At 41.3% G+C, this 142,840-nt stretch overlaps 3 protein-coding genes across 3 annotated transcripts; 1 reads left to right on the forward strand and 2 right to left on the reverse strand.

The window, feature by feature from the left end:
• Nucleotides 1–55,020: 55,020 nt before the first annotated feature.
• On the forward strand, nt 55,021–66,959 carry LOC149281297 (insulin-like growth factor-binding protein 5). The gene is made up of 4 exons (XM_089499510.1): nt 55,021–55,351; nt 65,892–66,103; nt 66,222–66,341; nt 66,828–66,959. Exons 1-4 carry the CDS (start codon nt 55,021–55,023, stop codon nt 66,957–66,959), a joined length of 795 nt encoding a protein of 264 aa, XP_089355636.1.
• An 11,770-nt stretch (nt 66,960–78,729) lies between these two features.
• On the reverse strand, nt 78,730–93,669 carry LOC149281298 (insulin-like growth factor-binding protein 2). Its single transcript, XM_089499485.1, has 4 exons — nt 93,327–93,669; nt 80,611–80,816; nt 79,355–79,495; nt 78,730–78,894 (listed from the first exon to the last, which is right to left on the reverse strand). The coding sequence occupies exons 1-4, from the start codon at nt 93,667–93,669 to the stop codon at nt 78,730–78,732; spliced, it is 855 nt and encodes a 284-aa protein (XP_089355611.1).
• A 26,875-nt stretch (nt 93,670–120,544) lies between these two features.
• Nucleotides 120,545–135,755, reverse strand: LOC149281299 (SNF2 related chromatin remodeling annealing helicase 1-like). The gene is made up of 16 exons (XM_089499486.1): nt 134,897–135,755; nt 133,192–133,242; nt 132,413–132,673; nt 131,710–131,760; nt 127,757–127,940; nt 127,182–127,332; nt 126,596–126,754; nt 125,821–125,886; nt 124,794–124,934; nt 124,499–124,717; nt 124,227–124,297; nt 123,777–123,879; nt 122,857–123,039; nt 121,216–121,316; nt 120,964–121,060; nt 120,545–120,757 (listed from the first exon to the last, which is right to left on the reverse strand). The coding sequence occupies exons 1-16, from the start codon at nt 135,753–135,755 to the stop codon at nt 120,545–120,547; spliced, it is 2,910 nt and encodes a 969-aa protein (XP_089355612.1).
• Nucleotides 135,756–142,840: the final 7,085 nt, after the last annotated feature.

The following is a 142,840-nucleotide window of genomic DNA, read 5'->3' on the forward strand; positions in this document are numbered from 1 at the left end:
CACGTTGCTGACCTCCCGACCTCGACACCCTATTAAAATCAATAAAACCTTAAAAGGGTCCAGGTAATCGGTTCCCTGACCGGATTGTGGCTGCGGCACCCGGTGGTGGAAACATCTGGTCCTGGGGAGCTCTCTGGCTGATATTTTTTTTATATAACTGTGAGAAAAGGGGGAAAACGGGTCGTTGTAAAGTAATTTTGTTCTGGTGTACTAAATCTAATTTCCCTTTAAAGGCTCCGTTGGAACACAAGAGCTCCTAAAAGGTGAGAGTTTCTTTTTTTAAACATTGGCCCGAATGAATACATTTCAACGGTCGGAATGTTTTGCCGTGTTATCTGTGCCGGGTCGTGTCTCGCTGCTCGTAGCCGGAGCGGCGGATGCTCCATTACTTAAACAGATGTGTACAGTGAGAACAGGTGCGATGCGGAGACGCGATCCACCGATTGGCATCTCTGAAGGCTTCTGCCGGTATGTGCGAACAAACTCTCTCTCTCTCTTTTTTCCCTCCCCTTCCCGCTTGCTGTTTAAAAGCCGATGCCAGGACGTTAGTAAACTCCTGGCGCCCTCTTTCTAGTGCCAGACAGTCTAAAAACAGTCTAAAATATGGATCATTAGTGTGTGGGGGGGGGGCTATTTTTTCCCCACATATTTTTGTTTAAGGGTTAGAAGAATATTCAAAAAGAGTTAAGAAGGAAAAGGTGCAGCTGATGTTGCTTCCTAAATCTCATCTGCTTTCATAAATTTTAAGGGTCGTCTTTTGGGATTAATGGGTAACAACTGTCACCATTCTGCCTTTTAGCCGAATTCATTTATATAAAACTACCGGCCGCCCCCACTTTTTGATGGGCAACCAGCCGATTAGTTTGGAGGTCCTGGAAAAGGCAACGTAAGTGGAAATGATTCACGTTGTATCTTTTCTTATTCCCTACTTAGGGTTATTTAGAGAGTTTTGCGAGACAGACCTTCATGTCTCTCAATTCAACTCAATTCTCATAATTATATCATGCCTCCCTTTTGGCCTTGATCTCAGGTTACATCGTGTTGCTTTGCCTTCATTGCCATGTGGGAAGATGGTTTAACTAAAAGGGAACATCGGGAAACATAGTATTTAGTGGCCAAAAACCATGACTTTGACAAGGCAACATGATGTAGGTCTGACTCTACCATGATGTAACTTGAGACCAAGTCCAAAGTAAAGAAATTATGTAATTGCGAACCACTAAGTTAAGGAAAGGGTCTTAGATGTCACACGATACGGTGGCTTTGACCCTGATATTCTCCATGCTAAAGGCAACAGTCATTTTCCCAGAACTTCCCTCTCTTTACAAGGACAATGATACAAATATAAAAGGCAACGGGTCGCTGACAGGGACTGTCTGCTTCTCGCTGGACTGAAGAAGTCTGGAAGGGTCACGGAGTATTGCAAACAGTCTTTGTCTGAGCAACAGAAGAGACTTCAGCGCCCAGACACGCAGCGCTGTATCAGTGAATATACGGTACAATACCTGATGACAATGATTTCACCTAATTATTCATGCATGGAAGAAACAAAGCACCAAAGGAGTGATCTGCACCTGGTTTGTGACGACGACCTTGCTGGACCAGACGCCCAAACCCTGGACCTAGTCTGCCTAAATCATTGCCACCTGAATTTCTGCAATATTATTATTATTATTATTATTGTTATTATTATCCTTGTATGCATATACATTATTATTATTATTATTATTATTATTATTATTATTATTATATGTTATGCATTTACATTATTATTATTATTATTATTATTATTATTATTATATATTTTATGCATATACATTATTATTATTATTATTATTATTATTATTATTATTATTATTATTATTATATGTTATGCATTTACATTATTATTATTATTATTATTATATATTTTATGCATATACATTATTATTATTATTATTATTATTATTATTATTGTTGTTTCATCTTTGCATGCATATACATTATAATAATAATAATAAGAAGAAGAATTTATTATTATTATTGTCTTTTTATGCATATACGTTATTAGCATCATCATTATTATTATGTTTTTAATAGTTTTGTGCATTATTATTATTATTAATATTATTAGAGGCACATATGAATGTGGCTCTATCTCAGTCTGCCGAGATTTGTCGGATTCACAGAAACAATAAGCAGACTAGGTCTTGGCCAAGAGGTTTTTGCAAAGTTAATTAACCTGTTACATTTCGTGTTCTAAAATAATTGCAGAGTCGCTGGAACATGCACTGGAAAGCGTTTTTTCATACATATTTTTTTTTTTGGCGATTCCATCAGTTTAAAAGACAGACGCCGCATTCCAAAGACGCGTAACGTAGACAGGATGGCAACCTGTGTTCCGCCTCCTGCTAGGATCCTTCCAGCCCGCAGAGTCGCGCAACAAAGAGGAAGAGAATGTTAAGTCAGACGTTTCCAGGGACTTGTTTCTCAGCGGGATTAGCGTACAGCCATTTGGTTTCCATTATTCCAATTAATTTTCTCCTTCGTAAGCTTCTTAACTGGGCTATAAAGGGATTTACATTGACTTAAAATTGGGCTACTCTACCCCTCACCCTAAACCCTCTTTGCTGTAAAAGTAAAAGTAAAAAAAAAAAAAATTACAGAACCGTAGATCAAATTTCTTTAGAATTTACCATGTGTTCTCCAAACCTTGAAGGTCGGCTTATAGCTGGGAGCGCCAGACCAGCACAGAAAGCAGCTGTCTCATTCGGGATCCAAACAGAAATTAGGGACCGAGTCTGACTCTGTAGAAAAGCCCCGGGGCACTGAGCAGTCTAGAACAGACTTATTATGACTGCATTATAATTGCCCTAACGTTCCTTAAAATGAACAATTTATATGATATTTAAGGAGCAAACAAAGCACGACTGTCACATCTGTGTAGACCTAATGTTCAGAACCTGTTTGTGACAACTATATCCATTTGATATCTCCTTTCCCGGCTCAACACCACACTGAGCTGATGCTTTGTGGCAATGCTAATGAAGTCCGTTCCTCCATAGACTTTCATTACTCAGAGAGTCCGCCTGGGTGGAAAAGACTGAGGCATTCTATTGTTCCCCACAGACAGTATGATTAGGAGTCGGGGTGTTTAGTAGATCGGGGCTCTGATAACAGAGCCAGAACTCAAACGCCTGACATGCAGCTGCCTGAAAACATTATATTATGGGGAAAAACCTACAAAAAAACATTTATTTTTAGTAATAAAATATTGGCGCTTCCCCTTTAAGGTCTAGACAGGTCACTGAATGAATCGCTTTTGTCGGCATGTGAAACATAAAAGCACTTTGTAAGAGGAACGTTCTCGCCGCCCCCGCACACACGTTTCGTGATGTTGCTGGTGTCACGTACACTTGTGAGCCACGCTGACTTTTTCACAATACTGTTTGTTGTTCCCAAGTCTGGGCTGCGCATGCATTCAGTGCCAGGTAACCTTATCTGATAAAATGCAGCCGTCGCTCAGGGCACCCCCCTGCATTTATTATTATTATTGATATTATTAATAATAATAATCTGATTAATTGTTTCTCTCCGTTAAATGGAAGGTTTTGTTTCCTTTTGGAAACCTTTACATTCTTTGGCTTTGTAACAAGCCAGCGTTGTGTAAGATCCCCCTCTCTTGACGCACTGCAACTGTTTGTTTAATGGCCTCACCTTCTAATTATAGCTTATATTATGGAGAATTCCGGAGGGCCAGTGATGTCACCAGCGAAAACTATTTGATTTGTCTTTTGTTTTGTTTTTTTTGCTCAAATGGCATTTCTACTGTAACAATAATCAAACGCAGTTTCCCACAAGTTAATGTTTAAAAATAAATATTAAAATATATATATTTTTTACATTGAATAATTAAGAGTGCCCTGCCCTATTTGTTTAGTTCTATTTTGAGTAGATAGATAAATAGATATTAATAATAACAATTTATTGTTTTATATAGCGCCATCATATTCAGTAGGGCTGTACAATGGGTAGAATATAGATGTGTTTGCCACAGCAGAAGCTCATTACACCCTATGTAGTGCCAACAGCGGTGTTAGTATGTTTATGTTTCATGACATTTGCGACTAGACGGGCCGAATGGGGCCGATCTGCTTTAATTTGCACGCACATTAGGGTAACCATTAGAGGGGACGGCCCCCTGATTGAGATTTGGGGAAGTAACGAGCAAATGTAGAGAAATTTTACTTGTAAGAATCTTCATTTTATATCAAGACAATTATACCTGATTTAGTAATAATGCCGAGGGGTGAATGTAAACTGTACACAAACCTTAAAATATTTCAACGCAACTTAATCTCGTAAAACAAGTCATCCAAGAATTCTCACTTCAGTAACTTTATTACATAAGAAGTGAATCCGATACTTAAAGTGGATTTGTCACTTTTCCCAAATCCTACATTTCATAGCTCAATGCATTGTTTACTCTTTACAGATCTCAATAAGAAAAATATACACTACGGTTCAAAGGTTTGGGGTCACTTTTCCTTGTTTTTGAAAGAAAAGCAGATTTTGTCCATTAAACTAACATGAAATGGATCCGAATTCCAGCGCGGACGGGGTTAATGCTGTAAATGACTATTGTAGCTGGAACTCGCGGATTTTTAATGGAATCTCATCATAGGCGTACAGAGGCCCTTTATCACTCCCATCACTCCTGTGTCCCAATGGCCCTTTATCACTCCCATCACTCCTGGGTTCCAATGGTCCTTTATCACTCCCATCACTCCTGTGTCCCAATGGCCCTTTATCACTCCCATCACTCCTGTGTCCCAATGGCCCTTTATCACTCCCATCACTCCTGGGTTCCAATGGCCCTTTATCACTCCCATCACTCCTGTGTTCCAATGGCACTTTGTGTTCACCAATAGAAATTTAAGTTTAAAAAGCTAATTGATTGTTAGAAACCCTTTTGCAATTATGTTACAGCTGGAATTTGGATTACTGAGAGTGTTTTTTTCCCTTCAGTTACCTTGTTACGCTTCCTGGTTACGCTTCCTGGTTGCGCTTCCTGGTTACGCTTCCTGGTTGCGCTTCCTGGTTACGCTTCCTGGTTACGCTTCCTGGTTACGCTTCCTGGTTGCGCTTCCTGGTTACGCTTCCTGGTTACGCTTCCTGGTTGCGCTTCCTGGCTATCTATATCCAGTGCCGGGGTCATATGTAAGCCACCTTAACTTATTACTCTCAGGCTCTGCATAATTATTCCTCCCCCATTAAGTTGTTGATTGTTGATCGTCCAAAAAAAAGTAATAGATGGGTTACAGTTCTATTTAAGAGAGATATATCTATTTAACGCAAACAGAGTAGTAGATGCCAGGAACAAACTTCCAGCAAATGCACCAGGAGCCTTGTCCTTTATTACAATTTAGTTTTTTTTAAATAAGTTGCTTGTTTTTTATTCTCTCTCCTTTTGTGTATCATAAATCATAAAAGAAATCGTATGTTGTTTTTTTTTGCGTTGAACGCATTGACGAGGTAAGCGCTGTCAGGGAATTGTTTATTCATCTCGCCGGTGGGCAGACCGGGGGTCCCTGACGTGTTCAGCTGACCCCGGTGCTTGGCCCGGGACTCAGTAACGAAATCGCATAAGCCACAACTTGGACGTCAGCGTATCAAACTCACACGCGCGCTTTGTGTTTCACTTCGGCTTATAGATATTGGCAGGATCACCGGAGAATCGTGTGAAAATATATCTCACGGGAATCAAGTTCTGGAAACCGCTGAACGTCGAGATAAAAATCACAAGCCTTTTGCCAGAAGCACCGTGAGACATTGTTGCGTCATCATCTCGAAGGCTGGGGTCGCCTTTTGCGTTTTTTTTTTTCTTCTTGTGAAGTTAATCGCATCGGACAGATGGAAAGCTGAGACAGTCATGACTCAGTTAGACTGCACCGGTCACAGTAACCGCTAGGAAAGTGTCTATAATTTGCCACCGAGATTCCCCCCCGAGGGGGGTAGAGGAGAGCCGACCTGGTGTCATCCAACGTCATTCGCGGACAAGTGCTTGGGAAACGGTTACAATGTTTCAGGGTAAATCCTGCTTTTTTGATATCGGCTTTCAACAAACGACATCATTTCCCTTTGTGCCCAACGAGGAATGACAAATCCTTTGTGGGGTTTTTTTCCCCTGTAATTAATTTAATTGCATTAACTTTTGAGTTTTTTTTAACCATTTTTTGGTGGTCCTGTTTTAGCCACAGCTCCGTTAGAAAGGTGGCAGCGTAATCCGTAGGGGGCTGAACGATGATCAAGTGTGCCAAGCTTAATTTATATTTGATGAAGGCAATACTTTAAATACCCCTGGAATCCCAAAATGCAAGGACGATTAAGGCCCCCACCCCCCAGCATGTAATAAATAAAAAATACTCCACACTTCCTCGCTGCCCTTGGCACGATCTGCGGTCAGTATCTTCCCTGCATTAAAAGGCGCGCCGTGCCTTTAAGGCACAGAGTATTGGGATATGACATCATATGCCGCACATAACGCCTTCTAATGAAGCCTATGGAAGATTCCCAAGAGGGCTATCTTGGACCTGACACCCTTTACTATTTAAAAAACAATGATTTGGGGAGTTCCCCAAAACATTTGCAGCCATTCTTCTCAGCTTCCTGATTGGCTGCTTATATTCGTTGAATACTTAAGAGACGAAGGCCGTTAATTACCAGATGTAATACCTCGATACTAACATAAGAAACGGGACGGAATCCACAAAATGTAACACTTTTATCCTCTGTTGATTCATTTGAAAGGTCATTAAAATTTGGAAAATAACTTTGCTTTCTCCGGTAGAAGACTGTTTTTATTTTTATTTTTTTCTTTAAAATTTCTGCTTTTCAGGGCATTTTCTACTGACCTCGTTTTCTGTAGCTCTCCAAATAATAATTGATGAGCTGCAACTAGAACCAGTTAATGGACAATAAGATGAACACATGTTAAGACATACTGGATGCAGAAGGAAAAGGGGGCTCTGCCCCTCAGAGCTGACAATCTATTAGACAATGAGACAGAATGGTGAAGGTGATTGAATGTAAGGAGGGTGATCTTGAGATGCCAGTGGCCTGGAGGACGGACGGTTTCTTCTCCGGTTGCTTTTCGGGTCATTACTGCGTTACAATACCTCTTCTTCTGTAATTTCATGGAATTTTGCTGACTTCAACGGAGGACAAATTATATAGAAGAAAAAAAATTAAAAAAAAATGAAAGAAGTCATTTACCAAGCGAGGTTCGGGCAGATACCGCCTGTCGAATCCTTTGACATCATTTTGACCATTGCAGAGCCCATCTACATGGAACGTAAAACATGGAAGCACTGAAAGAGTGCAGACCAGGTTTAGAAACCTAGAAAATATCCCGGCGTACGCAGAGAATTCTTCATCATTCGGAAAAAAGAGGCAAACGCCGAGAAACTGAAACACACCATCAGCTAACGTCGCAGATTATAGGAAAACGTTTCCACGGTCTGACCTCTGGCTGTCTGATTCGAGAAAGGAACAAAACGGCACGCAGGGATAGCCCTTGGCAGAACATGGATCAGCTGTCGTGTTAACGCGGACCTGTCATGTCATCTTCAGCTGCATTGTGTTACATTGTGTTACATTGTATGAAACAAAGAGAGTGCGGAACAGACACTAAAAGCGATTTCTTTTCAGACTCATTATTCTACCGGTGGCACAAATCTAACTATCCTCAGCCCAAAGAGAGCCACGGCTTAATGCCAAACCAGAGACCCTTCTGAATTAACCCTTTGATAGCCTTTCACAAGGGTTCTATTGTAAGCTCATTTGTTTCTGTAAATCAAGTTGTTAGGTGTTGCTCTACTTGTTACGTCCGGTTTACCCTTTGTACAGTGCTGTGGAATATGATAGCGCTATATAAAGCAAAAAATCATTTTAGTGGCTTGCTAATGGTGGCAGCCAAATGGTTCTAGTAACGGTCCTGATGAAGCCCATGACTTGTCAGGAGGTAGCGATATCTAGAATGAAGTCACCTGTTTTCAAGCAGAGATTCCAGCTGTGGTATAGAAGGAAGAAAAGAACCAATGGGGATGTTATTAAATCAGAGGGGAATATTAAGGAGTTGGCGCGAGAGTCTGCAAATCTGCCCATTAACCCCGAGAGACTGGGGTAAAGACCCTTAGAGTTCCTGGGTATTCTATTTTTTTTTCTAGCATGCTCCATGCAACCTTAACCCTTTCATTTACTTTTTATCACTGTGTGACCTTGTTAATGTCTTCTGGTAAACTGGCACAAGGCCGGTAACCAACCACCATGAAACTGTAAGTCTGAGCTCGGCCACGTCAAGATGTCAGAAAATTTCCTTAAAATGTACGAGAGTTCGTTATGCAAATGCTCTAAAAGTTTCATGTTTCTCCGACTCCGACGCTGACTTAATGCCAGCTCACAGATGGTGAGAAAGCGAGCTTTCCTCGGAGAAATCCCTGCAGAACACTGGCAGATCTTAAGACGTTTTTTCCACTCCTTTGAGCTCCGGAGGGTTGTCATCCGCAGAGCTTTGCAACAAGTTCCATTAAAAGATCACGAATTCAAAAGTTTAATACATACATATACTGTGGGTTCAATACATACAGAAGTCGACACATAAATATTTTTGGTGGAATAATGTAAACTTTGCTTATTTTTCTCTGTAAATAAATCTGCACACATCTTTATACATAAGAAAAATATATAGGTGTAAAATTCCAAGACGAAATGGAATCTTTAGTAGAAGACGATAGCTTTTATTGGACCAACGTATTATTATTGTTATGATTTGTCGTTTCATATAGCACCATCATATTCTGTATCGCTGTACAATGGGTAGACACAATATAACAAGTAGTATATAAAATAACAATTTGACTTACAGAAACAACAAGGTGAGGAGGGCCCGGCTCAAAGGAGCTTACAATCGAGACAGGAAAAGAGGTTTTTGTTACACTTTCACTAAATTTGAAGGGCGTTTTGGTGGCACCAAAATAAGTTCTGACCTGGCTTTCTTATCATAAATAAGCTAGACGTGATCAATTCCGAATCTGCTTTCCTGCAGCCACCTGGCGTTTAACGCTCTTTAGAACGATATTATAAATCATCTCCGTTAAATTGGTCTCTCAAGCTTTTATCGAACGGTTAGTTTTATGATTTCTTGAAATGTATCTTCTATACCCTTATCCTGTGTTACTTATTGTAACTATTTTATTAGTGTCGATGTGTTGTGGGACGTTGTCGTGAAACTATGTCCTTATCTTTGAAAATGTCCATTAGTTATTTTTACTTCTGATAAATCCTTGTGATAAAAGTCGTTTATTGCGCTCGATTTGCCTTCGTACATAGATAAGGGATATCGGTTCCATTCACACAACCACAACATCTTAAATCAAAATTCTAAACCGATTTAATTTCAGCATTAATGATTTATTAAGAATCTGCTACATTGTCTGTAAGGCTCTCCGAGAGAAGTCGTTAAGTGTCCTCATCCCCTGGAGCCGAAAAAACCTTAACAATATCAGGAGATATCAAGGTCTAGCCAGGAGTCGTCTTCAAATAAAATACAAATGCTGAATTAAAACAATTGAAAGGCTAAAAGTGACATCAAAGTGCTGGATTGTGCTAAATGTTACCTGGTATCATGTGAAGTCCAAAATAAAGTTATGGCAAAGCCTTGGTGAACGGGGGCCGTATTTAATTGACTTTTATGGGGCCTTTTGGGCATCTGCTGTTTATATCTTTTGGTAGATTTTGCCCTTGATTCCACAGTAGTGGTCTTACTGGTTTCCATCTGTCTTCATGATTTCTAGATCAATGTCTTAAGATCTGTGGTGCATGACGTGGTTTAAGCTCCTAGACACTATCCATGTCTCCATCTGATGGGTATTTATTAAGGAAGCCTTATTAGTAACTTTCAGCTCGTCGGGTCAGTCTGGCCATACAACCCAAGAAGACTTTTGACAAGCTGTGCCAGTCCTGTTCCACAAGCCTTCAGCAAAAGACAATTCCTAAAGAGTCCACTAAACAGCACAGAAGGATACGAGTCATGGGGCAAAAGCCACCTAAAGTTCTACTTACTCTTGAACCCGGTATGGTATTAACACCATTGGTAGGGTTCCATAAATCTTGATTTAGGAGAAGTCCATTGGGGGGCAGTAACCCTCTGATACTCTCCCCGGCAAACCCATTACTATATCCTGGCAGCCATCTGCCGTGCCCGGTCAGCTGATGGTTAATACCCAACTTTGTCCAAGAATTCGGTAAAGGAGCCAGCCACTAGGCGCCATGGGTGTGATTTCACAATGTCCCATCATAAACATGTGGTTGAGACTGCACAAAGAGGCAATGATAACACAGAAGTGTCCAGGATTTTTTTTTTCTGCAGAAAAACCACAAACAGATGTTAGAAGAAAACAGGTCAAGACATTATGGAAACCGTCATCTGCCAGGGGTTTATTGAAGGGTGTTTACAAGCAACTATTGCACATATATTCCTTTCTGAGCCACAGCTTTAAGAGGGTACATTTTTTGCAATGTGGGGTTAGGAACCTATAAACTTATTGGGGTGGGGGGGGTAGCAGGGTCCAGGCTAAAATAAGTTTATTTATTTTCTGTAATTTTTTTGTTGAATGGTAGGTAAAATCCAACCTTTCAAGTGGCTTGTACAACATAATTCTACAGAATTTAAATAAAAATATCCTGGTTACAAAATTGCAGACACCAGCGGCATCCAATCAAGTAATCCAACAGAGCGTTGATTTAGCGGTTAAGATTGTGAATATGAACAACGTTTCTGCAGCATGTCAGGTTCCGAGCCTCAGTGGCAGATTCTTGGATACGTAATCTTATCTCCGCGGCTTCCAACACATAAATATTACACTGCAAACTCCACAAGACAGAGACAAAGGCGAGTGTCAAATTTTAACACTAGTGGAAAAATAACCAGAATAGTGAATGTATCTCTACTTTTTTTTTTTATAGATACATAGATAGAGATGGAAGTCAAAAACCATTTGGCCCAAGTAATCGGAATCATATTCTACTTATTAATTCCTTAGTATGGCTTCATGCACATCCCAAGCTTTCCTGGATACATTTATTGTGTTTGCTATTACTACTTCCACTGGGAATCTATTCCAGATATTTACTACCCTGTCCGTAGAGCTTTTTGTTAAGGTTAATGGGGAACAACAGTATGTCAAGTTACCTGTTGTTTTTGGTGGTGGAGAGAATATAGGGACTGGAATGTTTTGAATTCAGTTATTGAAAAGGTGTTTTTTATGGGAGCTGCCCACCTCTTACCTTTACATGGCTTATGCCCTATAGGGAGTGGATTACGGAGGCCAGGGCCATAACTTCCATGGGCCAAGGGGTGTCCCAACCAATGTCGATGACTTTGCCATCCCCTTTAGAAACAGATGTGATGTCATTCAGGAGCATAGCCCCAACCTCCCCCAGGCACTGGAAAAAAAAAAAAAACATCTGTAAAGGGTATTAGGACAACAAAGGATGGGGTGGGAATCTAAAAAATGGTCAATATTTACAATGCTTGCTCTTGGTGGTATATAATTGGTAACCTCGAGAAGAAAGTTAGACAATATGACTTGCACCTTAAATCAGGACTTGGTAGGACCAGGCTGGACTCATCATGAGTCCTAACTTACCATACTTGGCTTGACTAAGCATTTCGGGAGAAGCTTGTGCCAGAGCCAGTAAGTATGAGTTTGTCCTCCCCCTAGTAGACAATCTCCATGATGGTCTTCTGTGTGGGTAGACACATTTTGCTTCCACGCATAGAGTATAAGTGGTATCCTACTTTGGTTTTCCAGGATTGCAAAACTCTGCCTGAAATGTTGACATAACCTTGTGACTTCAGGGATTTCCCATTCATTTTCTATATTAATAGTATGAAATATCCTTATCTTATCAAGCGATAGGTGTAACAGGTCAGGTATTGTTTGCACTGTACAATAATTCAAGTTCTAAACGGCATTTCTTTGCACGTTATTATAAAACTTAACTCCAGCACCCTTCCTGGGTTTGCACGTTCAGTGAATACATTGTTGAGTCGGACGATCACCTTAGTTGAGTCACCTAACTTTACAAGAACGTCCAGCGCGGCTCCTCTAGTGACTTCCAATAACTCTGTCTACTTTGAGCACAGAACCTTTCTGCATTAGACTTAAGAACTCCTATACATAGGCTTTGGAGAAGACTTTAACCAACTTTGGGCACCGGAAGAACAGAGTAGAAGAAACAGATAGACAAAGGGAAGGCTTAGAGCTCTTAAAGTGAGTTCCAGCAACGTATAATGAGAGAGGTCCTTGTTAGAACTCATGTCTATATCAGAATAGCTGCAATGTTCCACCACCAAAGAAACGATTATCAGCGGGGAGGAATCTGCCTATTATGTTTATCCACTGTTCTATATCTCGGGCTAAAAATTCTTCTTCTCCAGGGAGATTTTGTAAACATTTTTTACTCCAAAATCACTTGTATGACAGATCAGGTATCCCTGGTCCCCACCCCACCATACATAGACCTTTGGCTCATTTTAGGATATTTGAAGACAATGTATCAACTGTTTTATGTCGTTGTAACTAAGTATATGAGGCAAGGGTTCTGACAGAGCAGTTATGAACCAAAAAACCACGCGCCACTGAACATGCTTTAATATATCCATGTAGATTTTATCTTTATGGAATAACCTAAAAAAAAAAAAAACAGCACACTCGTCAAGGATATACGGCTGACATAAAGCCTTCATTTATGGAAGCTAATCAGATCGGCAAGTGGAAGAACCTAAAATTAGCTTTTCTTTTCCTGGAATAGGTGCTTAGCACATTTATCTGCCAAGTACCTTGTTTAATGACCCGTAGTACCAATATCCTGGAAAGGTTTGGATATGGGACACTGAAATGTGAAATGTACTAACGTGCTTTCCCCCAAAAAAATTCTATAAAGCAGGCAGTCATTCCTTAATTCCTTAAGTTGTATCAGCCTATCTAATAATGGAATATTATTTCACTCGCATGAGTTAAGGATAGAGAGCACACAAGATGGCTGATTTTTATTAAATTTTTAAATAAATAAATAAATCTGTGGATTTTCTTCCCAAAATACAAGCCTCGCTTTTTCCCAGATTCAGTAATTATAAAAATAACACATTGCTTGTAATGGGAGCTTTATCAAATCTTATTTTTTTCCTAAATTCTTCCAAACGCTTCAGTTTGGAACATTAACTGAATTATTTTTAGCAATTGAAGAAATCTTCTTTTAAGTATATGTTTTCACCCATCATGTGCTTAATTATTGCAAAAGGGAAAAAAAAATATTATTTTGAGACATGATCTACACCTGATATTTTTTAGTAATTTATTTTTTTGCACATTTTTTATAAAGCGCCATCATATTCCGCAGTGGTGTACAATGGGATATTATTGGAGAATGCACAAAATGCATTGGCTAATGAGATGCATTCTGGGATAATTAATGTGCCCTTAAGATCCAGGGTGTAGCAGCTACTTTGTGAAGAGGAATGGGATTAAGGCCCCTCTGTTTTCCTAAGAATCATTTAGTATCTGCCATAGCCTTGTCAGGGACAGACTGGAGGTGACTAGGTAGTCCTGGCACTTTAAGGCCAATGCCTGCTAAATGGTATACCTGTGGCCTGCTGGCTGGTGTTGCTGTATAAGGGACAAAGATCTACCAAACATCATCAATGAGGCAAGAATCTCCTGTGTTGGTGGGATTTTAATGGCTGCCTCCTTCTTTCAGGACACTTCTGTATTACCTAAGTGTCCCCAAAGATGGAGGAAGCCATTAAAATCCCACCAACACATGGGGCTCTTGCCTTACCATTGAGCTTTGATGGATCTCTGTCCATTATCCAGCATATCCACCCGATGGCCCCACATACCTCATTTAGCGGCTGTTGGCCTTAAAGTGCCAGGGCCACCTGAATACCCATGCCACCTCCTTTGAGACATTTCTATTCTCATTGGACTTACAAACCTGACCACTAATGCTGACTGCTAGACTTAGACATTTCCCCAGAATCTAGATCCTTCAATAGCTCCTCAATATGAATGGTTTCAATTCCATAGGACTTTTGTGGACTACAGTTTTACTCCTTAAGCTTTGGAAGCGGCCAAAAAAATATAAAAAATACATTGGGAAACAAAGGGCAGGGAGTGTTTTTATGTGAAGATCTGTTTTGAGTCTTCACCTAACAAATATTTTCATGGACGGAATTCCAACAAACTTTAAATAACTCAGTATTTCATAAATAGAATGGAGATATATTTCTGAGCTTAGAGATTTTTTTTTTATGACAAATGTGGGCATTTTCTTGGTCTCCTAACGGTTATTTGCTAACTAATCAGAAGAAGCTTGTATTTTATACAGTAGATGGTACCAGGCAGCGCTCACACTTTCTGGAGTTGCTTCTAGGAATTCATGAATCCAAGAAACCTAGAATTCTACCAAGAATGATACAGTTCCGCAAAAATTTCACAAAATAACTTGGCACTTAAAAAAACAAAAGTTTCGACAACCAGAGCCTTCTGAAGAAAGTTTAATGGAAGTTTCTGAAGATTCTATCAAGTTTTTTTTGTGTTTTTTTTTTCCAGAGCTATTGTTAAAACCTAATTATTTTTCAATTATGTTCCATTGTCATGTTTTATGTATTTATTTTGGTTTGAGTTAGTGACGTCTGCTGCGTTCTGTTAAGGTTCATTCCGAATTCAGATGTGGTACAGTTTGTAAGCCGCATCCATCTGACCACAAACTCGACAGCCAGATGCAGGCAGACACCATCCGCAAGTTCATACCACATTTCGAGACATATCGCACGCTCAATTAAAGTGGAAACTGTTTCCAATAATATTTAATTGGGTTTGCATTTTTGGGAAATTGACACAGAGAGAGAATTTATTTTCTAACGCAGCGTCTGAATGGGGAACTGACAACTATTTGGCTCTCAGCATAACTTCGACTACCTACAGCTTAAACTTTTTCTTGTCGTTTAGGAGATATTCCAATTAAGAGTTTCGTTTCGGGGAAGTTGAGCTCTACGGCAGCCTGTGGCAGAGCCAGCATGATCCAACGTCTCATTAGCATGTAAATCTTTTTTTTTACAGAACATCTTAAGACTACAAAGAAACAAAATGTTCTTCAAAAAAAGCTGCAGAAAAAAAAGCTTCCCATCTTTAGTAGAGTTTATTGAATTTTCCCAGGGATTGCAAAAAATCCATGCTATTCTGTACAAAAAAAACAAAACTATTTTCCGCATTTCAAGCTATTATTTGTTTTGTGTCTTAATATACTTAATATACATTTTGTGTATGTATATATATATATATATATATATATATATATATTAATTTGATTAAAACAATGAGTAATGCAATATACTGTATACTAATACCTTTTTATTGGACTAAAATTCCATGTTAAGGATGAGCTTTTGACATGAAAAAAGGAGGTTGATTCTCTTAAAAGATTGTCCTTAAAATGGAATGTTTGTCCAATAAAAAGGTATATTTTTTATGATATATATATTATATTTTTATGATATATATACACACACACATATATATATATATATATATATATATACAAGATGATAAGATTCAGGCAGAAATCCACTTAGTAAAGTTTATAAAATACAATACAAAAGTATCCTCAACGCATAGCCTGGAGTCGATATCATCATGGGGGGGTTGTATGTGCCCAACAGCTAAACACTTATGATGCAATCACTTATGATGCAATTAATGAACCATGGACCAGAAGTTACAAATATTTAGTTTTTTTGGAACTGTTCAATGCAGTGAAGTAAATTCATCCCTGAAACTGTAGATAAAGTGCTATAGAGAACCAAAGTTTTGGGGTTTCATAAATCTAGACCCTGTGATCCGAATCTTTGAGTAGAAGCTGTAGACCTACTGAAGTGGATTCCAAAAACCATTATAAACAAGAACAAATCCAATTTATATTTCCGACAATAAGAACAAACTGGGGAGGGTTCTATAAAATTCTACATTCTGTGGATCGTCACAATGGTTTCCAAAAATATCACCTGCTGTTTATACTCTGGAACATTGTGTCATCTGGAAACATTCCGCGTCATTCCATTGAAAGGTGTCACAGCACAACACCACTCATTTATTTACTTAAGTTAACTTTTTTTGTCTAAGGCTGAAGGCGCGACCCAGTTATATGAAGAATGGCGCGCCGGTTTGTGTGCTCTCGATCCCAGACAGTAAAAAAAAAACTCGACTGATTCCATAATTACGAGGGTTCTGAAGACGCGCATGGGAAATGTGGATTGTGTTGTGTTTGTATTGTACGGCGTTTCGGCTTTACGGCTCAGGCTGTCGGCTGCCCAATACATTTCTACAAGGTAGCGATAGCGGGAAAGAAAAAAACCAGTAACGATTCGGATAGACTCCAAGACGGAGAAGTGTTTGTATTTATTTAAAATATGATTTTCCTTGGAGAACCGACATCCACTTTAAATAAAGCAAAAACAGATGTGAATTGGCTCATCCCAATGATACTGCAGAAAATAGCACGTAGTCATAAATGTGTATTTTGTCCATCGCTATGACTCCATCCTGTTACCGTTTCAAGTCAAAAATTCATCTGTAACCAAAAGAAAAAGGGGTAAGTAAATATTATATAAAAAAAAAAGTCAAAGTTTTGGAAGGAGTGACCTCTCACTGTAATGCCCGCCACCGTATTAATGATCACCTGGTTGCGCTTTATGGGTGACGTTGCACGGACACACAAGTCCACCGCTCACAGAGGCACGTATGGTGGGCTAGATGCGTTGTTGGGCTCAGGCCTGGGGTGGAAGCTTTGTGTTTCGAGACAAGAAAAGCCGCCAGCTGTGTGGTCGCAAAAACAAGATCCAAGATTATGGGCGCTGAGACCAGTCAGAGGAACATGGGATGTGATTTAAAGGGAACCCCAACCATCATTTATCCTTTAATGCGTATGATAGATAACTTGTCCCTGTAAAGGTACATGCTGCCCCCTGTAGAAATGCATGGGGAGACTCTGCAGAATTCCCCCATATGCCCCTTTCCACGACCACTGGTTATTTGCCCTGCAGGAGCTCCAGCGCTGGCTCATGAGGGGGGTCTAATGAGACCCCAGTACGCATGCAAGAAAAGCGCTACCATTGATTTCAATTGGGCTTCTCTCCTCCCGCTGACCAGCTTCTTCAAGAGGCGCATCTGCGTTGCAAAACGTCAGACCACGGAAGAATAGTTCTACTGCGGCTCGGGAGCTCCAGCTTCTCCCGAAGATAATTTTTTTTTTTTTTTTTCCCGGGTTACCATAATGCATATAAAAGTGTTTGCATTCTTTGTTTAAAAATCCCACCTGTGACACCAGGACAAAGAGATGGCTTCCCCAGAATGTGCCAGTCTTGGTTGACTGGTGGTCAAATACCAGCTTCTCCAGTAGAGCTATTCGTGGCAAAATACGCTTCTAATGCCCCAGAGTTCTCCTCTTCGCATGTTGTTATTACGTCTAACTCCCTCGGTAAAGTGTTGCCTAATCTGTAGTGAAGTCATTACAATATCCACCGGCCAACTAACCGGCTCGGTAAACACATGCGCTCTCTGTACTTCTGATGAATAATCAGTGAGTGTTACCATGTTACCAGCGTGGAGCATCTGGCCGATCACCTTCTGTTTAGTGTCTCTAATATAAAAAAATCTCCGTAGAAAGTCCCAGATCGCTCTTCACAAAGCAAAGAATTTGGGATGTGTTGCAACAGCAATAAATAAGATTTTTTTTTTGGACATTCACGCAGAATTTTTTTCATAAATAATTTCGTTTTTGGTCGCTATGTAAAAATATTTTTTAATACACAATTAAGATACATAAATTACATTTAAAGGGGGAATGTATCAGGTTTAAAGAAATCTATATTATCATAGCTTTTTTTTATTATTTATGGGGTTTTTTTGTTAACTGTAAATATGGACCCCAGGACGGTGCGTGGAAATAGTTGCTAGGATACTAAGAGAGATTATATAATGAATTATTGCTATATGTGTAAATGATTCTATATACATGAAATATAAGAAAAGAAAGTGTGTATGAATTTAACCCAAGACTTTGAGATCAGTTTAATACTTTTACCAGAAAATGAGAAAAACTTTAACTCATCTCATTCTTGGGTACATTCAATTATTAGCTAAATATTATCCTTCTTCTGAAAAAATATGTATGTACCCCGCTGTGGTCCAACATCCACCAGAGACCACCCAAAGCACCTGGCTATAGGATTATGACAATCTACCTACAAGCGTCTGTGGCCTTGTGGTTACCCAAATTTGTATTAATTAAAAAGCCAATACACTGTAAACAAATATATATATATTTTCACAATGTCCTGAGAGTTGTGGGAAAGGAGCTTGTTCCTTAGAGGTTACAGGCTGCTTTCTTTCCGAGAATGGCGCTGCCTGCCAGTAGACATCTAGTCGCCAACCATCGCACATTGAGCCTCCTGTTTACCAACATAATCCTCGATCAGAACATTTATTCCTTAACTATGGATTAAATATAGATGTTATGGCAACTAAATGTAGACAGATGTTGGGGAATCTCAGATAAATAGAAAGATAGAAACCTAGAGCCTGCCGGCAGATCGGCCCCATTCGGCCCCCGTCTAGTCGCCCGTTTCTCCTGCTGTAAAGACTCAAACCTTAATCAGTCGTTGGTCTCGTCTTAGATTCAGGAGCCGTATGTCTATCCCATGCGTGTTTAATATCCTCGCTGTATTACCCTCTACCACCTCTGCTGGGAGGCTGTTCCATTTATCTACCACCCTCTCAGTAAAGTAAAACCTTCTTCCATTCCATCTATACCTCTGACAATCTAGTAATGTGTTAAACCCCTTTATGTATTTAATGTCTCTCTCCCATCCCCTCTCTTCTCTCCTCCATGCCCGACCTTTTAAGATCCATTAGTCTTTCCTGATAACTTTTATCCCGTTTTAGAATACTGAATCATACAGTCCTTATTTTCCGAACCTGTCCGCCCCGGTGCCTACACCAACCCATTCCGTGCAACCATAACATAACACTCGTAATACAAAGCAGCCAAAACATAACAATAGCAACGCTTTCTGCTTGCAGAGCATCTGGACAGCAGCTGTATCTGGCATGTCATGGATATACCCGGCCATATCTGCCATACAATATCCAGTTGTGCTCTGAGAAAGTTATTTTTATTTCTCTTCTGTTATGGTAACGCGTGGATGTGAGTGAATGTGTGAGATTGTAGGCGAAGGGGCATGAATGTGCGTGTAAAATGCATGTCACGTTACATTTTGCATGGACCCCAGTGCATTTTAAAGATGCATGAATTCGTCTTTTATAGAATAAGAATTCTTTCTCTTTCGTCTCCTCCCCATCTGCTAAATAGAGGCATGTAGTGTACTTACATATGCTGCCTGCGCATGCACAATAGAGCATGTCAGCACAGCGTGCTTGTTTGCCACTTTCCATTGAGCTGAGCACATCTCAGACCATATTATCATATATCACTTTTCGTTTTGTGTTATTACGCTATGTTTTGGAAACATTATGTTGGAATTCTAAATATAAAAAAATAAATACATTCTTAATCATAACAAAAAAAGTTACATATAGTAACATAATATATACTTAATGCAGAAAATCTTCACCTGCCGACGAGTCATGAACCTTCATCGGAACTACCTGGCCGCCATGAGCCGCTATGATAGAATGGGTGTGATTGGCTATTAAAGGGTTAATATGTAAAGAGTCAGTGATTTTAGAAGGAACCAAGGTTCAAAGGAACCGATAACTTGTAATATATAAGTAAGGAATAATTCAGAAACATAATGGCATTAGAGGATCTTCTTTACATCTTTATTTTTACAAAGAAACTGTTACATGGTATCTAGCGCTGTCTAAAAAAATGACCGCTTCTTCCGTAAGCAATAACGGAATAACGGACCCCCATGCAGAGAAACTTAAGAAAATATGGAGGAAATATCATTCCATGCTGCTAGGAAGAAAATATATGAAGAGAGATCAAAGCCGATGTATCCTATATACAGAAAAAAAAAGCAAATATTGGAAGGAAATATCTAGTGAGAAAACAAACCATCCGGATGTAATAGAAAATAAACACTGACGATTAGTTTAGAAAATATGGTGGAAGAAAAGGATAAATAGCTATGAAAAGGCAGAGCGATATTTAAATTATTAAAATATTCAGCAAATTAATTTCTTCTGTTTATTCCAGAATAGGAGAATATTGCAGAAACCCTCCGAGTCGTAGCTTATTATCACAGCATATTAAAAAAAAAAAATACTTGTCTAAGAATTAGACAAAGATCGACTGGATACAATTAGGATAATACAGCATCTGCGACACGGAGAAAACGCCCTGCAGTTGTTGAGAAGTTCAAGTTAGTAATAACCAGACATCTATTTTTTGATTTGGTCTCTTTGTCCAAATCGCAAGGACACCGGTGGGGAAAGAGAGAGAGCGGGATTGCAACCTCCGTAGTACAGACCTGTGAGTCGCACAAAACGAAAAGGGAGATGGGGGGGATACTAAATAATTTTCACCAGGGCCAGGGATAGCCAAAGGCAACATACGCAGACGTTGGTCTCCATAGCAAGGCTTGTGGGGGTCATTGGTGGCTATAAGTCATTTATTGTAACGTCCACTTACTGCCTGCCCTATATGAGGGGTTATCATCCGGTATAAACAGAGGGGTCCTGGCCCATGCGCGCACTTCTGGACATGGTCCTTGTGTCCAGCGTTCATCTATAATGTGCTCTAAGCAGAAGGCGTTCTATAGAAGTGGCGCACCAGACACACACACAACGTCTCTCTACTTTCTACCTGCATCCCATAACCCCTTCCTTTTCTCCTCTTCATCGTTTTATCTCTCCTCCACTGACATTCTTCTATCCTTCAGTTCTCTTCCAATGAGCCGCCCATGAACACTACTTCTGCGGCAGTAACAAAGACACAAAATCCCACGCAGTAAACGCTGGGGAGGCAGATTATCGGGGCAACAAATGTTGAACCAATGGGGGATGCCTTCCCCACCTTCCCTACTGGTCCAACCATTCTCTATCACGATAAGGCAGTAAACGCTAGGACGGAACACGACTGGACCAATAGCTTATCAGACAGATATTGGACAAATAGAGAAGGTGGGAGAGAGGAGAGGATTCCTCCCTCCCACATCCAACCAGTCTCCCTTACACTATTGCTCCAGTCCCTTCTCTTCCAAGCTTCTCTCGTGCGGGAAACTCACACTCTATCACACACTTCATACTAACCCCTGCACTATCGCACCCCTACACCATACACATACCACAAAAAAAACCAAAACACCTTCAATCCACACACATACTAATGAATTTCAAATAAAAAATTCCGAGCCCTCTTTTATTTTCCCTTGCTGTGTTGCTCCTCATTTTCAGACATTCGTACGAATGTTTACATTCTAAAAGCTTCTTGATACAATGATGCCCACGAGACAGTCAATGCATTTGGACAATGTCACATTGAGACACCTGGAAGGAATTGGTCTATATAGGAGCAGATAAATGAGTCTCAACAAGGAATATTTTCCCTGTTGTCTAATTTTTTTGGGGGGGAAAAAAACCCAATCGAGGCTTTTCATGCTGACCTACTAACTTCACCAAAAGTTCACTTTTCAGATGGAGAGTAACAGTCTATATCCCCCTTCTGCAAGCAGGAAATTGCAAACATGAAATCCTTGACATGATGGACAGGTTGGCAGCTCCATATAATCCAAAACATGTTCTTTTTTTTACGTGTGTTATTTCTTTAGGGAACATTCTGTCTTTTTGGATGTGAAGAAGTATCCACAGATTATCTCGAAAAATGGCTGCCAACATCTGAAAAAAACCCCAATAAAGGTCCAAAGGGGAAAACTCTTTAAGTATCCAAACTGTTCTACTCAAAGCACTTGGAACCATCAGGCTCTGCTGAAAAGGTAAATAAAGTCTTGTTTGTGGTGGATAGAGAACCCCGTCGCCCATCCCCATGACTAATGCTTTGTTTCTGTAACATGACAAATTCCAATTACAAAAAAAAAAGTAACAAAAAGGACAACACTTTGCTGTCTTACGTGATTAATCTGATCTTCCATCAGCCACGGAAAAAGCCTAGCTACGGATCTAATAATTTTCATAACACATTAAGCATGTTCCTTAGATGGAAAACAGCAGTGACTCTTATTTACTCCTAATAAGAACCATTGGAAAAACGAGCGTCGAGTTTTGGTAATCTGTTTGTAAAATGGAACTTTTTTTTACGGAGAGCAAACATTAACACCGGGTTCTGAAGACGGCTCTTATCTCTTGATGACGGTGCGGAGTCTAAAGGTTGACGGTGAGCCGGCCGATGAAAAGTCTAGACAACCATCATCTCCGCTGGACAAGCCTAAAAACTAATTCAATGGGGTTCCAGCTATTTCTTAAAACAGTGAGTTCTTTGCTTGGATCACTTTAGGCTCTCGAGATTTTAAGTCAATGAATACTGAGCTTTGGACAAGTCCAACAAACTCAGGGATGCTCAGTATTGGGGCAGCTATTTGGCCAAAGTCCTCTGAAGCTCCAGATAAAAAATGTTTCATTAAGACTAATTTTTTTTTTTTTTTACTTTTTATTCATGCTGTGAAAAATCATCTCCTTTTTTTTAGCACTTTTAGAACAATAAAATATGAGCTGGCCCTGAATAACAAGTAGATGAATCAGTGAGAGATTCCAGCTCAGCTCTTCTTGCAGGAGAAGCTCCCACATGAAAGCACAATCCTCCAGCATAAAAATACCTACAAACTCTATCTAGTGCCTGATTAAGATCCTTGGGGTCCCTAGGCACGCACACACGAACTGTGCCATACATAATGAGACCCCGCTGAGCACCCAACCACCAGCTACTTCTGCCTACACAGTGCAGCTACTGCTCTGCATGGTGATAGCGGAGTCTACATTAGCACGCTGGTGCCCCCTGGAGTTTAGACCCATAGGCATGCGCCTAGTGTCCATAATAGATCATTTGACAGTCACTTGAGATCTAGTAATTATGTTCCCTGGGCTCCAGTGGTACATCAATATGGAAATAGGGATAGACATGGATTCCAAAACATAACTACATGTTGGTCCATATATTTGCATTGAAGGAGAGACTCAGAAGACTTCACGAGCCGGTATCTTTCTGTACATACTGTATGTAACCGCAGGAAGCAGAAAAAGAGAAAAATGGCCTGGATTTTTACAATACCACCAGGAATAACACCCTTGGGGGACACGCACCTTCTGCTGAGTTAATACAGGGAACGGTATGACCTGGGGGGCGAAAAACGTATAGGACAGCGTGTCTCGACCTCTTAGCTACTCTTTGAGAATCTACCATCATTTCTTTGTTTTTTTTTCATATTTACTTTTATGCATAGCCCGAAGTGATGTCTTGTAACATTCTGTTCCGTAAAAATGACTATTTGTGTAAAGATCATGTGTTGTTTTACTGTTAACATTCTTGGAATTAACCCATTCATGTGACTGTTTCTTATCTGCCCAGCCAAAAAAAAAAAAAAAAAAGACAAAAACCTCACAAAGCAATTAACTGACACGGCTGAAATCTCTCTATTCTATGAATAGGTTTTTCTCTAATAAATATTTTTGCAATATATTTCCCTATTTCTGCCTCGGAATATGTAAAAGGCGAAGGCAGAATTTCTGCTTATTAAAGTCAGTTCTGGCTTTGCAGCCGGGAAGGCAAACTTTAGAAGAGGATTTCAAGGCCTTGGCTTATGCCAACATGTGCCACTCAAATCCTCTTAATTCTTATCCCTTATTAGAAAAGAATAAATTTAGTTCTATCTTTGCCTCCACGGGACCAGACTTGGTTATAATTAGATAATGCCATCTTTTCAGAGAGATTAGCTTCACAAGGGGCAGGGCCAGCCACACAAGGGGCGTGGCTAGTTATCCCAGATAGCTCTAAAATGATTAGGAGTAAGAAGGGGATTCCACCTAGCCACGCCCACTGCCCTCCCCTGAGGAGAGAGGAGAAAGACCTGGAGACCCCGGAGATGCAGACGTTTCACCGAAAGACTCCAGGTCTGCAAAGTTCCCAGATATGCAGCTAGGAAAACTTCACATAGTGGGTCACTTCACATTGGTTTTCTGTCTCTCATCTTCTTATCTCACTTGATTTTCCCCTCTTTCTCTCTTTCTTTCAAAAATGTGTCCCTCCCTGTATGAAGTGTTTCCTTAGGCCAATGGTGCGCAAAAATTCTTGAACTTATCTGATAAACATCAAAAAGTAGCACTTTCTGCCATGGAAATTCCACTGAAGAAAAAAAAAAACATGTCCCGTGGCTTGAGTTTTCATCATTCACGTTTACATCATGTGACCGCTGATGATGTCATAACACACGCAACATTCCAGGAATGGGTGAAAATGTGAGGCTTCTGCTGTAAATCTTACAGGAGGATTTTTTTTTATTTTTTTTTTATTTTTTATCCCTTTGCTCTTATTTCAGGACAGAGAGTTTTTTCATAAAGTATAAAGTCGTCTTTGTGTTGATTTAATGCTCATTTTTAATAAAGCTCTTGAAGTGAAATGTCATATTTCTAACTAAAATATATCTTTTTTTTTTCCCTGTAATTCACTGGAACCAAGGAGTCTGATTATTATATATTATTGCATTACTGAAATATTCCCTGTATATGTTTGACTGCACAAGAGCCCACAAAAAGGATACTAAAGATCTGGCAAGGCGTTATTTAGAATATCGACGTCCTTTAAGGATCTGCCAAGATGCTGACATTTGGTTATATTATATTCTTATTAAGGAAATTCAAGCAGACTTTTTCAGTTAATATGAATATAATTTAACACAGAGAGAGGTTTTCACCGCTGACCAAAAAAAAAAAAAAACCCCATGTGGCCAAACTGCATTAATGTATGTTCAGGGTTTTAGCATTTGCTGTAACATCTGCAAAATCAGCGTCTATGTCAGCGATGTCCTTAATGTAAAACCTGCCGGAATATCGGCCCCATTCGGCCCCTCTAGTCTGCCCGTTAAGACCCAAACCTTAATCAGCCGTTGGTCTCGTCTTAGATTCAGGAGCCGTATGCCCATCCCATTCATGGTTAAATCCCCTCACTGTATTACCCTCTACCACTTCTGCTGGGAGGCTGTTCCACGTATCTACAACATTCATCTCAGAAGTCATCATCTCATCCACATTCAAAAAGAGTAGGAAGTGCCACTTTCTAAGCAGAAGTACCAATACAAGTCAGTTCCTAGGCGTGTGGCCTCCTTGCCAGGACCTAGCTGGTTCCACCTCAATGCTCACCATGATGTCATTCTGACACATTGTTGCAACAGAAGCTACGGCAGCATCCAGGATTATGATATTTCCTGGTGTGGACTCACATCACCGACAGCCAAGAACTATCGTTAAAAGGCAAACACCTGGAGATCATGCAACAGAACTCCTTCCTTGACCAACGGGAAGATCATTGATGCCAGGATGTAGGAAGTATAAGTTGTTATTGAGTACGAATCTCAAACACACTTTGTATTAAACCAGAATTCCCGATGTACTTGAACAATAGTTGAGAAGCCAAACGTAACCGCTGATTCTTTTTATTCCGCTGTCTGTTCGTAGACCACCAAGAGGTTCTACAGAGCGAAGCAGACATCGGATTTAGCAGAATGTGTCCAGAACCCGATCGGTGCCAGATATTTAACTTATTTCACTGACATATGCATTCTTTACTTTCCTGACGCAAACAGAACGGCTCAGGGTTTGCCTTTTAAAACCTCAACAAAATAGACGCAATTTAAGTCAGGAAGTAAAATGATGAGACTTAAAATGTAACCGGTTCTGTTAAAAGTTACATAGTTTGCATTCTAGGTATTTTAAGGAATAAAAGTATTATTTAAAAAGTCCTCTTTTCTCCCTGTCTCCTTTTTATTGTGTGTGGAAAAAAATGACTGCGGCAAGATTTGAAAAGTAAATTTACTGAGTATCAATCATTTTTTTTTTAATAATGTGTATTACATTTCCATAAATTGCAGATTAAATTGTCAAGTAAGTGTAACATACCGTCACCTCCTTCTAGATTGTAAGCTCTTTGTGCAGGGCCCTTATCACCTTTTGTCTCTGTAAATCCAAATTGTAATGCAAGTGCTGCAGAGTATCACAGTGCTATATAAATCAATACATTCAGTATTTAACGTCACTGTGCTTGAAACCTTGGCAAATACTCCACAGTACCAGTCGTGAGTCTGTTCACCAAGATTTGAGTTGGCAGCACGGTCACAGAACAAGTCAACTTAACCTCCAACATTCATCACGTTGCTATGAAAAGTATAGTCTATTTACAGAATTTGAAGTTGAGTGCTGTTGAAGTACACTTCCAAATTTGCAAACCTATCTTGACTTCTCAAAACAAGTTGACCAAGAGCCACTTAGACATAATTTGACCGACAGACTCATCAACCGACTCAACAGTCCACTCAACTGGCAGACTAAGACCCGCTGATAAGCTTGAATGTTGACTCTTACGACCAACATATATGACAGACTTAATGATCCACCCAACAGATGTTGGATTAATCTCAACGGAAACTTATTGACATTGAGTGTGACTTGACTCCAACTTGACCAAAAAGTCTCAATTTCCAACTCAAGTTAGGTTGGGAAAACGCCAACCTTATTGGATTCTGGCGGACTCACCTAACAAACTCATTGACAAGGTTGAATGTTGACTCTCATGACCAACATACCCGACACACTTGATGACCCACCCAACAGTTATTGAGTGCAACTTGAAGCCTAGTGAGTCTAACTTGACCGAAAACTCACCAGCAATCGACTCAACAGCACAACAAGTTTAAGTTTGAGTTGAGTCCAATGTCTCTATAAGTCATCTGACTAGTGAATAGTCAATAGACCTGTCCAACATCTAAAGGATATAATTATCATTATTAGAATTCTTATATGTAACTCTATGAGCTTTCTAATACAAATTCCACATCCACAGCACTAAAGCAATACTCAATATTTTTCCATTATTGCACAAAAAAATGTATTTTAAGGGAAAATACTGGAATTGGAGTCCGCAACAAAAAGAGACAGAGATACTTTTACCTTTTCAGGAATCTATATGCAGACAATACTTCATTGTAGTTTTGAATATGTGTTATAACGAGAGTTTTAAACGCGTGAATGGAGACAGGTGCCAAAAAATCTCTTGTGTGGATTCTATAAAATGCAGCCCATTGTAGAGTTGTTATAAAAGATTAAGCCCTGTTTCCTGCAGCTGAACCTTCTGACCTCTCATCCAACTTTTTATAAGCCGGGGGTTTCCTTAAGAGTTTCCTTTTGCAGAACTTCTGTATTTCCGTTGAAGAATCAAGTTTTGGTCTCCAAGCGCCTGTGACTGGGAAGAGCTCCACGGCGGAAAACGCAGAGAACGAGTGTTCAGCTCACACACCTGGGTCTGAATAAAAGTCCCTTAATCTCTAGATACAATAACAGACGTAGAAACCTAGAATGTGTCTGCAGATCGGCCCCATCCGGCCCCCGTCTTTCCTGCTGTAAAGACTCAAACCTTAATCGGTCGTTGGTCTCGTCTTAGATTCAGGAGCCGTACGTCTATCCCATGCATGTTTACATGCCCTCACTGTATTAGCCTCTACCACTTCTGCAGGGAGGCCGTTCCACTCTACCACCCTCTCAGACAGAGGAAATTGCTCGTTGTCACACAATGGTGTCTCTCTGTATTTTCATCCAAGTCTTTTGGCTCTCAATCGGCTTCAGCCAACGTGTTATAAGATATTCCTTCCAGTATTAGAATCAGAATGGATTTCTGATCCGTTTCTTGTTATTTTAATGGAGAAAAAAAAAAAAAAAAAACTGGCAGTGAATAGAATTTATATATACTGTATATCTGGTGCTTCTAAAAGCCATCGAAAGAATGAAGGTTATTTCACCGTCTTCTAGAATCCAGATTCTAAAGAGAAACGTTCATTCTAAAAATAGATACAAACGCGCCTCTGGGTTACGGAATAATACTCCAAAAATGACTGTATTTACAGGGACTTCTGCGGCGCTGATGACGGGGGCATTTTTTTCAGATATTTTGCATCATGCTTAAAATATCTGTCTTTTTCATAGATTTCAATATTTCACACCTTTTACTCGTATCCTCTGCCTGACCCTTCCTGCGTTCTTGTTAAAGGTCACGGCCAATCTCAGGCATTTTCCATTACCTAATGGGGGTCTGTCTGTGTGTGATGAGAATGGCAGTACCTTGCAGAAGGAAAACATCAGATGGATTTTTTTTTATATATATACGCTTTTAAGAGACTCGACAAAAATTGAGTTTTTTTATTGGCTGGTGCCCTTTGTGTTCCCCTCTGATTAAATGATATCTGAGCATTCCGATTGGTGCTTTTCTCCCTGCTATATCACAGCTGGAACCCCTGCTTGAGCACAGGTGGCCTCATTCAGAATATCTTTTACCCCCTGGTAAGGTCCCGTTATTAGAAGAACCATTTAGCCGCCATCATTGATGAGTGACTGTGATAGAGTTAATATGTTAGGCTATTAAAGGGTTAATATTTAAAGAGTTTCAGGGTCAGATAATTTAGAAGGTTCACAGGTATTGGCTAATGGTTTAAGGCTACTAATAACATTATTGGCCAATGATAATAAAGGCAATTCTGAAGCAAACAGCTTAATTTGAAGGGGGCGGATTAACCCATTGTGTTCTGTACGAATAGACAAACGGATTGGCAATGAACAGGCTTTTGGTACTCAAAGTGTCGAATTTGGTCAAAGAATGAGGCCGTCAGCGTTGAGGCTTCATAGGAGTGGGAATGGTTTCGTTATCAACGCATCACCTAAATTGAGATCTCCATGACAGTTCACGGGAGGTGGGACCCCATAAAACGTCCGGCGTCCAAACAGCCTGAATGTTCCTCTGTCGCTTCAAGTCAACTAGAAGTAATGTCCTTTCTATGCACTTGTGAGCAAGTGATCCTTGGTGAGGGGGAAGAAGGAGGAAGAACAAAGGTCGACTTGGAGATGTTTCAAAGAAACTGCTGATGTGTCTCCTCCGTTACATTATATCGCTTAATCTCCGGCTGTTTCTTATTTAAAATGCCTGATTTTGTAGCTCTGTCCTATTGAAAGATGGGTGTTTACAGGGGTTGCTGAAGACAGTCTTAACATCCCTCAACCCTTTATTGTTGCAAAGATACAGATATTTATATATAACTCTGGGCTTTTTCTTGGGCCACGAAACAGCGTGGAGACAACTTTTTCAGATCAAAGTCCCGATATCATACTTTCAATATAAACTTTTAAAATAAGTGACGGAGTAAAGTTTTATAGTCAGGAGCAGGGCCGTATTGGCCGTTTTGACACACGGGGCCAACAGTGTGCGATGTAACCGGAATGGATATAACCGGCCAACCATATCCAGCCATCGGCCACGCTTTCATCATTAGGTGGCCACCAACCTCAAAGTCCCAGGCCATCAAAGGACTTGGGTAACACAATGTAGCCAGTGATGCTACCGGCCATATATACTGCATTAAGTGATAATGTATAGGTGGCCGAGGTCCTCGTTTGACCAAAGTGTCACTTTTTATTACTGCTCAGTATTCCAAGGTTGAAGAAGTGGTTGCGCCGTCGGCCATATTGGTTTTTTGAACGTATGGCCAATGGCTTGTGATTAATAGACATCGGGACATATTCTGGGGCAACGTTGTAAATGTGAAGAAGGCACCATGGAAAACAAGGTACCAATCTGTCTGTTATCAGCTCATTTTTGGATACACCAGAAAACAATGCATAAAACCGATGTATTAATTCACGGAGAAAGACCTTTAGAAAATAAATAAATCAGATTTTTCCAGAATCACGTCCATTACTAAAATACCAAAACACAGAAGTCCTTCGGGAAAATCAGAGAAAGTAATGTAGGTTCCACCCTTAATAGGTTTATAAGAAACAGATTTTGCCTTTTCAGGACATTGAGTACTGTCAAAAAATATCAAGAAGACTATTTTCAGATATGAAACATTGTGCGTCTTAACTCTTTGGGTGCTAGAGGAGTAGCAATGCTTTCAAATGCAGGGTTAATGGACAATGTTTGGAATAGACAGAGCCTCCGAGTTCTGGACTGGTTTTTTTTAACATTTGTAACAATTAGAGAAATTATTAAAATATTTTTTTTAAAAAAGAATTGTATGGATCTGACAGTATCTCTCCAGACTCGCACAAATCAACAAGGACTCTGCTATTTATATATCATTTATAAATAATAATTACAGAAAATGATTTAATTCCGCATTGTGCTGATTAACTGAATATGGGGTGAAAGATGTTAATATTGTACTTTTTTCATTAGTATTTTCATTATGTTTCTTGTATTATTAAGCCATTGGCTGAGAATCTCACTCATCTATCTGTACCGTTATTTGTGTGAAGTTAACCCTAATTTCTATCTATTCCATTCAATAGCGAGTGTGCCTTTCCTACCAAAAAATATCAGTTTTTAGCTCAAATGCACATTTTTTCGACACTGCACAATGGATCACGATCAACAATCACAAATCCTCATGGATAGATTTCATTAAAAACAGAATCCCAGCTCTATTTTCATGTTAAATGCATATTTAAGTCAATTTTCAGTATATTGCATTGTATTTTATTGCATGCAAATCAGTGCAGGCATCCTTTAGTTATTGGAGTTAGAAAAAAGAGACTTCTGTGTCACTTAACTCCTCCCACAACTGCTTCTACGGAAACCAGGAAGCATTCCTCGGTACACTTCTTGCACATGCTCAGTAGAAATCCCGTTCTAGTCAATAGGATCTCCCTTATGACTCAATGGGGGGGCGCAGCAGCCAATAAGAGAGTGAAAGCGTAGACAAAAGAAAGAAAAACAGATACAATTTCAATAAAGAGCGAGGAAATAACACAAAGGCATCATGCTCCAGTTTCTGATGGGAGGACGTGGACTCCAACCGAGTTTGCCGATGACTCGAGGGCAATAAAGGACCTTTTTAACCTACCTTGGAAGTCTAGAGAGACTTACAGGAGTTCACCCCTAACCTTTCCTCAACTTCGACCCGTATGTTCCGACCACATAAGTTTGCGGTTAGAGTTCGATGTTTATTATTCCGCTCTTCTCCTGTTGCAGCCCCCATCAGATTATTCCGGTTTCCATCTCCCTTTACAGATCCTGCATTACAATCTAATCGGACACATATTTTTTGTTTTTAATCCATTAATCACGGCCACTGGATAGCGAAGTACTGTATGCGGACCTGGTGTTCCGACCCTGTGTACTTGCAAAAAAAAAGTCTTCAATTATTCAGTTTAGTCATCTGGAAAGCAGAATGATTTATTAATTCCTGTGTTATGTCCTTTCTTCTGCTTTTAAAATTTTAATTGTAAAATTACTGCTCGCAAGCATTTTTCATATATCGTTCAACCACGTCGGTTTGTTTTTGGGGCAAATTTAGTTCGTTTTTTTCCTTAAACTCTCTAAGGCTCCGTGATATTTCTAATCCTTTTAGATTTCTTTTTTTTTGTTGTATGTTTGTTAATTTCGTGTTCATCTCAGCGGTACACGGACTATTTAGGTTCAAAGGAAGAGCCATCATTGTATCGTATCAAACCCAATTGAAGGTGAATGGCTGGACCGATTTGCAGCTGAAGCATCTGGCAGTCCGATAAAGTAGAGAACAGGCTAATAGAGGCTTTTTACTGAAGATGGATCTGGAACGCAACGCAATTAAATATCCAAGGAAAAAATACTTGATTTCTGTACTCTGACCTCAAATACCCCGTGCTAGAAACATTTTAATAACTTATCTCTGCATGAGGACAATAGGAAGGTACCGCTCTTTAATCTCGGAGTCCCAAATACCAAATTAAGAAGAGAAAGGCGAGTGACGTAAGCCGGCCATGGCAGGTCAATGAATGTTCAAGGGGTTCTGGCAATTTTAGGCATTATTTGGAAGAAAAAGGGACTTTTGGGGTAGTAGGAAACAAGAAGTTCCCCTAACTCTTTTAACATGTTTCAGAACATCACAGGCAGGTGGACCTTTAAACTCTATGATGTCATCCAAAAAAGAGTAGAATATGATGGTGCGGAGCCCAGTGTTTCTAGAAATTTCTACCATTAAGAGACTTGGCGCATGGGAAGCACTCGTGGGCATTTGACCCACCACTGATCCCTCAAAAACGAAAGATTCAGTATATTTAAATAACCAGATTACGTCAAATACCAAATGATTCGTTTTTTTAAGTGGTCTTTCAGTGTATTGTTGCAAAAAGTGTCAAATTCCTTAACCCTTTAAATGGCAGATATATTATTATATGGAAGCTTAAATGTCTAGTGGCGATAACCCTGCGGGGCTGAAACTACTGGAGTTCACTTATAAATCACAGAATTCTGGCACTGTTGGCATGGAACATCCCTTATTCTCTCTTTACTTATTTCAGATCCTTCTACACAGTGGTAACCCTCCAACACTGTATACAGTAATAACCCCAGAGCTGTATACAGTAATATAACCCTCCAACACTGTATACAGTAATAACCCCAGCGCTGTATACAGTAATATAACCCTCCAACACTGTATACAGTAATAACCCCAGAGCTGTATACAGTAATATAACCCTCCAACACTGTATACAGTAATAACCCCAGCGCTGTATACAGTAATATAACCCCCCAGCGCTGTATACAGTAATATAACCCCCAGCGCTGTATACAGTAATATATCCCCCAACACTGTATACAGTAATAACCCCAGCGCTGTATACAGTAATATAACCCTCCAACACTGTATACAGTAATAACCCCAGCGCTGTATACAGTAATATAACCCTCCAACACTGTATACAGTAATATAACCCCCAGCACTGTATACAGTAATATAACCCCCCAGCGCTGTATACAGTAATATAACCCCCCCAGCGCTGTATACATGACAGATGTAGCTTCGACTCACGGGCCAGGCTTGGCTCATTTGCTCAATTAAATAAAACACCAACACACAAGATGGGTTTGAAAAGGCCACAGCCGTTTTATTTAACAGTCATTGTCCTGTAAAACCTGAAATAATAAACATAGATGCGTTAACAGAGACAATGACGTCACCAAAACCAACCTAGCTTGCCAAGTTATCCAGGTACCAAACCACACACCAATTTTGGGAGGGGACCAGGATGCCCCAACCCGGACCTGAGGTTCCGAGCACCACTCCTTGCAAGGAACCTCCCACCGGTTATGACCACCAAGGATCATACCACCACATTAACCCCTTGGATACCTGGCAAGCTACCGCCCACAACTGTGACTAATGCAGCAACACTACTCCACAAACTCAACCACATACTGGGAGGGAGGGTGGGACAAACACCACCAGGTAAGGTTAAACAAAATGGATCCTTACCCCTGTGATCACCAAACTTAAATATCCTCCGACCAAAACTCCTCCCCTAAAATCCACAATTCCTGCCTTAGCCTAGCCCTGCTCAGCACTCTGTCAGGGCCCACTCTAGTCCATTCTGGCCCCCGTGGGCTTCAGTAATATAACCTCCAACACTGTATACAGTAATAACCCCCAGCGCTGTATACAGTAATATAACCCCCAGCGCTGTATACAGTAATATAACCTCCAAGACTGTATACAGTAATATAACCCCCCCAGCGCTGTATACAGTAATATAACCCCCAACACTGTATACAGTAATATAACCCCCAGCGCTGTATACAGTAATAACCCCCAGCACTGTATACAGTAATATAACCCCCCAGCGCTGTATACAGTAATATAACCCCCCAGCACTGTATACAGTAATAACCCCCAGCACTGTATACAGTAATATAACCCCCCAGCGCTGTATACAGTAATATAACCCCCAGCACTGTATACAGTAATATAACCCCCAGCACTGTATACAGTAATATAACCCCCCAGCGCTGTATACAGTAATATAACCCCCCAGCACTGTATACAGTAATATAACCCCCAGCGCTGTATACAGTAATATAACCCCCCAGCGCTGTATACAGTAATATAACCCCCAGCACTGTATACAGTAATATAACCCCCCAGCGCTGTATACAGTAATATAACCCCCCAGCGCTGTATACAGTAATATAACCCCCAGCACTGTATACAGTAATATAACCCCCCAGCGCTGTATACAGTAATATAACCCCCCAGCGCTGTATACAGTAATATAACCCCCCCAGCGCTGTATACAGTAATATAACCCCCCAGCGCTGTATACAGTAATATAACCCCCCAGCGCTGTATACAGTAATATAACCCCCCAGCGCTGTATACAGTAATATACCCCCCCAGCGCTGTATACAGTAATGTCAGCCAGCATTGACATAAATCTGGTTTTATCTCATTTTCTCCCAATAAACCCCCTTTATCTGCAGACCTGGACCCGCCGTCGCTGTCAGTCATGTGATATTTTGGGTGACTTTCCCGGCTCAAACACCACACTGAGCTGATGCTTTATGGCAATGCTAATGAAGTCTCTTCCTCCATAGACTTTCATTAGTCAGAGAGTCCGGCTGGGTGATTAAGACTGAGCCATTCTATTGTTCCCCACGGGCAGTATGATAAGGAGTCGGGGTGTTTAGTAGATCGGGGGTCAGATAACAGAGTGATAATATGCAGCTGCCTGAAAACTTTATATAATTGGGAAACTAGAACTGTTCTAAAAAAGAAATGAAAACAGGGCAATATTTTTGAAAATCTATTTTAATCTGATGCGAGAAATAAGAAATGTTAGGATTTACCCTTTAAGTCCGACTGTTTGTTTAAAAGTCTCATCTAGGACCCGGTGGTGTCATTCTCTCTCCCTCGCTCTGTGTCCATTTAGGCCTGCGGGTAAGACATACCGTACTGACGGAAATACTTCCTGACAGGAAGATTGATATAAGCAGCTACTATAATCAACTAGCGCTGCGGTTGCCAAAACATATACAAATGTATGTATATAAATATATATGAGTATTTGTGGTGCTCACATGAGAGGAGGTCGTCTTGAGCCAAGTCACATTAAATGTAAACAGTGAGACATGGAAGGGATTTATTCAGTTTATGCTGAGACTTTCGAACAGAGGTAAAGAATGAAATGAAGGCCGGAGATCAAATAATTACTGCATTGTAGACAAATATCGAGGTGCAAGTGCAAAAACGTCCAAAAACATATTGGGTCGAACGCACACCAAACTGTGGCGAGAAAGGCTTTGTAGACTTTGGACTTTGTGTCTTCTCAAATGAGGTCATGAGCTATGGAACTATAGGCAATATGTCATGGATGTCCACCCACAGGCGATTGCACGTCAAGATGGACTTTCCAATGGTCTCCTTGGATTAAAATAATTCAAAAAACAAAAAATAAACAAATTAGATGTAAAAAAAAAAACCAAATTTTTTGAAGATGAGTCCTTCTAGAGTCTAAGCAGTAGAGGAATGTGCTTCATTAACCTCGGGCCTGGTATAGTGAGGGGTTTTCCTCCACCGCTGTCCAGTGTTTGGAGTCTGCTGGGAGTCTATTCTATTTTCTGACCTTATCACGTCTGTATCGCCTGTAAGCTGAGGTTCTATCCTAAGAGGGGCTCCGGGAGGCCAGGGTTCACAGAGAAGCGGACCAGGAAAGAAGACACATGGAGAAGCGGAAGGAGATAGAAGAATGAAGGCAGAAGAACAAGAAGATGCATGAGAAAAGAGACAGCAACATGGAAGTGGTCGAAAGAGATGGTAACGAGACATTGAGAGAGGGAATTTTTATTTTATTTTTTTTATTTTTATGACTTCTTTATGGCACAAATGTGAAGTTTGTTGACCAGAGACTCGCATAAATAATTCCAGAGACGATAACTCAAAGCCTGCAATGGAGAGACATAAGGCTATCCTGAAAATTACAATTACCAAAAAAATCAGAAAAAAAATATTTTGGGGCTTAATGAAGTACCCCCCCCCCCCCCCGGAGTGACAAATATCGCCAAAGGCTGCACCGGTGAATACACTTTTTACCCAAAATCTTTCCAGTGCTATTAGGTCTGAAAAACACGCAATGATCTCAGCGCAGTTCAAACATCAAGCAAACTAATCTCTTTGACTTAAATATAATTTCGGCAGCCGCCTTTGGTAATAAAAGTCAAAGGTCGGCGGGGTTATCACAGATGTTTGCGAAGCCCAAAGCTCCCTATTGTCATGAAACTCAGACAGCAGCCATTAAATTCTAAAACCGGCAGGGCCACCTAAACCAACACCTACAAAAATTCCATGTGGTCCATCTTGTAACCTTTAACTCCACTCACCCTTCACGTTTATGGATACAAGTAAGGGTTGGGAAGACGTTCCTTGGCTTGCAATTGACAAATCCACCAACAGCAGCCTCTAGGACAATTACCGTATTTTTCGCTCCATAAGACGCAGTTTTTTTCCTCCCAAAGTAGGATGAAAAATCAGCCGCGTCTTATGGAGCGAAGATGCAGGCAGGGAGGGGGGGGGGGGGCAACGATATACCGTATTTATCGGCGTATAACACGCACTTTTTTAACTAAAATCCGGAGCTTAAACCCTACCTGCGTGTTATACGCCGATAAATCCGGGGTCGCAACTGAGGCAGGCGGCGGCGGCGGCGGCGGCCGCCAGCAGAGGAGTCCTGGATTTCTGCCAGTCAGGGGGCCCAAGGGGTGCCGAGCGGTTGCTGAAGACAACCGCTCGGCAACTCTCGGGCCCCCCTGCCTGACAGATATACAGGAATCCTTTGCTGGCGGCGGCCGCCGCCACTGCCGCCTGCCTCAGCGCTTCAACTCCTGTGTTGGAAGCGTTTGTCTCGGGTGCCGGCGCTTTACGCTGGGCGCCGGCATATGACGTCAGACGCCGGCGCTCAGCAGTGAAGCGCCGGCACCCGAGACAAACGCCTCACGCTTCCAACACAGGAGTTTAAGGTAAGTGACCGGGGCGGGGGGGGAGATCCTGAGAAGGGGGGGTTAGGGAGTTAGAGGGGAGATCCTGAGAAGGGGGGGTTAGGGAGTTAGAGGGGAGATCCTGAGAAGGGGGGGTTAGGGAGTTAGAGGGGAGATACTGAGAAGGGGGGTTAGGGAGGGAGGTCTTACTGTGTGTGTCTTACTGTGTTTGTGTGTGTGTCTTACTGTGTGTGTGTCTTACTGTGTGTGTGTGTGTGTGTGTCTCACTGTGTCTGTGTGTGTCTTACTGTGTCTGTGTGTGTCTTACTGTGTGTGTCTTACTGTGTTCATAGCTTATTCAGTTATTGTAATAAATATTTTAGCCCATTTTTTAGCTCAAAATATTTTTTCCTTTTTTTTCTCCTCTAAAATCTAGGTGCGTCTTATCAGCAGGTGCGTCTTATAGAGCGAAAAATACGGTATAATGTATCCAATTCATATCCAGATAGAAGTCTAGAAGAACCATAGAAAAATTTTACATTTTTTATTTGTTTTTCTTTTTTTTTCCCGGTTTCAATAGATCTGGAAGCCAAAGGGTTTAATAACCTGGTCTGAATGGCTCGAGGTGGTGACCCCGGCGAAGCGCAGCCCCTCTGCCAAGCCAAGGCTAAGAATAAGTGAATGATTATAGAGTCCGTGTTGGTTGTACACACTGAAACATTCAAAGTGCTGCTTATTGCGCGTCGGTAGCTGCGTGTGGTTAGGGAATTGTTCGTTTCTTTGTTGTCTTCAGAAATAAGGGATTCGCTTTCGCTGTTGGCTGTTTGACCCGTAAGTTGCCAGCAAAATAAATTGCACCCTACGCCGGTATGCAAAGAATAATGTATTCTAAGACACAGATATCCGAGTAACGCGATACATTCTTCACTCTATAACTAGATCTATTGAGACCTTGAAATTCCAGAATGTTGACATTTCTCTAAAAGTAAAAAATAACAAATCGCATTGACTGATATACCAATAATAATAATAATAATAATAATAATAATAATTAACACTCTCGCTAAACTAAACTAAAAGTTGAACAAAGTGAAGAATGTGATGTTGATAAAAATGTGTGACCCAAAATTTGGAAATCAGAGGAAGATATAGGATTGCCCCGGATCAGCCCGGCTGGAGCACTAAGGCTTTAATGGCGAACGCCGACTAAGTTGACAAATGGCAGGGAATCCTAAGCAGATTCCGTGCCACAGAATGCCAATCTTCATATACAGTATAGTTGACCCTTGGCAACAGAGCTCAATGACTTGAAATAAGATTAATTTCCAATCATTTGAGCCCAAAACCCCACATATTAGACAAAGATACAGGAATATGATTGAGGGCCGTATAATAAAGCCATCAAGGACACGACCAGCATCAAAGCTGTCGCTCTACCAAACCAGATTCGTATCCCAGGCATGGAGCGTTTATTCGAAGTTGATAAATGAAGACAGAGACACTAATATTCAGCTTCATGGAAAATCCTTAATAAGGGGGTTTTCTGATTGCTGTAAATATGTATTTATACAAAGACACAATGTATCCAACGTAACAGCGATGAAACCTTTGAAGAGCAGAGTTCTCATTATGCCACCAATGTAATGACCTTTCAAACTTTTGCACCAGAATATTTTTTATTTACAGAATAACTGGGTTGACGGGGTTAAACTTTATGGACTTGAGGGTTTTTTCAACATAAATGACCATATGACTATGATACATAACCCCCAATGGCTCGGTTGTTATAGAGATGAAAGGTAGCAATGGCTTCCAATGTAGACCCCACCAAGCTAATGGCTACAATGTCCCAATCTCTAGAAACAAGAGTAAATGTCAAAAAAAGAAAATTCTATTATTTATTTTTTTTGTAATAAAACCTTAAAATTAAATTATAAAAAAAATTATAAAATTCTAATTTTATTCAAAGATCTTGTGTTTGGTAAAAGTGTTAAAAAAACTTTTTGGGTTTTCACCATCGAGAAAAAAAGCAGCTAAGACAATAATCTATTGTTTTCTGAGAGTGTTTATGGTTCTTCTATAATAAATTAACCAAACGGTTAAAGAAACAATTAAACGCATAAGAAAAAAACCACTTAAACACTGTTTGTTCTCTTTTCCTTTGTTCCCACGTCCCTGGCCCACCTCATTGAGATAGATGGACCCATTGAGTTGTGCGCTCACCCGGTCACAGTATAATGGTGCAGAACATCATAAAGATTTTATATGTTGGTTATGAGGACAGTTTTTTCTTCTCTCTTTTTGTGGTCATTTCTGGAGAACACTCTGTTCTCTCTCCGCAGGGTTTTTTTTTTTTTCAGATGTCCATCCCTCGGTTTAATAAATGTTTATGTTTTATCTACCAGAATGCGGTAGAACGCATATAAAATTCACAAGCTGTTGGAGTCAGCAATGTATCCTGTAAAGAACTAAGCTTCTTCGTTTCTATGATGGTCATTTCTTTATACGGTGATCACCCAAGTCGTATAAACTTCAAGTATGGAGGGTCAAACAGGGCTTTCAAAACTATGTTGTCCTCACCAAGGTCATCTTCGTTCTCTTCGTCCCCCCCCCACGCGTTTTACAACCGTCATTGGGGCTGTTATCGTTGAGTCAGCGCTCCTATTCAAGAATTGCCCATGAAGTCCCTGGAGATTCAACAAGCCAAAAATGTGACTTTTTGCCACTATATAAAATCCTCCTTTTTTAGTAAGTTTTACAGTTTTGCCCTTCTGTTCTGATTTCATGTAACCATTTGCATTTCAGAAACAAAAGATAAAGTAGGTAACCACGGATATATTTATTTCGATTCTGCATAATATTTGACTATTTGGGAGACAATATCAGTAATTCTGTAACAATCAGATTAAAATGTGTCACACAATGTCTACAGAGGCACAGAAACCATTTCAATTTTCAAATTTTAAAGGAAACCATCGGATCTCAGATAAAATCAATATTTCTCACTCGTGTCGTAGTAATAATAATAATAATGCATTGATTAATAAATACTGTAACTGTATTGTTATTATATAAATGTCTAATATAATAATAATGTTAATTATAACAATATAATAATATAATTATTATACTGATTTTCATTTATATTTAATATTGAATAATATGTTATACATTTAAATTACTATCATTCACATTATTATTATATTAGACATTTATATAATAATAATAATAATAATACATTGTTTATTAATAAAGGCATTCTTATTATTATTTTTATTATTATTATTATCATTACTACACAAGTGAGAGATATTATTATTAATAATAATTCATGCTGATAATGACACCGGAACATCGGGAATAAATGTCTGATTTATTTTTGTGTTAACGGGACTCGTAAACGTCACGTATTGTCTCCTCATTCACTTTCAGCACTTTGTCCCCCGGAATAAAATCTCCCCCTGAGCCTAATAAATACACAGGTGTGACGCCTGAATTTACCACCGCTGGGTTTCTGATCACCCTCCGGGGCATGAATACTAAGCAGCTGTGTTCTAACAGCTCCATGCTCTCCATCGAGCCGGCCTGAGCCCTATGCCTTTCCCATGCATGTTTAAATTCCCTTACTATATTAGCTTCTACCACTTCTGGGAGGATGTTCCATTTATCTACCACCCTCTCGGTAAAGTACATTTCCACTGTCCCTTATTGTAACAGCGCTATGGAATCTTCTATATAAGTAAATGTAAAGGAATGTAATATTATGTAATCATTCTATAGGTGACAGAAGAAGTCATGGGACACAGAAGTGACCTGACAGAAGCCCGCTCTGAAATGCCGATCTTTTGTATGTTTTAATGAAGCAAGGCGTGTTAAATGCTTGAGATATTTGAAGACTGCGGTAGGTGTTGTATAGCCCTCTGATAGACAGGTTTATTTGATCAGCCCCGGGTCAAGCACCTGAGCAGAGGCAGAATTCTGCAAATACCAAACTGACCTCCGCTTAACTATAAAGGCCTTTAAAGAGCGAAATGCGGAAAGTCGAGTAATAGGCAGAGCCGCCTCTGGCAGCTCATTCCATGCGTCAGGAATCCAGGTAGAGGTTAATGCATCTGATTAGAGATATAGAAGGTGGTAGATAAATGGAACAGCCTCCCAGCAGAGGTGGTAGAGGGTAATACAGCGAGGGGATTTAAACGTGCATGGGATAGACATACGGCTCCTGAATCTAAGACGAGACCAACGACTGATTAAGGTTCGAGTCTTTGCAGCAGGAGAAACGGGCGACTAGACGGAGGCCAACTGTTCCCTCGCTTTGCGTTTTGTTAAATGATAAAAATAAACATGTCTATTTTTTTGAAAGGATTCTCACTTTTCAGCATTTTTACATTTTTCTTCAAACAGTTTAAATAGTTTAACAGCTACAACGGCCTGGAAACATTGTGACCGCGGTGAGAAGAGGACCTTGTCGGCCACGAACACAACACACAGAACAACATGAATCTAGCAAATCACAAAATAGGCCAGCGGCAAAAGGGTTAAGCCCCTTTCCTATCCGTTATTTATTGAGTAGCAGCGTATACAGCGAGGGCCGGTGGATAATCTTTGCTCGGGGAACACACATTAGATTGATCTTCCATTATAATCGACACGTTGTTGGCCACAGACATCCCGCTTACCCCAAACTATCTCGATTCTCCTAAAAGACCAGGAATCGCGTTCTTGTAACGCAGAAAAACTGGACGCTTTACCTTTCCTGCATCTCACCTAAAGCGGATATTACTGCGGAAAAATCCAATTAGCAAGCATTTAAAAATGTAGTATACCCAGATTTTAAGAGTGTTTTTTTTAACCCTTGGTTGTAAACTCTTGCAAAGAGGATCTATCCTTCTTAGTTTTGTTAAATACCCAAACCTCTTCCAAGAATTAATGATTTTTTTATTTTGCCTTATTCACATTTTTTTTTTCTCAGGGATTTCTTTATCGTCATGTGACACAAAAGCAGGTGCTAACAGGTTGTTGCCATAGATTCTTAAAAGCTTGTCTTGTATTTGATTTAAACAAAAGATCTACAAATGTCTGGCTGCTCGTTGTGCTCGATTAGGGTTTTCAGTGGAACGGCAGCTTTAATTCACTAAAAGATACAAATCTCCACTTATAATGATGTTCTTTGAGAAAAGATCCGTTTTACACCCAATAATCGAGTCCAGTTAACATCCCGCGAGTCTTTCCTTTTAGCAAATAGTTTCTCCGGTGATTGCATTCAGCAGCCAAAAGCAATGAAACCTCAATGTGATAGAAACATTTAACAAAGTAACAGGAGGGAAGTTTATTTTAAAAGAAGTCGTGATTTAAAACTAGAGGGTCAGAGGCAAAGGAGGTTTTACTTTACTGAGACAGTGGTAGATACATGGAGCAGCCTCCCAGCAGAAGTGGTAGAGGGTAATGCAGTGAGGGTATTAAACATGCATGGGACAGACATACGGCTCCTGAATCTAAGACGAGACCCACGACTGATTAAAGTTTCAGTCTTTACAGCAGGAGAAATGGGCGAGTAGACGGGGGCCGAATGGGGCCGATCTGCCGCCAGCTATGTATTCTTGTGTTTTGTATAGGTCTGTGTATTAATGACTTTTGTGCGCGGATGTAGAGAGTCCTAATCTTTCTACTCCGAGGAGTTACTTACAAGGTGAATGATGACCTCATGCATCAGACATTGAATCCGAGGGGGGGGGGCGGTCGGCATTCAGCGGTAGTTTTATTAATGACACCATCTCAGGGGGTGTTTTACGGTTTGACAGGCGGACGGCTAACCGCGGCTCGGATAGCGAGGAAACAGATCCGTACGGAATGAAAATGGATTGAACAGAACGTGTATACTATGACATGCAGCCCTAAAAAGCTTCATTATCCCAAAACAGATCCAATAAGAGCTCATTTATTATAAACAGCGTTCTTTAGTGTCCTCTCAAGTGTCCCTGTTTAGTTTGGACAGTCCTTGTCTGGGCCCCTCTTTCCTCCCCTGTGCCCCTCTTTCCTCCCTTGATATCCATCTTTCCTCCCCTAATGCACCTCTTTCCTCTCCTGATGTCCCTCTTTCCTCCCTTGATGCCCCTTCCCTCCCCTGGTGCTCCCCTTTCTTCCTCTGATACCCCCTCTCTCCTCCCCTGATGCCCCTCTCTCCTCCCCTGATGCCCCTCTTTTCTAGGAGGTCAGAATGTTTGCTGGGTATGAGGGGATCGCAGGGTTCTACAGCCCTAAAAGCCCCGATAATGTGTATAGAAACAGCATTAAATTAAATTAACTTAACTTAAATAGTTTATTTACCCCATCATTTTTCTTCTAAATGCCCGCTCAGTTACACAAATACCCAGCAATAGGGCACAAAGTCTGGCAACATAAAGGTTGAGGAACTGTTAGCTCCTTTGCCACACAAGGGAGAAGATCAAGCGTCCGCGGCCGGTTTGTCTGCTTCGATTTTAGCTCATATATTAATAAAAACAATTACAGAGACTTTTTAAATGCCAATGTCGAGTTGACGTCATCTGGCACTCAAATTGTTAAAGTCTAGACCGGCCCATTTAGTTAACAGGTGCTGCAAAAACAGCTGATTTCCCCCCCCCCAAACAAGTAACAGGCAGAAAGGCAACAAAAGAAGGGGGGCGGGAGGCACGATTCAACTCGACATGAGCTATCAAGTTATATGACATAACATCATGTTTGTTTTTTGCTCTGGGGATTATCTCCCTAAATGAAAAACCTTTGTTTAATGTTTGTCTGTCTGGGCTGGTGCTTTATATATATAGACAAGTAAAAAAAAAAGTCCTATCACGTTACACAAACGATATCTATTTCACGGCGTGGCCATCCAAAGTATCTGGAGGAACTATATATATATTTATACGGCCAGCATAAAAATCCCTGTAAATAGGGCGTAAATAAGACATAAATAAAGGGACAGTATAATGTCCCTGACTGCCTCGTCAGATGGAATACTTATTAATATGAAAGTAATTTTTACTGTAATATACTATACTAGTGAGTATTTTACTATGGATTGTGTATTTTTTTGAAATAAAATAAAAAATTTATTTTTTTGAAGACTATGAATAACCATTAAAAAAATGTAGATTTTTTTTTTTGTAAGCACACTTGCACTTTTTCACCACTAGATGGTGCTAATAACAACAACAACCAGGAAACCACATCAATTGCATTGTGCATACATGCCAAATAAGTACCTCATGATTGCAGCAGACGTGGTTAATTTTGAGCATTGACCCTTTTTGTGGTAACCCCGAATTATGTATTTTTTTCCCTGTTGGTTGGTATTACATCAAGTGCTCATTGTCCAATAGTAAATAAAATAAACATTAAATTACATACAATAGCGAACTACTGGGTTCATCTTTGTTAATGTATTCAGTGTAACGAAATATTGTATTAATAGTGTCAGGGAATGGGGAGAAAATGGGCATTTGATGTTTCATATGGAGACTCCGCCCCCGAGGAACCTTCTTAGTATAAGAGCAAGCTCAATTGAAGAAGAGGAGCATATATTCTCATAAAGAAAGTAGAATATGCCTATGCATACTGAAAACTGTCGAAGACTACCAAGGACAACCACCGTAAAAAGTATATATTCTTCAGTTACATCAATTTATCAATAACAGAAAACTCAGCTGACTGCTCAATAACGATGATTTCCAGATCTCTAGCAGAAAAAAAAGGCTTAGACATTGTGTTTCCTTTTTTTTTTTTGTTGTAAATGCCCCTGAAAAATGAATTGAAGAAAAGCAGGGACGGGTTTAAATGCAGGCTTTTCTGTTGTCAGTGTATTGGCTGATTGAAGACCCAAATTACTGCAAAAAAAAAAGTGATTCGTAATCTCATAAGTGAACAACATTTTAATCTGAATTTGTCGGCAGGGAAGGACATTTGGAGCGGACGCTGTGCTGGCCAGGACTCCATCTGCTGTTTTGGTTGAAAGATGCAATAGAGAGGATGTCTCTAAAAAAAAAACCCCAAACAACAGAATTGAGAGTTTAAGGTTATACTTTCATATTATTAATAAGGTCGCCCATACCTACTGATTGAAGGTCTCGTATGATGTCACATTGCATCATTTTACGTGTTACAAAAGGTTTATAAAGAGGAAAATAAAGAGACCGTTTTATGATTAGAAGTGAAATATACGGTAAAAAAAATTAAATATGCTATGCCGAAGGTGGTGTTAAAAGGGTTAATAGCCTACGGGGTCAGTTACGACAAACTCAGAGCACCCATTGGCCAGCCACAATCAGGCGTCATGAATAAAAGCATCTACTTCCTGTGTGCGAAACGCTAGTTAATAGCATTTCTAGGAAGTGCAACAAACTTAGTCTTCCCCTGTCACATCTGATAGGGCCTGCTGATGAGAGCCATGATATTAAACGTAATCCGGTCTCCGCTGGAGAAGAACAATATTTTCAAGATTTATTCCTTTAACTAAATAAATTATTGATACCTGATGATGTGATTTTTAAGGGGAAACTGTCAAATGTGGCAATGCACTGAAAAATTACCACTTGTGTTATTAGTACTTTTATATTTAATACCTGTTAATAGGTTAATGAGATTTAAATGTTATGCAAACCCCTCCCATTTCCCATGATCCCTCATGGCAGAATGTGCAGAATTCCCAAACAGGAAGTTGTAAGCCAATTCCTGTTCTCGCCCCGCGTTGTTTTAGCAGACATATTTCTAATAGGTAAATGTCACAAGACATGGACCACACACATGACAGCTGATTGTTTTTTAGAATACAATATGCTTATTCTGCCCCTCGATTTATTACCTGCCGCGAAATGCGTTGCCCACCACTAGGGACGCCCAATTAATATTCTATTATGTACCACCGGGATATTTAACATGTGCCTTTCTGAAACTGCCACTTTTTATTAACATTTAGGTTAAATCGCCTTTGCAACGCTACCATTGGCGACTCGGATTCTTGCTTTTGACCGTGAAATTATAAGTTTTTCGCAATAATATGGAGCCTGGACTGAATCCAGTGTGTATAATACTCTCAAATTATAGCATTTGTCATCACTATAATTAAATCTTTCATCATGACTCTGAAATTTGTTAAATGCTTTTTGTCAAAAACTAATATTTTTACATTTTGGAAGCAGAATACGTTGGAATCATTACAATAAACAATAATAATAAGCGAAGCTCGTTGGATCTCCGTATTACAAACCTGTCCTTCTGGTCCCGCTCTGCTTTTTGAAGTCTACATATAAACATATTTACGAAGGGTCTGGATGTTCCCATTTGTTTTCCTTTTTGTCAAATCAAATTATATTTTTTTTTGTTCCTTAAACTCGACCTTTTATAAAAAAAAAAAATTCTAATAACGCCAAACAGATCGTTTGTAACGTTTTCACGCTGAATCACATCGCAATGGAAAATTCTCTTCTGTGATGCGTAAACCATTTTGGGGTTTCACGGGGGAGGGGGGGAAAACAAAAATACAAAGTATTAAATTACACCTTTTTTTACTTTAGCGAGGAAACAAATTCCCACAGTCAGGATTTTGTGGGACGATATCCAACTTGTTATAAAATCTCATCGCTGAAAGGAAAAACAAAATTGACTAGTAACATGAAAGTTATCTTCCCTGTATTCAAGGGTTAATCCTTTATTATTAAGCAAAATATTCAATTACAGAACAAAGCCATTATCATGTAAAGTGCAAAATGATGTCATCGATGAAAGAGAATGAAGTAATGGGGAGCGTTTGATACAGTAACACAAACAATTACCTTTTTTACTGAAAATAATTATTGGTTGGCTCATGATCAAGGAAGTGGTGAAAACACAGAGGTCCAGGGGGATCGGCACGTGTTCTGGGGGGGGGGGGGACATGTCTGATAACCTGGAGGTTTATACAGCAAACTCTTGGCCCAAAATCACGCATCGAAACCAGTGATGGATCAAAACCCATTAATGACTTTATTGACTGTTATGTACAGTAAGCTTGGGTCGGTCTACATTGTTTCACCAACTAAACATCTTAACAGGTTGAGGACCACTTTTGCCATAGAAGGGGAAGAACCTCTGTTGATAGATCAAATTGATGTTCACTAAAAGAGTATTCCAGAATGTCTACATGGTACAAGAGAGCCAACAATCCCATGGTGCATACCTTTCAAACTTTTCATCAGCCAGGTGGAGTTGGTATTCCTCTAGGCAGGCGTGAGGAAGGAGGTCTGCATCTGATATTCTTCTGGCCACAAGTGAGACAAAGGTCCACACCTGGGCTCACCTCTTACATTTCTGGTGAACCCCAAGAGATCTCACATCTAGTGTTTGAATAACTCTTTGCATGCAATTTCTTCAGGAATCTCTTGGCGATCACCCTAAGTGTAAAGGGGAGCCCAGATGTGGACCTTCTTGCTCACTGTTGGCCAGAAGAATATCACCCACATCCACAATCATATATCTCCGTTGGCATATGGTATGTGAATTGATGTCACCATCAACCAGGTGTTGTGAACAGAAACATCCATGACATCACATGTGCTCCTGCGCCCCGAACTTAAATGTTGGAATGTTGGTTATTATCCACTAAGTAAATACAACTACTGTCTTTACTGCAATAATTCTCTGATAAGCACTAGTAGAAAGATTGTATCGACAGGTCCACGAACCATATAAGTGAGACAAGTATTTTTTTCCTAATAATTCTAATTTATGAACCTTAATAATCAAAAAGGGAGGTAATAATTACTACTAGCAGCAATCATTTCTTTTTCATTAAAGCCCATTCCATTTACATGCTCTTGGAATAGAAAGAGTCCCTTATAGATGTTCCTTCTTTTTGTTTTTAGGTATTGTTGAGGTCCCGGGAATGTAAGGACTGAGACTCAAGGTTGGTTTATTGTCCCGTAACACATTCTCCGTGAACAAATTTTTTTATTACTCTTGCATAAATATGCTTTTTATTCTTTCCTCATCCTTGAAGTGCTCTGCTATATCATCGTCTTTGAATTGAGAGAATTTTGTATAAATTGCAGACTCAGCTCGTTGTGACCTTAGGAAGGTCTCTCTTTTTTTCCAAGATTGGTGATCCGGACGGGAACTTCTGTACTCCCTCCATGTTCTCCCCAAAGTGAACCGTAAAGAAAGGACCCTTTTTAAATAAAAAAACCCACAGACTTTATTGGAAAAATTAGAAGCTCAATGCAGACCTTTACAGCACCGGAGGTGGAACCCAAACCCATTTGGGCCATGGATTTTGGAGGGCCACCTCGCCCCTTTTCCACAATGAAGCCTCAATGAGGTCAGCCGTCAGAATTCTCCTTTAATATTGCCTTCTAGATTGAAAGCTCCTTCGAACAGGGCCCTCCTCATGTTTTGTTGATGCCCAAACTGATGTGTGATGCGCTACTTGTTATGTCCTGTTTCTCCAGTGTACAGCGCTGCGGAATATGATGGTGCTATATAAATCAATAACTAATAATAATTGCATTTAAGACTAAATTCCTTGGGATTAAAAAATAGCCCTTTTTTGGATTTTCACCCAGAGCTGGTCGGAAGGAACCAAGAATTCATTAGAACCCCCTTTTTCCACCCCTGTTGCCCCTCATTTCTAGGAGGTCAGGATGTTTGCTGGGTATGAGGGTATCGCAGGGTTCTACAGCCCTAGAAGCCCCGATAATATGTATAGAAACAGCAGGGAATTACTTTATACATTAAACGGGGTAAAGGATCTAATGATCTCCCCAAACAGCCCAGGACTCCGAGAGACAACGGATGTTTTCCCAAAAATCAGACCTGTCCTGTTTGTTGATTCTAATTGCCATAATTTTGGGGGACTGAGACCCGGTCCATCCACGTCTGATGATCCATATCATCTGTAAAATGTCACGTACACAGACGTAGAAATAGAGAGCGATCCGCCGACCTGCCGGGAGTCCGTCCAAGACAGAAACGGCGTTTCGGATTAAATAAGGGCAGCAACAGGTAGGTTATTAAGTGCAAACCGAGTTGAAGAGGTAACGTGGACTGGTGCCTAGCCCTGGAAATGCCTCATTACCTTCTGGATCTGAATGCGAAGCGATGGTGCTTATCGGAAAATGAGGGTCGTGGGGTTTATAAGCGCGGGAAATTAAAGCGACACACACTTTTGTGTTAAAAGTATATATTTTGGATTGTTTTGCTTGTAATTATTAAAATTAAATATTTTTATGATTTATGATTTTATGATTAGGATATATTTTTTTCTCCTTTCTTTATATCTTTTTTCTTTCTTTCCTCTTTATCTATATGGATATATTTAAGATATTATGAACTTTTTTTACAGTATTCAAATGTATTTAATAGACTCTTACTCTGTTATCTGTTATATACTGCTTTCTATAGGAGAAAACCCAAAAGATTCCAATAGATGGCAGCAAGAATTTTCTTCTTTTATTTTTCTTCTTTGTACTTTTCTTGGTTTTGATATTGTTATTTATTGTTTTTTTTTCTTATATATGTTTTCTATGTTTAATTAAAAAAATATATATTTCTATAGAGGTTTCCATATCCTGCCATATACTTCTAGAGATAAAACAAGCCACGTATACATTATAGGCACCGCTGCCATTTGTTCTTTTCTGTATTTTTTACTTTGGTTGACCACATGTGATGCTTGGGTGGAACTGGACTAATTAATTAAACCTAGTGGGTAAAATGTCAGCCGTTCCACATACAAATTTTCTGTGGGCCATAGGTCAGGGACCGGCTGATCCCGTAGTGTGGCCCCTGATCCTCTGTGACATCTGCAACCATTCTTCTGAGCTAAAACATTTTAAGGGGTAGTAATAGTAACCATTTTGTTACTAGGACAATCTTTGAGACCGGTCTTTCAGGTTTGGGTTTGGATTTCCAGCTCCACGGACTAGGCATGTGTTTGAATCGGGAACTTCCCACCCGGTTTTTCCAGAACACATATACATTAGCATGTTGCTGACCAGTAAGTGCTGCCCCCTGTAGTACGTGGGATGTATAACTTCCAGGCCCGGACTGGCCATCTGGCACACTGGGCAAATTGTTGCCCACACATCGCTTTGTAAATACCCAATCTGCGGATCCAGCCGCGCTGAGGTCATTAGGCGGCTGCTGGCCTTAAAGTGCCGGTGCGACCCTGTTCAGATCTGGGAGCTTATACTTCCCACCATACTTGGGAACTTTATGGCTCCCGCTAGCCGGAGCCCCCCCTTGCGCAATGCGGGCAGGAGGTCCGGCTGACGTCGCGGGACACGCCACTATTTAAGGGGGGAATGAGGTATGTCAGAACGCTGCTCACCCGACCTGGAGTTTTCTGGTGGCGACCTGGAGACCCAGAAAAGTGAACCCCGGAGAATTCCCAGATATGCCGACCGAACACTGCAACGGGCACTTGCTGGTCCGTAACATGTGAAAAATATATGTGTCTTGAAAAAAATGGCCGATATGGACCCCCCTAATACAGACTGCCGGAGTTCCAATCAGCTTAGTTATTTGCCACGACTATAGGCCTTCTGTGAAACAAATCTTAGCAACTTTGTATCTCACAGGCATCTTGAAAATCAGAAGTAATCTCCATAAGTGGCTCTCTATATTAGAACCCCCACTTTATATACATAACATGGAAGAAGCCATCTTAACATCAGCCGGATTATACCTTCCTCTATTTATTATTAAAGGCGCCGGTTGCCCTTTAATTGTATTTTCAGTCCTGAGGTTTATGAAATGTGTGACGTTTAGTATCACACGGAGCCCAGACTGAATGTATGTTTATTCCTGGAAGAAGTTCTCCCTGTGACTTTGTTCTGTTGTTATCTCCTCGCGATGCATCGTTATCATCCCTTTATTGTGGTCACTATAAGAGAACGGCGTATTTGACGTTGAGTTCTCCGGCGTTGTGTTACAAAAGCAGATTTTTGCTAAACAAAAGATAATATTTGGAGTTGTGGATCCCGCGCAATGTCACAAAATACCGGTAATCCGGGGCTTTAAATGTCATCTTGGGGGCTTCGGATAAAACATGGCAAGAAAGGCAAAGGTGAGGCTACTAAAAAACAGACCTTTATCTTTTATATATATATAGAGACATCGGGTTTTATAAACATAAATGCACAATACAATACATTAGAGTGTAAGCTCATATGGCAAGGGCCATACAATCCTTTGATGTAAAGCAGCCAGTTAATTGTATCCGCTGCCATTGCACAACACTACAGAATATGTTGCTGCTATATATATATATATATATATATATATATATATACCTCTAGGTTTTTTGTTAACAGTATATTAGGGGATAACAATTTAGGGGCAGATCAGTCCCATCCGGCCCCCGTCTAGTTGCCCGTTTCTCCTGCTGTAAAGACTCAAACCTTAATCAGTCGTTGGTCTCGTCTTAGATTCAGGAGCCGTATGTCTATCCCATGCATGTATAACTCACCTCACTGGATTAGCCTCTACTGCTTCTGCTTGGTAGCTGTTCCACTTATCTACCACCCTCTCAGCAAAGTAACTTCCTTCCGTTCCATCTCTGACCCCCGTAGTGATTCCGGTCTCTTGTTCTAATGTTTCTCCTCCTTTGAAATAAACCTCCCTTATGTCTTTTATGAAATCCCTTTCTCTCTTCTCTCCTCCATATTGAGATCTCTCCCAATAACTTTTATCCCGCAAACCATAACCAAAAATGAACGGCTTTGTTGCTGAATCTGCTGACTCTGTCGAATGTCATTTTTAGTACTTGACGCAAGCGCAGATTTGAGCCGTTTTGCGAGTTGGGTTTGCGGCACCATTATAAATCTGCCCCCCAAAGCGGTTGGGAGCAGCCGCTCGTAAAGCAGCCGCAGGAGTTTCCATCAATTGGAGAAGTTGAGAAAGTTTTATACAGCAGATTATTCAAATTTTTATCACAGATTAGGGTGCCTTCTAGTGTTGAAATGTGGGTACTACAGCTCAATATAGCAAACCTGCAGTGGTCTTAAACCATTCTTAAGGAAGGGAGTCTCACTTGTTGGACCTGTACGTTCATTATCATTAATAAACATTTTAATTATAGCCGGACATTGTGTGACATCGCTAATTAATTAATGCATTTTGCAGTTTTCTGCCAGAACCATTACAGTCTAATAACAAAGTATCAACTAATGTCATAGGTATTTGATACTTTCTTTGGCCTGCAAAGTATATCACATATCATCCGCTAGAAAATATATAATAAAGACTATTAGATTTCTCATACATTCTGGCATCACAATCAATTGTGGCGATTTATAGGCGATTACAACCCCCTCTATATATATTCATTGATCCAGGATTTTATATTAGAACATTTTCTTTGTGTCTTTGACCCTTTAAAGAGGGCCAACTGCACCCAACATGCCACCTTATACAGGGTTCTGCAGGTAGAAGAGGGTTAAAGGGTCATACAGCATTAAACACGCGTGTGGATTTTGCAAACAAAAATCCTAAATTCATTTCTTACCCCATGTCAATAAGATTTAAGAGCCCTGGGGGCACTAATTATAACAAACAATGAATGGACTATAAGACCTTTATACTTTAATTGGCCTTAGTGGTGCACACAGTTTTATATTAATATTTAGGTTATGGCCCATCTAATCGTCCATTATTTTCTACAGTGTGATTACTTTACGTGGCATTGGGTGTTATTTGGCAGATCCTTGAGTTAAATTATATCTGGCTGAGGGTGGTAGGATTTGTAATCCACAAGTACACTACTGCTGTGGTTCATGACAGTGGATGGAAATGGTTTTTGTTCACAGTTTGTCAAAAAAGACATGGATTGGACAACTCCCTGACATAAGCTCAGCTGACTCAGAGTGATGAGATTTGAGTGCCTGAAGTATCATTGTCTGAGCTGATAGTCCGGCGCAGTATGGAGGGGTTCATCTATCCCTGTTAATAAAAAACTATTAACATTTTTCTTACTTTTTCACAAAAGAGAGTACTTAGAACTCAGAGAGTTAATCTGTAGATTAACCCCTTTAGCACCGCACACCATGACACTGCAGGGAACATACAGTATCTACAGCAACAGAAAGGCGCTGCCACCGTCATGAATTCATGCTGAAAAGAGATAATTAAATACTTTTTAAACTTGACACCAATCTGTCAGATATTTTGCAGATCTCTCCTAAACACTCAAAGGGAATGAGATATTTCCCAAACCCTCATAATCCTGCCTGTATCTGGAAAATGACAACCCATGCACCCAATTTCTATAATAATGTGACAGCATTTTAACTCTTCATATTCCAGCTGCTTTAAATCTTTCAATATATATTGTTAAAAAGACCTAATAAATTCCTTCTAAAATATTGCAAAGTATCTGCAAACCTCAAGACTACAAAGGAAGGGACTAAAGAAATAAGATTTCTCAAAGGAGGAGCTTGGTTTTTAAGGAATTATTAAATCATTGTTTTCAGTTGCTTGGCTGCAAAGGGGTTAACTAAAAATAAGATAACTCACCATATTCTGTACCAGTATATTGCTTGCTTACTGGCATCTATTCAGATAAGTGACCCTTTAGAAATATATCTATAGTACATCCAATAAAAAAAAGAAATCCACAATTTGTAATACCTGCAAACCCCAATTCTAGCAAAGCAAGTGATAAAAAAATTAAGAATTTTTTTTTGCATATTTTTTTCTTTAATAAGGGAATATTAAATCAGTTCCTTGTTCCTTAGCTGTAAAGGGGTTAATGGAAAATAACTGCACCAGTATTTTTTTTTGCTTACTGGTCTAAAGACCCTTCAAAAAATGTACCTAGTATATCTAATAAAATAAATAATAAATAAATAAATCCAAAGACTAACTGCAAACCCCAATCCTACTGCCTTGCAAAAAAAAAGAAGAAAAAAAAAAAGATAAAGTGATAAAAGAGCTAAGGTTTCTTAAAAAAAAAAAAAAAAAAAAAAAAAGAAAAGAAAAAAAATGAATAAAAGATTTCTCAAGGAGGGGTTTGAATTTTTTTGAGTTTCCTTTTTTTAATAAAGCCATGTGTATGAAAGGAATGTTTTAAGGTTTAGTTGCTCAGCTAGGAAGGGGTTAATTGACAATAAGAGAACTGGCCATATTCTGCACCAGTATATTGCTTGGTTACTGGCATCCATTCAGATGGGTGTCGTGATATCGAATTGCAGCTGAAGTCTGGCAGACAGCCAGAAGTAGACTATTTAAAAAAGACAGCCTTTGCTGAACAGCAATCAGTCTCTTTAGAAACTTCTCCAGAGTGAAAACTGTTGGGAGATCTACAAAGTTCTTTTTTTTTTCCTCCTATTTTTTTTTCCCCTGACTTTGCTAAAGTTTTTTTTTTTTTAACAAAAAAATATTTTTGCATTCTGAAGAATCCATGTGCAACATTTGTTAAAAAATATATTTTTTTTGTTCCTTAGGAAAAAAAAAATTGCATTAACAGGTAGAATTTCAGAAATATAAGAGGATTTTACTTATGATTGCAGAACTTTTACAGCAGTTTTCAAATTAGATTTGGGAATTCTGTCTCACGCAGTCTGGTTTGTGAATCAGAACTCTTAACAAAGTGGCTTTATTTTGCTTTGTTGTTTTTGTTTTAACCCTTTTTTCCCCAACCTGTTGCACTTTTTTTGTATCAGGACAGATTGGTTGTTGCAACAGGTCTTAGACAAGAATTTGCTGATTTCTGTTTATTCTGCAGATCAGTTTGAGGACAGCACCTTGCATTTAGTGTAAGGAGGCTTACTTTATTCTTGCACATTTCTGACTGTGTTAAGACTCTGGCAGGGAGGTAACTTTGTTTCCATTTTTTTTTCTCCCCTTTTTGGAATAGCTGCTGGGATTTTTGTGCATTCAGCAGATTTTGCATTTTCTTTTTCTTGGAGCACAAACTGCACCCCTTCTTCTTCTGTTTGCCCCAGGGTGTTTTGGGGGATGATCCTGCCTGCCTGCCTCCTCCTGTCCCTGTGCCTGGGGCTCTGCCAGTGCCTTGGGTCCTTTGTGCACTGTGAGCCTTGTGATGAGAAGGCCATGTCTATGTGCCCTCCTGCCCCAGTGGGGTGTGAGCTGGTGAAGGAGCCAGGCTGTGGGTGCTGCATGACTTGTGCCCTGGCTGAGGGGCAATCTTGTGGGGTCTATACTGAGAGATGTGCTGGGGGTCTGCGCTGTCTCCCCAAGCAAGGGGAGGAGAAGCCCCTGAATGCCCTGCTCCATGGTCGAGGAGTCTGCCTCAATGAGAAGAGCTACAGGGACCAGCTAAAGCCAGGTAGGTAAAAAGGGTGCCTGGTTACTTTTTATGCTTTTTTTTTTTGTTATTGTTTTTTTTATTTACAAATTAATCTATTGCTTTATTTAACACTTTGTATGTTAAAAGAAGCCATTGTTCAGTGATAAATCCAGATATAACAAGACCACAGCTGCTGCAGAGCTTCTTAGGTGGGTGTCCATTGCCTTTTAAAAAATGTTTGCGGGGAGATGTTCTGCAGCAGCCACAGTTGATGGCTGTTACATGCTGTCCATTTTTTTGCCTTATACACCATGTGACATCATATTGTGATTTTTATTTATTTTTTCCTCCCCGGTGCAGTCTTGTATACACACCCCCTCCACTATTGAAAAACATGGCAGTTATAGCAGCTTCTATTTTATTTTTAATTCCTGACTTGTTGTATTATTCGCTAGTGCTGAAAGGGTTAATGGACAAAAAAATTGATTAATGTTCTAGGAAACTGCCCTGGAACCTGTATAGGTCAATAGAGGGTTAGGAGAGGTCACTGAGATTAGCTGTGTATGATGCAACCTATTGTCTGCTACTATGTAACATGCCTGTTGCACAGACTTAACCCTTTTCGCTCCAGGTGGGCAAATGTGAAAAAAAATGTACAGTCAGACCTTGGTATTTGCTGGGAAAACAGTGGTATTGCATGCAGAGGGGATAGTGCTTATGCTTGAAATGTGTTGCCATGACAATTCATTTGTCTTTTGAGTGCAAAAGAAAAGTTTGTGGGTTTTTTTGTAAAAAAAATTCTGAGCACCAACATAGTCAGTGGCGCAGTATCATCACCTATATGTTCCATGTTGTTCTGCAGGCAGAGTTTCCCATAGATTTTGCCTGTGGACACCTGCAGCTTGACAGGTCCCCCCCCCCTTTATTTTCTGCACCCATACTCCACTTAAGTCAGTCTAAGTCCGGCTGTGTCTTCAGGGCTCGACATACCGGCCCAAATTTTGCGACCAGCCCCCCTTTTTTTTTTTTTTAAATGGAAAACCCTCCACACTCACTCTAACACTTGCAGCAACTCTCAAACCTTCCTGCAGAATCCTAATTAAATCTGCCTGTCCGTGGCTTAACCCTTTACGGTACTAGCAGTTTAATTCCTTGGCGGCCAGATTAACCCTTTCATTAACCGTACGACAGTTATGTTGCTGCCGACGACAGTGACGGGGTTGCCTTCGGCACGACGAATAGTTAGACGCGGCCACATTGCAAGTTTTAATAAAAACCACCTTTGCTTTAGCTTCCTGGTTATAAGACAAACACTGTGAGATAATCATCTCTGCCGCGAGCATAAAATTTCCCCTGTTTTGTTATATTATGTTTGGAATTTGTACAGACCTAGTTTACCGACACAGAGACGTCTACCGGTTACCCGGCGTGCGACGGTTTAATCCACGATGCGGCTGCCGCGTTTCGCTTTTTGACCTATACACAAGCTAAATATTCTCGGCAGTTTAGGCAGTTGGATAATTACCTGCAAATTCTAGATCTCCAAATTCTTGTCTGTCCACGTAACACCATGACTGTGCATGTCAGCCCCTTGTCCATCAGTTATGGCGCGTCAGAAACATGCCCCCTTAACCTTTGCAGTGCCAGAGTAGGGGTAGCACACACTCCCTTTACACTATCCATACTGCAGGGTTGCATTGAAATCGTCGCTGCGCTTCATGTAACTTTTGGAATCTCTTTCTATGGTCATGGGTAATGTTTTATTTAAGGGGGGGTATTGGGTTTGTATTCTGTGATATGCTAAGGGTTAACACACACACACACACACACACACACACACGCAGCGGTCTGCCCCTCTGGTGTGGTTTTGGTGTACTGTTTCTGTGGGATTTGGGAAATTTAACTGATAACGCTCCAGTTGTTCGCCAGGTCCCACGAATCCGCTGCAGGTTGTTGCTACATAGTGACAAGACCTTTTTTTTTTTTTTTTTTTTTTTTTAGTGAATGGGGCACTAAGCCAACATTTTTCTGTTTTTCGCCCCCCCTTTTTCCTCCAAACATGCTTTTGTTATGTAAACATTAGGCCAAAGTATCCATCCTTTTTTTAACCTAATACACTCAGGATTTATGCAGCGATATCGCGGCATCCTGTATGTCGACGTCAGAATGTTACGGACCAAAAAAAAAGAATCCTTTCTATTTTGTATCTTATCGTTCATTATTAAACCAAGCGGGTTAAAGTTTTAAAGTTCTAAGCAGACACAGACAACCACAAGCTTGTTGGCTGCTGTGTGACAGCTCCCAGTGGGCTCACCAAGTCTATGGTTCTATAGTGAGCCCTTGGCTGCCTGAACGTGATGGGAGTTGTAACCCAGGGCAGCTGAAGTCCCAAAGGCGGTGATAATAATTTTGACTTCTCATTGTACAGCAGATGGGCTGCCTGATTCTAGTTCCTTCTGTCGATGATAATTATGACATTGCTTTCATTTCTTTTACCCCTCCTGAAAGTAAAGAGGGCTGTCTTGAAATGGTATTATAACTTGCATTTACATTACAGTGCATTACATAAATAAAATGTCATTTGTTAGTGCTGGTTGTTCAGGGTGCAGTACACTTTACAGCCTTTCTGCTGGGTGAGGGCGCTGTTTGCAAACAAGGTCCAGGAAGAGAATGGTTCTGGAGCAAACGGTATCTTTGGCCAACAGCGCCACCCCCAGAATCAAAGGCCAAAAAGAAAACTGCAGCTGGAACTGCAGCTGGAATTACTAAATCATGCATTTTAGGGATGTTTGCATGTGTTATACATTTTTTTAATTATTAGTCATGTAATTTTTTTTAAACAGCTTCAGGCATGGACCAGAGCGCAGCGTAGCATAAATATATACTTTAGCTCGCAGGGTGCATGGGTTAATGCATAGACTCCAGCTCTTAGTCGGGTTTTCGGGGAGTTGCAGTGCCTCTGTGGTGCTGAAGGGTTTTCAGCTTCATTTTTCCTGGCGCATTGCCTTACAGATTCTAACAAGGTATGGCTGGCAGCGGATTCGTTATTTAACATACACTGTAAAAAAAGAAAAAAACCAGGACTGGATCACAGATCAGCCGCAGACAAACATTATCGCGCTTCCTAAGGGCTATTAGTCGGCCAAACAGTTGTTGAGGCAAATAAACTTAAGAAACACTTCTCACCTGGTTCAAAGACACACTTTTTGTACTTGGTAAACCATGCATTATGAGCGATATTATTATTATTATTATTTAATTAATAATATGTCTAATTTAATAATAATTTTGATAATATAAATGTATAATCAACATTAACAATGATAATAATATTTGTTATTTTTTATTATTATTACTATTAGTGTTATTATTTTTATTATTATATACATATATATATATATTACAATTGAATGCTAATATAAATATATAATCAATATTGTATATTACCAGTATTGTTAGGCAAGCACCTGGTCTCTACGACTAAGCCATGCCCATTGTACAGCGCTACGGAATATGATGGCGCTATATAAAACAATAAATAATAATCACTTAATTTAAAGAGACAGGCTACCCAAATTAAAAGTAGATCCTGATACAAGGAACGGTTAATACCCCTTTAAAATCACAGGTCCAAGTCAGCCTGACTCAACAGCTGACCTCGGGAGAGGGGGTGACTATGGCACTCTATTAGCAGCTTCCCTGTGTAAACCTCTGGTTTTTGTGGCTTATCTGATGTGATTTGCATCAGTGATCCTATTGCCATGAATCCACAGCAGGGTTGGGGGAGGGGAGTCCTGACGGACGGGTATTTAAAGGGAAAGCCTCCCCTTTGCAGCTTTTTGTTCGTTAAAATTCACCTATTTTGTTTATTGGAAAATTAAGAGACTTTTTTACCTTTAAGACCTGTAGTCATCAAAGCCACCCCCCCCCCTTACAAAGGCTGCTTGAACCAATCAGCAACCATCAGCAACTTAATGATGGAGAGATAACTTAATGGGGAGGAAAAACATGTGCTGGTAATAAAACAGAGTTTGGGGGATGTGTTGGAAAATGTTTCGGTTTGTTTGTATCTAAACTATCTTTCTGTTGATTGAAAAAGAGGCACTAAGGGAAAGTGGCCTTGTCACCATAGCAACCGATTAAATGCGCCTGGTGATTTAGACTATTCCATCGGTTGCTATGGTGATATGACTAATTTTCAAACTCTTTCTATGGGACCCCTGATGTTTTATGTTAAGGACCCAGGAGGGGAGAGGTTATGAGGTGTGTGGGGGAGGGGAGTACCAAAAATGATGATAGGGGGGGGAAGCTTAACCCCTCGTTGTTCTTTTGTGTTGTGTTTCAAGAGGTCCGCTGCTGCGACTGGGGGATCGATGGTTTTTGCAATACACCCACCATCATGCGCAGCCAGCCTACGCACTGCAACTCCCATCACGATGCCCATCCAAACCCCGGCTGCTCATCGGTCTCGGCTTTGACAAGTTGGAGGCTGGCTGAGCATCCTGAGAGTTGTAGATGACAGCAGCTGGACAGCGAGGAATACCTTGCATGCTCATAATGAGTTTTAATGACCGTAACACATGCTTCGCTCGCTGGCGGAATGCCCCCCCTACGGCGCTTTGCAGCTGTCTCTGTCTGGGCTCTAGTAGGGTCACCGTACGTCTGTCGTGAAATAGGGCAACCGTTTGGGCCCTTTAACTGGGGTGATTACGTCGGCCATGTTTTCCAGGACACACGGGAAATTCACACGTTGCTGACCGGCACAGAAAAAGGGGAGGAATTAGTTGTACATCTCGCGCACAGCAGGGGGCAGCACTTTACAGGAAAAAGTGTGTGCCGGAAAACATGGCTTTAATCAGTCCTTGGTCTTGATTCAGGTGGCATATGCGATATTCCCTCACTGTATTAGCCTCTACCCCTTCTGCTGAGAGGCTCTTCCACTTATCTACCACCCTGTGATTAAAATGACGCTTCAGTATATCTACGCCTCTGACCCTCTAGTTTTAGATCATGGCCTCCTTTTCTAATATTTTCCCTTATTTGACGCATAAAAATACATCCCGCAGGGATTTCAATCCCAGATTTTCAATATGGCCCCCACCTGTTGGACATACCTGCTGAACAAATAAGCACAATGCCTGGTATTGAGGGTTGTGTGGTCATGAAAGGGTGTAGGACTTTTCCATGGCAGGGGGGTGGGGGTGAGTGGGGTAGCAGGTGTGTGAATGTGTGTAGAATGGGCAATTTGGAAAATGGGTTTATTTGAAAAGGTCACAGGGGGCAGATTGGGGGGAGATACTGAAAAAAGGTCATGTTTCCACAGCTGGGTGAAAAGAGTGCATTCAGGGGATGTTTGTAGACCCCCTCCCCCTCACCTGAGCGCCCAGGCTTGGTATTTCCGTGGCAGGACTCGGGATGACCGGTCTTGTAAAGTCCTTCGGTCACGAAGTCCTGTGCAGGAGAAGCTTCCACAATTGGCCTCGGCCTTCCTTACAACAAAGTCCTTTACTCTTGATCCGATCTCTGATTTGGATGGAGACGCTGCGGGCGTCAAACTGTTTTATGTTCTTTTTTTTTTTTTATTTATTTAAAATATATATATATTTTATGAATTTCCCCTTTAAAAATTGTTTATTCAGAACTGGTGTTCGTACCAAAACTGGCAGGAGGGACCCCCGTTTCCTGGAAACTGTATATTTTATTAGTCTGAGAATAGCCACACTGAAAATGGGGGGGGAATAAAGGCAAAAGAGGAGTTGAAAGTATGTCAAAGGGCGGCAGACATAACAGCAGATGTGCTGACACAGGGGGTAGCGTGAGCGGTTGCGCGAAAATGTGATTGTTTCGTTTCCGTGATCCTGAGAAACTCCCTGAATTACAAACGTGTCATTTGCGGACCGAGACGTGACCAGGGAAGAATATGTTTGACCCGTAAGCGCGATGCGAGGGTAACAATGTATCCAGCAAGAAAATGTGACTCTTTGCTTGCAAACCTTATGTAGTATGTCGCATACCTGGCATGGAAAGTGTTAACCCCCCCCTTTGTTTTAATCCAAAGAAGCTGGTGAAATATTCTTCCACGTGTTTTTTTAAATTTAGAACCTTCCAAATCCCACATCCTAACCTTAATGCGGCGGAACAAACGAGGCAGGAAGAATTCTTTTTTAAACTTGGTTGTATACAAAAAAAAATTCTGTTTATAGTGCGGAGGACGGGGGGGGGGGGCTGGTCGTCGGCCGATTCGGAGCCAAGTAGCAGGGGCCGGGTGGAAAGAATTTTAATAATCAGGATGCAAAAAAGGAAGCCAGCGCTGGAGAACCGTCCTGTGGTCGATGAGTGCATTGAAACGGTTAAAAAGGAAGGAATTAGTTTGGCTCTAATATTCTTCACATCTGCTGTTTTTATATAACATTGGTAGATGAGGGGTTTTTAATAATGGTTTTTGCACCGTATAGGGCAATATTTTACCCTTCAGGTTGCCTCTTTTGTGTTACTCAAGAGCTTGCAGTCTGTGTTCCAGGTCTATGTTGGATGAATGGCATTTCCCCCGTGTCAAAAGTGACAAGGTCAGGAGCCCGGCTCTAGGGCCCCATATAGACACGCGCTGGCCATCCTGACATTGTGGTATTTAAACCCTATTAATTACAGTTCATTTGTTTCCGTTCAGCTGTTCTACATGTGATACCTTCTGGTTTAAATGCATCCCTGTAACCTGCATTGTTAAATCCTTCTCACTCGGGTTATAATTAGCCCCACTTTAAGAGAGTTTCTCCTGCTGTAAAGACTCAAACCTCGTCTTAGATTCAGGAGCCGTATGTCTATCCCATGCGTGTTTAATCCTCTCGCTGTATTAGCGTTTATCACTTTTCCTGGGAATCTGTGCCACGTATCTACCACCAGTTTTATAGTGAGTCAGGTCCACAGAATCCGTAACGGGTTCAGAAATCAAATATCATGCACTCATCCGGTGACCTGAAGCTCTGATCATCAGCAGAACACAAAGCAAGTTACAGGTTCAGCGTTGGTATAAACGCTGGGAGTATCTCCACATTCTGAGACTGCGCTTCCCCCTGGTGGCTGGTTTTGGTACTACTAACCAGCAATACAGCATTAGAGACTTTATTCCTCATACCATAAATGCTCAAACCCTTCCTAGAATTTAGTTTTATCCAGGAACATTTAATGGTCATGTGACACAAAAGATAAAAAAACATATAAAGTAGATTTTTAATGTATTTATTAATATTATCGAACCTTCAGAGCAAAGAATAAAATGACAGATCTGCTAAAGTTTTTAACATATTCAATGATTTGATTGCCATTAATAGAGAATTAATTAAAACAGGGTTTTTTTTACTTTTTTCCAGTAAAAAGATTTTTTAAGTTACTGCTTTTTTTTTTTTTTTTTTTTTTTTTTTTTTTTTAGCAGAAAAGCTTGTTGCGCGTGTATACGGAAAGTTTTCTGCTCAAATATTCGGGCAGAGCTGTGCAGAAGGTGAGATCGGCCTTCCGTTGGCGCTGGCCCTTAGCAGGTGGGTAGCGGGAGAGCTCTGACCTAGAGAGAGCCCCGCTGCCAAGGAAAAGAGGTGGGAGCGGGACTGAGAGAAAGGGCAGCGGTACATGTTTAATGCACTTGGATTATCCTCAAACAGAAATAGTTCCCGGGCCGTGTCACCGGATTCTGAGCTCCAAGGTTATGTAAAGGGAGAAGTGTCCCCGTCTCACCCCTGCTGCCTTTGGAGAGCAAATCAAAGGGTTAAATACTTTTTAAAAATATTATTATAATTAGAAGCTGTTTTAGAAGTTATTTTGATGGACTATTTGTATTTTCCATTTTGACCAACGCCGTCTATGGATACCTTTTCCTTAAATGATATTGTACAGTTCTATACACTAAATAAACCCCTTGGATCTATATTTTCCTCCCCATTAAGCCATCTCTCCCCTGTTGTGAAGTTGCTGATTGTTGTTGTCTGGTTCAGGGAGCCACCGGAAGGGTTGGAAGAGGCGTTGGGGGTCTTAAGATTGCATTCTGCCGCAGATCTCGGCTTCCGTAATAATTTCTCCAAAGCCATTAAACCCGAAAGGGAAGCACGAGCTGTAGGTGGTTTCATGAAATGAATTTAGTGATGCTGAGCCCTGACGCTGCGGCCGCTCCCCGCTCGCGGTCTTTACTGAATCCAGTGAGTTTGGAGCTCGCTGAACCCGGTGCGTCTGACACTCCTGACATAAAAATAAATACAGCCGGCAAGTATTTCCTCCTTTCCTCCAGTCTTGGCCGCCGCCGCCGCTCTCCTTCGGCAAACAGATGGGTTTTCCTGGCAGCTTAGACATGCGACCTGTCGAGAAAGAGTTTGGCGAGTCAGCTGTTGTTGGACCACAACTCCGAACAACCTCAGCCAGTGTCAGAGACCCGTGACAGTTGCCTGCTTGCAGTTATTCAATTGGAGTGTTTTGTCGGCCGAATATAGTGTGTGAGCGTGTGCGCGCGTGCATATGCGGATGCCCATAATATTTAATGTATGTAAATTTTTATTTTATTATTAGAGATTATGGGTTTTTAGTAAGAAAAGTGAAGAAACAGGTTTTTTTTTTTGGGGGGGGGTTACGTCCTTTCTCCTTCAGACTAAGTATTAACTCACAGTTCACACCCCGGTGATGCTTTGAATTCTTATCCCTCCTGGGGTCAGCTCAGGGACTGTTGTCTCAGCCTCGCAGGGTTACAGTAACAAGATCCGATCGCACTCGACCTCTGCCCTTACGATCGATACTTTCTGTAAATGTAAGGAATGTGCAGGTATCTATTGTAGCCCCGGAAATTATATGGGTGCTAAAGACGCTGCGTGACAGCCGGTATTCGAACAATGTCAGTAAAACATCCAAATAAAGTGAAAAATGTAAATTCAATAAAAAAAAAGTAGACGTTAAAACTGCCTATTTTTTTTTTCTTTTATTTTATATTCTAACAAAGTAACAGTTGTGGGTTTTCTGCTGTGTTTGTGATGTGTTGGGTCAAGCCCTTTAATGATGCGGCTCCACCTCGTTTGCCGAATTTAACATTTGTTCCTCAATTAATTAATTAATAATTGTTTTATAAAGCGCTCCTCATATTCCGCAGTATGGGGAGTTAGCGCCCTCTGCTGGTCCTTAGGATGAAATGCAAACGTATTATTTATTGTTTCATATAGCACCATCGTAGTCTGCAGCCCTGTACAACAGGTAAACCTACAAGCAGTAAATAGTATAACAATTCGGGTTACAGAAACAAGATAAGGAGGGCCCTGCTCAAAGGAGCTTACAATCTAGAAATGGATGTGCCTTAAGGTTTATGGCAACCTATATATATATATATATATATAATGTCAAATACTTCTAAAGTCATTAATATTGTAGTTATTAATCACTGGCAAAAATACTTGGACTAATCACATTATTATTAAATATTATTATTAAATATTTAAATTCTCAATAAGTACTTTTGTGACCTGGTTCCATTTCTCTTTATTTTTACTTCTTTTAGAGGGGGCAATTTTGTCTGTGTGATAATCACTTAGATACATTGTAGAAACTTTTTTAAACATAGTGTTTTTTATATTTATTTATAGTATATAAAGTAAGTATAGTTGCACTTTTATATTATATATTTGGAGCAGAAAATCCCCCTGTGCATCAGCCCATCAATTGAATACCCTAGATATATATATATATATATATATATATATATATATATATATATATATATATATATACACACAGGTCTGGCTATTTCATTAATTATATACCTTATTCCAGTAAGCACAGGTGCTGGGCTTAAGAATATATATTTTTTTTTTATTATTATTTTTTTTTTTTAAACCTTGCCTTTTGAGTTTAAAACATATTATCAGAATGATGCGTTATATAGCTTAACGTGTAATCACAATCCTAGAACCCTGTGCACGGTGTCTGACTTGCTATTACCAGCCGGAATACGGTGCGGACAGCACAAGTACCTGCTTTATTCATTAAACATGTTGCAGGTCGCACAACGTGTTTTTCCGCAGACTTTCGAAAAGGGCTTGGCAAAGAAATCAGAAAGAACAGTGAGCAGGAAAATATACTTGGGGATTTGAGGACAAATGGAAAAAATGATTAGTTTACCTTAGTTGCTGCCAACGGTGGGGGATGGGCAAATGCATAACCTTTTTTTTTTCTTATTATTTATTTTTTACGCTAAAGTAAATCATCAGAAATTAAGGACATGTGTAAAAAAAAGGGATAACGGCCAAGACTTTATTAAAAAGTTGACTCTACTTGTTTGGTATTGGAGTATTGGAGCCAATATGTGTTGTTTCTTAATGTTTTAAACACAGCGATTTGCGGCATTCCAAAAAATATATGTAAATCTTTCCATGGCGTTAAAGTTCTCCACGTATTGGAAATTAGTGGTAAAAAAATGTTTCCTGTTGTTTATAAAGAGATATCACAATAATTAAGTTTGCAACCAATGAGGTTGAAGAGAATTCCGATGAAGAGATTCTTAACGTGTGGGCTATGTGTGAATTATTATGGGTTTTTTTTATTCTTTCGTTCCTCGTAGAGAGAGAATCAAGAGAGGAAGATCCAACGACATCAGAGATGGCCGAGGATAGCTATCCGCTCAAGCATCGCAAGTTGGGACGCCTGCCGGAGCACAAAGTGATGGCGCTGAACAATCACCGGCAGAAGAAGCAGTTCATCGCCCGCATCGTTCCGCTGGAGAGCAAAGACCAACCTAACGGTTCTCCCGATCACGTCATGGAGTCGGAAATGGTAAGCCGTTTATCATTAGTGTGCAGGTGCGGAGCGCAGACAACGTTGGTGATGTGAGGCCCCCCCCCAAAAAAAAATGTAAACTACCATATTTAATATGTCATAATTTTCTCCTTAGGGTCCGTGCCGTAGGCAAATGGAAACCATCATGCAAGACATGAAAATGTCTCATCGCGTCTACCCAAGAGCATTTTACCTTCCTAACTGTGACCGGAAAGGCTTCTTCAAAAGGAAACAGGTGAGTCCTTCCATCCACCAATCCAATCTCCCTCTCTAGCTCTAGGGTCCCGGTGTCCTCTGTGGCCCTACGTGGAGCACCGCACCGGTCATTATCGTCCCCGACGAAGTTAAAGCGTGATATCTTGGGCTTCTTGGCTAAATGTCATCTCTCTCGTACAACCCTGGTCCCAGATAGACTCAAACAGTCTAAGGATCCCAGAAGAGTCAATCACTTTCTTTTGGCTCTTCTGTCCCAGATATTCCCAAAAATGTGTCCACGGGACAGAATTGGCCAATTAACGGGGTTATCCTGGCGTAAGAGCCATGACCTTGATACCTGGAATCCATTGGTATCTCCTGGAGGAACGTCTCCCGTCCCTCTGTGTAGCGCGCCCAGGTCGTGCGATAACGAGAGCTTCACGTAGCTGCCGAGCATCAGTTGAAAGAGTCTTCCCGCCATGAATATGTGTTCAGTTGAGCTAACTTTTTGTTCTTGTGCCGGCAGTGCAAACCTTCCAGGGGCCGTAAGCGTGGTATCTGCTGGTGCGTTGATAAATACGGATTGAAGCTTCCCGGGAGCGACTATGCAGCTGCCGACCTGCAATGCCACAGCTTCGACAGCAGCAACGTCGAGTGATTCTTCGTTCCCGGAACGTCCTGAACGTGATCATTTCTAAGAAAAAAAAAAAAAATGTCCTTTTTTTATTTCGAGGATACCCAGAGAGATTTTTTTTTTTGCTCATTTGGTTGTTTTTTTTCCTCATCCCATCTCCCCAACGCCGAAAGATTCGATACCTTTTAGTTGGAGAACAAAACAAAATAATGAAGACAACGAAATAGAAGCCGAGGAAAGTTATCAGAGAGAAAAAGAAATGGAGTGGATTTTGAGGCAACAGAAAAGTGAAAAAAAAAAAAGAGGGGGGCCAGATTTGAACGATCCCTCGGAAAAGCACTGTTGCTATTTTTTCTTTCTTGTATTTTTGGGAAAATGCTGATAAGCTTTTTTTTTTTGTTTTTTTTGTTCTATTTTGGTACTGACAGACGGAGTGTGGTTATAGCACATTTGTAACATTTCATAGAAATGTGTGGGTCATTATATTCCTTTGCTTCAGAAATAATAATTTGAATATTGGTCTGTAGGTTTATTATCATTATTATTAGTCCAAAAATCATACTTTCTAAGTATAGGATTGATCTTGTGCCAGAGCAATTGAGAGTTAAATCCCCCCCCCCCAAAAAAAAAAAAAAAAGATTGTTAAGAGTCAATGTTAAATTTGATTTATAATTGAAATTGAGTTGAATCATTAGTCACTCCTTCACAGTGACTAAAATGTTGTTTTTTTAAATTAGAATGCTGAAATTTATTTCTTTTTTACATTTTTTTCCCCCAAGCTCTCCAGAGACTTTTGACAATACATTTCTCTGTTGACCTTGACTAATTGTCACGCCAAAAGACGTGGTATATTTTGTGCCTAATTTCTACTTGCTCTGTCCCGTGTCACAAGAGCTTCCTTTTTCTGATACTAAAAAAAATGTAAAAAATAAAAAAAAAAACACTCAAAAATACACTAAAATAGCACTCGGGTGCAGCTGGGTGCAAAACTATGCACTTTTTTAGAGAGAAAAAAAGTTTCAGTTGCTTTCTGCCAGAGCGATAAGTCTTTTAAGTCTTATTTGCTATAAAAAAGCTGTGACATATTTTGTTTTATGTATTTTTTTTTCTTATAGTGAAAAACCTTTATATATATATATTATTATTTTTTTTTGCATCCAATTTTTATTTCTATTGTAACAATAGAGTTATAAATATTAAACTCCCATTTCTGCTGGAGGGTCTTACAAGTACATTTCACTTGCCCACCAAAATTAAGATACATTTTGCATATATATATAAATAAATAAATAAATATATATATAATCTTAATAAACAACTTATTCACTGTAGAAGGAAGCCTGTGATTCATTGCAGACCCCCCCCCCCAGAACGTATTATTAGTATTTAAAGACAATTTATTTAAAATATACAGTAACCTTTCCACTCTCTAGGGCAATAAGGCACTACGGTAATTGGGTATTTGTAGGATAGTGCCCCGTTTTGGGACGCTCGGTGCTGTGTTCTCTTATGACGTTTCAATAGTTTGTTGAAAAATATAAGCTATTCGTTTTCAAATCGCTTTGTATTTGGAAATTATTGAAAGCCGATCCCTTTCTCGTTAAGACGTTTCACGACTTTAAGTACCACTTTGCTTGTAAGTCTTACAAAGCGATGGGTCTTTTTTTTTTTTTTTTTTTTATTATTATAATTTTTTTATTATTATTTTTAAATTCACGTGTTTTTGCCGAAGTATGACCGAGCACATGGAAAAAAAAATTCTACCATTGGACTATAGGACAGCAGAGAGGATCTGTCCAGCCCGAGGATCTGTCTATCCCTTCTTGTGCGGACTTAAAAAAAAAACAAAAAAAACCAAAAAAAAAACCAGAAGACGTACATTGCTTATGGATGTTATACTTCAAAGCCGACGGCTAATACTAAGAGTATGATCAGGAACTTCAAACCAAATCCAGAACACGACTTAGGAAGAGAAATTGTATTCAGTGATCCGTTTTATTGGCGTGAAGGTTTTTTTTTTTAAAAGCATTGAAAGGAGACCACAATGGGCCACCAGACCTTCTGGCGAATAGTGGACTTTTTGGATAAAAAAAAAAACAAAAAAACTTTATAAAACGTAATCTTCACCAAACTCAAAGTGGGCCGGCCGGTTGTGGATTTGAAAAAAAAAAACAAAACAGAAAACACTGCCTTATAAATGTTTATTTTCCGGGGGTCTAACTAAAAACTTTGCGAATGCCCCTACTTGCCGGTACATAGTTTGTAAAACAGCACGAGGATGATTCCGACTGTCGGAGGCACATGAAGCCGTGATGCTGAATGTTTCAGAGACTTATTTTCTTACTTTTTTTTTGGTTTTTTTGTATATGATAATATGGTGTTTTCTCGTATCGCCTACGCATGACCTGCATCAAAGCTTGGTATGAAATTATGGCATTCTAATGGCGGCCGCTTTGCCTGCCGCGATCTGTCCCCGTCTGACCGTCGGCCGGGTTATGTCATTTCGGGGACTACGTTTGGGATTTTGGTAAAATGAAACAATTAGCCGTTAAGGAATTCTTAAGGTTCTAGAACGTTGCTGTACGGAGACTCCGTGTACGAGCCGGATAGGCTCAAGGATTTCCGTTACCTTGCTAAGCGGGACGTAAAGTCTTTAATGCTTGTACTATAACTCCCATCATCCCCCGCACGGCTTTTGGACTGATGGCACTTGTCCAGTAACCGCTGTCAGTCTGTATTCGGACAAACCTCCCGTATAGCTGGGAGGCGATGAGATAACCAAGTTGTGTTCCTCTCCATCCTGTTGGACTCCGACTTCCATCGCTCTCACCTGGCATCTGGATGACTGGCTGTAATGGGAATTGGAGTCCAACAACATCCGCGGGGGGGGGGGGGTTCTTCTCTTCCTAATGACTTCGAGAATAGAAGCCAACGAAAAAAACTGTGAAGATCCCTAATTTGATCGCTTCCCCCACGGGACGCGAGACCCCCGATAATCCTTATTCACGAGTTATGGATACTTTATATCCTGCGGATGTTTCAGGTTTTAATGGCAGTGCCACAATCACACAAAAAATCTATTTTAATGATAACCAGGGGTTATTATCACTTTATTCTAACCATTTAATTATTTTTAGACTAAATGGGAAGCCAAACACCCCCCTCAATTGTACCGGGGGGGGGGGGGATAAGTTGCCTTTAAATACAAGCACAGAAACCTAATATACACATAAATGGGGGCCGGAAAGAAATATTTTAAAGATGGCTTTTAAAGGAACACAACTTTATAGGACAAGGTCTGTAATGACGCCTCAGCACGTAGTACGGCGAGCGTGTTGCCGTTTTAGTGGGGGTTAAAATGGCGCGTGCTAATATTTTTTTTCAATTTTATTTTTTTTCTCTCTAAAATTAGGTTACTAATAATTATTGCACTTTCTCTTTTGTAGAAGTAGATATTTTTTTATTTATTTTTTTTTTATTTTTTTTTTAGAAAAACCTGGAAAATATTTTTAAATATTTTGGAGTGCAGTATTTTTTTTTTATTTTTTTTTGGTGTAAATTTATAACAATCAAGGAAAATCATGCACACATAACGTGGGAGATGTAAGTTCAGATGGCGGCCCTGTAGCCCAAATTGGGACCTGGTTAAAGTTATTATAGCCCCATTATACCCCAAATAAAGCTGAGGATAATGGGAGTTCAAGTCTCGCTAAGGACAGGTTTCCTAAACTCAGACATTAGCCTCCTTTTTTTTTGTCAAATATTTTCACGCATTTTAATTAGACTTATTTAGGTTTCTTGCCTAAATATTCAGGAAATTTTAGTAATTTTAAAAAAAATGTATATTCGAATAACTTTTTGACAGAAAGTAATAAAAAACAGATTTTTAAATTTAAAAATATTTTGTATTGACAAAATTGGGGCAAATATCTTTTATTTAAGGTCCGCGAGGCGGAGTAATGGCGGTTATACGCAAAACCTCTCTCAATTGGCCATAGCAACCTGACAATGTTCCTGCTGATTTGACCCATCTGTTGCCATGGTGATAAGGCCAGTTTCAGAACTCTGCACCGGAATTGAGCTTTTTTTTTTTTTTTTTTAAAACACCCCCCCTCTATATTTTTATTTTTTTTATATATATATATTTAAACAGCTTGTATTTTTCAGTATTTCAGACTTTTTTACCCCAATTTTCCCTGACGTTTGAATGTAAGATTTTCAGGGACGCTTGGAAGTGCGTATCGGGGGTTTAGGACGTTAATACCGTCGTGATCTGTATTGAAAACCGGTTTATTGCTTGTGTCGTGGTATCTGGGACGTTACATTGAATGTGTGCTTATGACGCTATGAGAAGATGGCCGCCGCAGCTTATGCAGGCGATACATACCCTTTGAACAGCATATACTGCCAGGTGAAGTTGCAATATGTAGCACTGCAGCTTCTTACCACCCCTTGTAGCTTTATATTCAAGATAATTAAGAACGATTCCTCTTAACACCTTGATATGTCTAGCCAGGCAACCACGCGGGATATCATTAATAGCGTAATATTTCATGAAGTGCCTCCCCGGGGGGGGGGGGGGATGATGTAATCGGGGCTCGTTTTCAGCATAAGGGCATCGGTTTAAGGAGCGGGGAACCCAAATCTGTTTAAATTCTAGAAATAGAACCCTGGGAACAATCGTTGCGCCGGGGGTTCCGCGATCTGTTCACAGCAGGGTCTTTTCGTCGCGTGCGTTAAATTGTCGAGGGACGGATTGCCATAAACCAGCGTGATGCAGGGTCTAGACATAAATAGGTTTTTTTGTTTTGTTTTTTTATTTTTTTTCCTTGAAATGTCAAATGTGCTGACGCCAGCTGATGAATGTGCAAAGTTAGAGAAAACATTGTGAAAGTTTTATTTTTATTTTATTTTTTTTTGCTAAAAAAGCAATATAGCCTTATTTGTTGTGTTTTGTTTTGTTTTTTGTTTTGTTTTTAACCACTACTTCAGGAGTAATTTTGCACTATTTTTTCCTTTTTGTTTTTTTTCTTTATTCCTTTCACGTTTGCGTTGCCAGTGGACTCCATACATAGTCCATCATCCATTTTCAAACAGCTATTTCAGACTCAACCACTCTCCGGTCTCTGGCACGTGGTACAGTCCTCCTATAAACACAGTTATCTGCTATTTTTAACCGGATTAACTTTTTGGGTTTTTTTTGTTCTTTTGTTTTTTTTCTTCTATTTTTGTAATGCAATATTCATCACATTGGTTTTACAGGATACTGTATCTTATTCGTTGTGTCTTCATCTTTACCATAAAATATTCATAATATCTGCTGGTGTAAAACATAGACAACAGTTTCTGGATAATCTGAACACAATGAAAATTGTAATTTGCTCTGTTTAACATTTTTTTTACTTAATAAAAAGAAAAAAAAAACATTTTATTACAAAAAGTGAAAATTGCTGTAAATTCATCTATTTATTCATCTTATAATTTATATTACTCATCGATCTTTGTCTTTTTGTGATGACAAAGGATTTATTTAATAAAGTTATAAATTCAAGCTTTTTTTTCATAATGATTTTAATTACCCTTATTTGAGTTAAAGTTTTAAAATACTGTCACTGTTGTCAGCTCCTATAGTAAATGTAGGGTTAAAGAAAGAAAAAACATGGCTGCATGCTGGCAGCAGATGTATTGTTAAATCAGCTTGACAGCATGCAGGAAAAAAATGTTCGATCCCTGCGTGTGACGGAACCGGTGTGTGTGTTTATTATAATAAATAATATATTTATGGCGTTTAATCTCAGTGTATGGGTGCCCACGGGCTTCATGCACAATTTAGACGTAGGTATAACTACACACATTGGATACGTTTGCTAAAAGATAATTATATGTAATGGCCCCTCAACAGTCGTCGGGTGACGCTGCATTAAATGAATTAGGGGCAATATTTTACTATTAAATAAATCTGCAGACTAAATTTAATAGGCTCCACGTGAACAGCTATAAAATAAACACAGATTTTGTATTTACTTAGTTTAAACCACCTAATGCATAAAATCTGGTAATTCTTCTCAACTAACACACCAGGCACACCTGTAATGCCCTCCCTAGGGCAAACTTTTTTCCATCACCTAATGGATGCCCCTAGCTGCCTACTTTGGTGTTGGAAAAGGGCAGATGCTGGGTCTGAATTATTCCATGATGGGACTGGAGTCACCCCAAGTTTTACATAAAACTCAGTTTAACCCAATGATGATTATTAGATAACTATTTATTGATAAGGATTTATTGACCCTACCCAATCATCTGTATATAGATACATATAATAAAAGTATCACAAAATAATGAGGTTTAGATACATTTATATAATGAAGCCTCTCCTCATATTAACTCATTGAGCAGAAAGACCCTTCTGCAACTTAAAAGGCACAACGGAAAAATCAAAACAAGTGCCAGTTTTGGCCCCCAGTCTGTCATTTATAAAATTCTCCTCAAGCAGCCAGAGAAAAAGTACAGCAGGAAGAGTTGATGGTCCATATGGTCCTCTGACCAGTGCTAACCACAGCAAGTTTTTCAGCGTACTCCGCCACCAAAAGCATCACGTGGCACACACCAAGGACCTGGGGCTTCATGGGCATCTCAGGCTCCCATTTTCCCAGAAGACTATGTGTCTCCTTCTCTCACCGGTGGTACACTTAGAAAAAAGGATGACCCACTGGCCAAAAATAGCCTTAATTACATTAGTGTGGACTTGCATATGGTGAAGACATTCAAGAAACACATTAAATGTAGGTAGGGCTTCTAGTAGTGTGATGTCTCAAGTTTCATGAACTAATTGTTTACCAATGAAGTACTTCCTAATAAATCATTATGGTGTACATCATGGTTGGAGAAGAAATATTAATGCATGAACCCAAGATAAAATTGAGTCTTTAAGTTGATACATTTTTTTTACATAGAAAAATACATAAGCTTTTGGGGCCTCAACACTACCACAATAAAAGGTATCAAGTTTAACTAGCCACTCCTAAAAAAAAAGGGTCTGGAAACTGCATTAACATTTAGGATGCCTTCTCCAATCTTACCACTAGGTGTCAGTGTAACCATAAAACTATAAAGGCATACTAGGAGTCATTTCCAAATCCCTCCACTAGGTGTCAGTGTAACCATAAAATTATATCAAATAACAGTACAAATAAGTATCTTGTGATAATACTTTTTTTATTGGACTTACAGAATTTCGGAATGACAAACCATATTTATTTTGTCCCATGAAGGAAACTCTTTTCTATTTATAAATATATATCTATATATCTATATCTATAGATATAGATATATAGATATATAGATATATAGATATATTTCATAACTTCTAAAAAATGTTGTTACATTTGCAATAAAGTTTCACTAAACACAAAGAAATATTGCTATTTTTTTTTACATAATTTATTAGAAATTCTAAAAATCTGAGGTGGATGCTCAGTGTTGTATTTGAGCTCTTTGGTTGGAAACATGTGTTCGCTTCCCATAAACTGCTTAAGTAGCTAACATTCATTAATCGCGTCCGGTACTTTATTGTAAATTTGTGTCTAGCCACCATACTTAATATAAAGGCATTAGGAGGATAATAGGAGAGATATTTAAAAACAAATCATGAAAAAGAGTAAAAAAAAGTGCAAGAAATTATGTAAAATCCCCAGTATTTTCATTTATTTTTAATACTAATAAGCATACCCCTATGAATAGAAAAAAAATAATTGCCTGGTTTTTTCTCTCTATTTGCCTCTGGCGATACGTTCACAATGACTGTTTTTAGGGATTATACGGATCCAGGCTTGTTCTAAATTGAAAGGTGCAGCTCGTCATCTGAGTGCAAGAAGGGATGTGGAAAAGCACGGCATCTACTGAAATACCCTTCCTAGGCTGTCAGCCCCTTTAACTCTTACATTCAGACATAAAGCATAGCTCCATAGTCATCAAAAAGTATTCTGGTGCATTCCATTGGTTTCCATTGCTTCACATTTACAGAATAAATGTATATAATAACAGAACTGTATGTATATATATATATATATATATATATATATATATATATATATATATATATATATGCATAGGAGAGAATGTACTTAAAAAATACATATAATAATATCTAAATTTGTTCAGATATCAAATTTTGCATCAAATTTTTTTTGTCAAATTTTATTTAGTAATCTGCACAAATTAATAATTTTTGTGAATAACGTTTTAAAAAATTAAACTTGTTTGACATGTGCAATAAACACGTGGCATATATTTTCATCCACAGAACTATATAATAATAATGCTAATTGTAATAATAATATTAATGTTTTTAGGGCTGTGGTTATACGTATGGTTAAAGAGTGGATCTTTACTAGAACTTTTTATGTGACAATGTAAAATATTCATGTTTATACAATTAATTTTATTTATGTCATTTAATTTATTTGTTTTTGGTGCTGTATTCAGATATAAAATATATATAATTATAAAAAAATAGCCTTTGTTTCAATAGATACAAAGAAGTCAAGATTGTTTAAGTTCCCAAGATAAATGCTACAAAAAAATCACACACAATCACGTTCTTTGATTCTTGTGGTTTGTTTTATTGTGCAACAAACAAGCGTGACAATGTTTCCTTTTATTTATGTATCAGGTACAAAGTCCTGTCCGTCACCTCTGTAAAGCACTGTAAGGGGTCTTTGAGGGTCACCCGTAGGGTGGAATGGGTCCCACCGCTGACCACCCAGCACCAAACAAGGGTGAATGCAGACTCTTCTAATAATAAGGATACAAACAGTACAAAAACTGCTATAATGCACATAAAAGAACATTCATCTTATTTATCAGACAACATATGATTTACAGAGATATATTCTTGGCTTTCGTAGAAGACACTGAATGGAAGGATGATTAGAACCTGAGCATTAATTGTTAAATTTGTGGAACTCAACAATGCGGTCAAAAGTGCGTAAGGCCAACCACCCAAAAGACACGCGCCCCCCCGATCACGTCAATGAGAGCAAAAGTCAAATTATGCAGAACTGGATCAAGAGTAAAAAGGCCACAAGAAAGGGCACCAAACTAAGGCCCCCGATTTGTGCTTCTTTAACTAAATGTATAGCATATGAAGGCCACAGTGAGTATGCATGGCTGTTTGTTTCTTACATGTCCTACACAATCCAACAAATTTCACAGGGCTTATAACAGGGTTCCTGTTCCTGGGAAACTTTGAGGACCAATCAAGTGGATGTTGGATTCTAGCTGCATTTTAGACCTATAAATCAAAGGGTATTTGCATAATTACCACTTACTGAAATGCACTGACCCAGTGACCTATAAAGAATATAAATTATGCTTTGGACTTACTTAAATATTTCCCTATGTGGAAATGACCAAAAGATTTTATTGCTCATTCAGCCTGAGTACTGATGACCCAGTTGCCTCAAAGCAGAGGAATTAATTTAATTCCAAAGAGTATGAATAATAATTATACATACACATTATATATATATATATATATATATATATATATATATATATATATATATATATATATATATATATATATATATATATATATATATATATACACATATATGGAAAGGAAGCATCCTGACACCTAGTGGCTATTTTTAAGAATACACCTTATATTACACTCCAATGATACACAGTGACAAATTAATACATTCTTAAATATTCTACAAATATTGTATAATTATATAATTATATAAGCATAAGGCTGTGATGATACAAAGTAAAAAGCATATCAATGAAGTACACATTATCTGCACAAACAGAAGAAGTAAGTTAATGGTTTGTATTACGAGGGGGGGGTAATAACAAAATAATGAAAATAATCCATCAAGATAATGGAAAAAAAATCCATCAGTATATATACATCTAAGAAAAACTGTGATTTTGGGCTCTGTGGTAATCCCTTTTGTAACATATTTGAAAAGCATTTAATATTAGACATTCTATTTATATCTTTGCATAGACTGTAGAATGAGCCGGGTCATAAAAATAATCTCTGAACTGATTGGTTTGCAGAGATGTCTTTTATTGGTCGTATCACCGACGCGCCTTTATGAGGGGGTCCTCTTCCTCACGTTGCGCACCCCCTTTGTGCAGGACGCTGGGATGTGACATCATATCCCCTCGATTTACGTCAGAAGGCCGCACAGCGTGAGGGATCCTATGGTGGCCTTCCAAAGCATGGATTTCCATAGCCTAAACTGACGAGTGAGATAGATCTCTGCAACTGACTCAATGAGCTAGACCTCACCGGGAAGCCCGATTGTCCCCCAAAAATTCTACCTGCCCCATAAAGCAGCACATGGGCTGTCTCTTCCTACAGCCCTAGACCTGGTAGAACTTGCCCTTTATAGGCGTGAAATGCGTTCTGACCTTCCTTGTTCTTCTGCTCTTGGATCTGGATGATTTCAGACACTAGAAAGGTCTCAGGATCTAAGCATTAGAGGTTAGTGATACTTTGTAACTGATGTCTCAGTTTGTACAACGTTGCCCCGTTTGGTGGTAATTAAGACATAATGTGATGTTCAAGCATCGAGTAGAACGTAACCTACAGGTACAGCAAAAGCAATTTGGCAATTGTCCACATTTCTACTTTTTATTGAGGGATGTCACATGACTCTATCCGAATAGATAGCCAGATTAACCAAATTTCCTTTTTTTAATCTTTTTTTTTGTTATTTATTTTGTTATTGTCCTATTTTCTCATCAAATAAATCCCTCTGACAATTTACATTCTTTGTAACCCCCAACAGATCCCGTTAAAGCATACTGATGGGTAAGGTTTGAGGGGGAAAACCCCAAATCAGACAATTCCAGAAAAAAAGATTTGTTGACACCAACCAAAAAAACACAGTTTTGTAGAGGTGTTTAAAAAAAAAAAAGCATTTTTTTTTTCCTTTACTATCCAAAGAAAAAGAAATCAGAACACTGAAAAGACATAACAAATATTATTAATAATAATAATAATAATAATAATAAAATATATATATATATATATAATGCTTATTAACCTTTTCCTGTAGAAATTATTTTATATACTGGTCTCTAGGACAAGGCAAGGGTTAAAATAGTGATTGCCTGTCACGGGAAATGTTGCAGAGATAGTAATTTATAAAAAAAAATAAAAAAAAAATCAGCTGTAGGCGTCCAAGCTGAATATTTTTTTTGCAGAAGTTATAATTTTTTATGGCGTGTTGATCATAAATGGTTAATGTACACAATTAGTGGGAATAAACCAATCATTAACGCACCACTGAATATTTTTTTTGGGTGGGGATTTTAGAATATCCACTGAATGGATTGCTCAGATTTGGCACCGGCAGAACGTGCCGGATGATACAATGTAATGGAAGTCGTTCGCTTGAAAAATGAGGCTGGTTCAGATATATTTTATGCCTTCCACACCATAGGCCACATAGACAAGGAACCGGCAACCTCTCCATACCCCAGCTGCCGCGGACAGCAAGTCTCTATGTACCCATGGCTGGCTGAGTGTGCAGGGAGTGGTAGCCCTCTGCAGCTGAAACGTCAATGGTGGCTTCCCTATCATCCGATTTAGGACCAACAACCTGGATTGGCTCATAAAAGCTTATATTGTCAACCAACCCATTTTCAAGACAGTTATGTTGATTTGATTCTATGTAAGTTAAACACAGATATTGTGATAGCAGCCCGCGGCTGGCTGGCTGGCTGACCGGCCGGCCGGCATTGGCCTCGATTGCATAGCTTGTTTTTTTTTTTACTACAGAGCCCGTAGACCATGTGGCCTACGGTCTTCTTCAGGAGTGGGGTAATACAAATGGCACTCGGGGTCCCCGCGTATGGTGGGGGCGCCGGGGAGCGATTTTCCCGTGGTGGGGTTCACGCACCAGCATTCTCCGCGTTGACCGTTCACGGACATCTTGCACTGTCGGAGAAAACACAGAACATTCACGGCTTAGGGGCGGCCTCGGGCTTGTGGGTTTAACATCAAGAACAGGGATGGGCGACCTAAGACGGACCTAATTTCGGGGATCTCCCAGTTTTATCGCCCTAATGATCCACTTTTCTTGGAAAATACTGAGAAAATGGTTCTCCAACTCAAAAGGGGAGACATTTTTGCGTAGAGCGGGCGCTCAGAGAGATGGCCGAATCCCCCCAGTATCAACCAAGCCTCGGAAGGAAGGGAAGGGGGGGTTACAGACAAACACATTTTAGTTTTGGGTCTAAAGGAAGAATCAGACCAAACATTTTGGGCGCCAAGGGTGCAGCGATAGGCGCAGGTGCGGGGGAGGGGAGCTAGAACGCAGATAATACAGGATTTTGGGACTGAACCACGATAAATGGAAACAGCAGAACCAAGAGATCTCATTCATTCTGTCTCCTACCTGTTTGAGGTTGAAGAAGCCGTTCTTGTCGCAGTTCGGGATGTGGAGCGCGTACAGATTCTCCAGGGGTCCCCTCTCGTCGGGTAGGTGCATTATGGAGATGCGTTCGAGGACCTGGTCCAGCTGCTGCTGACAGAGGCTCTGCATCATGGAGGAGAGACGGTCAGGGCGTTAAATGCTTGCTTTATCTATTAAAGTATCTATCAATTTACTGAAATAGTTACAATCAGATTAAAAGTAAATTTTCAAGAATATTTTGTTTTTATCTGAGCCCTGACTCATACTGCCTGTTGGGGGACAATAGAATGGCTCAGTCTTAATCATGCAGTCAGACTCTCTGACTAATGAAAGTCTATGGAGAAATGGACTTCATTAGGACAAAAGTAGATAAAACCAGGTTTTTGTCACCAACCAACATTACTGTATACAGCGCTGGGGGTTATATTACTGTATACAGCGCTGGGGGGTTATATTACTGTATACAGCGCTGGGGGGGTAATATTACTGTATACAGCGCTGGGGGGTTATATTACTGTATACAGCGCTGGGGGTTATATTACTGTATACAGCGCTGGGGGGTTATATTACTGTATACAGCGCTGGGGGGGTAATATTACTGTATACAGCGCTGGGGGGTTATATTACTGTATACAGCGCTGGGGTTATATTACTGTATACAGCGCTGGGGGTTATATTACTGTATACAGCGCTGGGGGTTATATTACTGTATACAGCGCTGGGGGTTATATTACTGTATACAGCGCTGGGGGTTATTACTGTATACAGCGCTGGGGGTTATATTACTGTATACAGCGCTGGGGGGTTATGTTACTGTATACAGCGCGGGGGGGTTATATTACTGTATACAGCGCTGGGGGTTATATTACTGTATACAGCGCTGGGGGGTTATATTACTGTATACAGTGCTGGGGGGTTATATTACTGTATACAGTGCTGGGGGGGTATTACTGTATACAGCGCTGGGGGTTATATTACTGTATACAGCGCTGGGGGTTATATTACTGTATACAGCGCTGGGGGTTATATTACTGTATGCAGCGCTGGGGGTTATATTACTGTATACAGCGCTGGGGGTTATTACTGTATACAGCGCTGGGGGTTATATTACTGTATACAGCGCTGGGGGTTATATTACTGTATACAGCGCTGGGGGGGGGATTACTACTGTATACAGCATTTTACCAAATTCAAGCATATCCACATAAAGTGATAAAGTATACATGTGATTTACGTACACGCTGCCGGGAATGCTTTTTGTCCTCTGCTCCGTGGTTCTTGCTGGTTTTGGACCTCTGCTGCTCGTTGGCTTTTTCTCGCTGCATCGCGTGTTCTTTCATTCCTGTCCTCGTCAGCTTCTTTGGAATGAACTCTCCGGGAACCACAGGCCCGGCATCCAAATTATTGTCCATCAGCATGTTGTCCGATCGGTCTTCTTGCAACTCTGCATGAGGATAAAATAAAAAAAAGAATTAATGAACAAGCTTCACCCCCCATCAGTATTTACCCCAGTCTCTAATACCCCAGCCGTGGAGGGTCACGCATCCGAAAGGCCAATGAGCCCACGTCATATATACACGAGAACGACGCACAAACAAAGTAAACATATTTAATTACCATTGAAATTGGCTTAATGTTGATTTCTTCCCTTTTTATCCCCTAGAAATACCCCCCCCCCCGACTCATCAATTATTTAACAGTCAGCAGCTGACCATAAAAGAAAATTACATTTTTGTGGGGAGCATCAACAAAGATTTTGTGAAATCTGCTCAGAAAATCCCAAAAAATTATCCTTTAACTACAAAAAGTTATTTTATTATAACGGTCGAAACGGTTCATTCAGAGAATACAGAATGATATCAGCAACAAAAATATATCCTCATAAGGAGAGACATTTTAAGGTGAATCCATACAAAACGTAACAAAAAACTAACCAAAAAAATGGAACAACGTAGTCATTTTGGCTCTAGCACTTTACGTATAATAAATGTTGGGTCGGTTCTAGATCACGTTCTACGGGATTTTGGCGGAAAACCTTTAAGTCTTATTTACAAACCACGAAAGAGCGACTCGTAGAAGGAACAGAATTAACGCCAGCCGGCCGGAAACGGCTTGGAAAGGTCAGTAATGGCGACTTGTTGCTTATCTTTGATGGAAAACGTAAGGGAAAGAAGTAACGGGGGGGGGTCGATCCATTCCGTTCTGTTTGACCCAAGTCGGGTACCTTAGACGATTGTATTTCAGAACAAACGCAATTGCCGAGGGTTACCGCAGGTGGCTGAGGAATAAGCGTCTTCTCGGATTACGCTTGGTTGCGACATAGAAATGGCAGCGGCAGCCAAACGCGGCGTCCCGGAGGCCCCCCGAGTGTCCCAGTGCTGGCGTTCGTTTCCCTGCTTTGGCCGGACAGGACCCTGCAGAACTCACGGGACTTTCTAAGGCGCCAACGACTTTTGGGTCACACCAAAGTTTCACAATGTCCTCTGGTTTCTTCGTCCCTGGTGGAACCTAAAGTTATTTCCCCTTTGAGATGAATCGGCTCAGACTTCCTCAGCGCTGGGAAAATGGATTCCATACGAAAAACTATGCGCAACCGGCTTACGTTCCAACGGATGAGATGTCTACCGGGTCTGGGGGCGAAGACCCCGCGAAGCACTTGGTTCGCTACTGACCATTTGACTTGATCCAACTAGAGTTCACCTCGGGCCGTGCTAAATGTAAAGAAATCCTTGAGACCATTTTATTGGTTTCCATGGTGACCATCATATTTTATGATATTAACGAAGACTTGACTAAGCAGCTAGACTTGATGAAGCCAAGTTCCTCGCAAGGCGGACAATAAGAACTGGTTTGTTACAGGTCCTTCTGCTGAATGTTGTTGGACAGCATGGACCTTTGGGAGAAGAACCCAACCTCGGAACGCCGGGGGGGGGGGGCATTTATTGATATTAAGTATCCTGTTAAGGAAATTGGCCGTGATGATTGTGATGTCTGCTGAGCTTGGTTTCCAGCACACGCGTTTCATCAGGCTGGATGTCTCTCAAGTAACAGGCGGTCACCGAAAAAAGGAATTCACCACCACGCGCGGTTACACGCTAACGTACACGAGGCCGCCATGTCTGCGTGTAAAGGCATCACCGCTAGCAGGTGACATCATAGCACTTTGTCTATTATGACAATATTTTGTATAAAAATAGCCTAATCTATGGGTAATTGTAAAAGCATGGAGAGGTTTCCCGAGGCGCAGCGGGTGACCCCTGGCACTTTGGGGTTGCGTCCTAAAGTGATCCCCGATTCGCAGTGCGGGGCGACGCGGCGTCTCGTGAGTCTCTACAAGAACAGCTAATCGCGGCTCGGTGCCGATACAATCCGCGGATTACCTGATGTTTACTTAGCGATTACAGAACGTGGCCCCGATCCACGAAGCCTGTTTAACCCGCGAACGTCCGCTGCTAACCTTCGTGGCTTTAAGAGTTAAAAACTCCGGCAACGTTTAACATCCCCAAATTCCAGTCCAAAAAAAAATTTCTCATATTAAATGGAAGAAGCCGAGGGACATTTTATGTCAGATTGTAATGTTTTTGTTTTTAAACTTAAAATAATATTTTTTAGGGGAAAAACGAGAATCTGCAGGCAGATCGACCCCATCCGGCCCCCGTGTAGTCGCCCGTTTCTCCTGCTGTAAAGACTCAAACCTTAATCAGTCGTTGGTCTCCTCTTAGATTCAGGAGCCGTATGTCTATCCTGCGCATGTTTAAATCCCCCTCACTGTATTACCCTCTACCACTTCTGCTGGGAGGCTGTTCCATATATCTACTACCTCTCACTTTATAGATCAAATCAATAAATACATGTAGTTGAATGAAATGAAAACTCAGTGTTTCCCTTCTGTTGCTAACTTGCGTCCTGGATAAAAATTTATATTATTTTTCTTTGAATGTATCTATCGGTCCCAATTTTGTAAAAATATATCTTTAATTTACATTATTTTTTTTTGCACTGTTGCACTTTTTATTTATTAAAGGTTTCGCAATATTGAGACATTTCAAGTATCTGTTAAGTGTTTTGGGAGCCAGACGACCGCATGTTTGTTCACTGCTGCTGGACGTTGGACCCGCAGGGACGTTATCTGGAAACGACTGCACAGTAAATGGAGATAAGCACGCGGCTCTCCGATCTGAGGCTCTGCTGAGGGATCGAGATGATCTACGAGGCACTAATGAACTCGTCTACTCATACGCGGCTTTATTAAATGGCCAAGAGGGACAATTTTTATAGTGGGTGTGGTATAAGGGGTAGGGGTGGGGCTGGGGGCGTGGCTTTACCCAGACTTTATATGCTACATTGTTGCATGTCGATTAGAATTGTGACATTCAGAATTCTTTAAATTTCAATTTAAACTAATTTTGTTTCATCCATTAATTCTTAGAAATGTCTGAAACTGAGAAACTGCTTGTAAAATTAAACGTACAAAGTTTTCCGTGTTCTCTTTTCTATTGTACTTTTCAGAATTTATTTTTTTTTTAAAAAGGCAGCTCTTTCTGCTTCACCTCCTTTCCAGGATTTCTTGAAGTGGCGGCCGTTACCGAGCTGCGACCGCATGCGGCGAATATCAGCAACCGCTGCGTGAGTCTCCAGCGATCACCGCATCCAATTTCGCTCACAGCGGGCGAGACGGCCATTGAGAAGACGAGCCCCGCAACGCAAGCTGTGTGGGCAAAGCCGGCGGAAGACTATTTTTCCAGTCTTAAACATATAATACATCTTCAAACGGGACTTTCGGGGTGAGGGGCTAGGAATTAAGTCAAAAACATTCAAAAAAAAGGCTCGTCTAGAAGGCGATGTAAAATAATATGAAGGATGAATAAACTCGGTAAAGTGTAATAGAATCAATCTCAGGAATAAACTGCTCAAAAGTCTCAAAATATGTCCCGAAGATGAGGACATCTTGTTTTTTCCATTATTTTTCCATCATTCCCTGAAATTAAGGGTAAAATGACCCTGTTGCCCCCAACATCGGATACACCCATGGATAATGCTCAGGTAGCAGCCCAAAAACACTCGAATACAATTTACTTAATCTATTCAGGTCGAATTTGATCCTTTGCCAAAAGTCCCACCAAGTTGATGCCCACAAGGACCCAAATGGACAGAGCCGGGCGCTACTATTGGATTTAAACCTGTAACCAGTCCCTAAAATCTCCAAACAACCAGATAAAGCACCCAGAGGTGAGGGGTTTTTCACTGTTCTTTGTAATTTTTTAGTTATTTTTTTACCGTTCTTAGTAATTTTCTCATCCTTATTAGTTTTTCATGTTTTTCTGTCCATTTTACAACAAGAAAGTGACAATTGAAGTGAATAAGTAAAGCAATATAATTATGTTCTGTTAGCTGTTATCCGGTTTATTATTATTTTTTATTATTATTATTTATTGGTTTATAAAGCACCTTCCTATTCCGCAGCGCTGTACACTGTTTATAAAATACATATTCCAGCGCCTTGGATTCTGCCTCGTAAGTTCTTTCTGAAACCACCGCATCTGTCAATGACTAAGAATTAAAATGAAAGACACATTAATTAAGAGGCGTAGTTCCCGGCTCTCGCTGCTCAGACATGTTGGTAATTTTAAAATCTCGCCTCGGGCCTGGAATCCCTTCTGGCAAACAAAATAGAAAACTTTTTTTTTTTTTTTTTTCCTCCGAGAATCATCACCCCGACGAGCCTCTGTGTACACAACATTCTGACACAACGCTGACTAACGCGGGGTGTTTCCCGTCCGCGCATTCACAGCTAGTGAACCGTGGATGTACCGCGCTCAGGAATCACAAAAACATGAAGTTAAAGTAAAACTCTGGAGCATGTGACCTAAAATGATGCCTACGATCCAAGAAGAAAAGAGATTAGAGTACGGGGCGATGTGTGGGGCCCACGCTGTTCTGTTTCTACGGAATGGTTAACCAGGTAATGATCTTTCTTGACGTTCCATTACATGAAGGTTCTATCGAACGTTTTTCTGAGAAATACATTATAATATGGAACTCCTGACCCGGAATCGTCAGTTCAGAGAATGAACCCTGTGCGTACAAGCTGGTTATATTGTGTCTCTTTATTCGGTTCGTTTCAGGAATTGGACACGATGGGTCCCGATGATCGTACCTGAGAATTCTCAGAGTTTGGCCCGAAGAACTCTGGGAGAAGCGCCAGTTCTCCGGTTGTCCGGGTCAACATCCAAATCCTCCAGGTCGTGGGAATGGGGTCCTGACGCGCCCCACTGCCCACCCATTTCACCATAAAATTGGGGGTATTTCACGCAATGTCATCGGGAACACCCACTGAAGTCAGCGGGAACGCCCACTGAAGTCAGCGGGAACGCCCACTGAAGTCAGCGGGAACGCCCACTGAAGTCAGCGGGAACGCCCACTGAATTCATCGGGAACGCCCACTGAAGTCAGCGGGAACGCCCACTGAAGTCATTGGGAACGCCCACTGAAGTCAGCGGGAACACCCACTGAAGTCAGCGGGAATGCCCACTGAAGTCCTCGCCGCGTCCCGCAAGCCTAGGCTCCGGGCAGACGGAGCTCACAAGTTCCCAGGTATGCCAATGATTTGGGTAAAACAATTCATATCCAAAGGAGCAGCCCCCACCATCATCAGACAAAGATGGCACCCATCCCAGTGGCAGATCAACCAACAGCCATATCTACAGCACTGGTTAATTATCATACACAGGAACGACAGCTTTCCATAGAGGAACCAAAGAAATGAAAGCCAAGAACTTGCAGAATCAAAGCCGCCGCTCTATAAGGTATAAATATTAAATAAAAATGTAACTACCCTTCATTATTTACCCTACAAAACAAAGATACTTGCCACTTCATACCCTGTCCTACGGTGTATCCTCGCACGGGAGCATCTCAAGTTTTACCTCTCTTGTGCCGTTAAAGAGGAAAAATCCCCGTCAACGCGGTACAAACTAAATTTCAGAGTTCTCTGCTTCATTTTCGTTTGTTTGTTGGGGTCACCCCTCGTTTTTGGACATTCGTACAAACTGACGAAGTTGGCAAATTTCATTAAAATTACTAACCACTACCAGATGAAGAATTTCTTAAAAACTGGGCTATGATTTTGAATTTTTTTTCTTAATAAAAATGTTTTTTTTAAATGACGAGTTAATTAATACTATAATATAAACCTAACACAACTACTTAAATAAGTTAATTCATGATAAACAATTCCCTGCGTATTATTTAGTGATTTAGTATTAGTATAAACATTATTTTTTATAATATTTTAGAATATACAAAATATAAATATTTAATTTAATTATATTTTAGATTCTGCCTACATATACGGAGGAACAAGTCGAGGATGATCACTATCACCATGTTTGTATTTGTCCCTATTTATTATATAATTAGAAAAAGAAATATAGAAACAGATTTGTTTTTAACCATAAATCAAAATATCATTGATTTAAAGCTCAAATTAACCATTTCAAATCCCCCTTCGTCCTTCTCCTGCATTCCTGCCAAAGAAAATTATGTGGCAAATCGGATCCAGCGCTAAAAAGTTCAAAAGAGGACTCTTCGGGGAAAATGTTTGGTTGCCAAGGGGTCCCCTACTACTGTATTCCTCAACATCAGCCCTTAGTGCCCCCTAGTACCCCCCTGGGTAGATATCTGGGTATATACCCTGGGGGTCTTCAGTCTCTTCTCATACTGGTACCTGATGAATTTAAGATAGGTGTTTTGTAAATTTGAATATTTATTTTCTTCACCAGGAAATCGCGATGTGTTGAGTCAGACCACAATATTACATCAGACTCATTCAGCTGAAAGTACTTTAAAATACGTAACATTTTCACTAAGAAAACACAAAATCCCACATTCCCATCTCTTCAAACATTCATTCTTATTTTTATGTTGATATGTGTATTTGTATATGATGTATGTATGCAACACTGTTACAAGGATTGTTCCCCGTTGTTAATCTGCGCCAGCTTTATGGAAATGTAAATGGGGGTTCGAGGAGGTCAACTTTAATATGAAATGGTAGGAAGACAAAAGAGGTCTCATCCTGAGATATGGAGACCCCTCTTTATGAAAGAAATAGTCAAGTACAATGGAAGCAACCCTTATTCACGTAAAGTGGCAACAAAGCCATGGATCGGGAAGGTGGAGATGAACGATGTTGGGGTAATATTTGGAAAGATTTGTACTTCTTGTAGTAGAAGATGTAAGGATGGATCCCACCATAGAAGTTAGCTACTCCTAGCCAAGAATTGCTTGTCGGCAGATAAAGGGTTAAAGTTTTCTAAGGCTTTAGAATGCCTGTTAAGTAAAAATCCCTTTGTTGCAAAAAAATAAAAGGTTCTAAGAATTTTCACGATTCAGCGGTTTCAGCCATCATGGTCTGACCCGAGGAGTCAATGTTCAACTCCGTCGGGACCCAATAACTAACGGGGAAAAGGAAGGTCAGGGGAGGTGAGGCGAACGCGGCGGCCCGCAAGCATTTATACAAATCAGAGAGTACTAAATGAGGACAAGGACGGCGGTTGGTGAGCGGGGCGCTGTGAGAAGGGGACATCGCGGCTGTTTGCCCCGTGCCCTTTATTCTAATGGAAGGCAGTTCATAGTCCGACGGGGCGGCCGCTGACAACAGCTTCTAAATCTGATCCCTATTCCCAAACGCTTCAATGTTTCGCTCGTGACTGCGGACGGCTCTGTTGGCAGAACATTTTACGTGAGATATAATAACAGAAGGGAAAGGCACAACTAAGAAGTATATAGCTCCCAAGTGTCCCTGTTAAGTTTGGCCAGTCCCTTTTGTGGGCCATAAATCCTCACTTGGAGATAAGAGTGGCCATGGGATGGGGTCCCCCCTTCACCTCAATGGGAAAAGGGGCATAATATATTATTTTTACCCCTGTCATCATCTGGGCATGGGACGGGCGTGAGGGGGAATGGACAGGATGGGGTCCATGCTTCCCATGCTGTATTACATTATGAATTAAGCCCATCCGGTGGGGGACTACACCTCCTCCAAGGCATATTTTATTCCCACCTGGCCCACAATATTTGTGGGGATGTTTTAGCTCAATTTTGTGAGGTTTGGGTGAGGGCATAAGAGGTTTCGTTGAACTCGCATGCCCTCACATGAGATCCATAGAAGTTAAAGTCGTAGGCACTTGCATGTCCTCGCAAACAACTGGCATATTAGCGTTTGCATGTGCTAAGTCGGGTATGGTCTGTCAATTTAACCCTTAACTCAACTGATTTGTTAGTAGATATTCCCAAATGAGTACAATCTTTGGCTGGCTGAGAGTGCTGAGAGCAGTTAATTAAAGGCTTATTTTTGTGCTGTTAAGACCCAATATTCACTCTAAATACTGGCCAAAGCCAGTGAGCAGCAAGTCGTGAAGAGTGAACCGAATGTGAACCGACTCCATTAAACGCTTTGTGGTTTCCCTGAGTTTGCAGCGCACGGCGTTTTAGGGAAACTTTAGCAGAGATTTCTGCGGTTTGGGTTTAATTGTCCAGAAAAGTTTTTACTGCTCCCTAAGGTGCGGATATAAATTCTGCTTGGATATCACGCGAGTTTAAGTAAACATGGCGTCTCTCGCGGCTGCAGACAGGCTGTGGATAACTTCCAATTTCACCCATAATTGAGCTTGTAACATGTCGGCCCCTGGAAGGGCCATCATAAACCGCTTTCACAGCGTCAAGAAGTGGATTCTCTGATTTTTGCTCACAGGTCTCTGTGCGGAGAGAGAGGTTGGGGTGACGGTCGCATGTTTTGGAACAGGAGGGGTCTACGGGGCTTCACCGCTAAATAAAGCATTTAGAAGAAGAATAATGGGGTTTATTTCCCCCGTTTAATGTATAAAGCCGTTTCCTGCTGTTTCTATACACATTATCGGGGCTTTTAGGGCAGTAGAACCCTGCGATCCCCTCATACCCAGCAAACATTCTAACCTCCTAGAAAAGAGGGGCATCAGGGGAGGAGAGAGGAGTGCAGTTTTTAGTGAATAAATGTATTTATTGCTATAGCTCTGTCCGTTTATCTTAAACAGCATTTATCCAGCAATCTCGTATGTTTTGTATAATTAGAAATCTCAACCCCGGCAATTATCTGACTCGTCGGTCATTTCCTGCTGATGCAACGACTCTCGCCGCTCCCCTATTGGCTGAGGAACTTCTATATATTTAAGTGTTGTTTTATAAACTCAGAAACTGCCGGCAGATCGGCCCCTATCCGGCCCCCTACTAGTCGCCCGTTTCTCCTGCTGTAAAGACTCAAAACCTCAATCAATATGCCTATCCCATGCATGTTTCAATGCCCTCACTAAATTAGCCTCTACCACTTCTGCTGGGAGGATGTTCCATTTATCTACTACCATCTCCATTATATCTCACCCTTTAGTTTTAGGCCCAGACTTTTTTTCATAGTATGCCTACAGAAATGTTATTTATGGTCAAAGCGCGTTGCAGGCGATACTTGACGATAACCAAATATTTTCCAATCACAAACTGAACACAACCCGGACCGGCCAGCGGGCAAACCGGGCAACTGGCCGCTGGGGCATTGCCCAGTGGTGCCTTCTGTGCACCTTTATTGCTCCTCGTGTTGCAGCAGCCTATCAGTGCCTCCCTTTTGTGTCACATGACAATTAAGTGTTCCCGGTAAAAGCTATGAACGGGCCAAATATTCCTTGATTAAAGAATTATTTCTGGGCAGGCTTTGGGCTTTCAGCAGGAGGGGGGGGGTGAAGCTTCTACGGCTGCATCCAGTTATAAAGATGTTACAAACAATAATGCAAAAAAAAGTAGTAAGACCAAAAATCATGTCAGTTACCATGGCAACGTTTCAACCCATACATATTGGCAATTGTTTTCTGGAATTGAAAGGGTTAGGATAAGTAGCATTTAGTGAGGTGGAGTCGCGCATGCAGACAGCTCGCCGCGGGATAATACGCAGAGATTAAGACGACCTCGCGGGAGGCAGGGATTTAATCATTAAGAGACCTGCGGTGAAGCTGCAGCCTCCGAGGCCAGTTCTGCAGATGAGATGACGGCGGCTGGAAATGTCTCCGGAATAATGATGGCGGAAGAAGAAGCCCTCTAACAATAAAACGTTACGTTAGAAATGCCCCACTGAGGGGTATCCTGGGGGTCAGTTGGAAAACATCCTACCCACCTTGGAATGGAACTGGGCTGCGGAAGCTCGGGTTTGGCTGATCCCGGCTGTGAGTGTTGGGAGTCCTGGTTCTCTATCGGACCCAGGGGCCAGACACTCACACTCTGATGTTTGGGGGCGAGGGCAGCTGTCACTCAGTCTAAGCTTTGAAGACTCGTCGGGTCACTCGTCGGTTCTGGGTATAAAGCTTGAAATGTGGAGCAATCACCATGGAAACCAACACGTGCAGTGCTTGCAAACGCGTGGGGCTTCGGCGGGGGGCGTGTCTAATCTACCTAGAAGTTCTCCATTAAGGTAACCGCGTCGGCCATTTTTTCCCCCACGGCCACTGTTTTCTACCCCATGGATGTGTTGAGTATCCACAGCCATTTGCATCACGTGCATCATGACATCGTGCGAGCGCTCGATGACATCACAGCATGGGTATCCCTGCGGGAACAATTCCACTTCTTCCTCCCTCTGTGTTCAGAAAGTTAATTACACGTCTGTATCGCGCACGCGATGCCAGCAAATCATGGACGTGACACCCGGTTACGAGAAGGTGGTTGGAACGGGGCTGGGCAGACAGACAGAGGTGGCACCTACCACCCCATTAACGGCTTTACAGCAGGGTGTGTGTATCACACAACAAAGCTCAGACCTGCAACGCTAACCGCAAGAGACACACAAGTGACTGGCGTTCGCTTTAGACAGCAACTTGCGAGACAGTTATATCCGAGCGCCATGCGTTTCATTATCAGGTTACTTTGTAGCAAAAAGCCTGAGGATCCAATGTAACAAATTCTTCATTCTTCTAAATGAATCTCCAGACCTCAGAGGTCTCTTCTTCAGTATTCCATCTAAAGAAGAGACCTCAGAGGTCCCAAGAGATTTTGGAACTTTATATCTGTTGATTAAAAAAAAAGGTATCTCTAGGGCTAATAGAGCAAAAACCAAATACCCCCCCCCCGACCAATCACATGACCTCTCTCGCCCTCGGGTGCAATAAGAGACGTGTTAGCGCTCGAACGCATCATCACGGATTCTGCACATAATTATAATAATTAAGAAAAGGGACTGATATCCCAGACACTACAAAGCGACCCTAATGACGGGTGATTACAATGAAACAGATACCCCGCTGAGGCCCCGGGGGCAAGCGTTCAAAGTCCCCAGCACTCAAAGGGTTACTCAACTCATGGCCTCTATTCAGAGTAAAAGTGAACGGATCATAGATGCCTATCCCATGCATGTTTAAATTCCCTCACTGTATTACCCTCTACCACCTCTGCTGGGAGGCTGTTCTGCTTATCTACCACCCTCTCAGTAAATGATGAAAATGAAGAGTAGTGGGGTTTTTTTACACATTGAAATCCTTCATCGGCCAATAAGTAAATCGCTCGATCTTTACAAAATCCTGCTACTGATTGGAGTAAAAGATTTTCATAGTGAAGGGGAAAAGGGGTCTCATAAAAGCTGCCCCTTGGCCACCTTCCCGCCATCCCGCCTACTCTCTGCATATCAGTTTTATGTAAAAAAAAAAAAAGTGAATTTTCATTGATTGGAAATAATTCCTGGCCCCAGTACCCCTAATATTGGGGGCTATAATTCTTTAATTACCCCTTTACAGATAAAAGGACACTTTTTCCTTTAATACACAGCAATGAGCTCCCTGAGAAACCTTCACAGTCCGTTTAAAGGGTTAAATAACACCCATTCTACCCGATATCAGCGGGACTTTTATACCCCAAACAGTGTCCTGTAGCCCAATCAAGACTATTATACCCCAAATGACTCAGCATGTAGAAAAGACATGGCAATCTCTGTAACTCTATTTAGAACCACTCTCATCACGCTCAGCATGCCTCCCATGAGCCCAACAAACACCCAACCTGTGTGACTCCAGAACTCTGTGTACAACAATTCCCATCATGCACAGTCTTTTCATACCCCTGAAATTCTCATGATACTAAATGCATGGAAGGGTAGCTTTAGCACCCGCAACACAACTCCTGTCAAGCTCAGCAAGCCCTATTAAAAAATATATCTGTATTCAGAGGCATAGGTCACTCTGAGGTCTGCAAGATCATCCTCATCATCCTCAGGCAGTCAGATTAAACAAATCAGAGGTATACTGTTGTCCCAGATGCAGCCGATCACAACTCACATAATGCCCAGCCATCCCAATTGCAAAGCCACAAAATACAGCCAATTACATGTCAGGACATGGGGCAAAACTTTATCACCCAGGCCAATTATAATAAATCGTATTAACAGGGGGGTTATAATCACACTAGTAAGTGGCTGCCTGAGAATGATGGGTGGTGTAATACAAAACAGTCGGGGTGAGCTTACCTATCTCTACTGTGCCACTGACGTACATGTACGCCAATTGCTGCTGCCCCCATCTCCTGGCTGCATGGGCATGATGAGAGTAGCAATACAAAGAATGTGGAGTGATAGTGGGCAGCAATACAACCCTCAACCTCATCTGCCTCCCATTATATGCATAATTAGTAATTATTACCCTAATTCTTACCCATGCCCCTCACCTGGCTAGCTGGTTGTGATGGGAGTTGGTTGTTACTGTAACTTACCCCTTAGAAGCTGGAGAGACGGAATGATTTCATTCTAATAGCCCACCCCCTCACCTGGCTAGCTGGTTGTGATGGGAGTTTGACCACAAAGCACCTGGAGTGATGAGTGGGATCATCCGGGGGGAATCTCAGCAGATAGAGTGATGGGAGTGGATTCTCCTGATAGGAGTGATCTCCTTACCTGTGCCCCGCTCCTGGCTGTAGTCGGCGGTTCTGCCCTTGGCACACGTACCCTGCCCCTGCACCAGCGCCTGCAGGGGGAGCTCGGAACCCGGGTTGGGGTAGCAGCGCAGCCCCGCGGCACAGCGGGCGGTGTACACCCCGCACGCCTCTCCCTCCAGCCGGGCGCACACGGAGCAGCAGCCGCAGCCCGGAGCCCGCACCAGCTCAGCGCACGGGGGGCGAGCGGACGGGCAGGCGGCCAGGCGCTCCGGAGAGCACGGAGGGCAGCGGAACAGGACCTCGGCCGAGGCGGCGGAGCCCAGAGCGGCCAGCAGTAACAGCACCGGCCGGCACAGAGCCATGGCAGGGGAGAGCAGGCTGGGCAGAATGGAAAGGGATGCCCCCTGTCTGGAACAACTGCCCCTGAATGGAATAACTGCCCCCTGTCTGGAACAACTGCCCCTGAATGGAATAACTGCCCCCTGTCTGCAAAAACTGCTTTCTATCTGCAACAACTACACCTGGGATAAAAGCCTTCCGTCTGAAAACTACCCTCTGTCTGGACCTATTACCCCCCCTCTCTGGAATAAATACCCTCTCTTTGCAGCTGCAGCCCTCTGATTGGTGCTGTTGCCCTCTTTCTGGAATAAACACCCTCTGCCTGCAGTTGTTGAAGTTATTGCCCCCTCTCTGCAGTTGCTGCTCCCTGCCTGGGATTATATTACCCCTCTATGTGGCAATAATGCCCTCTAGTTCTTTTGCCCCTTATCTGAGCCCCACTCCCCCCTGTTTTATTGTATAACTCACTATTTGCCCCTCACCAGAATGTATTTACCTGTCCTGACTCTCTGTGCCTCTTCTCCTCTTTTGCCTCTATCTGCCCCTTCCCTCTCTGTATAATCTGCCCCTCTCCTCCAGTAGCGACTGCTGCTGTCTCTCTCAGCCCTGTCTCTGTCTACCTTTCATCCTTCTGGTTTTATCCCTGCTCTGCCCTGTTCCCTCCTCATGGCTCTCCTCCTCCTTTCCACCCCTTCCCTCTCTCTTTCTCCTTGTCCCCCTCTCCCCCTCTCTCCTGCCCCCCTCTTCCCCTTTAACTTCCTCAGGGTCTTAATCCCAAAATTCTGCAGGGAGGGCATCTAAACCCCAATAAAAGCACTAAGCACCCCCTCTCTGCCCAAACTAGGGCAAGTGGTAAAAATTACCCCTGATTCCCCAAAAAATATCATTCTAACAAAAACATCTGTTTGACTTGCGGAGAAAAAAAGCAGCTTTTTCTCATAATTATTCTCACTTTATGTAGTCATTTAAAAAACAGGCAAAATAAGGCAAGTGTCCCAGTATTATAAATATTAATATTCACTACAGAGGGGGTCTACGGCCTTTAATTTAATAAGAAATATTTTTGCATAGAAAGTGGAATTTTAATATTTAAAGATATCTTTTTTAAAATCTGATTCACATATTTCTTTAAGTTTGGAGTTTATTTATTTTATATATATCTATATACATTACTCCCTCCAGTGTAGTCCAGTATAGGTGGGGGCTACTTAATAGTAGCCAGAGAGGTTTCCGTAGCCTTTAGTGTGGGAGACCCTTGCTCTTATTTTTTAGATCGGTGACTTTAAGAGATTCCTTAACATATTCCTCCAATACTTTTTTTTACCCTATTATTTAAATTCCTTTTGATTAAGGTGGCCAAACCTCCACCTTCACTAGCCCTGGATTTTGTATATTCATCACGCTTCAGGATGATATGCTAGCAAAGGGTCTTCGAGAGGGCATTAGATAAATGGAACAGCCTCCCATCAGAAGTGGTAGAGGGTAATACAGTGAGGGTATTAAACATGTGCGGGATAGACATACGGCTCCTGAATCTAAGACGAGACCAACGACTGATTAAGGTTTGAGTCTTTTTGAGATGGGGGCCGAATGGGGCCGATCTGCCGAAGGTTCTATTAAAACCTCTTTTATTAAAGCAACTCGCATTCATTAATAATAATTTCATAATTTGATTTTGATTTATTAAATATGAATTTCCTGAAAAGGAGGAGATAAACTGAATGTTTTTTTACATTTTACCAAAGTCTATTAATTTCATTTTTTTGTGTAGTTTGGTTAGCGTGGGAGCGAATTATTACATGTCAACGCTGCGATGTAATTAAGTGAATTCGGCGCAGTCTATAATTAATGCAAAACAAGAACACTTTTCAGAAGGGTTATCAATAAAAATAAATTGAATCTGTCTGTAAAGCAGTGATTCTGGGATAGGAAATAGTTAATATGAAGTCCCCAGCTAGGGTTAAGTAATCAAGGGGTTAACTAAGAAGATTATTTAACTTTCTGATCAAATTGGACAAATGAAGACTTTTATGTGCATTTCCACAGATGGCCACAAGGGGCGCTCAGTATAAGTTCTTTCTGTGAAACCTTTTTTCTGAGTCGTATGTCTATCCCATGCATGTAAATAATACCCCCTCGCTGTATTAGCCTCTACCACTTATGCTGGGAGGCTGTTCCACTTCTCCACCACCCTCCCAGTAAAGTAAAACTTCCAGTTACTAAAAATGGTCACTTCTTGGACGCAACAGCCCCTTAGAACCGAGTATCCGAGGAACAAAGACACGGGAGGATAAAAACACGAGATGACCTCCGTTCTGCAAACCTCAGCCTCTGCGTGTTTCTGACTCTGTGATATAACACACGACATCTTCCTCCTAAAAGTCTTATAACGAGCGCAAGTCCCACGAGGCGTCCTGAATCATCGCGTAAAGGGTTGAGTGCATTTCCATGATAAACGAGCGAGGGTAACAGAGTAACAACCTTAATAAAAAGTGTAACCAATCAAATAGAACGGAGGGGCATCCAAAAAGGGGGGGTCTGCCCCAAGAAATGACCCCCCAACACACATAATACACACCCAACCAGAAACACCGTCGGTGCAGACCTGGAAACTCCCTGGGTTTTTGCCCCAATCTCAGGGCAAAGGGGTAAATTCTCTGGGCCATGCAGTCTGGAGCCGACTCCTTCCTTCCCCCCCCCCCCCCCGCTGGGATCATATAGAAGACCCCCAGTCGGTGCTTTTGCTGCCAGTATGTTATGGTTCATATCCCTGCTTGAATGCAGGTGGCTCAATGAAGTAGATCTTTAAACAATGGCAAGTCAAGGTTTCCATGGCGACCGTTATTAGAGCCATTTGGGTGACACATTTGGTGAGTCGCTGCATAGAAGCATTACGATTGGCTATCAAAGGGTTAATATTTTAAAGGGTCCCCTCGTGGCCTGTAGTTTTTTTCACCTTTACGGAAGCTGAGGTCAGTGGCAAAAGGTGACAAAACTAGAATATCGATGGTTTCCCTTCTTCTTGGCCAATCAGGGAAAAATAAGTTAACGGGGAGGAATAATCTTCCCGAGAAGTTACGTTGGCTGCTCCCGTTAGATGGGCTTCTAACAGATAAATATCCTTTATTTTACATTTCTAAACTTCGTTACGCGAGTTTATTTACGGCATCCGACGACAGATGGTGATCTGACGCTTTATAGCAAAGGAGCGTTGAGACCGGTGCCCGGGGGTCCGGAGGGAGAAGCCGCCCGGCACCTCGGATAATGTTCTTGGCTGTTCCGTCTGAGAGGCGCAGCCGTCTGCCCACTCCCGACGCTTCCACTTATAGAACGGCTGGAAAACTTTGCCGTTTAATCTCGGATTTCTGGCGCGAATCCCTCCCAGAAATATGCTGGTTCAGGTGAGGAAGCGCCGCGGTCGGTCACAGTAAATTAGCCGCACCTGCTTGAAAATAATCCCGTTCCTGCTAAAATTGGATCGATTCCCTTTAGAGTGCGCGTGTCCTGACTCTCTTTCCAGCGCGAGGTGTCTCTATTTTGCTGTCTGTTTTTCTGCTCGTCTGTCTGTCTCTCTACATACATCGGATCGGGTTCAGAGCACATCTTCTCTGAAAGGGTTAAAAAAAAACAATATCCTTTTGTATGAATGGATTTTACGTTTTTCCTTTTATCATAATTACTATTTATCGAGTTATATAGCACCACCATAGTCTGCAGTGCTGTACAAATAAGTAAACAGGACATAGCAAGTAGTGCATCACATAACAATGCGGACTTGTGGAAATAAAGGGTGTGAAGGGGCTCTTGCTCGCAGAGCTTACAATCTAGTAGTAGATAAGTCCAGGAGAAAGCTGTTAATGAGGGGAATTTACCCTCCGGCTGCTCTGATTTAAAAACACATTCCTGACTTGCAGTACTACATCTGGCCACCGGGTGGCTGCTGAGGAAATAGGACCCCAGAGAGGGTGGTGCGCTCTGGAGCTGCAGCTTCTCCTAAAGGTACGGATTTCTTTTTTATTAACAGGTTGAGGAATGCATATTAAAGTGGAAATATTATCAATCTATTGAAATAGTCTATTGAAAGCCTAATGAAATAAACACGGCGATATCAAAATGAAAGCACGACCCAGAGGACTGTCACATAAACCCCCGAAACATTTCAGTCCAAACCCAGAGATCATTTCTTCTTCTTGTTTATTTCTTCCTTCCTATCATTTTTTTTTTACCTAAACCTAAAACTCGCTTTTCTTTTTAACATTTTTAATACCGTGTCTGAGAAAGCGTTACACCCGACGTCAGCAAAATGTTTCTATCTCATACGAACTATCGAAAAGCTTCTCATTTTTGGGAAAGTACAAAGGACGCCCAAACACACACGCACGCACACGCACGCACACGGACACACACACGTGCACGCACACACACACGTACGCACACACGCACACGGACACACACACATGCACACACACGCGCACACACACGCACACGCACACACGCACACGCACACACGCGCACACGCGGTCCGAATTAGTTTTTTTAGCCGAATGCCAGCCTCTTCGCCCCGAGTCTACACCTTCTCCATCACCAGCTCTGTGCTTTGAGCTCCTTGCCACTCGCATTTCAGCGCCAAGCCTTATGAAAACAAGCGTTCTGCGAGTCTGCGCTGCGTCTCCGGCCCCGTGGTCCGCGGCAGGTGTTTTAAATCAGTAGCATTAGCTTTGACTTTCATTGCATTCTTTCTAAACTGTATCAGTAAAAGGCTTTACGAGCCCCCCAAAAAATGTCTTTTTTTTTTCTTTGGTAAGGAATGCGGGATGAGTTGGCATCTCAAGCTTAACCCCTTTGGGTGCCAATGGGGCGAGCGAAGGCTTTCGCACATCTGCTTCTTCTCTGTGGCCCACGAAGGGTTTATGGAAGCAACAAGGTGCGCGTGGAATTGGCCGGCTTCGCGACTCGAACGATAATTAATCCCAGTGCAGATTGAGCGAACTTCGCGAGTCGCGTTCGAGGCACTAGACGAGTAAAATGACAAGTTGTCAGGAGCCCGTGGGATTTCACTTTTTTAAAACAATGCTTTCAGTGGAAAAAAAAAAACAAGTTTTCGACTCAGACCCATATCGGGAGCAGGTTATTACCCCAGAGTGCAGTTAAAGTATATTTTCCAGCCAAGCCAGCGTTTCCGGCAGACGTGCTCGCCTCGGGCAAATTTATTGCATCCTAAACTTCGGCAAAAAAAAAAGGTGATGGTCGATCTGCTTTTTTCGAGAACTTATGGCAGGAACTTCTTAGGGCAAAGTTAGCAGAACAAAGAAAATACGGGGGGAGGGGTTATTCAAAGAAAGTTTTATTTCTTTAATATCTAGGATATATATAAATATATACTTTTTTTATGGTACGGACAGGGATAGACAACATACAAAAGAGGATGCGCGAGTTAATGGTTGTCCACTGCAAGGTCCGGTTAAAGCCCCACAAAGTCCCTTCAAGCCCAACCGCTATAGATAGGATACAAAAACATTACAATGTATCGAGCTTCGTAGTCACTCCAATACAAGGCGTTATCTCGAAGCTCCCCCCCTCCCCCACCATTTCTAGGTTTCGGTGCTTAACGGGAAAAGGCGAGACTCGGACCATGCTGAGACTTCAGGAGGGGAACCATCTCAGATAGGTCACCGGCCACCACGGTGCATTAGGTAATAAAGTCCATCATTAGGTAATAAAGTCCATCTTTTCCAATTTAAATGTCTCTTCCGCCATTTTTATTACTGTTATGAGCAATGGGTAATTAATTGGTTAATTTTTGTGTAAATCGTGGCAGTTTCTGGTGTGCATTATCCCAATTATCTCATCGTGCACAGTAGGAGAGCCCCCACGAGAAACCAAAGTCCTCCATTGAATGGGAAGCTGCTCTTCTGCCTTGGTCTGTGTGCGGAGCGGTGTATGAGTTCCTACCATGGACAGAGTCCTGAGTCAATCCCGTTAATTGGGCCAACATAGAAAAAGATTTAAAGTAACAGAAGCTTCCGGGCTTATAAAGGTCTCCAAATAGGATCTCTTCTGGATCTCGTGTCCAAGCTATGAACAAGAAACAAAAGGCTCTCGAAAGAAACTTTAGAACAGCTTGTTTTGAGATACTGGCATCCCGCTTTTGCCTCTTTTTGTGTGTTTATTGTGCTATTCCACGTACGGCCACCAGAGGGTGTATAGCGTAAGAAGGATTTTATTCTATCCCCTAGATCCTTTATACGCTCCTTCTATTCAGTTCCAGTTGGTGAATGGTAGAAGGAAGGACATCACAGACTGAACTCATCTGCCGTTTCAGTTTTGGACCTCGGTGCCGACTGAGCTGAAAGTTACCAGCCCTTATCCAGCGACACAGACCATACTTTTTTTTTTACCCCAAATTCCTTCATAGCTCTGTTCTTACAGTAATTGATTTCCCGTCGTTTTCATGGATTTGTCATCCAACATTTCCCGTATTCAGGACCTCTTCTATTTTTCTCCAGATTGTTCACCTGTGGATGTACCTTGACTGCTAGTCCATCAATCTTTCCAAAGTCATTGTTCGGCTCACATGAATCCATCAGGTTACTTCTGGCCCCGAGCAACACACATACAAAATGAGTAATTTGTCTTTTTCAGGGAAAAAAAAGTGTCCGATACCTTAAGGCCCATTTCAGGGAAACGTGTAATCGCTAATCCTCCTTTTCGGGAAGAGGCCTATAGCACAAATTGGTCAAAAGATCATTATTTACGGGATCAAAGTCACCTGGTATTTGTCTGCGTGGGGGTTGAACTTGGGCTCAGATCCAGATGTTGAGTTCCATCTGAGGGGCTTTTGTTTTCTGTTCGGCGCTCGGACACGAGAGACCCGAGAAGAGATCCTTGTTTGGAGACCTTTATGTAAGGAGGTGATGCAGAAAGAGGCAATAAAAGGAGATTAATGGCTGTTTTTGGCTTCACGAGGGGCAGAGTATTGTATTATGAAGCAGCTGTAGAGCTCTTTAAGGCAGGTTGATTACGCTGATGGTTTGAGGCTGAGTATGTGCGAAGGTGCTTTTGTTCCTTCCCAGGAGGCCTCCAGCGGTGATCCTCATAAATCTACCCCGAGTTCCAAAAAATAATTCCCAGAATAACCAGAAATCCCAAATCTGTGCACAAGGTCAATTTACGTTCAGCCGATTTGACGATAACATTAACCTGATTCCGTAGACACAAACTCAATCGTTTCGTGAGGCTAACACTTGGACCTCAGGGTTCCGTTTAGTTTTTTCTCTTGCTTCCAAGTCCAGTCGCAGTCATGATGTCCACGATCATTAATTCAGGGTTCCAAAGACAATGGAAAAGCGCAGGGATTCCGCCCCGTCACAGAAGGGTAACATCGGGTGGTATTCAACCGAGATGGAGATGCCGCCATATCTCAGCGGGTATGAGCAGCCCAGACAACACTCTTGATAACATCAGAGGTCCAAATCTTGTTCTTCACATAAACTACTCCAAGGCACGACACTTGCCCCTGTCCAGATCATCCGAGGGACAGTTGTGGCCCCCGGATACTGAATGACCCCCCCCCCAAAAAAAACACAACACAACAAGAACACTTACATTGTAAACTCTCTCAAGAGCCGAGCCTTCTTCTCCTTTTTGTACCCAGTGGCATATTCGGACCTTGACCAAGGTCTAGGGTGGCAGTTCTAGGGGGTTGGCAGCCCTTCTGCTCCATAACCAGGGCGGTCTGCCATATTGGGAGATCAGGCTCCCGGACCACTACTGCTCCATGGAGGTCCCTTGTATTCTCTCCTCATTGTAAAAGAGTTACGGAGTCTGCTAACACCCGTACCCCAAACTATATGCCACCGAATGTGAGTCGTATTCATTACCATAACCACACGCGCGGTCACTTTTATCCCAATATTTGGAACATCTATTTAGTTGTATTTTTTTTTAAGCTTAACTGTCCTATTGATACATCTACTGCATGATTGATACATATTAGTAGCTAAAAAATACACTCCTTGTGGCTGCACCACACTGGCAATAATGAGCTTCTGTCGTGGCAATGACCTCTCCATTAGAAGATTTATGCCCCCCCCCCCGAGATTAAAGATATAATTAGCTTTTTTCCAATGAACGCCATGGCTTTAAAATCGCACGTTATCTAGACCTCGGACCCCGACAGCAGTTGGGTTCACGTGCTAATAGTTAAACTAACGAGGATTTTCCGACACCCAATGAATCGTTTCCAACACCCCATTAAGAGCCTGGGCTCTGTCAGAGAACATGCGCCGAGCCCACCAGCACTGAACGGGTTAGGAATAAGCCATAAGGGGGAAAACAAAGAGGTGGTTTATGCGTCGTATTATACATCTCGTCTGGGCCTCTACGCTGCAGAGACCTGCGCCGGGTCTGGAATGTGCTGCGCTCTAACTCCGCCACTTTCTAAATCTGGCCTTTGTCTCCGCGCCGGGTGTAATGTGATGCTGGGGCTTGGAAGGTGCCTGAGAGCTGCAATGTGTGTAAAGTTGCAGGAGGAATCATAAAACCTACAGATGTTTTGGCTACGGAGACCGACTGGAAATGTGCTTACTAAAATCCGGAAAAAAAGGGGTTTTTTTTTCTCTCCAACTTTTAACTGTTTGAATGCCAAAGGGAAGGCCAACACTCAAACGGTTAAACCGTACTTACCAATTTTCTCGTGATGCGCGACTCCGCCCACAACATGTGGGCGATGTCGCGATGTCCCATCAGGCTCTGCCCGTATTTCGTCGCCGTGTCCGCCCCGAGGATCTCCCAATCTCCTCCGGCTCCGGTTCGGGCTAAGGCTCAATAAACGGATCCCGTTTTCAGGACTGTCTCAGCAGCGTCGGGAGTGTTTGCAGCTATGTTTGAACGTCACTGTGGCGGAGCGAACAGTTCTGCAGTTCAAGGGTTACTGACCCGTCGCACCGCAATCTGTTCGGAGCCCTCCAGCAGTGAGGGATATATTAGGAATTCAAGCGATCGTGATTTTAATATCCTACCCTTCAGGGAATATTGTAATAAAGCGCAGTGTGCGGAATCCCTGCAAACATGTCCTCTCCATATGCTCTTCTTTATCGCTCTAATTCTGCTGCGTAGAGTATAGAATATAAATTAAAAGCCCGTATATTAATTCTATCATATAATTAACATCTGCCGCTTCCAGGAACCAGAAATAGATTACAAGCTCCTCGGAACGGATTTATTTCCATTGCAAATGGTTTGTTTGCCCGGCGGAAACGAAGACGCCGGTACCTGCGTCACGGCAGGCTGGAAAAGTCGCCATTAAAGGGGACCCTGTGGCTTTTCTAAATCCTACAATATTTGGTCCGGTAAACCCAAAAAAGCCAAATAAAATAAGAAATATATATATAGATATACCGTCCCCATGTCGGGGTAGGGGGAGGGGTTACTGGAACCTTTTGGCCCCGGGGGGCAAGCTTAGCCAAGTATGTCCCAGCACCAAAGATGTATCTTGGCTGGGAGCTGCCCTAAGCTTGACCCAGGAGAGCGTCCCAGTCGGCCCTTTTTTTTTTTGCAGATCCTCTCCGGCACTGAAAGGGTTAACATTAGACAGCTCCGCAATACGCGCAAAGAGACGGCGCTTTTTCTTTTTTGTTTTTTTGTTTAGCTTTTAAAAGTTTTATTGGTCTGCAATCCTTACCCGTAGAGACTCATTTTGTTTGTTTAAGAGCCGGGTCTGTGCCTTCCACTTGCAAAAAAGCACCAATTAAACCCCCCCCCAGGGGTCTTTATCTGGGATACTGAGATCCATAGTATGTCCCCCCCCCCCTCTAAATACAGCAGCACAGGGACGCTCCATGAATCCTAACCCCTAAATATCAAACGGCCAAAGTGGGCACTTCAGTGTCAGGGGTATCATTAGAGACGCCGCTGAGCCACAGGCTTTCCCCAGACTTTTATGTGACTCTGTGCCCCATCGCGGGGTATTTGTGTAACTTGGGGGCATTTAAAAGTGGAATAAAGGGGTTTATTTATTACCCCGTTTAAGAAAAAAAATCCCGCCATCTATGGACTTAATCAATAAAGGGCACCGTATTTGCTTTAGTTGTTAATTCATTCATGTCTTTATTTTTCCGCTGTGCCCCTTGATGCATTAATGGGACAGAATTCATTCACCCAAATAATTTATTTTTTCTTTCAATAAAATAAAAAAGTATAAACGTTTTTGCAGAAAATTCTCCCTTTTTTTATTTTTTCGCATTAAATCTGACGTCTCGCTGTGTCAATAATCAACGGGGCTTTTTAAAGTCTCTTTCAAAGCAACCTATCGGTTCAGTTAAAAGAAGTCATTAACGAGGAGAAAATTAAAAGTTTGGCGAGCCGACCGCCTTCAGCAATTCGTCGGTCTCCTTGGCTCCTGAGATAAAACCATCTGATGCCTGCGTAATACTCAGAGTATACCAGCGGATAATTTCTTTTAAATGAAGTCCTGCTATGGAGGGTATATATATATATATATATATCTGATGTCGCCTTCTGCATTCCATCTGCCGGCAGGAAACCTGATGAATGCCTATGGAAAAGATACGTCAAGGACACCGAAACTCCTCGGCTGAAAATCGGACGCAAGTCCGGGCACGTAATATACTCCTGGTAGGAAGCTTATTACTTGCCCGAGAGCTCATCAACCACCTAGAAGTCTCCTAAAGAGACGGAATGACTATTAACTAAAAGACGTCATTTGGGTACCCAAAACTGACGAGCACCTGGCTGCGAGTTCATCGGTAGTGAACAGGCTTAAGGCAGATCTGTCACTTCTTCTAAATCGTATGTTTAACCCTAAATGAACCGGCGAAGCATAATAAATACTTAGATATAGAAACGTTAGACTTAGAATTTTAATTTAAACAAAATTTGAGAATGTCGTTAAACGAGGAAAGAAACAAGCGAATGCGAAGCAGGGAGCTCTGAATTTTCATTCGCGTCTCGTTGGTTTTTTTCACTCTCACTCTCTCTCTGTCAATGTCTCCCTACTTTCTTCGCCGTCCGTTTCCGTGTCCCTGTGTCTTTTTACGCAGCTCCGCTTCATCTCTTCTTCTTCTTTCTTGTCATCTTTCTTGGTCCGCTTCTCCCCACTATCAGCTCCGCTAACCAGGCCAGTATTTAGGTAAAAGAGCAAAGCCTCCGCACACACTCTCTCCCACAATTGGGGGAAAGGGGGGCAGACTGTGCTGTGGCTCCACCCTTTCGCCTGTCCCCTGTTCCTCCAATTGGGGGAGAGGGTGTGCGCAAAGGCTACGCCCTTTTGCGGAAGCGCTCCAGGAAGCCTTGGGAAAGAAGCTGATGTTGGGGAAAAGCGAACCAATAAGGAAGACAGAAGAAAGAAGACAAAGAAGAGGCAAGTGAAGAAGTGGACCTACGGAAAAGAAGACAAGGACAAGGAAGCGGTCAGCAGGAGAAGATGGGGAGACATTGAGAGGAAGTGTAAATGAATGAATGAGAGAGAGTGAATGAGAGTGAGTGTGAGAGAGCATGAGAGAACAAATTTCATTTCCAAATGGAAAAGTCTCTCCAAATTTCATCTGAACCGAAAGGGCAGGAAACGTAGTTAGTTGTCTGAAAACCAAATGGACTAAAAACGAGAAATGAGACCTAACTGTTTTTGGTTTATTTACAAAAGTCATATATTTATACACTCAGTCCTTCCTCTGAAACCCTGAATACGGAGCCTCTGATCCAACGGGGAAAAGGGCGTCGGGTACCTGCTCACCGCGCACTTCTGCTACTGATCTCCATAAACTCATAATTTCGTGCACTCGCCTTATTTATTATTATATGCGTTTTATAAATGTATGTTTTGCTTTCTTTGTTAAATTACAGTATTTTGTTGTTGTAGGAATACTCATTCACACGTTCACTCGCATTTTCACTACTCGTCCACTCACCCACAGGCAAATACACACTCAAAATCCCTGGAAATCATTGAAAACGCGTATTTTATCACTTGGCCACACTCGCCAACATGCGTGCTCTACGCTTGGACCCCTTGATCCCGCTGCGAGTGAATAGCCAGGATTTACAGAAGTAGAGCTCGGTGGGACAGCAGGATAGAGTGGCACAATCGGGACTGTCCCTGCTGAAAGCAAGAGAGTTGGGACATATGCTAAAACGCAGGCTCTGACGGCAATGATTTAGGCAGAAATCTTGATTTATTACGGATTACGAGAACTCGGGACTCTAAACGAGGATGTACACATCATTACACCCGCCGGCAGGGAAGGGGTTAATGCATTACTCTTACGGAACCGGAACTAATTGTAGTTCATTTTTAATCACATAGCTAATGGGCCGCAGCTTGCTGACACAGGTTTGCAATAACAGACTAACCGGAGGTTAATGATCAGCAGTAGCATGTGAAGCCTGAAGATACCCGGCACCGACACGTTAACTCTGCCGGTCGCAGCTAATATATCCAGGGTAACAGAAGCTTTCCCCAAGGCTGGCCCGTATCTGCAATGCACAAAAGAGCCAAGAGGTTCATTTTAACCAATTCTCTCCCTGCTTAGAGGGTGGTAGATAAGTGGAACAGCCTCCCAGCAGAAGTGGTAGAGAGTAATACAGTGAGGGTATTAAACATGCATGGGATAGACATACGGCTCCTGAATCTAAGACGAGACCAACGACTGATTAAGGTTTGAGTCTTTACAGCAGGAGAAACGGGCGACTAGATGGGGGCCGCCGGGGGGCCGATCTGCCGGCAGTTTCTAGGAAAGTCCTGAATCTTTTTTTTTTTTTAACAAAAAAATAAAAGTTGCAAATTTGCTGATTTTACCGGAAAAGAGACTGGGAAAAAAATCCTGTTTCAATCCATAGGATTTGGCTTTAACTAGAAAGAAAGAGAAATAAACCTACGAAATCTAAAGGAACGGGGGAGGGGAAGGGAGAGATCTTTAGGATGAGATTTGGCCGTATATCTCAGCATCGACAAAATAAAATAAAAAATAAAAAAATTAAAGTAAATGTATTCAAACAGTTGCAAGAAAAACATAAGTTCTGTCAGAATTTAATAAACAAATTTAGTGGCTTTTTTTTTTTAAAAAAGAAATGTAAAATAAATTCTGTCTAAAATGAATGCTAAAAAAAACTTTTCAAAAGAGATAATTTCCACTAATTTGGTTACAGAATCCGGATAGTATGAAGTCGGACGATGAAGGTTCTTTTAGCATCAATAATTCAATAAGAAGGATGTTTGATGTAATTTTCCAGTTGCAGGTGTTGCTCCGCGGCCCCCGGCGATGATAAATGGTGATTCCCCGTGACTTTTAATTAACATTCTCGATGTATCATGCATAGCAACAGCCCCGTGCGTCTCAAATATTACCCACGGTTACCAAAGCGGTGCCTCGGAGCCGCACACCTAATCACCCGAGTAATGCCCCGCACGCCATTGAATTATTTTCCTTCAAATAGTCATTGTTTCTTTGCAAAATGATGTAAATACGGCTTATTTACCATCGGAAGGAATGTCTTCCACTGTTAAAAGCTGTTTATTTGGTTGATTTCTCCTGTTGTCGAACTACAACTCCCATGATGCATCAGTCATAAGAAGTGCCTACAGGGAACAGGAGCATACCAGGTGCCCCTGCAGCTTCTGCCCCGGGTATACTTGGTGCAAGGGGCCCTTTTAAGCCGGCATTACTGCCATCATCGGGCGGCACCTGGAGAGTTTGCAGCTATGGATATCAGCACGCGTCCTCTGCATTAATAGGCTCCATGTTTAGTTCTTTTTATCCATGCTCGGAATGATGTTGGTCCAGCTGGGTCCTACAACCTTCATAGACGATCGTAGTAAAGGAATAATCTAAGGCAAGCTTTGGGTCCAAAACACGATATTTCACAATCACCCTCCGGTACACACCGATGAAGTCATGTAGGGTGGTAATGCCATCATGAGGATCTGTAAGTAAGAATCAAGTATTGGGGGAAACATTCAATCTTTTACTATGCTGGCTAGATAAATTACAATAATATTTTGATATGGACACCCAAGAGGCAGAAGGTCAAGAAGAAGATGGGACCACCTTGGGTCTATTTTTTTATTTAAAATGGCGCCATACATCGACCACCTAGGATTAGAGTTGGATGAAGTGATAAAAAGAAGTTCTAAATTAAAGTAGATCACTAAGCTGCTCGTGGTCTGAGGTATTGAAATGATATCCAAGAACCTGCGCTGCCGAGGATAACTTTAGGACCATTCCGCTTTAGAATGCACAACCATTATTTAAATAGATGCCCATTCGGTAAATCCGACAACATTCTAAAGAAAACGTCAAGAAAGTCCTCAACGTTCCCAAAGACTGAATGAAGACCTTAAAGTGAGCTGTTGACTCGTTTAGTTATGAAAGATAATTTCTAAGATCTCCAAAACATGAATGAAAGACTTTCCTTTGAAATAAAATCACCATAAAAATAGGGTAAAAAAAATAAAATAAACATTGTATTCTACGTTTCCTGCAGATGTATTTTAAGTTTTATTAATGGTGACACGCTGCGTGTTGGCACTCATTTTGTCCGCATAAAAGGCATTCCTTTGACTCTTCCTCGTTGAAGTTACACAAGGTTGTTTCCTCGAGATGTCTTCATTCGCGTGAGTCATCTCGCTGCTCATGAAGATTAAAAGGAATCCCCCGGCGCTGCGAGGTATTGGCCAAGCGGGGTTACTTAACAAAGACAGAACATTGTGACGCCATCCCCAGTGTCCATTCAATAACATCGGGGGGGGGGGGGTTCAATGTCCTAAAAAATCCTATTTATTCAGTAATCTTTTTTTTTTTCCCGAAGCAAAAACTATGACTAAGGGAAGGAATGTGCGATAGGTGGACGGCCTATTTGTCAATTGTCAATAACTTTTCAAAGGCACTGAAAAACAATAATCTACGTTTCCTCATCGTGCCGTTGATTTTTTTGGGGTGGTTTGAAGACCAGAAACATGTTTTGTTTGTGGAGTTCTATTCATTGTAAACTGGGTGTAGCCATGGATGTAGAAGATGACACCGTTGCTCATGGTGCGCTGCGCCCATCTTTCTGGTGGTCCAACAATAAGGTTTCAAGAGGCCACAAACCAAAGGAAAGGGACGGTGTCCCTGGTCCTATGTTACGCTTTAGCGATAGCTTTCTCTCCTCGCACTAATTCTGAATTCAGCATTCCCATTCACAATTCCTCTTCCCCTGTTATCGCTCACGTTCTCCTTTTGGTTTCTCACAGTGGACCACCTCCCCACACACCGTGACGGCCACCAACTCAACCTCTTGTTCCTACCTCTGTACTGTCTCTCCATTCTCAAACACCAAGCTCTCCCTACCTGACCGCCACTCTTTAACCTGCAACCTTAGCATACTTGCCAACTCTCCTCTACCTGGAAAACCTCTACAAGCCAATAAGCTTGGCCATCTCTGCAGTCTACGACGCCGTTGACCACCCTCTTCTCCTGATGCGACTCTATCCTGGCTGAACCCTACCTTTCTGACCATACCTTTAGTGTCCCTATCCCTGACACTCCCTACCCTTCTCTGTTGTTGGCCTCAGGGCTTAGATTTGGAGCCAACGCTTCCTGTCTTGGAAAATGAATCTCTTCTTTTGGATTCCAGTACCACCTCTAGACTAATGACACCGTCATTTACCTTTACTGACTTCTTGCCCTCTCTTCTAACTCGCCTCTCTGGAATCGGTCATCATCTTCTCGACTCGTCCACATATCCCTTGCTATAATCAAATCATCCTTATCCGAGCGGTTCCTCTCCTTCTGTCTCATTCCCACCCTCAAACACCTAAAAGATTGCAAGCTCTTAAGAGCAGGAGGGCCCCTTTTCTCCTCCTCTCCCACTATGTCTTAACGCGTGCTAATGTTATTGCCAGTTTAGTATATTGTTTATTTTTGATGTTATTGTTAAATTTAATTCTCCATATTGTAAAAGATCTATGGAATCTGCCGGGGCTCGACAAATAAAATGTAATCATGAACAGTCAATGGAGAGACAACAAAAATGTTCCGATCTTGTGAAGAATGCTACTGTTTCATAACGTAGCTTTCAGTCAAAGCATAATGTTTGTTTGGATTACTTAAGCGTTTAAGTGCGTTTCTGTGATGACTTGGTCAATAATTGACCTTGCTAGGGAACCAGGCAATTCCCTACGAGATCGGTTAACCTTGCCGGCCTTTTGTTCATGTAATATTTCACAGACGGAGTACGGGATGCCCAATGGATCCATCAACGCTGTGTTTACTTCCAAGGACGATGACCTCCAGTGTTCCAAGTAAAAATGCGGCAAAACAATCCTTTCTAGTATCTACTGGATGGGGCAGTTTAGAGCTGATCGGGGTTGTTGATTGTTTTGATGGACACACAAAGTCCAAGTGCACAAATTCTTCAGTTAATGAATGGAAATGACTACTATTATTTAATTCATTCATTTAAGAAAACCCAATTTTAAAGGCAGTGTTGGGCGCATGAATGTAGCGGAATACATGTAGGAATTGTAACAAGTGTATCGATGAGAGACTGCTATAGCTACCCGATCTTTCGGAATGTCTGAAGTTGTTTTCTTCTGAAGTCTTACGGTATTACCAAGTAAAACCCAATTCCATTGTGTTTCTCACCAAAGAAACATAGCATTTTTCAGTCAGATCAGACCCATTTGGCCCCCGTCTAGTCGCCGGTTTCTCCTACTGTAAAGACTCAAACCTTAATCAGCCGTTGGTCTTTTCTACATTATGAAGGACAAACCCCAGTGAGCTGCTCCTGCAAGGAGGACTGACGATGAAGCTCATAATCAGCTCGCTCTTGTGTCAATAAATGCCATTTTTGTATACAGTTGACCGGAGAGGTTAGATTTCAGCAGAATAACCCCATTAACACCGGGAAGCGGAAACTTTACCAGTTCTGGTGAGTTCAAGCCGCAACGTCGATTATGAAAACAAAGGGAACGCTGCACACAAAGTGGCTTAAACCATCCCAATTTCAGGTGCCCCAAGGCCTCATTATGTTCCCCACCCAGTAAATCGCTGTTCCTGTACATCTAACACGCCATGGCTTCAAGTCGTCCCAGGATGAGCTGGAACAGGCTGGCTGCGTTCTCTTTACTCCAGTCTGGAATTTATTCGGCATTAACATACGAGGATGTTTACATGTAACTCATAGTGTTTTCGCGTGTTGCTGGACCCTCCGGGGATTAGATTGGGTAACTTTTTGTTATTATTATTTACTGTTCGTACATCAAACCACTGATCACAAACAACCCGGCAGAATTAAAGAGGACAGAGAAGCGAAGGGCCGACCGTAGAAGAAAGACCCCCCCTGAAAGAAAGGCAGAACCAACCCTGGATAATGTATACTTATTGCAAGCCATCTCACGGACTTAACTATACATGGTACAGGAACAGCTGAGCCTTTTCCGCTAGAAGCTCATTTGGGTCAAACCTTTTAACTGCAGCTTTCCTGCTGACTCCCCCTTTTGTGAATAAGCCTCTACGTAGCACCTGAAATTACATGACGCCATTGACCAAAAAATATCAGTAAAGTAGGAGTTCGTAGTTTAATCTCCGCGACTTCACTATGTGGTTATTATGAAGGACCGACCCAGGTGAGCTTCTTCTACGAGGGTGGGCTGAGCCGCCCCTGCATAATGTATAGGTTGGGCGAAGAAACCTATGACTTAATAATGCTCTACAGGGCCATCCAAACCCTTGTCGTAACCCCAAGCCCATCCCGAAACCCTCCTGCAAACTCACACTTTAGTAAATAATCCCCTCCATGAGCCAGAGGCAGCCATAAGACACTAAAGGAAATAAATCGAGGCATTCTATTGCATTCGACTTTTCTCCGCTCTTAATGTTTTTGTTTACTATGAGATGTAACATCGTCGGCACGTTCTACGACCGACACGAGGGATGCAATCGCGGCTCGTAGATCGTGGCCGCAGAGTGTTTGTTTGGACTGTAGGGGGCTCGTCCGCCCCCCCACACCCGTTCTGCAGAATAATAAACACTCCAGACAATAAATAACATATAATATCTGATAATGACGCAGATGTATGAATGCAACAATTTATCCAGGCAATTTATGTGTGCTTTATCCAAGCGGGGATTCCATTGAAAAAGCCCTGCTATGAAACACAAACGTGATATTATATTGTATTATTAACTCTTTAAGGGTGATCGATAGATTCCCGCACAAATCTTAAGACATTTCAAGCAGATCTGTCACTTTTATCAAATCCTGCATTGTTATACTAAAGTAATTGTTGTTTACGGATTAAAATAAGCAATATATATATATATATGAATTAGAAACCAGAGCAGTCAATTTACCTTCCTATTCTCTGCGGGATTATTCCTTCCCATTAAGTTCTCTCTCTTCCCTATCGTTAAGTTGCTGATGGCTGTTGATTGGTTCAAACAGACTTTGTAAAGTTGTTTTCCGTCTGTCGCCATTTCTTGCTTCCCCTACCGGGTATGTAGAGAAATCGTTGAGTGGGGATTGGAATTATATTTGTGATTGGCATGCTCCTTGTACAACTCAGCGCAGAAACCGGATCAGATAATGCTGGCTCTGCCACAGGTTGCCAACGACCTCGGCTCCCATTAACTTTAAAGTGGAATTTCACCAAAATTTATTACGCCAAATGGGCAAACAGTTCTGCCTTCATTACCGGTTGCAACAGTCATTTAACTACTAAATGGTGCAAAGCAGTGCAGTCGCCATAGCAACAAAATGACTGTTCCTGCTGCTTGTTGTATCACGTAGTACTAGAGCTGTTCTGTGTATATAAGCTACCCCAAGGACCACATTTTCTCCCTGTTGAATGGCAAGCATGAGTAAAATCTATAGCCGGGAAGGCAAACTTGCAAGCGTCTTGGATATCCAGATACGGATAATTACTTCTTAGCTGTTGAAAGACGGCTCTTTCGCGTTTTCCCCACCGTAAAAGCGGGATCGATGTTAAAGATGGGTGCTTTAAAGGGCCCCTCCCCGGCATTCAAACAGTTAATACGGGGATTGCCCGATAGGAATGCGGAATAAAGCATATTTGGTGCATAGCTGTTTAATTTGACATGCTAATTTTCATTGGGAAAAAATAACGTGCCCGTACACGATCACAGCGCCTTCATCAGGATTCCGAACATTTCATCACTATGATGATGATCTGCGTGTACTCAAACATTCACCTAAATGACATAATAAATTAGAGTTTGATTGCAAAACACTACGCTTCGTTTACATAGGAGCTTTCGGTGCCGTAAACACATCCCGATCTTTTCAGGGGTAAAAAAAAAATCTGTTTCCGTAGGATACAGGCAATACAGAAAAAAAATAAACCAAAAAATTACATTTTAAATAAATAATAATAATAAAAAGACTAGCGAGCAATGACGTTTTAACAAAAATAAAGTATTTAAACCAAATTTCTCTCTCTTACACGTGGATACATTTATTCAACTCAATTGGCTGCCAGATAAATAAAGTGAATGGGAAGCGGCGAGAGCGATCTGATAAACAAGGGTTCGTTAACGTAGGTGTGTATCCCCGACGACCAAACATATCATATGACCGTGTTTTGTTTTCTTCTTAAACACGCGAACATCAAAGTATGGAGTTAATGTTTAGCGTGGATACTAACTTCAGGAAGCGTAAATCGATATAAGCTAGACAGAGGTCACAGGAGAATGGCGGACTTGTTTACGCCGATAGAAACAAACGATCGGCCAAAATATGTCATTTTTGGAACTTTTGCCGTAACGTAGACTGGGGTTTCTTTGGGTTAAAATGTATGCCGGCATCTATATAAATATTTTATGGAATAAATAAGGATGCTGGGACCTTTTTTTTTTTTTAATCTGACACAAGTCAGCCCCATCATATAATAGCAAATTTGGGTAAACCTCTTACTACTGATTCAGCTTTACAACACCGGTGGGCAGAAGAGCATCTGGAAACATGTCGAACGTTAACGAAGATCTGATACAGGAGCTGAGGAGCACGGTACAAGATGGGGTACCTTGTAGCCTCCGGGGTAAAGGAGGCAAAATAAACAAAAGCATCTTCAAAATGAACCAATGGCTCAGAGTTTACCCGAAACGCCATCCGAAAGGGATCTGCTCCTGTGAAGCTGTCTTCCTGATCCTCATCCTTTTGCCGATCCTCTCTCAGTACAGCGATGCAGGGCCATACCTCGTTGCAGGAATTTTCCGTGGAGATCCCGGTCACGTTACTTAGTGTTATCTGTGTAGCTTCCAATATAAATAAGCCTAAAAAAAAAAAAGATGACAAAAGTTGAGGTCTCGATGACATTCTCTAGCAGTATCCATGCAATATAATGTTCTCCTCATGGGTTTTTTTTTCTTTTTTGGGGGAAAAATTGGTTTTCTGGGATCCGTTGCTGGCAAATAATACTTTGGGAGCTAGAGTTGTGTAGAACGCAGACCTAATCTATCTACAATCACATAACATTTTCGATGCTGAACACACTTTGGACTGGCAGAATTAAACCCCCGCCGTAGCTTTATGAGCCTAAGAGCTGCCCTCCATACAAAGAAGTTCAATGCATTTAGTAAATGAAAAGTATCGAGCGGGTAACAGCTTGGCGTCAGCATTTCTTTCAATAATAAAAAGCAGGTCACGTATCAGGAGCGCCTCGAGTACCCGGGGACTTTTAACGCAATAGGTATGAATTGTGCGTTTCTATTAAACACAGGAGTTCATTATCTGCGTCTATTATAGAGGCCTTAGCCCCGCACTGTACGGAGATTAAATGATTATCTATAATGGCTTTTTAGTGGAAAAATTAATTTTTTTCCCTTAGGACTAGAAATACTTGCATAATCATTTAAGTTATTTTTATATATATATATATATATATATATATATATATATATATATATATATATATACAGGGCCGGCCTTAGGGGTGTGCGACCTGTGGTTGCAGGGGCGCCTTACCGGGACTTAGATTAAAGCATCGTTTTTTTTTTTGTGTGTTTTTTTTTTAAACTTTATTTAACATCATTCATGTTAAATAAAGTTTAAAAAAAAAAACGATGCTTAAATCTAAGTCAAGGTCAGGGGTGCCCCTTACTCTCCGTGACTCCGTCGCTGTGCCGGCATCTCATGTTGAGCGCCGGACTATTCCGGCTCTCAACATGAAATGCCGGCACCGCGGCAGAGCGAGAAGACGGATGCCTCCCGCTCTCACCGCAGGACTCCGGCAACAAGGTAAGTGTGGGGGGGTGTAGTTTGGAGGGGGGGTGTAGTTTGGAGGGGGGGTGTAGTTTGGAGGGGGGGGGTGTAGTTTGAAGGGGCAGAGGGGGGGTGTAGTTTGAAGGGGCAGAGGGGGGGGTGTAGTTTGAAGGGGCAGAGGGGGGGTGTAGTTTGAAGGGGCAGAGGGGGGGTGTAGTTTGAAGGGGCAGAGGGGGGGTGTAGTTTGAAGGGACAGGGGGGGTGTAGTTTGAATGGGCAGGGGGGGTAGTTTGAAGGGGCAGAGGGGGGGTAGTTTGAAGGGGCAGAGAGGGCGGGTAGTTTGAAGGGGCAGAGAGGGGGGTAGTTTGAAGGGGCAGAGAGGGCGGGTAGTTTGAAGGGGCAGAGAGGGGGGTAGTGAGGGGGGGCGCCAGAGGAGTAGTCCGCACAGGGCGCCACAACACCTAAGGCCGGCTCTGTATATATATATATATAAAAGTGCTTGATGGTGGAAATCTGTGCTGCCAACGCGGATTAGGACCGCTGGTACGTACTGCAAGAGTTATCTTTGGACGGCTTCAAAAGTCTGTTTCAAACCCCAGCTCATCTACGACTCGTTTTAGTGAATATAGCCCAATAAAACACATTCCCCTCTGCTCAGGCTATATCTAATTATGTATACAGCTCTTGAAGACTTGTGCTACGAAAACAGAGGAGGCTATAAAGCAACCGCATTTTAAAGGTGCTGTGCCATTCGATGACATCCAGACTGCGGCCGCACAGACGATCTGCAAATATGTTGTGTGTCCAATTTTCAAAAGATCAGAACAGATTATGCTTTCGGTTTCATTTAAATATTTAAAAATGCCAACCTTAACCACTGATTATACAAAATCTGATTCCTGGAGTTAAACATGACACAGAAAAGACAGCTATAAACTATACTGGGAAACTAAACAGCCAAAGATATAAAGATAAATAAAAGATAAATTAGATTTTAAAGGGATAGTTTACTGTCCCTGACAGTCCCAATATAGAGAAATTAGTATTAAAGTAATCTGTGAATAACTCTGATCCTCTGTGAGTACTTTAACATGCCTTCTTCCAAAACAAAAAACCTTACCTGATGGAGAAGATGCAGCCATATTGCAGCAGCTGCCCTCCCACTCCGTGTTCTGGCCACCGATTGGCTGCTTAAAGCAGCCAATTAGATGCAGGAAAATGCTGCCATTGAAATCACTGGGAGCACTTTGCACACAGGTTGCATGAAGGTTTAAACAGACAGACACACAGAAGCTTTTGATGGCTGAAGTGTCCCTTAAAGCATGATCCATGGCACTTCAAAACGGCAATATTCTTTTTTTCTATTCAGATCATTTTTATCTGCACATCCTCGTGGGTTAATTTGCAGTGGCATTGACATGTAGAAACTTTGTAGAAAATAAGGTTTATTACATTCATACCGTTCAATTAATATTTTCAGGCGAGATAATAAAACTGTTCATTTCCTTACATCCCTAGAGCGTTCACTTAATATCTTGTCTTAGGGGAGCAAAACCTTTAATTCTCATTCTCCAACAAATCGTCCGTATATCTCACAGCCACACCTGGCGTTTGCTCGTATGCCGGTCCCTGTGGCCAACATGAGACGCTGAAGACACGCAGGAGCCTCTGTGACTTCATTTTAGCACTTTTTCAACTCATTTACTAAGCAGCAGGATAGATAAATAAGCCACAGAGCCTTCAGACATGGGCAAAACGCACCAGGTTTGTGCTTATCAGACCTCTAACTCCAGTTTCTGTAAATTATTGTCTGGAATCCACTCTATTCTTTATAAAAATATTATAGCTTTGTCCAAGAAAGTCTTACAGTGCCACCTTGTGGCAAATAAATTGTGTGACTCTTTCCCTCCCAAAAGGATCCACTAGAAACTACACACACAAAAAAATCACCTTCAAAACCAGTGATATAAATTTGGCGGTTTGGGTAAAGTGCTGATATTTGAATAGGCGATAACGTACAGGACGAATGTCTGACGTACACAGCTGGGCTTCTCTGGAGTGAATCAGTAAACGCAGGCTGTTTACAAGCCTCTCTCACTCTGTTCTCTTTAAGAGTTGTGTCATTTAGAACATTAGAGTCAGTGCTTATTTTTTCTTTCGTGCTTTAAGTTTGGTACGATGTCCAGCAAACCCATCTCCTTTATGCACGTGTCCAGCAGGATATCAGCTTCACTCCGCTGGGTGCCGCTTCCCGATACACAGGCAGAGGATGCCCTCAGCTCTTCTTTTGCTGAATAAATATTAAAGAAACTTTAAGGAAGTGCCACTTAAAGAGCAGAGTATGTTTAGTAGCATTTGGTGAGAAAGCCCCCACCTCTCCGATAACGTGCATTACCCGCAGTTAAACGGCACCCACCTCTCTGCTCATCCCTTTGGGCAATCTCCATTAACTTCAACAGGTGTTCTTTTTGTCCCAAGAGCTGTTTTTCCTGCTCAATTAAAACGGCAATAGCCTTGTCTGTATCGGCATCCAGTTTCTCCAGTCTGCTGTCACCAGACACTTTACTGCACAGTTTGGATAGAATAAGAAATATAAATTATATGCAAGCAATTGTTGGAAATTTTCACTTTCTAAAGAGTAAATCCATCCATAATCGAAATGCTGAATGCCAAAGACCGATTTAGTACACCTTGGTGGGAGCAGATCCCACGACAAACTGCGCTAACCACATTGTGCAGCAGATCTCAGATTCTGGAAAACTTTCAAACCATGTACATGAACTTAAGATGAAGAATGAAAGGTAAAAGTTATAGTTTCCCTTTTTCATTTTTCTGCACTTAATATTCATTGATGAACATACAATCCAGCACCTGGGATCTGAGTGAGCAGGTTCGTTTATTTTTTCTAGCTCCAGTGAAGCCGCATGCAGTTTTTCATTTGTCTCTGCTTCCTTCACGAGCAAACCGTCCAGATCCACAGTCTGGGCCATCAGAGCCACTAAGGAGTCTCTCTCTAAGGTCCTGCAAAAAAAACAAACAAAAAAAAAAACAGAGGGCAGCCTTTACTAATTTATTAACCACTATTAATTTGTTCTCATACCACCCTCTGATGCAAAAACAGACCAGCTTCAATTTAAGGGGTGAACAAGAGCAAATCCCTGAGGGTACCGGCAGACTAGGAAGAATCTGGAAATTAAATAAACAGACTTTCCCGGTGAAAAAAAATACTTTCAGCTGAAATACACAGAAAAAAGCTAATTCATTGACCTAACTTTATATTCAGGTTGATAATTAAGAGATTTAATTAAAAGAAAACAAATCTACTTCATCGCATCCCAATAATACATTATCACACTTTTGTTTAAGGCACAAAACATTTAAATAAAAGCCGAGGAACATTGGCATGTAATTGATCAGCACCTCTCTTTCATTTCTGCTTCTAGATCAAACATTGTTGCCTTGTTTTCTTCCAAAAGCTCCCTTTTGGCCTGGACGTCATCAGACAATAGTTGTAAAATGTTCTAAACGAAGAGGTAAAATGTCAAAGAAAATACCTTACACGTTAAACATTAAATCACAAAAAACGATAGTGCTATGAAATCTGTTGATGCTCTATAAATAAAACTTAATGCAAAATCTGTCACTTCGCTAAATCCCATGAGGGTGGGATCTGTTTTTTTGTTTTTTTTTTTACTATATAACGGTTCTGCTATCTGAAAATGACATTACTCTTCCATTGTTGATTTAGTTTTATTCAACCCTAGGTTATGCAAACTACTGTTTCAAAAGTTGGGGTCACTCTGGCTGTAACATGATTACAAAAGGGTTTTCTAACCATCGATTAGCCTTTTAAACTTGGATCGGAGAACACAACGTGCCATTGGAACACAGGAGTGATGGGAGTGATAAAGGGCCATTGGAACACAGGAGTAATGGGAGTGATAAAGGGCCATTGGAACACAGGGGTGATGGGAGTGATCTCCTCATACGCCCATCCATTTTATGTTATTTTAATGGACAAACTTTAACAGCTGCAATGGTCATTTACATCCATTGTAATGGATAAAAAGGTTTTCTTTTAAAAACAAGGACATTAAGCGACTTCAATGGTTTGAACGGAAACGTACACCAAAACTCCATCTACTCCCAGCCAATAAGCAGAGTCGGGATATAGAAATAAAAGTGTTTACTTTCCCAGGGTATGCAAAGGCAGTCAAAGTCTATAACTGCATTAAATAATGCAATTCATTTTGCTGCATGCCTTCTAGAATGTAAGAATAACTAGAAACTGTACCTCGAGTTCAGAGGCATTCAGTTTTTCTTCATCCCCTGAAAGAAACTGCTCTAGAACATCCATCTGGAAGAAAATACAATTACATAGCGGAGTTTTGGGTAAAAAAACATGGGCCAGAACATACAAAATGCCAGAATAGCATTTAACGGTCTTAAGAGATGATGCACAAAAATGGCGTCTATCTCTCTATTGTGAGCATAAAGTATTATTCACCAAACCCTCAGAAAGGGAATCATTCAATGGAGGAGATCCGGCCAAAGGTATCAGGGGAGGGGACCACGAACGTTTATAGAACTAGGTTGGTAAACGGGGACCTATGGATTCTAAGCGTGACAGGACAGAGCACCCCGCAGAACTCAGCGACAATGTAACACTAAACCGGCTTAGTGTATATATATATATATATATATATATATATATCTCAGATCCTGCGCAGCAGCAGAGACAAGTCTGCCAAATACAGAATTCACAGGCCCAATTTTATATAAAGTCCCCAGAATGGCTGCAGATGGGAACAGAAATGTGAATTATCCGCCCAAATTATTTGAAAGCTACTTATACTTAAGTTGACAAGTTTCCATATAAGGTAAAATAGAAAAAGCAGCTTAATTATTACATATTTTATTTCTTTATAAAAATTCCCAATATCCTAAAAAAATAAAAACGTCATTTGTGAAGCTTTAGAGATACATATAGAGACGTGACGTGAGCACAGCGTGTCTACACCTATGTACTACTAACCCCTATAGCCAAGCTCACCCTATGTCGCTGGCTTAGGCCAATTAGTACCCCGGGGGGGGGGGTAAAAGGGGCAACCAACATCAGCTGAGTGACTGCTACCTGTATAAACGCCTCAGCTCACCGCGCGCTATAGTTTTGAAAGCAAATTATGCCACTTCCGGGTTCAGAGACCATAGAGTTGAAGGCGCACCGGAAGCAGCGCTCCCCGATAGACCATAGAGTCGTCCGCTGAAGGACCGAGTGTTTCCATGACGACCAGGACGCAGCAAAGACGTGCAGAGTAATTCACGTGACTGAAGTTACTGTATGGGCTGTGCGCGTACTGCAGCTGCTGATCATTACAACCCCTAGCGTGCACAGCCAACCAATTTGAGAAGAAATAGCTATTAAAATGTAAGCTAATGTTATTGGTTCCCAGGTAAAACGCTAACTGGTCCTCATTCTCCCTTCCCCAGGATCCTTTTTTATCAGTCTCCGAGTGTCTCCCTCACGCGCACAGATTGATGAGAAAGCATCACGCGATCACATTAAAAAAATGTTTTAAAAAAAATATTTTTATAGCTTTAATGTGTCAAATTAGTTTAACAAAATACAAAATATTCTTTCATATTAAACTTTTTTCTTACAACAATGTACATTTTCTATTTTTAATATTCTGATCCGAAGTAATCCTCAAGCTTGCGTTTCTTGCAGGGGCTTTCTGAGTAAAGGTCTGAGGGGGCGTCTGCGGTAGCGTCGGGGGGTACTTCCGCCTCCTCGCAGGCCTGCAGTAATAAAGCTTCATCTGCATCGTCCGTTGCGGCGGCGCCCTCCGAGAAGGACCTCTGGAAAAGGTCATAGATGCTCTTCTGCTTCGGATCCTGCAGCGAGAGCCATGAAGATATTACCGGCTGCGTTCCAGCAGTAAGTCGGAAACTTTTTAATTTAGTGTTTCCTCAAGCAGGTACATGAAGTATGATCCAAACCAGAAAACAACATTTAATGTGTCTTTTTTACAAATTTCCCTTCCTATGAAAGTTGACGTCATAGTACAGAGAGACAGAGCGGGTACATTTCGCCAAGTTACCTTTTTGAAAAAATCCGTAGATTCAGTTGTTTCATTAAAATTATTCTCAGACAATCCAGCTTGGCTGAGGATCGTTATCTTCTCCTGGATCATTGGCCTGTAATAGAGATAACACACAATTACACACAATACAGTGAATTCCAGGATAAAGAGACTGTGACCTGTAACCTGGCACGACGGCCGCTACCCACTGCCTGTCAGCCAATTAACTGAGCATGATGAGATTTTTAGTCTAAAACACAATTTCCTTACCATAAATAATCGTCCGCAGTGCCTTTCGCAACAAGATAATGGATATTCACAGAGCTTGTCTGTCCGATTCTGTGGACCCGATCTTCTGCCTGGATTAGAACCTAGTTCAGAGGCACAGTCAGTTATAGCGTTTAATTAATGAGGGAAATGACAGCTGATCAATGGCCTTTAATCTTTTTATCACATTCCATTTCTTTAAACACACTTTGGATCTAAGTGGCTGTGTCTCTATAAAAAAAAAAATATATATATATATATATAAAAAGTGTGGGGAAAAAAAAAGCTTTCCAACTTTGCCCAGAATAATTTTCTATACACAGCCATTATTGTGTTAAAATCATAAAATGGACAATAATCAAGCCAAAATAAAATGTTACTAATTACCTATTTTTTGTTTCGAGTATAACTGTGTTTTCACAATATTTTTATTTTTTTATTTTATTGCAATCAGGCCAATCTAAAAAAAACTACCAGATCTTGTTGCATAAATGAATCAATATTTTTATGATACTATAATCATTCCCCTTAGGTAAAAAAAAACTGATTTGGACATATTAACATACGCGTTTAGATCAAAATACTGTTTTTCTTATTTTTAAATTGATTAAATAGCTTAATTGATTAGAAATGAAATAATAAAAAGGTTGCTTCTTTTAATTGACTCTTCCCTGCAATCTCATTCTCAGCTGCAATTGCCAGAAGTTGCCTGCAGCGTATTCCATGTAATTCTGCAATGTAGGGGTTAATATTTCCCTGAATGGTAAATCTAAGCTTAATTTTAGTATTGAAAGGAAAGGGCTTATTAGATATTCCGAGAATTTTCTTGAAAAAACACGGAGCAAGATTCACGGAAAGGAGCCACTCGTCCGAATTTGTTTTCCCGACAACTAGATGCTGGAATTAAAGAGCAATAAGGCAGCCTCATCAATCAGAGCCTCTCTAAACGGGTCAAGAGGGGGTGAAGTGCAGGAGGCCGAATCTAACAGCCAGAAACAGTGGGACTGATTGGGCTCCCAGTACAGAACATCGCTCCCAGTACAGAACATGGCGAGCGCACACGGCAGCCACAGTTCCTGGAAGATCAAGTGCCATTAACGGAGAATTTATTCTTAAAATACACCCAGTTCGCACGTATTAAAGCAATCCAGCAGCCAACGACTTTGAAAGAAACAAAATTAAACAGAGCATTGCCTTAAAGGGACAGTACGACTTATTTCAGACAGTGTTTCTACTGGACGAAAAGCCACGATCTTTAATTTAGAGCTTTAAATGACATTTTACCTATAGAGTGCCAATAGAGTCTGTAGCGCTTCTCTGTAACAGACAACATTAAATGCTGGGACATTCTGGTACATAATAGAAAGAGGGCTCTACTCCTAGGAGTTTACAATCTACTAAATGAGGTGTACATAAGGGGGTCTGTTTCAGTGCAGATTAAAATCTGGCAGGGCTGCTGAGAAGTCCCCATTTTCTTTTACACGGTACCACTGGGTTAACGGTGGAACCAACTGTAAGAGGGAATTTGACCAAGAGTGAATGTAAAACTGGAGCAAAGTCTTAAAATATGACTTAATGGTGGCGCTATAACCAAGGGAAGGTAGCCACAATCTAATACTTCAAATCATTAGAGCATCAGCTTACCCCTGGGTTCCAAAACAGCTCTGCAAACACAACCAAATCAGCACTAGACAAGGTCAGCCCCATGTTGGCAGCCGTGATGGACAGAACAGCTATACACGACTTCTCCGAAAACTGGAACTTGTGACAGAGGGACTGGCGGTCAGAGGACGAGGTGCTGCCATCGATGCGAATGAAACAGACGTCCTATAAGAGAGGCAGAAGAAGAGCCCTCAATAATTAAGATGTATGAGGCCACTAAGCTAAGGATTTCCCCCCGAGGTAGGACCACTTCTGTATCGGGAACCTCACATTTTCTCTCACAGGGCATTATATACAAATATTTTAATGAATTAGACTATTTTGGTAATCTTATGAAAAAGCCATACATGGAATGTGGTTAAAAAAAAGCTTAGGAAACATGGCAGTGCATGAATCATATGAATCAGGCCGTGTCTCACGCTGCCCCAAAAATAAGGGCAATGGCTCTAGTACTATATTTAGCTTTAGGTGTTCTTTTCACCAGAATAGGAGGGACACAACCAACCTATAATTCAAGTCTGGTCTATTATTTAGCCTTCTGTGTAGTTTCTGAATTGACAAGAGTAGCTTAGCAAACTCTTTACAATTCACTCTAAAACGACTTTTAAGAAGGGTCTTCCAGCTCATTTTTACGGGCAGATCGTATATCAGGGGCTCACAAGCTATCACGCACTCCATGTGTTTAAAATGTGTCCTTAATAAACCATTCGCTCATCAAGGAGCTCTGATTAAATGAAAGTCTGCATATTCCTGCCATCGATGTTAAAAGCCACCCCACGGGCTCTAATGAAGATGCTATACATGGCCAACTACATGAAACGATTGGGAAAAGGGTCCTGTTAGTGCTTCTATCTTTTAAAGGAATATATTTAATATCCAGTCTTGTGATCTGAACCACGTACCTTCTTCCCCAACTCTTCGCAGATGGAGTCGAGCACCAGCTTGTGATGAGCAAATACAAGAAACTTCTCTCTCCCACTTTCTAGCAAATCCATGATGTATTCACTGCCAAAGAAGAGACATCGAAACAAAGATAGTCTTAGAAGACACTAATCACTTCTCTTTAACCCAGCATCCAGAAGGCATCAAAAATTTTTGCACGGGAATGGGGCAAATTTTTGGGTACATTTCCCATGTTTCTAGTGCAGGTGACACCGGCAGTCATACTTCACAGCCGCTCATCTACAATTCTCATCGCAGAGGGTTGGAATAACGATGGATTACGAGAACCGAGGTCAAACAATGAAAAGACAAATCTGTCATGTTCTCCCAAATACAATACAATATATTTTAATGGCTTATATCAGATACAGAGGAAAGTTCACGTTTTGGCCCAAATTACAGTCACTCACACGACAGAGCGGGTCTTGGCTTCAGCGGTCCGGTTGTAGAACTGGAGAAGAGCCTCCTTTTCTTGAACTTTCTGCAATTAAGACAACAAACAGAATAAACTAGGAGGCACAAGCCACCTTTCATTGGTTACATTTATATAATTCCTTTGTTTGTTATTTGATTTGTCTATATTGAATTGTAAGTACCCTGTTAGCTATCCCCCTCATCCTCGGGAATGCCCTCCTCTGTCCTATCTAGGTGTGCAATGTGCTCCCACATCCATCAGACTCACACTTTTAAAGTTTTTGGACATCTCCTTGGCCGCAGCTGCAAGCGCCGCCTTGGTTTTGCCACTGATGCCTTCGGGGGCAATTACGACCATTTTGCGCTGTTTGGACGGTAACTGGGACAGAACTTCCGACTTTAACCTTCGGATCATAATAGACTCTTCGAGAAGCAGTTTCAGCTCATTCAGGTTAGAAGAGCCGGAGTAATCCCATCCCCACGGCATCTGTGAACGAGAAGTCATGCTGTGGTGAGCACCGGGGGTCCAGCATTAGCGCTGCGCAGCGGCGCGAGGGTCTCACCTGCTTAGCATCACAGTAACGGAGCCCAAAGTCATGGAAACGAGGGAAGAAAGTTGGCCTCACCGCAGCAATCTGCGTGTAGAGCTCGGATGGACGAGACATGGCGGGGGTGCCAGACAGTAAGATCACCCTTTTCGCACTCTATACAAAATACATATAATATGCTGTACACAACGTCCATCAAACATCTGGTATACACTTTATCACTCCCATCACTCCTGTGTTCCAATGGCACGTTGTGTTCGCTGATCCAAGATTAAGTTTAAAAGGCTAATTGATGGTTAGAAAACCCTTTTGTAATTATGTTACAGCCAGAAATGTCCTTGTTTTCCATGAAAACAGTGGAGTGACCCTAAATGTTTGAACGGTAGTTGTACCCCCATGTATGCCTGGGGAAAAAACTGGGCATTACTAACATTACTGCCCCATTAATATTTTGAATAATAAAATAGGAGCGAAAGCCTGTTAGCGTGTGATGTATCAGCTGAAGAACTTCCAATAGGAGAACTTAATATTTAATGTACATTAGGGAGGTGCAAGTTCATTCTGGCTTCTCAATTATTTAAGAAAAGTAAATTGGAAAAGTATTTCATTAGGTACAATTTATAACTCTAATAATACAGAAAAACACACCATGCGATGCATAAAATAATAGAATTTGGTGGCAGATAAGAGCAATTCACACATGCAGTCTGCCCAACTTTCAAACTTGACTGTGACCGGGTCCTTGATCGTGTTTTATATTCAGGATAGTCTAATGCTTGTCATATGCAGGATTAAAGTTCCTCACTGGATTAACGTCAACCAATTCTGCTGGGAAACTGTTCCAGTTACCTACCACCATGTAAGAAATATATGCTTACACACTGTATTTCTAAGCCTTTAACCCTCTAGTTTTAGATTATGGTTCCTTGGTCTCATTTCTCCTCTTTTGAAATAAACTTCCCACCTGGACTTTGACAGAACATTAAAAGGAATTGAGGGCTGCAAAAGAAAAGCCTCCTCTGTACATATTATAGGTTTATACCTTAAGCAGCGGCATTGCAGATTTACAACGGGCAGTTTTCACATTCTTCAGAAAATGTGATTCATCCTAAAAAAAAGAAATAGAAAAGTGTAAACACATCTCTACATATATAATAGTCCTTCAACGTTGCTGTGAAGCTGGAAAGGACTTAAAGAAAAGCGCAATATGATTGCACCTTCACTGTTATATGACCAGCATGAAAACAATTCCCACCAAGGATCTGCCTGATGATTGTGTCTTGTGCGTGATCATAGTGTGTGCAGGGGAGGACAGATGAGCTGCAGGATCATGTTGTGTGCAGGGAGGGAGGGAGGACATGCTGGATCATGTTGTGTGCAGGGAGGAATGGAGGACATGCTGGATCATGTTGTGTGCAGGGAGGAATGGAGGACATGCTGGATCATGTTGTGTGCAGGGAGGGACGAGGGACCTGCTGGATCATATTGTGTGCAGGTAGAGCCGGAGGAGCTGCAGGATCATATTGTGTGCAGGGAGGGACGGGGGACCTGCTGGATCATATTATGTTATATGCCTTTCCCATGCATATGCTGGGAGTCTGTTCCATTTAACTACAACCCTCTCAGTAAAGTCAATCTTTCTAACATTACATAATGATCTCTTCTTACATTTCTCCTCCTTTGAAATAAACATCCCTTTTGTACTTTGTTAAATGTACTTTAAGAGTAGGAAATTAAACACTTGATTGTTATAGCCTCTAGGTGAATCTTTTAAAATATGACAGACCAGAGTTTCCTGAATTAAATGCCTTACTTACGATAATGACAACTTTGAAACTAGGTGCATTCTGCTTGTCCATCTTTCCAAGCAGGTCAAAGCTGACAATGTTAATAAGGCTCGTTGACTGGCAGTCTCGGCTGGTCACTATAACGTTGACAGAGTCTGGGTCCACCGAGGGCAGCCACCGATGAAAAGCCTAAATATGACACACATTATATGGCACATTATTAGTGAACCTATTTAGCACGTGGGTCGTCAAGAGTCCTACGACAAGGAAATATACCAGAGGATGCTCAACATTCACTGCCTCTTGTTCAATCAACAGCTCAGAATAACAAAGTAATTAATTAACTTCATCATTCCTGGGTTCCAATGGCACGTTGCGTTTGCTAATCCAAGTTTAAGTTTAAAAGGATAATTGATGGTGCGAAAACCCTTTCGGCAATTATGTTACAGCCAGAAATTTACCTGTTTTCCATGAAAACTGCTGAGTGACCCCAAACTTTTGAACAGTAGTTGTACGTGAATACTATGCAGAAACATCCCATTTTCGGTTTATACGCTGCTGTTGTACAGAAGTATTTCAGGCAAAGAACAGGCAGTAAGAAGCATAAAATCCTCACCTCAGCCCATGTAAACCTGACAGAAGACGGGGCCACCACTAGCAGCGGCCACTCGCTCCTGTAAAAGGCTGCAATACAGATAGCCTGGATAGTCTTCCCCAATCCCATGTCATCCGCAAGAAGCAGGCGGCCTTCCCGAGACACGGCAAAGCTGGGGGAAAAAAACAAGGCAAGAAAAGTAAAGTGGAAAAGTATTTCGTTAGGTATAATTTCTAACTAATAATACAGAAAAACCCACTATGCGCAATGCATACAATAATAGAATTTGGTGGCCGATAAGAGCCATTCGCACATCCAGTCTGCCCAACTTTCAAGCTCTGTGACCAGATTTTTCTTTTTCTCTCTCTTGTTACATTGAATGGGAATGAATTTTATATATATATATACACACAATTTGAGTGTTTCTGATATCAAAGTTAAATATTCGAATAATCTTGAAACACTAATTATATAACACTCTGGAGATGCAAAATCGGGAAATGTCCATCTCAGAGGTACGGGACGTGATCCCCGATGGAACTCTATCCTCTGGGAGTTAATTAATCGACCCAGCGATGCGTCGTGATTTTACTCACTTAACGCCTTCTCTCTGGAACGGCATCAGGCTGCTCACAAGCTTGGAATCCACGTGGGAGAGATCCACGTCGACCGTCTCGGCGCGGCTCACCGATGTCTTCTCAAACTGGGCAGCGAAGGCTTGGATCACGGGCCTGGGGAGAGGCTCTACCTCCACCTGCTGAATGCCGCGCGCCGCTTCCACTGCAAAGGGGCCAGAAGAAGAAAACTTAGACCATTCCGTGAGACTGTTATAGAAATACAGAATTCGACGGCTAATAAGAACCATCTAGTCGCCGGTTGCTCCTGCTGTAAAGACTCAAACCTTAATCAGTCATCTTTGATTCAGGAGCCGTATGTCTATCCCATGCATGTTTAAATCCCCTCATAGTATTACCCTTTACCACTTCTGCTGGGAGGCTGTTCCATCTATCTACCACCCTCTTGTTAAAGTAAAACATCCTTACATTACAAGGTTACATGCCAGGCAAGTAGACAGGAGCGCTCCCATCGACAGTGCTGGAATCAGGTCAGACTTGGCAATGGGGTTATCTCTGAATGAATACTTGAGGGCCCAACAGCTGACACAGACTATTAGCTATGTATCATTTAATACCATAGAATAATTACCGTTTGATATATTGATATGTATAGCTTTCGCTTTCCAAAAGTGTAATTGATTTACAGAAATTTGGTTTAAAACTAAGAGGACCACCAAAGGGGAGCAATAACATCAATGTATTTTTTTTCTGCTCCTAGAATCATTTTAAAATGAAGTAATCCTGACATTTTCCAGCACACACTGACTAATATCCTTTATATTCTATTAACATTGTACATTGCTGGACGAGAAAACCCAACGCGTTTTGAAGAGGTTCACAGATCAATAATTATTAAAGGGTCAGACGTGCATTTTGTTCTTGGATCCTAACATTAGCCTTAAGAAAAGTTGTAAAGCGATACATTGATACAATGAAAGCAAAAACAGTGGTTTTTATTTTTTCCCCCAAAAGGGTATATTCCTTTTTTTCTTTTCCATTAAGAGCCAAAGTTTGAGGGTTCGTCTTATAATCCATTAACTACACGGTAGTGGGAATCGAGAAATGAAACAGCTAAAGGCTTCCTGGATTTCATTCTCATCCAAAGGAAGCCGGCAGCCGTGCGTTTCCTAACCTTACCGACAAAACACAATTCTTCGTGTTCTTAGATTCTGAGAAAGCGCAGCAAACGGTTTCTCGGAATTTCTTTCTACTTTGGAGAATTTATAGCGCCTTTGGTTTGGAGCAGCATGCGCCACCGCACAGCCTCCCATTCACAGGGAAAGTACCGATGGGTTTAAGCTCTTTAAATCACACTTTCCACTTTTCTGCCCATTTCTTTCGCACATTTGTTTGTTTGTTTGTTTGTTTTAAAAAAAAAATTGAGCTGAGAATTCCTTCTGCGACAGCAAGCAAAAAAGAAAAGAAAAACGAGAAAAAAACTGAAATGACAGAAATAACGTGAGGAATGTGGAATGAAAGTTTTATTTCTATGCCTAGAAAATCGGATGAAGATTTTATTAACATTAGAATATTACAAGTAGCAGAATATAATGAGCGAGAGGCGGACGGACAGCCTGTTAGATAAAAATAGGCACAAATAAGTTTATTATAACCGTGTCATTATATAGAATAATACCTAATATTCTCATGTTATTGATATTTTTCAGTATAATACTAGAAACCAAAATACCTCTGCAAGTCTTAAAAATTACCAAAAGCAATATTTTATATATATATATATATATATATATATATACACACATACATACACACACACACACACACATACATAAATATTTATTATTTTTTATTTTGAGTTTGGTTTGGTTAATCAATCTTTAAGGCATTGTCTTAAAAAAAAAAGACAATGTTAAAATGATTGTAAGCTTGTGAGCCGAGCTCTCTCTATCTAATGTATCGGTTTGTCTATTCTTGCCTCGTCATTCCTCTTAAATATACTGTATTGTAAGAAGCGCTGCGTAATTTGTTGGGGCGATATTAATAAAGGGGGTAGTACACTTAAGGGGGTAGGCAGTAACAAATTGCGATATGTGGTAATTTTGATGTCCCCTCACTTAAAGGGTTAAACACTAAAGGTTTGCATGGAAACGGCAGAAACAAAAGGAACAATACAGTTAAAATGAAATGAAGCGAGGAATAATAGGGAACTTATTACTGCGTTTCCTTTTTATAACTAAAAGCACAAATGATTAGGAAGCCGCTCTACCAGCATGAATCAGGCAGGTATTGTCTCCTAAAACAACCTTTTTTCTTCCTAAATCGAAGCCGGCGGAGCATCGGGACTTTGCAGGAAGCAGCGGGTGGCGAGAAACGGTCAGATGCAGAAACAATTATCTGACAGTCAGATCATTTTCAAACATAAACCCACCTTTTACAAGCATTATTTAGCAGGGTAAAAATACGCAGCTTTTAGTTATAAAAAGGAAACGCAGTAATAAGTTCCCTATTATTCCTCGCTTCATTTCATTTTAACTGTATTGTTCCTTTTGTTTCTGCCGTTTCCATGCAAACCTTTAGTGTTTAACCCTTTAAGTGAGGGGACATCAAAATTACCACATATCGCAATTTGTTACTGCCTACCCCCTTAAGTGTACTACCCCCTTTATTAATATCGCCCCAACAAATTACGCAGCGCTTCTTACAATAAGTAATAAGTCGAACTGGAAAAAAAGTATTCTGGAAAATATTTAGTACTTTCCCAAAAAATCACTATATAGTCTTCAAAGCAGAAGGAACTTCAGAGAAACAGTTTGTGTCTCATTCTTACAAATTGTCACTTTGTTTGTAACGCGGGATACGCAGAAGGCAACTTTAACATGCCGCCACCTCCGACAACTCAATGTTAAACTCTGTGACATCATGGTTCCAACTGCGTAATGCATGAGTCACACATGACATCACAACGCAATGGCTGTTTAATGGGAGGAGTCACACATGACATCACACCAGCTCAGATGTCCCATTTGAGAACCTTTCAAACTTGATAATTGTACATCTGTCACAATTAGGCTTTCAATCCCGTTACTGCACCCATTACTGTCATATTACAGCACTCTGAGTAGGTTAACCTTTTGTGAGTAACTTTAAAACGAAAAAAATAAAACATTAAAGCACTCGCCTGACACAGAAGATGAAGCCCTGCTGCGACAGCTGCCCTCCTCCATGGTCCCACTATTCTTGCCACCGATTGACTCCTTCAATAGGAGGACTTTGCACAAGCGCGGACAGAGGTCCGAAAAGACAGCCACATGCAACGATCCCCGCGCCAGTGCTGGGGGTGACTGGAGGTGAGAACATCACGTGCAGGGAGATTTATTCACCCAAACACATCTCCTGCAGGGCATTTATCTGGGGGGGGGGGGGCAAATGCATCCGGGGGGGGGGGTTCTGCAGAAATCCCCCTCCATGCATTTGCAAAAGGGACAACATGAAAATTTAAAGGGACCACATTAAAGTGTGTATGATGCGTGGAGTGTCCCCTTATATGAGAGCCACAATCACAATAATTACTAGGATCGGGGAGGCCTAGGATGGAAGTTGCTTCTTTTTAAGGTCAGCATTTGTGATTTATTTGAAATTTTGATAATTAAACCACCCCAAAAAACCAACAGATTCCGTCCAATCACGAGCTAACAAATATCATGCTCTCCGAATAAATACTTTGAAATGTTAGGAAGCGGTGAAAGCTGGCAGACCAATTCCAGTGACAGTAATTAATTTCTTTTCCGAGCTAAATATTTGATATTCTTGGGGCTGCTGCTGCAGACGTTTGCTAACGATGCATTTTTATGGCTTCTCATAAATAAATCATTGTCTATGAGCTGTGTGTTGAGACAATGCAGATATTTTATAATTATGTTTGGGTTTTTTTATTGCAGGCCGTAGCACGAAAGCAAACATAAAAAGCTTACTTAGTTTTTGGTAATCCTCCAATAAAAAGCTCCATTTTCTGGTTTTCGTATCTGTAAAAAAAAAAAAAATCAGAATTCTGTCATTTTATTTCGTAAAATAAAATATTTCATTAGATACGCGGCAACCCGAGAACTTCCTAAATGTGCGGATCTGCCTAAACACTCTAACACCTAACACTCGGGGGTCCGATTGCCCTGCAAAATTAAATACACTGTGGGGGTTTAAAGTTAACTGTATGTCCCAAGTAAAAAAAAATTTTTCTCCATGTGGAAAAACACTTGAAAGTGGGCACTTCTCTCAGACTAAAAGTATAGAAAATTTAGAGTAGTTGCTTTTTTATGCTTTCTTGAAAAATAAACATTTATGTGGAACTTTAGTTTATTCTGTTACAGTTTAGCTGATAAATCCTCTAATTTGCTTCTGTTTCCTTCGTGAAAAGCAATTCTTGCTGTCCCTGGTAGGCCAAGCTAACTCAGGTCAAGAAAAGACAAGAAAGAAGAATCGCTGATCTGCAGAACGTCTTGCTGGGGTGGCTGGAGTACCTCTATAGTAACTTCTGCCAGGAACAGGAGAGCAGCAAGGCTTGCAGCTTCACAATGGAGGAAAGGGCATCAAATAAGAGGTTTTATCTGATTAAGACCCATCATATTCTCCCCTGCCTGTAAATGGTTAAAACAGTTTAATGAAGGTTGCCTCTCTCACCATAATTCCTGGAGCTCATTTGCTTGAATAAGGCAATGATTTCGGCGTGGTATCCGATATCCACTTCAAAGCGCGAGCGGAGGACGAGCAGGCATCTGCCTTTGACGATAGCGTTGGGTCTTTGCCAGTTGTTGCACATTCCTAAGAGGGTATTAACGGAAGCCCCCGCGCCCGACGCGAGCGGATCGGATCGTACGTCCACGGCTTCCATTCCATCCAGAGGGCTCAAAACCACCGTCTGCAGCCGCTGCACTTCACTCACTGAAAAGATAATGTGAAAAAACACTGTGCGCCCCGGGGCCATTTTCTCCCTCTGTGCCAGTAGGTCTTAACGTTTGTGAATGTTATCGCTAGTTTCAACGTTGTGTTGTCACCTTCTCTTCTGTCATAGTACCGAAGAATCTTCCGGGGGTCTATAAACACAACGTATTCTAATAAAATAATTCACAGCATTCTGACGAATAGGAAAAACCATTGTTTCCCCAACCGTCAATATACCTTCTTAAGCAATCCTGTAAGGAGCCCATAAGAGAACACAAGTGTTCCTCAATATCAGTGACTGTTGGGTTGCCATGTTTTACAGACCAAGGTGCCAACATACAGGGACACGGAGAAATCGTATTTGTGGCGCTACAGGTAAGGTTACAGGTAAACGATCAAATACAAAAATGTCTATTTTGTTTTTCAAAAGGAAAAAAAAAAAGGCTCTCCTAGGGTAGATATGGTTTCATTTTCTATCCGGATAACATCTCTTGATTTGCTTTCCGATGAATACTTACAAAGTGTAGCATAATCATCCTGGCTAAAATTCCACATTTTTGTTGCAGGATCTAAAACAGAGAAGAACGTGAGTGAGAAGCAGCCATAAAGAAAACATCAGCCATAAACTTACTGACATGGGTTGAGGGAGTTGGTGGGCATGGAAGACATGTTACACAGTCTACAAAGCACAGGATGATCGATGGGAGAAAAAAATAAATACATTATTATAAATATAATATAGGTATTATATTTAAAAAAGGTTTTTGTTTGTGAGCTTCCACGTCTCTCAGCGTCTCTTTAAAGATACATTATTCTGCAAAGCACGCACGCTAACTCCGCACGGCCACCGAACTGTACAAAGCTATCCACCTGGGGGACCGGTTTTTAATACCATCGCCTGTATACTTTCTGTGTTTACCCTGCTCTTCATTATAGGTTGTAAGCCTACAAGCGCGGCCCTCGCAACCCAAACCGAGTCTGTAATACCTTCAGAGTCCCGTTTGTAGCTCCGGGGAAATACTCGGCACCAAAGCAGAATTAACCATAACAAAAAAACAAATGAAATGTGTCTGCAGGGAACGTCCGTTTTAAATTCTTATCGCTCGTAAGCCAAGGCGATTTGGGATGCTGCTTCCTCATGTTAGAAATTAGTGGCTTAATCAAGTTTGTGAGAACACAGCTTGTAAAGTGTGTTATAAACATGCAATTTCAATTATCGCTGTATTTATGCAATATTTTACAAGCTGCGGTAAGACAATCAGACGGAACGTCGGCAGAGACCTGCGGTAACATCTGAGAGGACTCGGCATAAATCAAAGCATTACGATAAGGATGTATATTTCACTGAACCGCTAATGGATACTACAGAGATAGATTGGGATAATTTCTCTAATTGCAATCTCTTTACAAGATAAAAAAAAGTTTGGGGTCCCTGGGCTGTTTTCATGGAAAACAATGAGATTTCAGGCTGTAACAGAATTACAAAAGGGTTTTCTAACCATCAATTAGCCTTTTAAACAAACTTGGATCAGCAAACACATTGTGCCTATGGAACACAGGAGTGATGGGAGTGATAAAGGGCCATTGGAACACAGGAGTGATGGGAGTGATAAAGGGCCATTGGAACACAGGAGTGATGGGAGTGATAAAGGGCCATTGGAACACAGGAGTGATGGGAGTGATAAAGGGCCATTGGAACACAGGAGTGATGGGAGTGATAAAGGGCCATTGGAACACAGGAGTGATGGGAGTGATAAAGGGCCATTGGAACACAGGAGTGATGGGAGGGATAAAGGGCCATTGGAACACAGGAGTGATGGGAGTGATAAAGGGCCTCTATAAAGAGATTCCATTAAACACCAACATTAACCCCATCTGCACTGATTTCTGATCCATTTCATGTTATTTTAATGGACAAAATGTGCTTCTCTTTCAAAAACAAGGAAGTTTCTAAGTAATACCAAACTTTTGAACAGTAGTCTATATGTACAAGCAAACCCTACTGCGTACTTAAAGGGACATGATCAAATATACAGCATGTCTAAAACAATCAGGAATTAAACTTTTCAAGGAATATGGGCATTTGCCATGTTGCAAAACATATGATTCATCTAAATTAATCTTCAAAACGCAGAGTTTAGTGAACCCACCCCACTGTTTCGTGCGATTAACACCAGAGTGCATGGAGAGAGGTTCTTTGCATTGAGGGTTACTCACACTCACCGTAACTCTTGCTGGGTATCGTTTTAAACAAGGAGATCAGCTCTGCGTTGTATCCCACTTCGACGCGGAAGCGTTTCTCGGGATGCCTCACACACCTCCCTTTCGTGACGTTTGCCGCTTTCTTTGCCGTCCCGCTTTCTGCGCTCCCTCCGCCGGCCACCTTTTCCTTGCCTTCAGTTGCTGTCTTGCTGCCAACAGGCGCAGTTGACTTGGTGCTTGTAGACGACCCGTAAAAATGCTTAACGTTATTCACTAAGGGTCCATTCCCAACTTCAGACCCCGTCCTGCTGCCGCCAGTCAGCGCTGCTAATCTGGAGCTTGCTAACGACTCATAGAGCTGTGAATTATTTGCAGTCCTTGTAGCCCCAGCATTACCAAAACCAGGCTGTATCGCAGGTGCCTTGTACAGGTCAGCAGGTGGTCTGTTGGCTTCCTGCGGATTCGGGTCGGTACCACCTCTGCTTAACTGCTTGTGTAGATTCGAGGTCTGTGGAGCTGCTGTTCCATTTTTTATGCTGGAGGAGTTTTGCTTGGGATATACAGACACCGGCTGTCCAGCCGAACGCTGCTCATCCTTAGCCGATGATGGCGGATCAACCTTTACGTCAAACCGCGGAGGAACGCATTTCTTATTGTTGCCGCTTTCCAGTTCCTTACTTTCTAGCGGAGCGTTAAAACTTTGTACCTTTGGGGGCTGCAGAGCCTTTCCCGGCTGAGGTTTGTTTGAAGCCCCCGAGATGCTCTGCTGCCCGTTGGCAGCATTCTGCTGGACGGCAAGTCTCTCCGCTCTCCGGGCTAATGCCCTCTGTCTGTTCTCCTCAATCTTTCTCTTCTGTTCCTCCGTCAAGCAGACGGACATCTTCTCAGGTCAGCGCTTTAGTCTTCAACGATCAGATGTTCACAATGACTTGACACAACCTGAAAATAAAGGAGACCCACGGCGTTCACATCTCAAACATAAATAATTACATTTAGTTACACGGTCAAAATATTTCATCCTTATTAACAGCACAAGGTGTGCAACCGGATTATAGAAATTCCGCGTTTAAGTCACCAGGCAAAAAATGCATTTTATTTCAATTTCAGCCAAAACAGCAAGTTCCTGGAATAATCCTGGCGGTCCGTTCTAAACGAACGATCCTCATGAAACCCACGGAACGTCCAGGCTTATTACCTAGCAGCGTTCTCACAAAGCAGCTCTGCCGTCGTTTATTTTATATACGCTATGACGTCATATTCTGCGTTCAGAGAACATATTTTATATCCCGCGGCAGCAGAGCTTACTATCATTCAAGCAATGGCATCAGATATAGAGACAATGACTATTAAATGGACCCATAGTCTAAAAACCTCCATTAAAACATTAATATGAACACTTCTAAAACACTGAACCGGGTGCTGCCACGTATGACGTGCGTCACATGTTTAGTACATAAGGTTTAGGGGGATAATCTTTATTGTGCACATGACTAGTGGGGGTAACAGCTGGCTACCTGCAGACTGGCTTTGGGTATAAACGGGCATATACTGATGCCAAGGCTCCCATCCCCCTCTTTGTATTTACCCGCCACCGTCCTCCATCCTCACACACAGTCCCTTGACACCAGCTCCGCCTTGACAACAACGCGTCACCAGCAACGCGACGGCGAGGGTAAAGCGGCGCGCGGCGGCTACGTCATCGGCAGCCATTTTTACTCCTGGCAAGCGAAACATGCATTGACTGCGGGCAGTGGAATGTGTGGCGGGCTGAATGCCTATTAATATTATTGAGACGCTGGTTAGCAGTTCTCAGAATAAAATTACACTTTTACTTGTCAAATAGTTACATTTAATAAAGCTACATTTGTTTTCCCCCAAAATATATTTGATAATAATTGATTTAATAATTGATTTGGGTTCAATTAATCACAAGCTTTTTATATCAACCAGACTTTTCAAAAAATTGTGATATAAATACATGATCGTTAACTAAATAAAAGAAAACAACTAAACTGAGGATTTCCATTATTTTCGGTGGATAAGAGAATATTGTTAAAAATGTTACTCAAATGTATTGAAAAGACTGCTAAAAAAAATAAATAAAAAAAAGCGATGCCCTAACAAACAAATATAAAAAAAATTAAAAACGGTGCAGCGCGGTGGGGCAATTATTTTGAAATAATTCAAAAAAGAGATTTCTTTCTGTCTGTTCAGGGCTATGAATATTACGATAAGAGCTCTGTAACCCCGGAGAGATCGCTTAGATCTGTAATCAAAGGAAGCCGATGAGTTAATCAGCGAGGTTCGTTAATACTTTGATGATGTATGAAGTTTTATGCACAGAGGCTCCAAAATATTACAAATTATCTCTCTATATATATATCATTATTATATTACAAGGCAACAAAATAGAACTCCTTCCTATTCTCTTCCGCTGTCATCATATATATGACTTCCGATTAGTGCTTTTGCTCCCAGTATGTTACGGTTGATATCCCTGCTTAAATGCAGGTGGCTCAATAATGACAAGTCAAGGTTTCCATGGCGACCGGTATTAAAGCCATTTGATCGAGTCACTACAAAGAACCTTTACGATGGGCCATTAACAGGTTAATATTTCCAGAGTCTCAGGGTCCGCTCGTTTAGAAAGTTACGATGAAGTACTGGTAGAAATATTTTGTTGCCTCGTATATATAATAAAACATAACGGTATCCATCGCTGACATCAGTGGGCGGTCCTGTTGACATTGGTGGGCGGATCTTCTGACGTTGGGGCACATCGGATGGGGCATTTGCAGAGTGCGCCAGCTAGGCAGTACACACACGCTGCCAGCAGGGGGTGCATTCAATCACTAGGCAATATAGAATATATAGTATATACTGTATATATATATATATATATATATATATATATATATATATATATATATATATATAGTTTCACAGCGAAGCCTTTTCTAGAATCTCCAGTAATATATTGACAGTCAGTACGCTTTATACTACAATTATAATAAATAAGAAATTATACTACAATTTCTTTAATTTTGGGCTGTGTCGCCGCGTATTTCTGTGCCAACCGCTCTCCGATTAACAATAATTAGAGACGAGAACAGCTGCTCTCCTGGTTAGCGCCTATAGCAGATACGTGATCTGGATCCGCGCATGAAGAATAATCAAATGGCGCTTCGGATTCCGCATCCTCGGGGGGTGAAGATTCAAACACCGACGTGTCCTGTGATCTCCGTGTAAAAGGAATGGCGTGTGCGTCCGCCCTAATAGAATAAGAACGCGGGAGATGGATGACTACCCCCTAATGATGCCTTTTAACTCCAGATCTGTTACCCAAATTCCAAATGTCTTCACGTCATTGTACCGGCATCGCATGGCTTCTAACGGCGGGGTCCTGTTACTGCGATACATTACGTGCAGAAAGCAGTTTAATGTGAGTTTAATGTGATTATTCCACCCTACTTTACCCAAGATCAATAGACTTATTGAGTTGGTCTCGTGGTAGATACAAAGTAACGCGGCCACACTGTGAGTACCCAACATCTCCTTGGGTCTTATTCACTAACAGTGGCGTTGATGAGTGGCTTCAACGCACGTCAGTCTCTTTGTTTTGTCTGATTTTCTATAAGTTGGGGGAAAATACCTACTGAGAATTTGCACTATATCAGGGAACTAATCCATATGGAAGACAGGGGCCTAGGGTAGTTGTGTACAGGTCGAATGGCTCGCCCATGGCCAAACACCCCTTCCCCCACCCAGAGAATAAAAATAATAATATAATAATATATAATATATTAATATAATATTAAAAGAATATAATAATATATATAATAATAGAATATCCTGCATATAGTAAGCAACCTAATTGGATTTCTCTTTAACAGGTTAATGACTTTAACATTTTAAATGCAGAATTACAAACGTAATTCCTACTACTGTTGGATTCAAAAATAAAACAAATAATAATTATTATTTAATGTAAAATTTTGCTTCATAATTTCGAAGCTGTGGGTTATTACTGTATACAGCGTGGGGGGGTTATTACTATATACAGCGCTGGAGGTTATATTACTGTATACAGCGTGGGGAGGGTTATTACTGTATACAGCGTGGGGAGGGTTATTACTGTATACAGCGTGGGGGGGTTATTACTGTATACAGCGCTGGGGGTTATATTACTGTATACAGCGGGGGGGGTTATTATTACTGTATACAGTGCTGGGGGTTATATTACTGTATACAGCGCTGGGGGTTATATTACTGTATACAGCGCTGGGGTTATATTACTGTATACAGCGCTGGGGGTTATTACTGTATACAGAGCTGGGGGTTAATACTGTATACAGCGCTGGGGGTTATATTACTGTATACAGCGCTGGGGGTTATATTACTGTATACAGTGCTGGGGGTTATATTACTGTATACAGCGCTGGGGGTTATATTACTGTATACAGCGCTGGGGGTTATTACTGTATACAGCGCCGGGGGTTATATTACTGTATACAGCGCTGGGGGTTATTACTGTATACAGCGCTGAGGGGGGTTATATTACTGTATACAGCGCCGGGGGTTATATTACTGTATACAGCGCTGGGGGTTATATTACTGTATACAGTGCTGGGGGTTATATTACTGTATACAGCGCTGAGGGGGGTTATATTACTGTATACAGCGCCGGGGGTTATATTACTGTATACAGCGCTGGGGGTTATATTACTGTATACAGCGCTGGGGGTTATATTACTGTATACAGCGCTGGGGGTTATATTACTGTATACAGCGCCGGGGGTTATATTACTGTATACAGCGCCGGGGGTTATATTACTGTATACAGCGCTGGGGGTTATATTACTGTATACAGCGCCGGGGGTTATATTACTGTATACAGCGCTGGGGGTTATATTACTGTATACAGCGCTGGGGGTTATATTACTGTATACAGCGCTGGGGGTTATATTACTGTATACAGCGCTGGGGGTTATATTACTGTATACAGCGCTGGGGGTTATATTACTGTATACAGCGCTGGGGGTTATATTACTGTATACAGCTCTGAGGATTATGTTTAAGGAGAATTTTTTTCATTGGAATTCCCCTTTAAGTTGCTGGAGAATGATATATATGGACCCCCAGCGGGAAGCCGGTATTTAACTCCCCTGTAGTAACCCATGAGGACGGAACGAGGACTCCGTGGATAACAGGCACAGTTTTGATTCTTCCTGTTTCTACAACTCAATAACAGAACATGAAAGGAACATGAAGTCTAATGGAGGAGCCCAGCAAGTGTTCATTAGCAAAGCATTTGTGATGTGTGAACCATTCTGCACAAGAACATTAATGGCCCCCATACTGCCCCGGTAAAAAACCAAATACAGTGCGTGTTTTCAGCACTAATAAGCATTACATCCCATACACGGCTTTTAGGAAAAGCTGTATAAATGGGTAATAGAAAAGTATTAAAAAAAATGGAAATTTGGGAAAAAATTATATTTTTTATTATTCTGCTGTTTGTAGCTTAAAATTCCAGAAAAAAAAAAAAGTGAATGTACTTAAAATGAGCAATAGACCGAGGTGCTTGAGGGCGGCTACTGCTAAGGAGTGAAGCCCAGAACTGAACGATGCATTAAATATGCAACCCAAATTCACGTGTGTGTTACTTCCCGCGTTCCACACTGATTTAAAACAAATTCCCCCCTTCTAACCCATTATTTTTACCCCATAACCTCACTTTTATGAAACATCTCCCTAAACTTTTTTTTTTTTTTTAAAGAAAAAAAAATATATATATAAAATAAAGAATATTATAAATATATACATTTTAAAATTGTGATACTAAGTGCTGGTCCTGGACCAAAAAGTGCACCAAGCAAAAAGCCCTTTTATTGCCCCAAACCAGTACACTTTTTTTCTTTTTTGAATGCAAGTGTAGACATAGATCACTTGCGCATGTCCCCCAACAAATTGTCAAGGATACGGTTGCGCCCCTTTCCGGGACCAGACTGGCTTCTTAACATTGGGGTGCCAACGACTGTTACAGGGTCACCGTACCCAAGGCTGGGTCCCCCTGTTTGAGGGCTGAGGAATCACCAGTCAGTCCCTCATACGGATCGCACTCAGCTATCCACGGATCATCCAGACCACCATTCGTAGTAAACCAAGAAGAACTCTCTTTATTACAAACACACAGAATTTATATACAAGCTCAATGCAATGTGTACCGAACCCAACCCCCAATCCCATCACTCACATCCCCTCACAAATCCCATCAGTATACAGGGGATGTATCAGGTGAGGGGATTACAGAATACAATGGGTTCCCCCACCTGTGTTATCCCCCCTGTAGTGCGGGGGCCGGCTGGGCAGACAGGGCTGTGTTGGCTGATTAAGAGCCCCAGCCAGATTATAGGATCGTCTCTTTGAAGGCTGGGGCTGAATCCACATCAGTCTCTGGGCCGGTTACACAATAAACACAATATAAATTACCGGGTCACGGTATACGGAACCGGACACAGAAGTGCTCTGTGACCCGGCTAAACTTCATATGACATATGAGCCAGCTAGCCTGGCCCTGTCACAACGACTGATCAAGGTTTGAGTATTTACATCAGGAGAAATGGCCGACTAGACGGGGGGGCGAATGGGGACGATGTGCGGATTGTAGGTTCCAAGAGCACTAGGAATAGTGTTTCTAATGCTGCATTTCCTAACAAAAGTGGAACAGCACCTTTAAACTCCAGACAAAATCCCCATTGTCTGTCGTTCTGTCTTTCTATTCCCCAGCAATAGTCTTTCTTCTGTTAGATATGTAATAAAAATAAATTATATATATATATATATATAAAAAAAAATACAATAAAAACTGCCTCCCCCTTTTCATTTAAACTATTTAACCCTTTCAGTGCTGGGTGTTACAATTGCACCATTATTCTCATTGGAAGAGAGCTGAATTTGTTCCTTGAGATTAAGGGCTGTCTGTATTTACAGCTGAACTGTCTGAAGGTAAAGAGGATCATATGTAATACTCTTAGGCTGGAAGGCAATGCAACCCCCCCCCCTCCTCCTCTCCCCCCAGCTGCCTACGTCATCCCCCCAGGAACATGACGTTGCAGACTAGGAGGGGAGCTGTCCAGAGAGCAGAGGTGCTGAAATTGCAGGCAGAAACTCCCAGCACACTCTCCATGCTCCTCCATCCATCTCCAGCACAAACCCTGAATCATCACTTAAAATTCCCCAGCCACAAAGCAAGAACCTTTCAGAGGATACCAGATCCAGGACAGGCATCTTTATTCCTTTAATGCCATCCAAAAAAAAGGAGACTAAAAGAGAAAAGCTCCGTTACATTGTAACAATCATCCTTCTTCTTCTTCCTCTGGCATTCCAGGGAGGTAGCAACAGCAGAACAGCCAACTGCATGAGAAGAATCCTCATCACCATCACCACCAGCTGGATGGGGGAAATACACCAAACGGGGGTCATCTCACTATAGCCAGCAGGGTGGCAGCTAGAAGATGTTGTGTAGTGGGGTTAGGAGTGAGATGGTCTCATGCCATGCCATGGCAAGACAGCACAAAGAGGGACACAAGAAGGCACGATGAGCTGCTCCCGTGGAATGTGGCTTCTGGAATTGAGGTTCAAGGAAAGCACCAGCTATGCGGTAGGATCCGGCGCCAGGAATTCTCTGTGTTTTCGGCACCAGCTCCTGATGATGTCGCCTGTATTGTGGAGACTGGAGAGAAGAAACGTGAGATAAGAATTGGCCACCTTCCCTGCTTCTGAACGCTCACCTTTTTATAAAATCTTTTCGAGGAGACGGAACCCCAGTCTGTTATTTTACCATAAAATGCTGTTTCTTATGTGATTCTCTGATGTCTTTGGTGCGCCTGCTTTTAATAATTCCTCTTTTCTAATAATTAGGAAATTTATTATTATTATTTTAATGACGCCGGGCTGCTAAAC

This window comes from Sceloporus occidentalis, unplaced genomic scaffold (genome assembly GCF_023333645.1).
Source record: "Sceloporus occidentalis isolate IW3139 unplaced genomic scaffold, rSceOcc1.0.p SCAF_136, whole genome shotgun sequence".
Classification (NCBI taxonomy): Eukaryota; Metazoa; Chordata; class Lepidosauria; order Squamata; family Phrynosomatidae; genus Sceloporus; species Sceloporus occidentalis.

Excerpts from the sequence above, each read along its gene's own strand:
- LOC149281298 (XM_089499485.1), bottom strand. The coding sequence starts at position 93,669 with ATGGCTCTGTGCCGGCCGGTGCTGTTACTGCTGGCCGCTCTGGGCTCC. Across the intron at positions 80,817-93,326 it reads CAGCCAGGAGCGGGGCACAG|AGTTGCAAGAAGACCGATCG; the intron begins GTAAGGAGATCA and ends ATCCTCATGCAG. Across the intron at positions 78,895-79,354 it reads GCTTCTTCAACCTCAAACAG|TGCAAGATGTCCGTGAACGG; the intron begins GTAGGAGACAGA and ends TTTCTCCGACAG.
- LOC149281297 (XM_089499510.1), top strand. The coding sequence starts at position 55,021 with ATGATCCTGCCTGCCTGCCTCCTCCTGTCCCTGTGCCTGGGGCTCTGC. Across the intron at positions 66,104-66,221 it reads ACGTCATGGAGTCGGAAATG|GGTCCGTGCCGTAGGCAAAT; the intron begins GTAAGCCGTTTA and ends TTTTCTCCTTAG. Across the intron at positions 66,342-66,827 it reads GCTTCTTCAAAAGGAAACAG|TGCAAACCTTCCAGGGGCCG; the intron begins GTGAGTCCTTCC and ends TTGTGCCGGCAG.
- LOC149281299 (XM_089499486.1), bottom strand. The coding sequence starts at position 135,755 with ATGTCCGTCTGCTTGACGGAGGAACAGAAGAGAAAGATTGAGGAGAAC. Across the intron at positions 127,941-131,709 it reads GGAGGATTACCAAAAACTAA|TGGAAGCGGCGCGCGGCATT; the intron begins GTAAGCTTTTTA and ends GCCCCTTTGCAG. Across the intron at positions 125,887-126,595 it reads GTTTCAAAGTTGTCATTATC|GATGAATCACATTTTCTGAA; the intron begins GTAAGTAAGGCA and ends TCTTTTTTTTAG.